Genomic DNA, 116285 nt, shown 5'->3' on the forward strand with positions numbered 1-116285 from the left:
ATGATTGTTAAGATCTACAGTCAGACAACATGGCGGTCTATATTCATTTTTAATATCCCCAAAGTCCCCAACCACACTTCCTCTTATTAATTCTTACATAATACCGCTCCAGAAACAAACGTTTATCCATTCAAGTTCCACACGTTCATCCAGTCACATTGAGTTGCTCGCCTCCTCTCCAGAACACCACATTTTATAATAAAATAGGTATTTAATCGAACAAAGCGTTTCCCATATATGTTTCCTTGTATAATTTTAATTTATGGATTTTTTATTTATTTTTGCAATCTTCTTGTCGTAACTCTGAAAAGGCTATTCTCTTGTTATCCCGTACTGATAAAGATGGTTGGGAGGCAAGCGTCTGCCAACGGGGCCCATTAAACACCATACAAAGAATAATTCACATTGGTTCATAAAACAGCCAAAGTTTATTCAAAATGTTGACATTCATGTTGCATTTGTAATATGGGAGTTAGATAACTTGATAAATGATACATTAGGTAACAGAAAAGACAAATAAAAGAAGTACCACTGAAAACTGGATTAGCAGTTGAAGCCTTGCATACGACAATGAATACTGACAATATCCCGCATCGTTTATGCCATCAACGTATCAAGTGTAAATTCATAAAGATACAATAAACTACGGTTATAACGAACTCAAAGGGACCACTAATTTTAGTTCCTAATAAACGTAGTTCGTTATAAGCATATATTCAGCATATATAAATCAAATGGCCGGGACTAAAAAATAAGTTCGTTATATCCGTCAGTTCGTTATAAGCGTGTTCGTCATAAACGTAGTTTACTGTACTCGGAAAATGTGATAAGAAAGATGTGATGTTTGTGATGCCAAGGGACAGATACATGCATGTGATGGTTAAAATGAAATTGCCTCTGTTGGATTTTACATTATATATTGCTTAATTTTAATTTGATTCTTAGATTGTATATATTCATATTTGTAAAAAAAACCCAGTATTCATGTTATTATATTTATGTAATCGTCATTGTACAAAACTACTCTGACCTAATTGTATGCATACATCTTATTTGTGAAAAAATAGCTCATGTACATATTACATATATTATTATTGAACTTTCTGTTACAAAAGACTGCTCAAATGTTCTATTTCATCATTATGTAAAATGCTGTCAACATAAATTAAAACAAATTATTTAAAACCCCTCCAAACAAAGTTGTCATAATGAAAATAGTACTAAATATTGCTGTCACATACACAAGAATACTGTCCGGTACATAACCATATGGGATATTTTCAATATCAACCACATACCGTATGAAACAAAAGAAATCCTTCCTAAAGTAAAAAGAAACTGAATGCAGCAGTGGTAAAATCTATCAATATACCAAATATACAAAATTATATATTTTTGGACATATCAAATATATAAAATTGTATATTTTTGGAAATACCAAATATCCAAAAGTGTATATTTTTGGATATGTCAAATATACAAAATTGTATATTTTGTGAAATACCAGATATATTTGAATTTTTCCTTATTACTTCTGTGGGTCTATTTGTTCTCTAAGGATTAACCATTATGTGGTAAATTAAAATAAAAATTAATTAATAGATTGATATATCATAAAATTTAACTAGCAGATAATCAAACCCCAAGGCCCACGTCGAAAAAGGGAATGATGTTTGGATGTACATGGGTAATTCACCATTGGTTGTACGCTAGAGTAAGCATCCCATCAACTACACTCGGTGCATCATTAGCATGCATGATTACTCACTCATATGCTAATACAGGTATGACGTCAAGGGTAATTAAACATCACATTAATTGGATGCAGTAATTTATGAATTGATCTAAGCTGAGTTCCGTCGTTTCGCATCACAACGCTTAGATCAGGGAACCAGTTTATGAATTGATCTCTCATTGCGTCCGATGAAGGAAAACGCAATAAACAAGAAATAATAAACGCGGACCACACTAGCACCAAATAGTTGTAATGGTTGTTTATGTAAGAGTGAGTGAGTGGATTGGGTGAGTGACTGAGTGAGTGGTTGGGTGAATGCAGTGAATGAGTGAGCGAGCGAGCGAGTTGAATTTAAGGCTGGTTTGAACAATAAATCAGTTATATGGAGGGATGTCTGCTTTATGTGGGAGGAAAGCCCAAAATGATGCAGGTCTTTGACCTCTACACTGTTGGACGTTTACCAGGTTAGTGCTGACAAATCCAGAAATATACTCCGGGATTCGAATTCTGATCATAGGTTCCTGTAACACCAAAGGGCCGTAACTCTGCACAGCGAATTGCAGCACCCTAGACGACTGGGCCACCCATACCCCAACTACAGTCGTTAGGAGATTACTTTGATGTGGTCCAGCTTGATTGACTCCTATATTAATCACTTAATTATAATAATACAAGCAACATAAATATTATTATAAAAATGGTCACGAGGTATTATCGTTTCTATTATGGGATACTATGACCTTCACTATCACTGGCTGTTCACGTGTCTTGGAACTACATGTATCACAGCGTGATCAGAACGTGATCCATTCATACTTTGACAACAAAGTACCATCTGTACTCTCCCAACTGCGATACAACCTTCTCATGACCTAGTGACCCATAATGTTATCATCCTCATTCAAAGAAAGGCAGGTTCATTACTGGACTCTTGCAAGCTATCAGCCCTGGTCGGATATACATATGTACCTGATAACGTACTCACGTGAATATTTATGCTGTTTACACTAGTCTGACTCTATATACATCCCGTATTAGATATAAGAAGCATGATCACGTGTGCTACGTAAGGTTCATGTATCTTATCATATATATATATATATATATATATATATATATATATATATATATATATATATATATATGGCATTTTAACTCAAACATAGCCATTATATTATATGCAAACATCACAGTTTATTTAAAACTGTATCCTAATGTATTCAAATCTAGCTTCATAATTTATCAAATCTATTTGTCTGTTGTCAACCAACTCGTTAAAAAAATATAAAACAACACCCCCAGAACGAAAACTGCTTTCACCGTTTGAGCTCGGGAGTGCATCGTTCCAATAAAGCAGCCCCCGTTATAATGACGTCACATCTTGTATCCATCCGATCCTCGGGGGGCGGTCGAGTAGCCTAGTGGTTAAAGCGTTCGCTCGTCACGCCGAAGACTCAGGTTCGATTCCCGACATGGGTACAATGTGTGAAGCCCATTTCTGGTGCCCCCCGCCGGAATTGCTGGAACATTGCTAAAAGCGGCGTAAAACCATACTCACACACTCACTCACTCACCATCCGATCCTCACCAGCTTTAGACAAGTCGAGGCACTGTAGGGATCTGTTGTGCTCGGAATCCCCGAGGAGGAAGTGGAGTAAGGTGGAGTGGGTTTGTTTGTTTGTTTGTTTGTTTGATGTTTAATTCCACCACACTCAGTAATATTTCAGCTGTAAGCTCCAGGTCTGTAAATAATCGATTCCGGACCAGACAGTCTAGTGATTGACATCAAGAACATCGATTCACGCAAAGGGTATTCGATGACATGCAATCAACCAATTAAGTCACCGAGCCTGACCACCATTTTTTACGACAAGCACGGGTTGCTGGGGACCTATATTCTAGCCCGGAATCCCCTGGGGTAGAATTGGTTAGGCGGCATATGGTGCAGTGCCGGTTGGCTAGAGGGGAATACAGTGTATGTCCCACGCGACTTTGTTTTTTCGATATGGATATTAAATCCCTTGTACGCTTCCCAGCACAAATTTAAACAAAATATAATAAGACCAAAATATTGCACCATATAGAAGTTTAACAGAACACTGTGTTTTTTCTATTACCGTATTCGACGTAATAACCGCCCAGGGCGCTCTCAAAATTAGAACTAGGGGGATTTTATTAGAATATAATTTTGGTGAAAGAGTTGAAAGATCGTAAAGTTTGTGGTTTATGCTGACAGCCTGAAATGATACAAAAGAAAAGTCTGTGCGTATTATACACGAAAATACATTTTTCCAGAATTTAATTGCCCGTAATTAAGGGTGCATATAACACACGAGTGCGTATTATACACGAATAAATAAGTCGTGTACATTGATCAATCGGAAGCGTGCTAATTGGGTTTGTTCACTAGCCAATATATTAACAAATATCGCCTCGGGCGCTTATTGGAGCGGGGCGCTTATTACGTCGGATACGGTAATATGATTTAAAGGTTGTTAGTGATCAGACAGGGACAGAAGGGTATCCACTGAAGTTACGGGGTTCGATAGACGTGATGTTGTGAGCGTTATCCTGGCCACTGACACCACATTAAAGACGAATTGACGTCATAAGGGTGACACAGAAAGCTTTCATCGATTGGGAACATCCCAACTCTTTAACGAAGCAATGTTCGATTTGAAAACCAATACACATCTGTAAAGAATGCTCTCATCTTCAAGGATCGACATACCTTACCATATTCTGTTTCAAATGAGCGAATATCACGTGCATGCACCGTGTCTAACGTAACCATGGCAATACGACGTTAACAAAATCGATTTATGGAATAAAAAAACGTCCCGTGACACACGCATTGCGAAGATAAGAGGTCGTGTGAAAGCACTATGAGAAGAATTGATTCATTTTGTTTTAGCTGAAAACGGGTGAGGTGAGGTGAAATTGGGTTTAACGTCGCGTCCAAGATTATTGCACTTATATAGCGACGTGCATGCACGTGTGTGTGTTTGTGTGGCTGCTTGTACTACTCCGGACTAATGCCGATTTATAGTGCTAGCTCACTGAGATACCATGCCGCAGTTTAACATGAATACCCCACTCAGACACAGTATACTGACTCCGAGCCGACCAGTCCTTGTTTTAGCCCCTTAATGCCGAGCGCCAGACAGGGTAACAACAAGTACAATCTTTTAACGTCTTTTTGTATGACGCGGCCGGGGATCGAACCCCGGACCTTCCGCTCTCCGGGCGGACGCTCTACCACTAGACCAGGGAGGCGGTCTAGCTGAAAACTTCGTTGCCCAGTAGAATTTATACAGTGACGCCATGTCCAGTGTGTTCCACACACCGTGCTGGTTTGGTTCCGGACTATAACTGTGACAAATGAATATGTGTGTTGTGAGTGAGGGATTTCGGTATAACGCCGTTTGGCATACAGTTGACTACGGTTAAAACGAACACGCTTATAACGAACTGACGGATATAACGAACTTACTTTTTGGTCCCGACTACTTGCTGTGGTTATGCTGTATATATGCTTATAGCGAACTACGGTTATAACGAACTAAAATTAGTAGTCCCTTTGAGTTCGTTATAACCGTAGTTTACTGTATATCACGGCATGTCAGCTTGATGTGGTAGGAAAACCCAAATGGGTGCAGGTCTTACCACTTTGATAAAACCCACGAGCTCGGGTATGGTGCTGAGAAACCTCGTAACATTATCAGGACGAATCTGAGATTCGAACCCACGAGCGAAGGATTCTGACACGCCATTAGAAGTGACGCCACTCTGTACAGCGAATTACAGCGCTTTAGACGACAGGGCCACCCATGCCCCCAGTCATCAATGGATTGCGATCAAATTTGGTATATGAACTATCCTAGCAAAATTCAAGTCAGCCTAAATGAGCAATTGATAGTTGTGTATGTAGGGTTCATGGTTGTTATCGACAGCCGTACAACCGCACTGACAGATCCGGAAAACCATTGTTTGAAGAAGAAATGCCAAGGTTCATTTGGCTTGGTACGCTTTGACCAAATCAATGTCCACAGTTATTGTGTTCGTGTACACTAAACTCCTGATCCTCGCCCTTTAAAAACTGGGGGAAATCATATATGCAAACTGACGGTTTTGTCCCTAACAATCACACAGTACGAACACTTGTGTCTTCACTCGTGTACCCCTTGTTTATTTGTGAGAATCTGAAAATTGCCATTCTCGTATACCGTCCTGATGTTATCACTGCATTACGGAGCATCCCATTTCAGCCTCATCTCTCACGTGTATAATCTCGATTCCCGACATGGGTACAATGTGTGAAGCCCGTTTCTGGCGTCCCCCGCCGTGATATTGCTTGAATATTCCTTAAAGCGGCGTTAAACCATACTCACTCACTCACGTGTATAATCACCACTTGTGTTCGAGTATTAAAATTCAAATGACCTGAGTCAACCAAATTGATCATATTTCTGGCAACTGGGGTTGACTTAGGACAGTGCTCGAAACATAACGCATAGAATGCAACCCTAGATATAATACAAAATGGCTGCCAGAAGGAGAAACCAACCAGCCATGCGTATTGCTATAACACGCAACAATGACAGGGTAACAAGTGTTTCATTGCTTGACAAAGCTGCCATTGTACCTTTTCTGTTAATGCATGTAAAACGATAGAACAATAAGCAAAAATATCATCAAAGCTGCACTATTGATTGTAAAGTATTCATATCAGCAATCGACCGTTAAATTTCGTTGATGCATATCAGAGTATATTAGCAATACCTAGTTAATTTTATTCATTAAAATGTTTTATTTATGACTGAATCAACATTATTTATTTGAAACAAAACAGCGTAAACGATGGCGTCACTTCAAGGCTGCTAACCTTAAGTACCGTACCCCATGGGTTCAGTAGGTACGTTCAACTAAAGTCAACCGAAGTATGATTGGTTGGTTTGTTGTTTTACGCCGCACTCAGCAATATGCCACCTATATGACGGCGGTCTGTAAATAATTGAGTCTGGAACAGACAATCCAGTGATTGCTATCATGAGCATCGACCCGCGCAATTGGGATCGATGACATGCATCAACCAAATCAGAGAGGCCGACCACCCGATCCCGTTTGTCGCCTCTTACGACAAGCATAGTCGCCTTTTACAGCAAGCATGGGTTGCTGAAGACCTATTCTACCCAGGATCTTCGCGTGAAATTGATACGTTATTATCAGCCTGTATATTTTAGACCCTTTTTCAAACTTCGGCAACCAAATATGGCTGTTTTGTCTTCCATTGTCCGCCTGAGCTACAAACCAAGAGCAAACGCTCGCCCTTGGACAGTTAATAGAAATATGGCTCTATCACTAGTTCGGAATTTTGAGTAAGTGAGTGTGTGAGTGAGCGAGTGAGTTGGATTTGACGTCGCTTTTAACAGTATTCCAGTTTTATCACGGCGTGTCAGCTTAATGTGGGAGGAAAGCCCGAAGTGACGCAGGTCTCAGACGTTTACCACTTAGGTGAAACCTACGAGCACGGGTTTGGGACTGACAAACCTAGAAACATAATCGGGGCGAACCGAACCCACGATCATAGGTTTCTGGCAAGCCCAAGGGACGGAACTCTGCACAGCGACTTACGGGAGCACCCGTGCCCCCTCGGATTTATGAACTCTGTGTGTAACAAATTGTGAATATTCTGGCAATTCAGGAGTCCATGTCTGTTAACATTCGTCCTGTTGTCTATTCGACACATCGACTGATAAAATGTATTCAGTAGAAGGCCTCCGGCCCTACACACCTGTTATGTTGTTCAGGTGCATATAGATTAAGCATACACTTGAGTGTTCCCATTCACATGACATATCAGTGCTGTTGCTTTGCATAATAGACATAAAATCATGAAGTGTGGAACACTTATTGAAATATTTTACGATGGATGCATTCTATACATCCGTGTAGGAATCCCACACATTAAATATATACCATTCATCAACAAAAAGATCTTTAGACTTACCGGATATACAGTATATTTCATTTTTCAGGATATCATCTGCCAGCATCAGCTGTTATAACATTACATTTTAACATCGAAACCTTGACTAGAATAGTCACAGATGTTGAGTAATATCACGTATACGTTATATTTTTCTACACTTAAAAGTGCTGCAAATTGGTTATAATTTAAACATTAAGGATTTGAGTGTAATTGATTGAGTGAGTATGTTTTACGCCGCTTTTAGCAATATTCCAGCAATTTCACGGCGGGGGACACCAGAAATGGGCTTCACACATTGTACCCATGTCGGGAATCGAACCGGGGTCTTCTGCGTGACGAGCGAACGCATTAACCACTAGGCTACCCGACCGCCCCGATTTGAGTGTAAGGGTTTGTATGAGTGGAAAAGATAATCATGTAATGTTTGAAAAGTATAAAGCTGTTTGACTTTCTAGCTGACCCGGACGGCACTCCCAATTTGACACATCGTGATTTTAATGTATGGGACAGGGACGAGGGTCGCCCGTGGAGTGTCTGACAGCTTATCCCCGAACACACACCCAACAACAAAAGTTGTTGTGATGGTATCATTTATTGTTAATAGAAAAATTACAGTAACTTTGGTGATATGTCATATATGGTTAGCCATTTAACTGTCACTACAAACCATCACAACAAACACCTCGTCAGGACAGACAATTGTCGCTTGATGCTGTTTTACTGGGTATTGGGGTAAAATTAATTCACGCATAATACTTCCTTTCCCTTCCACACTGAGTAAATAATACCTTGTTTTTTGTGTTTATTGTTGAACGACACACTCAGCAATAATCAAGCTATATGACAAGTGTAGGTAAATAATCGTGATCTTCGCAATTGCGATACGATAACATACATAAACCATACCAGCGAGGCTGACCACCCGATCCCGTTAGTCACTCACAAGCATAGTGGCCTTCTATGGCAAGCATGGGTTGCTGAAGACCAATTCTGACCCCGGTCTTCACGGGGTAAAATGATGTGCAGAATTTGACATTGAGAGGTTGGTGATGTGCAACCAAGTGTAAATTGTCAATTCTGCAGTGAGTCTGTAGTCTGTGTCGGGGGTTGAGGCTCGGGCGTGTCTGCAGTAAACCATTGCAGCAATGTGGTCATGATCTGGTAGCATTATCAGAATGGCTGGGTTAAGGAAAGTGGAATATATTATGTCACAGAGAGGCACACCTCAGATTCTTCTGCATGGATATCTCTCTGGAAATGTAAATATGTTTCTTAATGAATTTCTGAATCGGTCTATAAATATGTTCCACCAAGAATGGCACTCCACTTTAGAGGATAGTTCACGTTATGAATATTACAAAACTTTCAAGACTTTACTTCAACCAGAAATGTATTTATCAGTACTCACTACGGAAAACTTAAGAAAACAGTTAATTAAATATCGACTTGGTTTGCTAGACCTATTTGTAAATGAAGGAAGAAAACTGTCCATTGAAAAAATGAAAAGAATTTGTCCATTGTGTAAGCTAGAGATAGAAAATGAAATTCATTTTGTGTTTGTCTGTCCATTTTACAATGATCTCCGAAAGAAATATATAAAAGATTATTTAATAGCAATGTCACCGATAAACGCCTTTGTAGTTATGCTGACGACAAAGAACGGATCAAATATATTAAATCTTTCTCTTTATATTAAGCATGTATTAGCCAAAAGAAATGAATTAATCAAACAACGTGTATATCCCAATGTGTAACAAATTTAATTGTATCTACATGCGTAACTCTTTCTTGTATATGGGCCGGTGGCCTTTTGTACAATAAACTTCTTTGACTTTGACTTTGACTACAGCCGAAATCGAGAAAGACAGACCAGCACCCACTGGAGGTGTGTTATCAAGACCTGCACTGGTAGATGCACAACAAGTGACGACTTCCTCCGGAACCAGACTGAGCACAATCATCCACCAGAACATGTCAACAAACTCAAGTTCCTCAGCACACTTCGAAAGCGCGCCCGTGAAGAAACAACCAAGATGCACCCCCTCTACAATGACCAGCTAGCACAAGAAGATGACAACGAGATACCCCTTCTGCCTTCCTTCTCCAGCGTCAGCAGTGCCCTTTACAGACAGCGCCGCAACACCATGCCTGCTCTCCCCAGGATTCTCTCAGATGTTGACCTTGTTGATGTTGATTTTATGAACGTTTATAAAATAAGTACATCTGACTTAACACGTCCTTTTGTTTTGTTATATCTTGATGTTTAGCTATGGGTAATTCCATTATCAATCAAGGTAACAGCATTGCACTTTGTTGTGCACTCAACCAGACAAGTTGTTATTTTAAGGTGTCTAACAACTGGCTGTCTAACTAATGGGAGGACATCTGTTCAAGTCGTGGCGCATCTCATGATCAGTTTGAATATATGACGCACACACCCAAGATCCGCCAGCGTATTCACTGTACACAGTAATATGTATTTTATATACATCCCTATAGATTGCAAGCATAAATATTTGATAAAAATGTACGTCCCGTTGTGTTGTATGACTGATGCAATGGTAACTGGGACAATACCTTTTACATTGTGACAAAAGAAGCATACTGGGAAAATCTCCAAATCGCAATATGGAATTCCTTATCTATTATAATAGGCACATTATACTCCTAACAGAAACAGGCAGGTGGTCGTATGCAGAGCGAAATAATAGACCTTATACAATTTCTATGTATATAAACGCTATTAAGGTTCCCATTCTTCTAGTTTGTCTGATGCTATGGCAAGCACCCATACACGTGAACCTGGGTCTTATTACACTTGATACGCAAAGGAGTCCTTCATTCAACATACACCAATGTAGAATTATTCATGAAAACGATTCTAACTATATATATTCATGTTCCGACCGCCTACGTGGTCTAGTGGATAGAGCAGAAGGTCGGTGTTTTGGATACCCGGCCGCCTGTGTTCGAAATAGACATCGGTCCGAAGGCCCGAGGCCGACATATTTGTTCTTTATTTATTTAGCATCATTTCAGTAATTGCATGACCATGATTATTTATAAACAGTAGGTTTAGACCTATCAAATGACCTGTAGTAGCAAAGTTGTTTTTCAAGCTGATAATTCCAGCAGTAAAAGCTTCTGGTTGACTGGTTGTGTTTTGCATTTTCTATTGCAAGAGTATGTCTCCCTGCTTCAGATAAAATGTTTGGGCCTGCAGTTTTCCCCCCTGGCCTACAGTTTTTTTTATGTGCTGGACCTTAAGGCTCACACACGCACACGCACGCACGCACGCACGCACGCACGCACGCACGCACGCACGCACGCACGCACGCACGCACGCACGCACGCACACTCGCACGCACGCACGGACACACACAAACGGACGCCGCTATACAAATGAAATACTCGTGAAATAGACGTTAATCTCCATTTCACCTCACATCACCTTGAATCTTCCACTGATCTATGTGTATTGAATTACTTTAACATGTGTTTGTGACAAACGCTGTCATAACGTATGTATTGTATTTATATTTGCTGCAATAATAACATGCACACATACTTAGATATGCATTACATACCTCAGGTAGAACCAGAAGAGTGTAGAGAGTCACCTTTACCGACTAATAAGGACCGAGTTGTTGCAATGTCTGGTTGATTGTGTGTCCTAACGGTATGGGTCGGAGCTCATGTTATCGACCACTGGTTTGCCTGGTCCAAGCTCGATTATTACTAGACTACCCCTTGATATAGCATGAGTATTGTCGGATACGCGTAAGACAACAATCAAATACTCACTGTGGACATTCATTTTGGCGAGTGGAAATGGATAAACTACTTCATGGATATATGTTTGAGTAGTTAAACACTCGTATGCTGTTCACAAAGTCCACAAAGTCAACCAGCAAGCCATGTCATAGCAACTGCTTCGTATCAAACGTAAATATATGATTTAACTGTTCTGGGGATTTATGCCGCAAAGGGCCAATCAATTTATATATTACAAAATTGTTTCTTTGTCTAGAATAGTAACCAAATCAAGCGAATACACTATCGACTAGGTGTCCAGTTTGGTGTCTCTGTAATGTGAAGACCCCACAAAGCTACTGCGACCCCAGCATTGACGTCACAAGTAGCCAAAAAAAACACAGCACTACTTTGGGACCTAACATATATTGAAACCCAAAAGTATGTACAACATCAGCGTCTCAACAGTGACACAGAAATGTCTGAATAGAGTCACAACAGTGTCCCAGCAGAGGAACAACAGTGTCCCAATAGAGGAACAACAGTGTCCCAACAGAGCCACAACGGTGTCCCTATAGAGACACAACGGTGTCCCAACAGTGTCCGAACCGAGGAACAGCATTGTCCAACAAAGACACAACAGTGTCCGAACCGAGGCACAACAGTGTCCCAATAGAGACACAACAGTGTCCAACAAAGACACAACAGTGTCCCAACAGTGACACAACAGAGTCCCAATAGAGACAACAATCTCCAAACAGAGTCCCAACAGTGTCCCAATAGAGAAACCACAGTGTCCCAATAAAGGAACAACAGTGTCCCAACAGAGCAACAACGGTGTCCCTATAGAGACACAACAGTGTCCCAACAGTATCCGAACCGAGGAACAACATTGTCCAACAAAGACACAACAGTGTCCGAACCGAGGCACAACAGTGTCCCAATAGAGGCATAACAGACTCCCAACAGAGGCACAACAGCGTCCGAACCGAGCCACAACAGTGTCCCAATAGAGCCACAACAGACTCCCAACAGAGGCACAACAGCGTCCGAACCGAGCCACAACAGTGTCCCAATAGAGCCACAACAGTGTCCCAATAGAGGAACAACAGTGTCCCAACAGTGACACAAAAGAGTCCCAATAGAGGAACAACAGTGTCCCAACAGTGACACAACAGTGTCCCAATAGAGACAACAATCTCAAAACAGAGCCATAGCAGTGTCCCAACAGAGGAACAACAGTGTCCCAATAGAGACAACAATCTCCAAACAGAGTCATAACAGTGTCCCAACAGAGGAACAACAGTGTCCCAATAGAGCCATAACAATGTCCCAATAGAGGAACAACAGAGTCCCAATAGAGCCACAACAGTGTCCCTATAGAGGAACAACAGTGTCCCAACAGTGACACAACGGTGTCCCAATAGCGACAACAATCTCCAATCAGAGTCCCAACAGTGTCCCAACAGAGGAACAACAGTGTTCAGCAGAGACACAACGGTGTCCTAACCGAAGCACAACAGTGTCCCAAACGAAGCACAACAAGTGAGGTACAGAAACATTACATTGTCCAAACAGAAACACAACAGTGTCTGAATAGAGTCATATTGTCAAACCTCGTAATGTATGAAAATGTATAAACACACTATGTATTTTTGCTACAGTAGTAAAACTCTTGAATTATGTTTACAAAGTGAACATACATTTAAAGAGATCAGTGATAACACCATACGTAAGTGAACATGCATGAACAGTTTAAAAAACACCAGGGTGAACATTGCAGTTGCTATAAACACTAAATATAATGTTGATGGGCACAAAGAGAAAAGAAACACACACTGTCCCATAGAAACACAGCAGTGTCCGCACAGATAGTACATTGTCCCAACAGAAACAGAGCATTGTCCCAACAGGAACAGAGCATTGTCCCAACAGAAACAGAGCATTGTCCAAACAGAATCAGAGCATTGTCCCAAAAGAAACAGAGCATTGTCCCAACAGAAACAGAGCATTGTCCAAACAGAAACAGACCATTGTCCCAACAGAAACAGAGCATTGTCCCAACAGAGATTCAACATTATTCCAACAGACACACAACATATCCAGACACAACCGTGTCTCAATTGTCTCCCCCACAGAGACATGGCATTGTCCAAACAGGAACACAACAGTGTGAGTAGTTAGAAGCCGAAGTTAGAGCCTGGTTTGGTTAAAAGCCGAAGTTAGAGTCTGGTTTGGTTAGAGGCCGAAGTTAGAGCCTGGTTTGGTTAAAAGCCGTAGTTAGAGACTGGTTTGGTTAAAAGCCGAAGTTAGAGCCTGGTTTGGTTAAAAGCCGAAGTTAGAGCCTGGTTTGGTGAAAAGCCGAAGTTAGAGCCTGGTTTGGTTAGAGGCCGAAGTTAGAGCCTGGTTTGGTTAAAAGCCGAAGTTAGAGCCTGGTTTGGTTAAAAGCCGAAGTTAGAGCCTGGTTTGGTGAAAAGCCGAAGTTAGAGCCTGGTTTGGTTAAAAGCCGAAGTTAGAGCCTGGTTTGGTGAAAAGCCGAAGTTAGAGCCTGGTTTGGTTAAAAGCCGAAGTTAGAGCCTGGTTTGGTTAAAAGCCGAAGTTAGAGACTGGTTTGGTTAAAAGCCGAAGTTAGAGCCTGGTTTGGTTAAAAGCCGAAGTTAGAGCCTGGTTTGGTTAAAAGCCGTAGTTAGAGACTGGTTTGGTTAAAAGCCGAAGTTAGAGCCTGGTTTGGTTAAAAGCCGTAGTTAGAGACTGGTTTGGTTAAAAGCCGAAGTTAGAGCCTGGTTTGGTTAAAAGCCGAAGTTAGAGCCTGGTTTGGTGAAGGGCTGGGGTGTGGAGGGGTCGAGGTAACCTATCGCGCATCCACGTATTCCGCACATTATCTTTGGGTTACCTTAACCCACTATCTGGGTTTTTCCTCGTGTGTACGAATATGCTCGATCTGGAGCGAAGGACGATCCACGTAGAGTACAGCGTCAATGAACATTGGCCCAGTTATGCCGTGGCTTATCTCGTACTATCTAACGCCCCCTTGACTCTACGCATGTGAGTTACAACGTCTGTTTGAACATAAGAAGGCTGAGAGTCAATATTGAAACTCGGTTAAACTCGACAAAAACGCCATGACATAACACTGCCTGGTAAACACATAGTACTTATAGGGTTTGGAAATTCATACATGCACATAGATGCTTTGAGAGACAGGCGAAGTATGGTGTAGAGATTCAGACTGATCCGCGGGTAGCTCTGGGGCTGAGGTAGACACTGTGGTGCAGACTAAGACTGGGAGACAGGGGCTGAGGAAGACACGGGTGCACACTGAGACTGGGAGACAGGGGATGAGGTAGAGAGGAGTGCAGACTAAGACTAGGAGACAGGGGCTGAGGTAGACACGGGTGCAGACTAAGACTAGGAGACAGGGGCTGAGGTAGACACGGGTGCAGACTGAGAATGGGAGACAGGTGCTGGGGTAGACACGGGTGCAGACTGAGACTTGGAGACAGGGGCTGAGGTAGACACGGGGGTGCAGACTAAGACTGGGAGACAGGGGCTGAGGTAGACACGGTGCAGACTGACACTGGGAGACAGGGGATGAGGTAGACACGGGTGCAGACTAAGACTAGGAGACAGGGGCTGAGGTAGACACGGGGGTGCAGACTAAGACTAGGAGACAGAGGCTGAGGAAGACACGGCTGCAGACTGACACTGGGAGACAGGGGATGAGGTAGAGAGGAGTGCAGACTAAGACTAGGAGACAGGGGCTGAGGTAGACACGGGTGCAGACTGACACTGGGAGACAGGGGCTGAGCTAGACACGGGTGCAGACTGACACTGGGAGACAGGGGATGAGGTAGAGAGGAGTGCAGACTAAGACTAGGAGACAGGGGCTGAGGTAGACACGGGTGCAGACTAAGACTAGGAGACAGGGGCTGAGGTAGACACGGGTGCAGACTGAGAATGGGAGACAGGTGCTGGGGTAGACACGGGTGCAGACTGAGACTTGGAGACAGGGGCTGAGGTAGACACGTGTGCAGACTAAGACTGGGAGACAGGGGCTGAGCTAGACACGGGTGCAGACTAAGGCTGGGAGACAGGGGCTGAGGTAGACACGGTGCAGACTAAGGCTGGGAGACAGGGGCTGGGGTAGACACGGTGCAGACTAAGGCTGGGAGACAGGAGTTGAGGTAGACACGGGTGCAGACTAAGCCTGGGAGACAGGGGCTGGGGTAGACACGGTGCAGACTAAGACTTGGAGACAGGGGCTGAGGTAGACACGGGTGCAGACTAAGGCTGGGAGACAGGAGTTGAGGTAGACACGGGTGCAGACTAAGCCTGGGAGACAGGGGCTGGGGTAGACACGGGTGCAGACTAAGACTGGGAGACAGGGGCTGAGGTAGACACGGGTGCAGACTAAGGCTGGGAGACAGGAGTTGAGGTAGACACGGGTGCAGACTAAGCGTGGGAGACAGGGGCTGGGGTAGACACGGGTGCAGACTAAGCCTGGGAGACAGGGGCTGGGGTAGACACGGTGCAGACTAAGACTGGGAGACAGGGGCTTGGGTAGACACGGGTGCAGACTAGGACCTGGAGACAGGGGCTGGGGTAGACACGGGTGCAGACTAAGACTTGGAGACAGGGGCTGAGGTAGACACGGGTGCAGACTAAGACTGGGAGACAGGGGCTGAGGTAGACACGGGTGCAGACTGAGATTGGGAGACAGGGGCTGGGGTAGACACGGTGCAGACTAAGACTGGGAGACAGGAGCTGAGGTAGACACGGGTGCAGACTAAGACTGGGGGACAGGGGCTGGGGTAGACACGGGTGCAGACTAAGGCTGGGAGACAGGGGTTGAGGTAGACACGGGAGTGCAGACTAAGACTGGGAGACAGGAGCTGAGGTAGACACGAGTGCAAACTGAGACTGGGAGACAAAGCTTAGCATGCAGATTTTAGACACTGAGACGAATATTTAAAGAGATACATGCAGACTGAGTTCAGAGTTAGAGGGACACATCTACGTACATACAGACTAAGACTTAGGGACAAATATTTATAGAGATACATACATACATGTGTATGAAGACCAAGAAAATGAGAAACGCGCATACCTACATGCGGTCTGGGAATGTGGGATGGGCCTAGAGATACATATTGACATCAAAGTACAGATTAAGACTTGGGTGTGGGCCTGGGGGCAGTGCTTCAGAGAGATACACATACATGCATGCAGACTAAGACTTGGGTGTGGGACTGGGGGCAGTGCTTCAGAGAGATACACATACATGCATGCAGACTAAGACTTGGGACAAATATTTAAAGAGACACGGACGTAAGTTTCATGCATATAATACTGGGAGACAGATGGGTTTAGGGAGACAGAAAGAGGTCAACGTACTAAGACTTGGATGTTGGATGGGGGCAAAGGTTAAGAGAGACACACACGCACATGCTAGTAGACAAAGATTGCGGACAAAATACCAGTGAATGAGACACGATAAGCTTTATATGCCTGATATTTTAAATTCTGTAAATAGTGTATATGTCAAGTACGTGACTTATTAAATGAAACTGATTTTTAAAAAAAATGTGACTTCATAAACTAAAGTTATCATATAAATGTAATATATTGATAGTTGTGAATATTGTGAATTATTGTTTATATATTTTAATATAATATTCCACTGTCCTGCCAACCATCACGCCTGGATGCAGATACAGCAGAAACAAAACGTGCTGGAGTGAGTGAGTGAGTGAGTATGGTTTTCACGCCGCTTTTAGCAATATTCCAGCAATATCACGGCGGGGGACACCAGAAATGAGCTTCACACATTGTACCCATGTCGGGAATCGAACCCGGGTCTTCGACGTGACGAACGAACGCTTTAACCACTAGGCTACCCGACCGCCCCACAGTTGGTAAGCGTGGCTGGATTAACGAAAGTAAAACATATCACGTCTTAGCACGTCTCAACAAACACTTGCCCCTGCACCCGTAGAGATCCGGGGTAGAATAGGTCTTCAGCAACCCATGCTTGTCGTAAAAGGCGACACTGCTTGTCATAAGAGGCGACTAACGGGATCAGGTGATCAAGATCGCTGACTTGGTTGATGTATGTCATCCTATCCCAATTGCGTAGATCGATGCTCAATGTCAATCACTGTCTGGTCCAGTCTCGATTATTTTCAGACCGCCGTCATATAGATGGAATATTGCTGAGTGTGGCGTTAAACAACAAACAAACTTGCCATTGAGATCAAAGGCTGCTTCTTTCACTCCTGGGAGCGGTCGGATAGCCTAGTGGTAAAAGCGTTCGCTCGTCACGCCGAAGATCCGGGTTCGATTCCCGACTTGAGTACAATGTGTGAAGCCCATTTCTGGTGTCCCCCGCCGTGATATTGCTGGAATATTGCTAAAAGCGGCGTAAAATCAAACTCAATCAAAAACAATCTTTCACAACTGCCAAGACCTGTGGAGAAAACTGTGAACCTTGGACTCGCGGTGGTGTGCAAGGAAGACCCACAAGAAGCCTTGAGGTAAAGTTAAGGAAATTCCTAATAGGATACTTTGAAATAAATAACTTCAATTGCCAACCCGGTGTTTGTTTATCATAAACCACCGCCTACGTGGTCTAGTGGTAGAACGTCCGCCCGGAGAGTGGATGGTGCGGGGTTTGATCCCTGGTCGCTTCATATTAAATGACGTTAATGCCTGGCGCTCGGCATTAAGAGGCTCAAACAAGGACTGGTCAGTTAGGAATCTGTATGCTATGTCTGAGTGGGGTATTCATGTTAAACTGCGGCCTTGAAGAATATTTACAACAGAAAATGTGTAAAAGCATTGATCTTATATCGGAAGATTATGTAGTTAGAATCTGTAACAATATTATTGTTTTGCTGTATGCAGATGATATATATTTTGAATATTTTTTTAATAAACATTGTAAACAATGGAAGTTGAATATTAATATTGATAAAACTAAGGTGGTTGTATTTTGATCAATAAAGAACAATAATGTGTTTAGGACAGGCGATGATGTTGAAGAAGTAGATCAATATAAGTATTTGGAAACGAATTGGAAATTTCCTAGGAGACAAGCTGTCGTTAGCAGCTCAAGCTTTATATATTAGAATACGTAATCTTGACTTGCCAATAGACTGCCAGTTATTACTATTTGATAAAGCGTGCCTATATTAACATCTGGTTCCGACAGTTTGGGATTTGGCAAACTAGATATGATAGAAAAGGTTCACATAGGTTTCTGAAGATATATACTTAGGGTATTTTATACGGAGAACTGGGAATAACCCCTATTACTGATTTAATTAAACAAAGAATGTTGACATATTGGTCTAAGATAACTTTTAATAAACAAACAAAATTGTATGATGTATTATTTGTGTAATGTTGTGTATAATGTATTATTTGTGTAATGTTATGTATAATGTATTATTTGTGTAATGTTGTGTATGATGTATTATTTGTGTAATGTTGTGTATAATGTATTATTTGTGTAATGTTATGTATTATTGGCGTAATGTTGTGTATAATGTATTATTTGTGTAATATTATGTATTATTGGCGTAATGTTGTGTATAATGTATTATTTGTGTAATATTATGTATTATTGGCGTAATGTTGTGTATAATGTATTATTTGTGTAATATTATGTATTATTGGCGTAATGTTGTGTATAATGTATTATTTGTGTAATATTATGTATTATTGGCGTAATGTTGTGTATAATGTATTATTTGTGTAATATTATGTATTATTGGCGTAATGTTGTGTATAATGTATTATTTGTGTAATGTTATGTATAATGTATTATTTGTGTAATGTTATGTATAATGTATTATTTGTGTAATGTTATGTATAATGTATTATTTGTGTAATGTTGTGTATAATGTATTATTTGTGTAATGTTATGCGTAATGAATTATTGGTGTATTGTTGTGCATAATGTATTATTTGTGTAATGTTGTGTATAATGTATTTTTTGTGTAATGTTATGTATAATGTATTATTTGTGTAATGTTATGTATAATGTATTATTTGTGTAATGTTGTGTATAATGTATTATTTGTGTAATGTTGTGTATAATGTATTATTTGTGTATTGTTATGTATTATTGGCGTAATGTTGTGTATAATGTATTATTTGTGTAATGTTATGTATTATTGGCGTAATGTTGTGTATAATGTATTATTTGTGTAATATTATGTATTATTGGCGTAATGTTGTGTATAATGTATTATTTGTGTAATGTTATGTATAATGTATTATTTGTGTAATGTGTATAATGCATTATTTGTGTAATGTTATGTTTTATGTATTATTTGTGTAATGTTGTGTATAATGTATTATTTGTGTAATGTTATGTATAATGTATTATTTGTGTATTGTTGTGTATAATGTATTATTTGTGTATTGTTGTGCATAATGTATTATTTGTGTAATGTTATGTATAAAGTATTATTTGTGTAATGTTGTGTATAATGTATTATTTGTGTAATGATATGTATAATGTATTATTTGTGTAATGTTGTGTATAATGTATTATTTGTGTAATGTTGTGTATAATGTATTATTTGTTTAATGTTATGTATAATGTATTATTTGTGTAATGTTGTGTATAATGTATTAGTTGTGTAATGTTATGTATAATGTATTATTTGTGTAATGTGTATAATGCATTATTTGTGTAATGTTATGTTTTATGTATTATTTGTGTAATGTTGTGTATAATGTATTATTTGTGTAATGTTATGTATAATGTATTAGTTGTGTAATGTTATGTATAATGTATTATTTGTGTAATGTTATGTATAATGTATTATTTGTGTAATGTTGTGTATAATGTATTATTTGTGTATTGTTGTGCATAATGTATTATTTGTGTAATGTTATGTATAATGTATTAGTTGTGTAATGTTATGTATAATGTATTATTTGTGTAATGTTATGTATAATGTATTATTTGTGTAATGTTATGTATAATGTATTATTTGTGTAATGTTATGTTTTATGTATTATTTGTGTATTGTTGTGCATAATGTATTATTTGTGTAATGTTGTGTATAATGTATTATTTGTGTAATGTTATGTATAATGTATTATTTGTGTAATGTTATGTATAATGTATTATTTGTGTAATGTTGTATATAATGTATTATTTGTGTATTGTTGTGCATAATGTATTATTTGTGTACTGTAATGTATAATGTATTATTTGTGTAATGTTATGTATAATGTATTATTTGTGTAATGTTATGTATAAAGTATTATTTGTGTAATGTTGTGTATAATGTATTATTGGTGTAAATATGTGTATAATGTATTAGTTGTGTAATGTTATGTATAATGCATTATTAGTGTAATGTTATGTATAATGTATTATTTGTGTAATGTTGTGCATAATGTATAATTGGTGTAATATTGTGTATAATGTATTAGTTGTGTAATATTGTGTATAATGTATTATTTATGTAATGTTATGTATAATGTATTATTGGAGTAATGTTATGTATAATGTATTGTTTGTGTAATGTTATGTATAATGTATTATTTGCTGACTCATGTAATCAGAACAGAACAGAGCAGACATTTATTGATGAAAAAAACTTGGGCTTCTGCCCCTCGTCCAGCAGACACAACAAAAATATTTATTGGCAATGGAGGTTGGACACGATTTCAAGTTATTGAAACAGGACATAATATAGTTGGAAATGTATAACAATTTTGTTTTACAACTTGTTTGTATCAAGCTAACTAGTTTTGATTCAGGTGACCTTTCCCAATAATATTAATGTATATATAAATATATGTATATTTGGGACATTTTAATAGAAAATGATACCCATCTCCAAGCACATTAACAAATCTAGCCTGACTATAATCACAGTATCTAAGAGCTTTGATAATGTTGTGATAGCGTCCAACTTCTATTTTTAACTTATGACTCGATATTCTAATCATTGTTACATATTTCCTTAGATCGTGTGGTAAAATATTGAGATATAACTCATAACCAAAGGCTACTTTTATATATCTGTACGACATCAACTTTCTCCTATTATTAAGATCTGAGTTCCATTTTTGTATATAATTATCAATAAGTCTGTATGAACAAAGAGACAAATACCCTAGAATTTACAGACAAGGCATTTAACCACACATATGTAAGACCATTTGTACACAACATATCTTCTACATACAATGCCCACTTTTTATCACAATGCTGCAAACAAATATCATATGCAACCTGTAATATACAATTACAAGTATTATTTAAGTTCAACCAATACTTCAAAATTCTACAAAATCTATATCTGCATATACTGAAATATTACATGCATTTGAATGTAGAAAACCAGCACAGATGGTAAAAGAAATCCTCAAGATCTTTAATCAAATGTATGAGTGAGTGAGTATGGTTTTAAGCCGCTTTTAGCAATATTCAAGCAATATCACGGCGGGGGACACCAGAAATGGGCTTCACACATTGTATCCATGTCGGGAATCGAACCCGGGTCTTCGGCGTGACGAGCGAACGCTTTAACCACTAGGCTACCCGACCGCCCCTCAAATGTATGATTGTGTTGCAGTTACACGTATAGCTGACACACGCCTGCCTCATTCCATTATCACACGACCGCCTCCGTGGTCTAGTGGTAGAGCGTCCGCCCGGAGAGCGGAAGGTCCGGGGTTCGATCCCCGACCGCGTCATACCAAAAGACGCTAAAAGATGGTACTTGTTGTTACCCTGTCTGGCGCTCGGCATTAAGGGCCTAAAACAAGGACTGGTCGGCTCGGAGTCAGTATACTGTGTCTGAGTGGGGTATTCATGTTAAACTGCGGCATGGTATCTCAGTGAGCTAGCACTATAAATCGGCATCAGTCCGGACTAGTACAAGCAGCCACACAAACACACACGTACGTGCACGTCGCTATATAAGTGCAATAATCTTGGACGCGACGTTAAACCCAATTTCACCTCACCTCACCTCCATTATCACATCATATATCTTCTCTTGTAGCTTCAACATGTCCTAGCCTTTTACCTTGACGTGAAATAAACGTTTGCTGTTGTTGTTGTTGAGGTAAAGGTCAGTTGACTTGCTGTTCACTCAACCATAAAATGTATTGTTTTAAGCTAACTGGTGGTGTGTCTAAGTAATGTGCGATTACCAGTTAACGCTAATGAGCGCCAATAAGCAATTAAAATAGTGTCGGAGTTTGGCCAATATGCAATCCTAGCATGTTGAATCAGGTAATTAAAAGCAACACTATTCTGATGAAGGTTAATTATCTGTGTCAGTTTATGAATGCGTGGTGACGTTGATTACATTAAGCTAGCGTTTCACTTTCAGACAATACTTTCTAATGCTTCACTGGAAGAGTACACTAGATTGTGGAAATGTGACGTACTTTTCTATGTCGCTTACTCATGGGTTACTACGTAACAAAAGGAGTAGGTCAGTGAGGACAATTCCGTTTACAATTATTCCCGTAGCTTTGTCCTTATCATTGAAACTGATTATGACTCTTGTACAGAAAGTGGCTTCAGCAGAGATTAACTGTGATTATGGAAATACTTTTGTGGCTTTTATTTTGTAGACACTAGACTTTTATTCATAAAGTTAATATCTACGTTTTGAACGATATTCAATCTTATCAAAACGGAATCTTATCTAAACAAATAAAAAAACAAAGAATCATAATTGTGGCCTCGAAATGAAAAATACATGCCGTAGTTGAGATGTAGGGATTTGAACTGATTTTTACGATTATAACCTGAAATTACATGGAAAGATTTACTCATGAGTTATCTTTTCCTAACCTTGAAATACTGTGTTTTGATTGGCTATCGTTCACACCCTCAGCGAGTGATCACGAGAGTAATGTCTACCACAGACATTCTTGAATTGTTTTCTCAAAAGTATTTAGCACTGAAGTACTGTCAGTACAGTGTCTGGATTTGTTATGGCCATAGAAGACCCCTTGAAAACGCATTCACCGGAAACTATGTTGGAAATTCAGAGTAACAAATCAGAAGGAATGAAAACCGAAAAGGCGAACCAAATTCATAGTGGGCATTTCATGATAAGTCGTGTACACGACCCCGCTACTGACGAATTCGACGAATATGACGACAAGTCGGGTGATTCTGTCGGATACGATTTTATGGAAGCGACGAAAGAGACTTCTCAGACCTATAGTTTTGGTCCAAGAAGCACAAGGACTCTTGCAATCGACGCGTCGCTAACCAAGCTATTTCAGTGTTTAACTCTTGCGTACAGGTAGGGCCCGTATCGTGTGTTTCAATGTTTGGGACTAGCATGGCCTACATTCTTTTACGCAGTGTGATTTTAATCCTTGTAACTAGCTTTATGTCAAAATTATGTCTCACAATTAACTTTGCACCAGGCTAATGTCTTATGTCACGTACTGTCTCTGATGGAAATATGTTAGATGCGATTGACCATTTTATCTTTGACCTCGATTCTTACCATTACCTAACGCATTTGGCATTTGTTTACAATTTTTCAGCGACCTTGATATTGTTCATTTCTTGTTTTGCAACGTACACTTCGGTTCATATCTGCAGTGCCCACACAGAAGGCTCACCTGCAATTATGTTTTGAAACGGCCTTGAACAAGTCCATCAGGGCTATCGTATCAGCTGATTAGGGCCTATTCAATAACAATGGGAATACATCACCAATCCAAACATTGTTACTCAAATCAAAAGATGTACTCGTTTTTTTGGCTGATGCACTGACATTTAGACATAATTCAATAGTGAACTTTGAATTTCATAAGCATGATAATGTCACTATCTTTTTGAAAAGGGGACTTTGGATCCATGATGTTTACATTCAATTTCTACCCTTTCAACACATTTGTTGGAGCCTATTTGTTTTTGTCAATTATTATTAAGAAAGTAATGGAAATTATATTAATATGTTATCACTGTATCAAATAATGACAGGATCAATTCCTTCACTGTTCACAAGCAAATATACTGACAGTATTGACTCAAGCACTTGCAGGTAAAAGTGCAATGTTGCATCATTCACAGGCCAATAGGCCAACAAAACATGTATTCGACGTAAAAAGCGCCCAGGGCGCTCTCAAAATGAGAAATAGAGAGCTCTTATTAGAATATTATTTTGGTGGAAAAAAACAGAGTTGAAAGATAAATATCGTCATTTATGCTGAAATATTTATGTACGACAGATATATTTTTCCATAATTTAATTGCCCATAATTAAGGGTGCATATAACACATGAGTGTGTATTATACGCGAATAAATAAGTCTTGTGTACATTGATCAATCAAAAGGGGTGCTAATTAGGATTGTTCACTAGCCTATATATTAGCAAATGTCACTGTGGGCGCTTATTAGAGCGGGGCGCTTATTACGTCGAATACAGTATTGCTATTTGGTAGGACACAATATGCAGAATAGAAGGATGGAATACTTTGTCACAGGGTGAACCCTATTAATATTTTATGATATGGAGCTTTCATAGTGATACATGCCCTCTCATTTGTGATTTTGTCATCTTGTCTGAAGTAGTCATGCTATGCCTGTGAAGCTCGAGTAATGTGCAGTCAAACCATGTCCTCACCAGTCGGGTGGTCAGGCTCGCTGACTTGGTTGATGCATGTCATCGATCCAAATGGTGTGGATCGATGCTCATTATGTCAATCACTTGATTGTGTGGTCCAGACTAGATTATTTACAGACTGCCGTCATATAGCTGGAATATTGCTGAGTGCGGCGTTAAACAACAAACGAACCAAACCAAAACCAACCATTTCCATTCTGGTAGGAAATACACTCAAAATTCAGCATGTCACTGGTTTTTCTTCAATCTAACATTGAAATCCCCATCTATAATGATCTATTGTCGTGATTATAGGCTATGGGCTCCTGAGCATGTTTAAAGATATGACATTAGAGTAAAATTCATGGAAATCAAGTGAAGCATGTCACATGTCGCAAGCCCTGGATCCCAAAGTTCATGCCTTGGACACCCCAAATGTTTTACTGAGTCACTGGTTAATAGACGCAGGTAATCCATGCAGCATTATCTACGGTTGATTGATTGTCAGGTGTCTGTTGGTTGGAACATGTAATTGACTGATATAACAAGATTTGTTTCCAGGGGTAAACATTAACATAAGTCCACCAGTCCAAGACTTGTAAAATTCAGGCAGAACTTGTAACATTTACTTGTGAACTACAACTTTTATGATTAGGTAGATGTCAAGTCTATGGTTCAATTTCTAACCCTGGTTGTTTGTTTGTTTGTTTGTTTATTTTTTGTTTAACGTCTCACTCAGCAATATTCCAGCTATATGACAGTGGTCTGTAAATAATCGAGTCTGGACCAGACAATACAGTGATTGTCATCATGATTATATTTTAAGGCAAGCTGGGTTGCTGAAGACCTATTCTTCCCCGGATCTTCACGGGTATCTAACCCTGATATCCACAATAACAATTCTCTGCACTACATAATAAGGACAACATGGAAACCACTGTCAGCATGATATCAGTTATTGGGAAAGGTAGCATAGGTATGTGCACATGGCCCCCATCAAAACCAAATTAAAGGACCATTTGCAAAATAACGAGCCATTACATCTTCACAATGGGCCATTGCACTTGTCAATTTATAATATTTCTGAGGAACTGGAATATCATCATGACAAATAAGGATTATTTGCTACAACCAGACAACAGTTATATTTAATGTGGGGGTAGCATGGTGACGAGAGTGGTTATTGTTTGATTATTCACAGCTGATGATGATAGTTTGATGATTTGACGTTGATGCACTTCATAGAAGTGATCAAATTAGCGCATGACCAGTTGTAATCATGTTAGTCTTGTTGTTTTACCACCAGCTTCCATAAACTGTTCACCAACATGCATGGTTTCAGTAAACATAGAATGACCATGTTGAAATAGTGTCGTCAAAATGTCTGCTGCATTTGACGTACATGGTCCTGTCAAACGAACATGCCATATTATCCACAGAGTGGCTTTATAACCCTCTTCCCCCCCCTTTTTCAAAATGGGGGCTTTATCTCCCTATACCCATTCAGTTTTGCTCCAAAAATCTATTAGGCAACAAAATGGCACCCATAAAATATGGGAACACCAATCTGAATTTCAGATAGTTACCGGGAGTGCCGAACCTATAAATCGAGATATTCTGCTTTTGGTACCGGGAGTGCCAAGTCAACAGATTACCCGGGAATACGGTGAACCGTGAATTATATAAACGAGGCATACCGAAATACATTAGTAGAAATACATTTTATGATATAAACGTCATTAAAAGAGTTATTCAGAGTTATTGACTGTGTTTACAGTTGCAAAAAGTATTATTCACGATTCTTATGTGTTTACAGATAAAGCGCTTGTTTTAGAAGGTCAAACTTACTGAAAAGGTTTCATAAGCCGAATTATAATAATATAATAAATACATTGATATGACACTGGGTAAAAATGCATGCTATATAAGTCTTATCTTCCACAATCACGCCACCAAAATGGCAAATGCTCAAATGAGGGGGCATGTGTGGAACATTTTTTATTGGGAACATCCGTAAAAAAATGTAAATTTTCGTGATTGGTACCTATATACCAAGTCTACCCAAGTTGTCTGTAAGACTGACAATTAAACTGACTTCATAATAGCTATCAGATACTAACACAGAATTGGTGGCTATCCTATCATACTCCCAGAATCTGAGTGACCATCAGACCATGGCAGTGGGTCTGACAGTTCCTCCCTCACCATGATTCACACCATATGCCCAGGATGACAGCTGTCACTGACCTCAGACTACAGTAACAGATACTCAAGTGTTGACTTTCATGAATGAAGGGCTTTTGGAATTTGGGGGCACAGGTGACCCAGTCGTCTAAGGTGCCGCGATTCGCTGTTCAGAGTTGCGTCCCTTGGGCACGCCAGAAACCTATGATTGTGGGTTCGAATCCCGGTTGGCCCCGATTATGTTTCAAGGTTTGTCAGCACCATACCCGTGCTTGTGGGTTTCACCGAAGTGATAAACATCTGAGACCTGCATCACTTCGGGCTTTTCTCCCACATTAAGCTGACTAGCCGCGATATAACTGGAATAATGTTAAAAGCGGCGTTAAACACAACTCACTCATTCACTTTTGGAATTTAGCAGACTAGAAAGCCTTCCCAGCATTAGAAATTGGCACAAGTCCTGTAGTCCTTGCCAAACTGCCCAATAGTTAAGGTATCATAAGGACTAGTAGAAATTTGCTATTATTAAGGGTTTTGGTATATGTTGTCATCATAAGGACTAGTGGACTAAAACAGTTAGTTTCTATTGCTGCTTCCTTGCTAGTAAGTAGTATTCCCACTGATGAAGTATCTGTCACCATCGTCATTGAAGTCCGTGACAGTCATTTCCTTGAAGTGAAATGAGAATAACAAATCCTCCTTGAAGAAGACTTAATAATGACAGAATACTAAAGATACTGAGATGGTAATTATGATAAAAATAATGACAGAATACTAAAGATACTAAGATGGTAATTATGATAAAAATAATGACAGAATACTTAAGATACTGAGATGGTAATTATGATAACAATAATGAAAGAATACTAAATATACTAAGATGGTAATTATGATAAAAATAATGACCGAATACTAAGGATACTAAGATGGTAATTATGATAAAAATAATGACCGAATACTAAAGATACTAAGATGGTAATTATGATAAAAATAATGACCGAATACTAAAGATACTAAGATGGTAATTATGATAAACTTCTTTATAACATATTTACAAGTGTAGCAACATTTCATTGTAGATTCAACCACCATTATTGTGATTAGTAAGAAAAGGAGCTGATATGCATATAAGTGTACAGATAGCCTAAGTGATGTGATTACAATAACTATCATGGCCCTAAACATGATAGACAGGTCAAAGCCTTGCGTGAGAGATCAGTTTCTTGTCACAGCTGGGGCGGTCAGATAGCCTAGTGGTTAAAGGGTTCGATTCCTGACATGGGTTCAGTGTGTGAAGCCCATTTCTGGTGTCCCCCGCCGTGATATTGCTGGAATATTGCTAAAAGCGGTGTAAAACCATACTCATTCACTCACTCACTTGACACAGCTCCTCACAGCTCTGATGTGCAGGGACCTGTATGGGTGAAGTGATGTTTGACCTCCTCATAGCGTACTTGCATGTAGTAGCAGTGCTTGTGTCCATAATGATTAATACACTTGATATGAGTTGCTTCTTATATCTGTGATTATTCGAGCTGATTGGGCTTTTGAACGAAAAGACTTAATAGAAGTGCTGCAATGTATACACTATGAGGTGGAAACGATTTGTATAACGAGTATTGGGTAACGAATACGAATATTTATGCACACATACAATAGCAAGTCAGCAGGTGATGTATTATTTATTATATTCAGTGAAACAATAACCAAAGGTTAAGTACCTACCATAACCATGATAACATTAAATGCAATTTAAATTGTAAATAATCGTCTTTATGGCATAATTTACATTTTCATGTCCATGATTTGTTTTCTCTCCTGCTCTTTCTCCTCAAGCGATATGTGTTAGTTTTTGACTGTGTGTTATAATAGCTAAACCTTAAACCATCTGTTAACCAAGAATAGGGTGTGTGCATTATGCACAAGAAGATACAGGACATGTAGCTGAATCTAGGGATCACCTAAATCGTAACTTTAACATTTATAAGAGATATGACCTTCATGTTAATCTTGAACACTGATAACTGCTGATTTAGATATTGTTTTCTTCGCAAATGGGGCCTTTTTTGAATATTAATTGAAGACCTTAGTATCATGGGGACAAATGTTAACACATCGGCCTTACTGGAATAATGCTATGAAAGAACAAAATGGACTTGATCACAGATGTATATTAGTAATCAAGTCTGGACAAGGAGGTCAGTGTTTAGAGCAATAGCAATTATCTGCTCCATCAGACACAATAAGACCCGATCAGCTAAGTCATACTTTGTCAGCAAATAATCCTCATTTTAGTGTTTGCTGTTATGGGAGATATGGCGTACTTGGAACCTATTCCGCCCCAGAATCCCCACAGGGATCCATAGGCCATTAAGTCCATTTGTGTTTGGTTTTATGAGCTTTGACCATGTTGACTAGGGCTGGGACGAGTCCAAATTTACTACCCGGGTACCCACCCCCCTATTACCCGACCCTACCAGGGTACCCACTGTTGGTCTCAGGAGATGTCTCAGAATGTCCGATTGGGAACATTTTTAGCATCGCCCTGGCAAAACGTATTTAGATACGTGTATTGAACAATCTGGTCATTCACACTGAAGTTGAATTAAGTTATATGTTTATTCAACCATATGAAAAATCAGAAGGATGCATGGTCAAAAAGAAATGCAAACATTAGTGACTTGTTGTGTAACTAGAGTTCTAGATAATTTTTGTCATTAAACAATATATCACGTGACTTACCACGGGTCCGGGTAGTCCTGTGGGTACCCGGGACCTACTCAGTACCCACTCGACCCGGATACCCGAGTTACCTGTCCCAGCCCTAATGTTGACCTAATGTTAAATTATTGGGTTGTGCATATTGTAGTCAATTCAAAGATATTCCCACAGATCTTGGTCATCTTTTTGTTGATGTTCGACATTCTGATGGTAACCTCACCTCATTCTTGGCGATGCATACTGGGCACTTATTCGAACCATGCATGATGATGATGATGATGATGATGATGATATCTCAGATTGAGTGGTGGAGAACGAACTTAGTTCAAATGTCAATGAAACATGGTAATAATTGGTTACAAGACAAGGTGATTGACAATCTTTAATCATGTTAATGGTATTTCCCGTTACAGGTAGCATTTTATTAACACTACACAATAAATATGAGGTATGTATCCCAAACAGAAATACATCCCTGATCTATGAATTAGCATTTCACATACCAGTTTTTTAATGTATGGAACAGTGTGATAGATCACTGTTTAATATCGCCCAATGAGTGATGGTAATCACAATGAAGCAACTGATTGACTGTCAAATGACTATAGCCACGACCCAGTCTGTCTAATTATGGCAATTAAGGATATTAATTCTCTGACAACTGAGGTTCATTGCAAGGCACCAACTACATTAATCTGTTCAGTGTTGGAGAAGAGATACCTCAGACCCCACTGTTTGGAAGAAGAGGCACCTAATACTCCAGTTTTGATCTCATGTCATTTGTCATTTTGGCAAGATGAGCAATTCCATGAAAAAGATTCATTTTTCCTATTTCTCTATCATCAGGATCAGATCTAGTTAAGATCATGGCCATATATACTGTTAACATGGCAAATAACAGTCTGCAGTAAATCATTATGTCAGTATTAGCTGCATCTAATGATGATTGTTCATGATGTGTTATAAGTTTCTTTCACCATATTTACCGCAAACTGTTATGGTGTTATAAAATAGAGGTCAACTGCCTTGGTAGATAGTGTAAAGCAATCACTATAGGCAGAGTTTCTTTGCCTACTGTCGAATGTGGGGGCACGGGTGGCCTAGTCGTCTGAGGCGCCACGATTCGCACTGCAGAGTTGCGTCCCTTGGGCACACCAGAAACCTATGATTGTGGGTTCGAATCCCGGTTGGCCCCGATTAGGTTTGTCAGCACCATACCCGTGCTTGTGGGTTTCACCGAAGTGGTAAACGTCTGAGACCTGCATCACTTGGGGCTTTCCTCCCACATTAAGCTGACACGCTGTGATATAACTGGAATACTGTTTAACTGTTAAACCCAACTCACTCACTCACTACTGTTGAATGTTATATACGACACTGTTAACATGGTTAAGATACTGCCTCTGCCCAGAGTTGATGTAGCCTATCTATTAATCTTAAGTAACGAATTGACAATAGTTTGAGTATCTTGTTTGTTTCGAACTTATAGGTACTTGGCTGTATCAGATTTTTTCCACCTCTTTGTAATACATGTACATGTATCCACATGTTAAAGATGGCCATGTCATGTTCAAGGTTACAGATGAATTCAAGGCTACTGATAACATCATAGCTTGCTCATACCACATTTAAATTCTTGTGTAGCCTCTTCAAATGTGACAAGCCACTTCAAAATATTTGCGACTATTTTTGGAAATACACATTACAAAACTATGTAATTTGGTGTAAACATGGCCAAACTGGGAAGCCTTCAAAATATTGCTGTTTGCTACTGTTTCGACCCTGTGGCCAATTTGTTTTTCATCAGAAACTCATTCAATCTCCCAGGATGTGGAAGAGCTAGTGTTGTGTTGCTAAGTTACAGGGCACTTGTGGGGTTTCTTGCAATAGGAATTCTGGAAGGAAACATTGCTTGTCAGACTTTCATTTTACAGTTGAAAGTCTGGGTCTTCTGTGTTTCTTTATTGGCTATTCTGTCATAGTTACTGAAGTGTAGGAGTGGTGGGGGTAGCCTTGTGGGTAAAGCGTTTGCTTGTCTTCATAGTGACACCTGGGTTTGACTCCCCACATGGGCACAATGTGTGAAGCCAATTTCTGGCATGTCTAGTGTTCTGTGTGGATATTACTGGACTGTTTCTTAAGTGGTGTAAAACCACACTCGCCCAGCTGTTGTTGACGTTCTTATTTATAAGAGACCTGTGAAGATGCAGGGTAGAATAGGTCTTCAGCAACCCATGCTTGCCTTAAAAAGCGACTGTGTTTGTAGTAAGAGGGGACTAACAGGATTGGGTGGTGTCATCGTATCCCAATTGCGTGGATTGATGCTCATTATGTCAATCACTGGATTGTCTTGTCCAGATTATTTACACCATCACATAAGCTGGAATATTGCTGAGTGCAGCGTTAACAAAGGAATACAAAGCAAAATATTAATATGAATTGACTTTCTTTATGTTTTTGAGTGTATCGAGTGTGCTCACAAAAATGTAGTGGATTCACAAAAAGTAATCTTCCCGAGGCAAGAGAGTTAGCTGACTTTAAAAGTCCAGTTTCCACCCTTGCCTAACTATGCTGAATTCCTGGGCTCGATTGAAGCTCCACCAGTGGCTATTACAAGTTATGTCCCTTCTAAGCCTCTCCTGTGGAACAATCAGATTCCACCTCTCGTATCACTTGCATTTGCTTCAAACAAACGGCGGCGCCCAGTGAAGACGATCTGATCGATAATCAAGATCTATATATTGTGATAAAACGAGTCTTACATCACGAAGTGCATCAAATTAAGTGAGAACCTTGATTAAAAACATGAAAAGATTTAGAAAATATCGGTTGACAACGAGTTGGCGGTGCACATGCTTTGCAAATCCTGCAACTGAAATCTGCATGACAGTTTACAAACCGGATTTCGATTTCGTAGCGCGATTTTTGATTGGACTATATATAGACTCGTTAGTCCAGCCAAATGTAACTCCATAATACCAGCCTAGTTCGGCAAGGGTGGGAACTGGACTTTTATAGTCAGTTAACTCACTTGCCTCGGGAAGATACGAAAAGTGTTCACACGGTATTTTAAGTTTATACCGCCATAAATGCAAAATGTATTGAAGCAAATTCTTATATGGCTGATACCTTAGTGTATGCCAGTTCATATACCATATTCGAAATAATAAGCGCCCCGCTCTAATAAGCGCCCACAGCGATATTTGTTAATATATTGGCTAGTGAACAATCCCAATTAGCACCCCTTCCGATTGATCAGTGTACACAAGACTTATTTATTTGTGTATAATATGTGTGTTATATGCATCCTTATTTGTGGGAAATTAAATTCTGGAAAAATATATCTGTCGTATATAAACATTTCAGGCTGTCGGCATAAACCATTGAATTTACGATCTTTCAACTGTTGGTTTTTCGACAAAATAATATACTAATAAGAGCCCCCTAGCTCTAATTTTGAGAGTGTCCTGGGTGCTTATTATGTTTAATACGGTAATCCTGCATGTACAGTTGTCATGGTCAAGTTTTCAAGCATGTCTTGACCATAGTAATTCAGAATTGGATTAATTGGTAACCCTGTGTTGTTTGTGATAGCTCTCAGCATGTAAACTCCATTAGGGAAGCAAGTGGTGCGAGCATACATGCATTAGTCAATCAGTCACCATCTGATGAACACTGCTGTGTGTAAAGTAATTGCTCAGTGAGAGTGTAATTAAATCACAGTTTAATATTTCAAATAATTATGTTCTTGATATCACTGTAGGATGCTTCCAGGCTACTAAGTGTTGTGTTGATGGCGAACTGGCTTTGAATAGGCAGGGATTTATCTTGCGATCCAAACTAAGTACCTTTGGCATATACATGATATATACTGGGAAAAACTCATATATTTTTGTTCAAATTGGGATTTTTTTAAAATTGGTATTTCTCAATTGAGGAGGTATTTTAAGATTGTATTCAATGCATTAGTGTAAAACTTAGCACAAAAGACTTTTCCTTTATATTTATTGGTCCTTTTAACAGTCAAATACAAGTCAGCTCTACAAAGTTTGTGTGGGTGTTGTTTAACGCCGCATTCAGCAATATTCCAGCTATATGACGGCGGTCTGTAAATAATCGAGTCTGGACCAGACAATCCAGTGATTGACATCATGAGTATCAATCCATGCAATTGGGATACAATGACATGCATCAACCAAGTCAGTGAGCCTGACCACCCGATCCTGTTAGTTGCCTCTTACGACAAGCATAGTTGCCTTTTTTGACAAGCATGGGTTGCTGAAGACCTATTCAAACCCGGATCTTCACGGGTCTCTACAAAGTCATAACATTGGTTATCATTGGTTATCATTGGTTTCCCAAGTATGTGAAGTGGGAAATTTGTAGTTCCAATTTGGGAATTTGTATTGACATTATTTGGAGATTTAGTGACAAATATTGGCTTCTGAGCAGGTGTAGATAAATCACTGACAGATGATTTATCATTGGTTTGAAGAAGCGATGTATTATCCATTAATGATTGTCATAAATGTGAATTGACAAATTGTACCATGAATGATCTATGAAATCCTCAAATTTGATCAAAATTAGTCTCTACATCACAATATAAAGCGAATGTTTGAAAGGGTCAATTGGCACTTGCAGCCAGTTTGATTAAGTCATCAAACCCCACTTCCTACAATGTTTATCAACTTCTGATCATGTACTAGATATTCTAGTTGTACATTTATCAGTTTATGTCTCAGTTTCACAAATGAAACAAAATATACCTGGACTGGAAATGAGCACCAGGGCCAACTTGCACAAAACGATCTTAGCGCTAAGACTATTGTAAGCCTATGTTTAAGTATGGGAGTTACGATCATCTTAGTGCTGAGATCGCTTTGTGCAAGTGGGCCCAGATCATGGGGCATTGTCCCCAGTGGAGTTAACATAGTTTTGCTGTAAATATCTGTTTTGAAAAACACCCATGTATTACCGCCATGCCTCCTTTAATGAGAGACTAGGCTTGGGGCACAGTGTATTGTCCTCCTTTTACATAGGTCAACCTAGCCAAGGACAAACAACCTGGTGATTTGTTAGCCTGGTGGTGAAGGAGCCTACAGATCAGTGTCAGGTTATGTTACTTACAGTGAATTTGGGATGTATATGGGAGGTGTGTGTGTGTGTGGTGGGGCGAGACGTACAGGTTGCCAAATAGTTTAATGTACCGATTGTTTGCATCATTGTTTTTTAAATCCCAGATTTGACCTAATTTTGATGCTTGGTTTGTCAGGACCATAGCCATTCTTGTTTCACTAAAGTGGTCAACATCTGCAACTAATGTCACTTCGGATTTCCTTTCACATGAACTGATGAAGAGATGAAGCTTACATACTGTGAAACACTGTTAAACTCAACTCACTGAAGATGTATCAGTAGAAATCCACTGGCAAGTAAAATCAGTTTTCCCGTTTACCGGTAATTACCAGTTTTTGGACCAGTAATTCATGTGACTACCAGTCCCTGTGGTCGGCTAATAGAGTACCTTATAAATCTTTGTTGTTGAACAAAACATCGGTGATATTCATATAAGTATATTTTGCTAACAAAGTCAGCTTGTCTGTCACCATCAGGGTTCCCCCTTGTCAATAAGAGTGCAAGGAAATAACATTTTGCCTTGCTTCGAGGTTTAATATTTATTTTTAGTGACTTAGTTACCTTATATTTAAAAAAAGGAGAAATTCGTGACTGGACTTTGTGTGAATGACTTGTAGATGTAACTAAGTTACAACAGAGATAACGTCATTGCATTAACCATGATGTTGATGGAATTATACCAGGAAATTTTCATATGTTTTTTTATTTGTTGAAAGTTGGGACTGACAAAAATTAGTGGGGACTGGTAATTTTTAGAGTTGCCAGTCCACCAGGACTGGCAGTTTCAAAAGCCAGGGGGAACACTGGAAATGTATATTTCTTTTGACCTGTCCGGCCAGGTCCTTTGATAAGAGTTGACCTACTTTAGTTGTACTTGTAGGTGTATGTGGAATTCTAGGTCATGTAGACACAATGGTAGACATGTATGGGTAGACCTAGATCTTGCCACAGTAGTACTCAAAACATGGGAACATATTCAGGGTTCACATTTCCAGTGGCACAGTTATACTCTAGTCATAATAACACAGGCCACTTAGTAGAAACAAGTAACTTGTGCCTACAGGAGGCACTTTTATATAATTTTGTTTGTTTAGGTGAAGCCAGTGATAAACATGATAACTGTGGTTGTTCTTTTGCAAGTACCATATTCGACGTAATAAGCGCTCAGGGCGCTCTCAAAATTAAAATACGGGGCTCTTATTAGAATATTATTCTGGTGAAAAAAACAGAGTTGATTGATTGTAAATTTCCTGGTTTATGCTGACAGCTTGGAATGTTTATATACGACAGATATATTTGTCCAGAATTTAATTGCCCATAATTAAGGGTGCATATAACACACGAGTGCGTATTATACACGTATAAATTTAAGTCTTATGTACATTGATCAATCGGAAGGGGTGCTAATTGGGATTGTTCACTTGCCAATATATTAACAAATATCGCCGTGGGCGCTTATTAGAGCGGGGCGCTTATTACGTCGAATATGGTACATGCAAACTGGATAAATACAGAGAAAATTTCCATTTGAACATGCTAAATACATGGTATGATTCTGAGGATTCAGAAAATGAATTCGGTATCTGTCATCAGTGATATCCTCTGGATGGGTTATACCTATAGAAGTTAAAATATTGTACTTTTTGTTACCCAGCTCGGCGTTAAATTGATAACACAAGGACTGGTCGACTCAGAGTTAGTATACTGTGTCTAAGTGGGGTAACCATGTTAAGCTGTGGCAGGATATCTCAGTGGGCTAGCATTATATAACTGGCTAGCATTATATAACTGGCGCTAGCATTATATAACTGGCATTAGTCTGGACTAGTACAAGCAGCCACAGATCTTATTTGCTGATCGAATGCAGGCATCACATCTACATGAATTCTGCTGCAGTGAATAATGCACAAATTGTCAACTGAAACAGCTTTTGAGCAAAATTGTTTTAAATATTGGTTATCATTGGCATATGAATACCTAAAAGAATGGCTCCGAGGGACTAAAATATATTGAATACCACCAGAAATTTATCAGATACCAAATGTGAATGATAACATGTGAGTAGGTACTCAATGGCTCAAAATATTAACTGCATTCCTGGTTTATGATGTTAGGCATTCCTATATCTGGGGGACAGTCGGGTAGCCTAGTGGTTTAAGCATTCGCTCGTCACATCGAAGACCCGGGTTTGATTCCCGACATGGGTACAATGTGTGAAACCTATTTCTGGTCCCCGCCTAATATTGCTGGAATATTGCTAAACCATGCTCGCTCGCTCGCTCGCTCGCTCGCTCACTAACTCACTCACTCACTCACTCACTCACTCACTCACTCACTCATTCACTCTCTCACTCCTATATCTGGCCTTTTCATAGAGTGAATATGTTGTTCCAAATAATCCATTTTATTGACTGGTTTAACTTTCCAAGTTATCTCATGAATTTGATTATTTTCCATTGATATTAGTTCATTTTAATTAATTTTGTTCATGTCTGGGGGATGCTGACAAAGAATGCTCTCTAATTGCATGACTTTTCTATTCTCAATTGATTCTTGAAACCACTTGTGACATTTGTACCCCTTTCTAAGACTTCTTACCTGTCTTGATGTTGCAGTGGGAAAATAACAAGTCCAAAATGGAAGCCGTTTCGAGGCATGCACTTGTCAATAAAGGACAAGATCAGACTGAACAACATCATCTGGAGGGAATGGCACCTGCAGTGTAAGTAGAAGTCCATTTGTGCTGCCCCTACCTCTGGTCCTATATACATGAATTATATGGGCCCCTTACCGAAAGGTAGTATGTTGTCTTTTGGTCAATCTCATTAAAATCAGATCATAGTTCTCGCTATCGTTAAACAAAGATATGAGGACATCCCATTACGGGTCACGTCAGAAAGACCTTTCATCCGACCAATCAAAGCGTCGCTTACCAGATCATGAAAGTGACATTCTGAATGTGTTTTCTAGTCATGCAACCTCGAAAACGTTAACACGGGGTATTCCGAACGACAGTTACGACTGATTCCGTCATAATTATCGTCTATACCTCGCTTCCGTGGGATAAACATTTGAACTGCCATACAATCTCAACCATATATTAGACATTCCGAAATAATCGTTTGTTCAGTTTTCAAAATTTTAATCGAGAACTGTGTCAACATATTTTTCGAGCGTAGTCTGAAATGGAAGTCGCCAGGTTGAAACGAGTGCCGTAAAGCTCGAGAAAGCTTCTTTCTAATTGGCTGATGTTGACTTCTTGTTAGTCATTTCAGTGGTCGGTCAAAGTTCGTGAAAGGTCGTTCTGACGTGACCCGTTATGGGATGTCCTCAGATCTTTGTTTAGCGGCAGCAAGAACTTAGATCAGATTTTAATGAGATCGTCTTTTGGTTGGCATGTTTGTTAGGTTTGACTGACGATGCAATTATATTGTCTTCGTATTCTGGAGCGAAAAAGATTGTTGTGTCGTGTTTTAAAAAGCCCTATTCAAGGTGATTCTTAAAAGTTCAGTAGAGTGATGTGCCAAGAAATTGAACAAGTGGGGACAGGGATGCCTTCAACATGTTCAACATAAAAGTATGAGGTTATTTTCAAAACTTAGGGGCAACACTCTGAGAGATCATATGAAACTTAAGACCCTATATCATGTTATTGATGCAGAATCGCTGTCCTCAAGTAACGTTAGCAATACACTTCTTTCTTATCAACATAGTCCGATCACCCTGAACAGCTTGTAACAGTTTCACTGACGTTAGCAGTCTCTTCATAGTACTCATTCTTAGATTTCCCATGATTTAAACAAAGTTGACTGGTCATAGTATTTGTGTCTGAGTTGTGCTGCAAACTTTTCCATATCTTTAGTATTTGACATTTCCAGTGGGTTGAAAAGGGCCCTTACTTTCTTCATCCTTTCACTCCTGTCCCACAAGCCTTATAAACTTTCTGGACTAAAGCAGATTTTGAAGGCCATATAATATTTCTTCACCAAACTTGGCACATAGATAGGTCTGGTGGTGAACGGGTGTCTTTTGATATCTTTACATTTGACATGCAATCAGTATGACTGGTTGATGTATTCACGATAAGTATTTACCATTCCGAGGGATATTGTTGACTTCGTCCTCTTGTTTATTTCCAAGGGCATGGGTGGCCCAGTAGACAAAGGAGCCCTAATTTGGTGTGCAGAGTTATGTCCCTTAGGCATGCCACAGACTGCAGGAACTGTGATCACAGACCATTTTATGAATGGTTGAATGATAAATGTGAAGTTGTATTTCGCTGTCCATCACTCTGTTTTCAAGTTATCACCGCTGATCTAAAGATCATGATTTTTTCAGCCTAATTGTATTTTATGATTTATCAACATAATTATGTTTTTCAGATGTTTTTCGGAAAATTCCCAATGTTTGCCAGTTTGCGACTCCATTGTCAGACGACATTCACACAAAACCCGAGGTAAGTAATTTCTCCACATATCTTGTCGTCTCGATCATCTCCGTGATGTCAACATCTCAATCTAAAATGCATGATGTCATATTCTGATTTCCACCACTATGCATAATATTTCCCGATGGCTTTCAACATCTATTTGCTTTGCTGAATGTGAGGTATAACTAGAGTTAGCAACAAGGATACAAGTGTTGACATCAGATATATTTGAAATCAGGATCTTGTGAGGAGTTGAGGATCCAGAAGATCCTATTCATGTGCTGTGAATAGGGCTGGGACAGGTAACTCAGGTACCCGGGTCGGGTGGGTACTGAGCAGGACTACCCGGACCCGTGGCTAGTCACGTGATCTATTGTTTAAAGACAAAAATTATCTAGAAGTCTATGGTAACACTACAAGTCACTAATGTTCGCATTTCTTTCTGACTATGCAACTATGCACCCATTCCTTCTGACTTTTCATATGTTTGAATGAAGATATAACTTAAGTCAACTTCAGTGTATGCATGACCAGATCATGAGATACATGTATCTAAATACGTTTTGCAAGTGCTGTGGTAAAAAAATTCCCAATCAGACATTTTGTATCTCTTGGGACCTACAGTGGGTACCCGGGTAGGGTCGGGTAATAGGGGGTAGGGTACCCGGGTAGTAAATTTGAACTCGTTTCAACCCTAGCTGTGAAATAATTCAAAAGGAACAGTGTTGTATGTGTCTGAATATATATACATATCCCGGATGCACATACTCGCATTATTTGAAATAAGTCATGTGTGACACATTGTGCAATGACATATGAACGTCTTTATGCTATGTTTTGTGATAGAGAAAAAATCTGCATATCACTGTTTGCTTTGTAGGAACTTCCCTTGTTATATGTAGCCCTTGATGTAAGTTATATGTTATACATGGTGTTACAAGTAACAATTGGAGGGAAGAAAGTTGACCTTGATGGGGGAAAAGCTTAGCTGGATGTTGAAAAACCCACTTGAGAGAGGAAAGACAGGCTTGAGTGAGATAAAACTGGCTTGAGTGAGATAAAACTGGCTTGAGTAGATAAAACTGGCTTGAGTAGATAAAACTGCCTTGAGTGAGATAAAACTGTCTTGTGTAGATAAAACTGGCTTAAGTGAGATAAAACTGCCTTGAGTAGATAAAACTGGCTTGAGTGAGATAAAACTGGCTTGAGTGAGATAAAACTGGCTTGAGTAGATAAAACTGGCTTGAGTAGATAAAACTGTCTTGTGTAGATAAAACTGGCTTGAGTGAGATAAAACTGGCTTGAGTGAGATAAAACTGGCTTGAGTAGATAAAACTGGCTTGAGTAGATAAAACTGTCTTGTGTAGATAAAACTGGCTTGAGTGAAATAAAACTGGCTTGAGTGATATAAAACTGGCCTGGGTCAGGGATTATCCTGGAGAGTTTTAACTATGAGAGATTTGGGCAAAGAGATTTTTTGGCGTGTGATGAGATTTTGCTAATTTTTCAGAGATATTTCATCTTCACACAGTGGGGAAACTATTTGATTTTTGGTACTTGTGACTCAAATAATGTTGAAAGTAATATTATCAGATTATATGGATATATCCTTGGATATCCTGTTTTCGAACATTAATTATTCCACTGCAAATACATGTTTTTAAAAATATTAGCATTAGCATTAACAAAAAATTACATTCGACTTATATTTCTGTTCATTGTCTACTTTAGGAGAAACTACACTATTATTTATGTATTTCTGTTCATTGTCGACTTAATAGGGAAGTTTTCGCGAGGACAATTATAGATCGTTTAGGAGGCATGTTTACCACCATCAGCTGTTCATTTTGTTGGCATGCAGGAGACAACAATCTGTAGTTATCAAACTCCGACAATGTGTGTTCAAATCTAATATTACTCACTCCACATTTGTCAGCTGATGCAAAACTCCATGCAGTGATGTAGGAATCGGTTATGCACAGTAAGAGATAGCATGCAATGTTGCGAGTATGCAAATCGCTGTTTCGATTGACAACTTTTGACGATTGAATAAACTAGCGTGTAAGTTTTTTAGTGACATTTTTAGGTACCGTAGATAAATTTATTCAGCAATACGACATTTTTTGTTTTTGTAGGTGAAAATGAGAGTGTTAATGCTGATAAAACTATTGAAAGATCTACGTGATTTTCAATCGCGCTGATTGAATGTTGATGCGATATTTACGACAACTATGCGAGAATATCGCAGAATCACGACCTAAGTCAATCCCTGCTGGGTAGGCAAAAATCTCCTGATGGGGAAGAATCTAGTCCAATGTTACTTCTCTGGAAATACCTATTTGTGCAGGGTTGTCCAAGGGAGAGATTTAGCAATTAGCACATTAGCAATATCTGTCAGAAGTAAGTGGTAGTAATAACACACAAGAATATTAACATTGAACTACGCTCAAAGGATACCTTGACATTATGTATTCCGATCTTTAGATTTATATTTATAATTGTGGCTTTACGAAAGAAATTCTGGGATTTAAATTTTTTGAAACAAGATTTTTCAAGCTGACCACTGCATCACTATGTGAATTATTTAGCAATTGGCATGTATATTTCCAGGCTGTTGTCTTGGAGGGCAAGTACTGGAAGAGACGGTTAGACACTGTCACAGCCGAGTACAAGAAATGGAGGCGGTACTTCAAGGAGCGAGTATCTAGGAACCCTCCAGACTCCCAGATGCAAGAGGTACCTAGCTCCCTTCGATGTCCAAGTCATGTCTGCATTAAACATGAAGTGTAGCATCAGTGGCTGAATAGGAAGCAACCCACAAATTTGTTAGCTATGCCTCTTCTTACAAGTGGCTCAACTGTATGAAACAATGTCTTAGCCACGTCTCTGTTCACATTCGTCTTGGGGCGGTCGGGTAGCCTAGTGGTTAAAGCGTTCGCTCGTCGTGCCGAAGACCCGGGTTCGATTCCCGACATGGGTACAATGTGTGAAGCCCATTTGTGGTGTCCCCCTGCCGTGATATTGCTGGAATATTGCTAAAAGCAGCGTAAAACCATACTCACTCACTCACTCACATTCGTCTGATCTGTCAGAATATCTCTAATACCAACAATAATGTACTTTTGATGTGAATTACAGAATTGCAATTTAAAACAATGTTGATTGTCATGATCATGACATTCTGTTGATATTTTCAGTAGATGTTGACAAAGTTACTCGGTATATGTAATATGTTGTCACCAAGTATCTTGTTATGAGAGTGGTGGTTGGGTAGCCTAGTGGTTAAAGCGTTCGCTCGTCACGCCGAAGACCTGGGTTCGATTCCCGACATGGGTACAATGTGTGAAGCCCATTTCTGGTGTCCCCCGCCGTGATATTGCTGGAATATTGCTAAAAGCGGCGTAAAACCATACTCACTCACTCACTCTTGTTATGAGAGGAGACCGCCTCTGTGGTCTAATGGTAGAATGTCCGCCCGGAGAGCGGAAGGTCGGGGGTTCGATCCCCAGCCGCGTCATACCAAAAGACGTTACCAAAACTTGTTGTTTCCCTGTCTGGCGCTCTGCCTTAAGGGGCTAAAACAAGGACTGGTCGAATTGAGTCAGTATACTGTGTCTGAGTGGGGTATTCATGTTAAACTGCGGCATGGTATCTCAGTGTGCTAGCACTATAAATCGGCATCAGTCCGGACTAGTACAAGCAGCCACACACACACACATACATGTGCATGCACGTCGCTATATAAGTGCAATAATCTTGGACGCGACGTTAAACCCCATTTCACCTCACCTCTCCTGTTATGAGAGGAGCTAGTATTTGGTTGGTAATTCATGCCCATATGTAACCTGTGGGCCACATGGCTTTTAATGCAAGTAACCTCATCGCTATTAATGCAAATAGCCACATGGCTTTTAATGCAAGTAACCTCATTGCTATTAATGCAAGTAGTCTATCACAGCTTACTAACAACCTTTAAACAAACTTATTAGCTGATAGTGTGAAAATAGATGACAACAAATGTAAAACATATAACACTGTAGGTTTTGCCTTTCCTTTCTAACCATGCTTACAAAAAAGTTTCTATTTAATTTTTGAATACCGTATTCTACATAATAAGTGCCCAGGGCGCTCTCAAAATTAGAAATACGGGGCTCTTATTAGAATTTTATTTTTGTTGAATTATCGATAATTTCGTGGTTTATGCTAACAGCCTGAAATGTTTATATACGACAGATATATTTTTCCAGAATTTATATTGCCCATAATTAAGGGTGCATATAACACACGAGTGTGTATTATACACGAATGAATTTAAGTCTTATGTACATTGATAAATCGGAAGGGGTGCTAATTGGGATTGTTCACTTGCCAATATATTAGCAAGTATCACCGTGGACGCTTATTAGAGTGGGGTGCTTATTACTTCGAATACGGTATTATCCCTCATCCAAATGTTGTACAGAAATGGACTTATCCTTCAGTCTGTCCATTATTCATTCCATTGTAAAACATTGTATGCACATTAGGCAAGAGCCTAGCTGGTGCCTTTTGTTATTGAGGAAATTTCCAAACATTTAAGTGTTTGCATTATTTGCCAGGACTTTGGTTGAAATGGGAGTACAGTTGTATTAAGAATCTTACTCGTAAACCTTTAAACTTTCTTTGTGCAACTTGGGGTGGTCGGGTAGCCTAGTTGTTAAAGCGTTCGCTCGTCATGCCGAAGACCCGGGTTTGATTCCCGACATGGGTATAATGTGTGAAGCCTATTTCTGGTGTCCCCCGCCATGATATTGCTGAAATATTGCTAAAAGCGGGGTAAAACCATACTCACTCACTTTATGCAACTTTGTTTGACCTGGCTTATTGTGAGTCACCGTACCTTGACAATGTGAATGGTTGCTCATACTATCTATCACTGGTTTGTCAGGCCTAGATTGCATTATTCATGAGATAACTGAAATTGTGTTTCCTGCACTGTCCTACACAATTCACTCATTCACTTATGGGGAAGTGGGGTAGCCTTGTGGTTAAAGCGTTCGCTCATCATGCCGAAGAACTGGTTTGATTCCCCACGTGGGTACAAGGTGTGCTACCCATTTCTGGTGTTCCCCACCTGATGTTGCTGGAATATTGTAAAAAGCAGCATAAAACCATACTCACTCACTCACTCACACAATCCAACTAATAACCCTTAGTGTAGTATGTTTTACTAACCCTGCATGCTTTAACCTTTACTAATATGGATTACAGGATGATGATTTCCCTTGCCAGGTGGCAACTATCGCTGAGTTGCTGGAAAGGGTAAAAGATTCGACAATGATCCCCCGACCGTCTCAACCATCGGCCACTGACTTACTCATCACGAATGATTTTGAGGAGATGGATTTCACAGATAATCTTTTCTCATCACTGAAAGAACCATTTCAGTTTCCCAATCCCCGTGAATTGTGTAAGTGGATAGAAAAATATGTGCATTTCAATTGTAGGAAAAACATCTAGATGTTTAGCTCATGTAACAAATGTGATCTTGGCGGCATTGGCCATTTTGTTTTCTGGAAGGAGGGAAGCCTGGGAAATCTTGGTGGAAAAAAAAAGATGTTCAGAAAAAACATTTTTTTAAATGACAAAACTGAAAAGAATAAATATTTTGCTGGACATGCAGGATGTCCTGAAAAAATGTATATTTAGTTGAAAAAAAAGTTTTTCTCTTTTCATCGAAACATACTGTTTTGAAGCAGTAACTGAATAGATACTCTGCCGCTTAAAAATCCCAGTTCCCAAAGAATATTGTATGGTCAGGAAGGATTACAACATTTGACTGTGACCATAAGATTAATGGTGCCCTTTTTGCAGGCGGAAGTGTTCTGACTGCCTGTAGTTAGTTCATCAGTACAGTAAGATGAAGGAATTTAACTTTTTGTTTTTCTTTCGAGGCAGAGTAAGTCCTCAGAACGCCATCCTCGGATTGGAAACTGGAGGCCACGTTCCCTGTGGATCATTGCTTAGGCAGCCAACCAGTGATTTTCCTGGCCAGACTTGACTATTTATAATAGGCTGCCATGATATGGCTGGAATAATGTTCGGCAGTGTAAAATACCATTCCCTTCACTTCTTCGGTTTTGATGATGTGTTTGGAAAGCCTGTGTGATACTCCATGTACGCATACATCAACATCTATGTTCCTATGCCCTTGTCTATACAGCTCAGCTGGGCTGTGCTGACCTCATCCAGCCTGGGCTGATTCAACTGCAACCCAATCTTGAGGACTTCATGGATGTGGACACAGTGCATGGTGAGTCTACCTTGGACTGTTTTTTGGGGGGGGAATTACAAGATACAGTTAACTATGGTTATAACAAACTCAAAGGGACCTCTAAAATTATTTCGTAATAACCTTAGTTCGTTATAATCATATATACAGCATATATACAACAAATGGCCGGGACTAAAAAATAAGTAGGTTATATCGGTCAGTTCGTTATAAGCGTGTTCGTTATATATAAACGTATTTTACTGTAGATGTGACCATTATCAAGCTTACTTCCAAAGTGGAGAAAATTACGATAATTATGCAAGTCCTTTTCGACGACAATATGACTACGACTGACGTAAGTCACCGTCTGAGTATTGGATTTGAATCATCATAGCACTAATATCGTTTTGTGGAACGGGACCCTAGGCTCTCGATAAGCTGAGTATCTGCGTAATATATGCAAATAAAATTACCTTTACCCAGTTGATTGTGAATTGCTTGCTTCATTACTCAATAGGTACTTTTCGGCTTACGTGCCTGTGTTAAATTCAGGTATTTATTCCTGGTTGAATGCAGGCATCATGTATACATAAACTCTACTGCACTGAATAAAGCCCTGAAACTGAAAATGTCTTGTTATTATCCCCTGCCCAACAAAATTGGTGGGGGATATAGAATCGGGCTCCGTACGTCCGTCCGTCCGTCACGTTTCGTTTCCGGAGCATAACTCAGAAACCGTTCAATATTGTTTCATGAAACTTTGCAGGTCTGTCAGGTACATGCTGAACTGGTGCCTTTTGCTATTTAGAAATTGTTTATTTTTTACGTTTCCATGGCAACAAGATGGACTTAGGTTCCAAACTTACATTCTCTTTCTGATTAAATCCTCCTTGGGGCACTTATTGCATTTTCCTTGCTCAAGAAAATCTATATGACATAGTTGTAACCATTTTCCTTAATAAAAAATGTTACCACACAAAAAACTTCGTTTTTGTATGATATACGACCACCCTTACGGGGCCTCACCCCCAACGGCGCCTCACGCCAGGGGGAGCAACTCTCACCCAAATCACTTTCCTTATGTCATCTGTAAGAGACAGACTGTTGATTTTTCACACAAGACAAAAATAAGAGAAATCTATCGTTCGACAAGAACCATGGCTGACCAAACTGTATGTATGGTACATTTCTTTCATTGCAAAGGCGTAATACCTCGCATTGTGAAGTTATAGAGTTGTAATAATACGCCATGTGAACGGTACCTTTGAATTCAAATGGCCGTAATGGCGTCCATATTGTAGTTCCATGTAATAAAGTTCCATGTAACACCAAGGCCATTAAGAAACGGCTTGGGGTTTTGTTATATCATACAGCATTGGTCTACAATTTTTTCCTTTACAAAACCCAAGATGGTGTGTTAATTCATAAACTACACTTACCTTTTTTTTTACGGGTTTTACACCTTAGCGCGTAACACGCCCCTTTGGTGTTATAATTATACTACACATTGGCTATTAGTATCGCGTTACAAATCGCATTCTACATTACGCCTTTGCTTCTAGTTTCACAATTTATGCACGTATCTTTCCGATCTTTATATCGCACTGATACACGTTGAAAACCTTCCCGCCCACCTCAGAAATTACGGTCTTGTTTACAAGACCTTCAAACTGTGTACGGGTTGTTCTAAGACAGGCACGAACGCTGCCTAATATGTCTGGCGGAGGACATTGCCTTTACCCCCCGGGGCCCCCCAAAAGAGACAAGTTGACTTGTTCCACTTTAAAGAGGTCTATTAAAGGCGGGGGTAGATATCATATCTACTAAGACATCCCCCCCCTCCCCATCTAAAAAGGGTGAAAAAGCTGCCGAGATTGTCTCCCCCGCTCTCTCTCCGGGGGCCGGGGGAGAAGACTCGAGGGTCCCCGTAGTATGCACTGCACCCTCTCCTGCACTGTCTTTGGCAGACTTTTCTGCGTTACTTAAGTCGCAGATGGCGTCGATGATGGAGGAGGTAAAGTCTCAGCTCCGAGAGGAGATGCGGACCGAGCCTTCCCTGTTGTCGGCGCCGGACGCGGCTTCGAGACCTTGTGATATGCCCGGCGTCGGCCGAGGCAGGCCACTTGGTCTCGGGGACGATCTCAGACCGGGCTTCGGCGCCGGCTCGAGGTCGCTCCCCAGCGGAGGGGTGGCGGGCGCCGGCCCGTGCACTACCGACGCACAATTTTTCCCTAGCGGAGCCAGACGCCTCTTCCGAGGCCGAGGCTTCCACTAGTGGATACCTAGCCCGGAGCCAGGTTGGTTCCCTTTGTCTCGGGGACGATCCGAGACCGAGCTTCGGCTCCGGCTCGAGGTCGCTCCCCAGCGTAGTGGTGGCGGGCACCGGCCCGTGCACTACCGACGCACAATTTTCCCTAGCGGAGCCAGACGCCTCTTCCGAGGCCGAGGCTTCCACTAGTGGATACCTAGCCCGGAGCCAGGTTGGTTCCCTTTGTCTCGGGGACGATCCGAGACCGAGCTTCGGCTCTGGCTCTAGGTCGCTCCCCAGCGAAGGGGTGGCGAGCGCCGGCCCGTGCACTACCGACGCACAATTTTCCCTAGCGGAGCCAGACGCCTCTTCCGAGGCCAAGGCTTTCACTAGTGGATACCTAGCCCAGTGCCAGGTGGGTTCCCTTGAACCTCCGGCACCTCGGCACCGGGACTCGGCCTCGGGCCGGGTGCAGAAACACGTGCGGGACAGGATTGTCCAGGTACTGCCTCAGGTGGCTGCGCCCATGCCAGAGTCGGAGACACCCAACTTGAATAAGGTCAAGCAGGGCCGGCGGTTGCCCCCCCTTTCCCGTGTGCGGTGCGGAGTTGAAGGCTGCTTACATATGCTTCGAGGAGCAATATCATAATTAATGCCAACAGCTCCGTGTGTCCGTACACTCCGCGTATCTGTCGGCTGTACAGAGGGAGTTAGCGGGAGAGGGGCCGGCCGACTCTTCGGAGTTGGCCGCGCAACTAACGGAAGTTCAGTTATCTTGCGCGGGACGCTATTCGTAGCTGTGCCTCGCAGATGATGTGCGCTGTTATGGGCATGCGCAGGCGGTGGATGTCGGTATCTAAATACTCGACTTACACACGCCAAGACCTACTTGCTTTGCCGTATAAGAGGGTGCCACCCTCTTCCCTGGGGCTCAGCAGGTGGTCCGAGAGGCTGCTCAATTGTATACTTCCATCAAAGACTCATAAGGCCTTGTTGGAGGTACCAAGCGTTAAAACCGCGTAAGCGGGCCTCTCCAATTGTCCCCTCCTACGCTAACGCACGGGTCAGACGTCCACACCTGCTTGGAAGCCGCCGCTTCCTTCAGGTATAAGGGCGCCGGGAGGAGCAAGAGAGGCACGGGCCGGGGCAAGGCAGCTGGTCGAGGCCAACAGCTTTTTCGCGGGGCTGGGAACGATGGGTTCCCATTAGCGCCCGAAGAGCCCCGGGTGAACCCACAGTCGCAAGTTATCGAACTGCAGACAGCCGGTGTCCACTGCCTCCAGCCGGATGTCCCCGTAGGCGGCCGACTGGCTCTATTCCTGAAGGAATGGGAGACAGTTACATCACAATCCCCGGACCCCGTCCATTTTAAGGGATGGCCATTTGCCTCAGTGGAAAACTCATCCGCTCCTCCACTTTTCCGGGATAAAGCACACTCCGGTGCCTGCTACCCGAGAGAAGGCGGAATTCCTCCGTGCCGAGGTCGACGCACTTCTTATGAAAGCTGCGATCGAACCGGGTCCCGAGGGACAGGAAAGCGAGGGCTTCTACTCGACTTGTTTCCTAGTCACCAAACAGTGATCTCAACTGTCGAGACAGGAGAATGGCTAACGTCAATAGACTTAAAATACGCCTATCTCCACATACCAATACACCCCGAGTTCAAGAAATACCTGAGGTTTTCTTTCGACGGGAGGTGTTATCAGTTCAGGGTTCTACCATTCGGGATCTCCACGGCCCCGAGGGTGTTCACCAAGCTGATGTTGATTCCCGCCCAAGTGGCCAGGTCAAAAGGTCGATTCTGCCATCCGTACCCCGACGACTGGTTACTAAGAGCTCTATTGCAATCCCTGAGTCAGATAGCTACACAACAAGTGATAGATATTCTGATCACTCTAGGGTGGATGGTCAATCTCAAGAAGTCAGATCTGAGCCCCACTCAGAATCTAGTCTTCCTAGTGGCTAATTTCAACACGGTGAGAGGACGTGTATCTCTGTCACAAGATATCAAGTCCCTTAAGCGCAAGTCACACTGCTCGTACATGGCTCCAGTTACTGGACAACATGGCGGCGACAGTGGATTTGGTCTGGCGGGAGCGCTTGAGAATGAGTCCCATTCAACAAGCACTCCGTCGACTTTGGGCGAACTCGGAAGATCTCGAGACTGTGCTCGAGACTCCGTAGTGGCTCATTACACACCTCCAGGGACCGAGGTCGGGAATCACCCCCGTTCCGTCTCTCACAGTTCAAACAGACGCGTCACTCTCCGGCTGGGGAGGCGTTCTGAATGATCACACTGCCTCGGGACTATGGTCCCAGCAGGAGATCAAACTGCATATCAATGTGCTAGAACTGAGAGCGGTCAGGTTGGTGTTCCAACGCTTCCCGGATCTGCTTCGTGGCCAAGTGGTTCGTCTAGAGATGGACAACCAAACGGCGATGACTTACATCCGGAAGCAGGGGGGAACGGCGTCTCCGTCGCTTCGACGAAAGACGTGGCAGTTCCTACTATAGTGCGACTCTCACGATATCAGGGTGCTACCTGTTTATCTCCCGGGGGTGGACAACGTCCGTGCGGACGCTCTGTCTTGCCGGATCCTCGCTCCTCACGAGTGGAGGCTCGACCCGGGGATATTCGGGATTTTCTCCCTGTTATACAGGTCGTTACAGGTGGATCTGTTTGCGTCTGGGTTAAATAACCTGACACCAAGGTCCAGTCTCAGCTAGGCACTCAGCCTGCGCGACTAATTGTGCTCCTGGCACCTCTTTAGTCGGCGCAGAGTGGGTTTCCAGTAATACTCAGGTTTCTGGCTCAGCCTCCTGTTATATTACCTTTACGACCGGACCTCCTATCCCAGAACGGGGCCCTCCACCCGAATCTCAGGATTCAATGGGTGGGTTGGCCACTGTCAGGAATCGCCTCCAGAAGAGCGGTATTCCTGCACGAGTTGCAGACACAATACTGGCTTCGCGGAGGGATTCGACAAACGTTCAGTACGATAGATAGGCCTGCTATGCGCCCTGGTGTGTCGATAGAGGGATTGCAGATCTTTTTTCTGCAGATCTCGTATCCGTGCTTGAGTTTCTCCAGTCGCGACTAGATGACGGCCTGGCCGCATCAACAGTCCGAGGGTACTCTACAGCTATCGCAGCTTTTCACGTCCCTGTCGACGGGGCACTTCTGGGTGCACACCCATTAGTGCAGCGCTTTTTAGCAGGTGTGGACAGGATCCGACCGCCAGTAAAAAAAGGATCAGTCCCCCTTGGGACTTGTCAATCATTCTCGATTGGTTGTCCGGTACTTCCTTTCGGGATCGGTCGTCTCTCTCTCTTCAGCTGTTGAGCTGGGAGACGGCGTTCCTTGTGGTGGTAACGTCCGGCAGACGGGTAGGCGACATTCGTGTTATGTCAGCCGATCCCAAAATAACTGTCTTCCATGGGGTCGATAAATATCACCGGGACAGTCAGTTTTCGTCTACCGGACTATTACCGTCCTAGGGTCGCACACGATTCCACGTGAACGGCTCCTATTGAGCTACCTGCTCTATCACAGCCTTCCTCGTCGGGGACCACTGCAAGACATGCTCATGTCTTGGATGTCCGCACGACTATCAAGGCCTATATCAGCAGAAATATGGGTGTCCGTAAGGATAACCAACTATTTTGCTGTTTCTGCGGTAGGAAGGTTGGCTCACCTGCGAGTAAACAATCTATCTCGAGGTGGATAGTTTCAACCATTTGTACAGCGTATACGCTTACAGGCAGGGACCCCCCTACCAGGTTGAAGGCTCATTAGGTTAGAGCAGTGGCTGCGTCAAAAGCGTACGCCGCGGCTCTGCCCATTGAGCAGATCTGCTCCGCGGCTATTTGGAGCCAGCCGAATCAAACCTTACCAACTCGACAAACACTCAAGCTAGCGTACTCGGTTTGGTCAGTCAGTTCTCCGAATTGGGCAAAGTTCTAATCTCTAGCTGATTGAGCATTCGAGATTTTAGACAGTCTTCCGGTTATACTGCTCAGTAATGGTCCGGATTTTATCTTCTGCGGTCGATAAATATCAGTCCTTACTACTCGATAATACTCGTATTTTGCGCACGCACTCCTTCGATCCTCGGGAACCCTCTGGCCTAGCTCAGCGCTGGTTATGGTCTCTCGTGATCTACGCCCTTATATCACTTGTTCAAAAAAGTGTGGGGGGGTGGGAGGTGTTTCGAGTTCTCAACTTATGACAAGCCGCAAAAACAGGCTTTATCATAATATATGGTCGACCACGCCCTGTCTCTAGCCCCCGCCTTTCGACGGTGGTGCCTCACGATAAGGTTGGTTCCATTTATTGAACTCAATATTTTATTCTGTTGAATAATCAAATACGATGTATTTATTTACGCCTGTTGCTTACGGATGCCACTTCCTAGATTATCTTTGGGAGTCTGTCTTGATGCAATAAGTGCCCCAAGGAGGATTTAATCAGAAAGAGAATTTTACAAACCTGTAGAGGTTATGAATTCTCTGATGAAATCCTCCTTGGGGCACGGCCACCCACCTCCCCACATTCCGTCAGCATTTGACATATGGAAAGTGATTTGGGTGAGAGTTGCTCCCCCTGGCGTGAGGCGCCGTTGGGGGTGAGGCCCCGTAAGGGTGGTCGTATATCATACAAAAACGAAGTTTTTTGTGTGGTAACATTTTTTATTAAGGAAAATGGTTACAACTATGTCATATAGATTTTCTTGAGCAAGGAAAATGCAATAAGTGCCCCAAGGAGGATTTCATCAGAGAATTCATAACCTCTACAGGTTTGTAAATTTTTTTACAATTTCCCTGACAAGTTCCCCCTCGGTTAAAAAAGGTTAGGGTTAGTTTAGATTTTATTATGTCATAAATTCCGCAACAGGGGCAGGGGATATAGCCACGTTAGTGGCAAACTCTTGTTGTAACTCAAACATATATCGCTGAGACAAATGCAAATTAGAAAGCCATGGACTGCATTTCAAGGCAAATTGTTTTAAAAATGTCATCTGATTGGTTGTAAATACCCAATGAACTGGACCCAAGGGGGAAAGAAAATATTGAATAGCCGAAGAAAAATATGGCTACCCACTGAGAATGATTACATGTGAGTAAATACTCAATGAATTTTCTAGAGGACTGGAATGTATTTTCAGACATGATTATGAACTCCTCTCGGACCCAGATGACAAACTTCCTGTCTGGATCAACTGGCTCACTGGACATCCTGCCCACAGGGTCTGCAATCCAGGTAGGTTGGGAGATTCATTACAAATACATGAATACTCCTCCCGTGGTGATTCCAGGTATAAATAGGTCCACAGCAACCTCTGGTGGTCCAAGAGATGAGGGGGCACGGGTGGCCCAGTCGTCTAAGGCGCTGCGATTCGCTGTGCAGAGTTGCGTCCCTTCGGCACTCCAGATACCTATGATTGTGGGTTCGAATCCCGATTCTCCCCAATTATGTTTCTAGGTTTGTCAGCACCATACCCGTGCTCGTGGGTTTCACCGAAGTGGTAAACGTCTGAGACCTGCATCACTTTGGGCTTTCCTCCCACATTAAGTTGACATGCCGTGATATAACTGGAATAGTGTTCAAAGTGGCGTTAAACCCAACTCACTCACTCACTCTAAGAGATGACCAAGTTTTCCGGGTGGGCAGCAGGATCAGTGACTTGGTTGATGGCATGTCATTGTACCCCGATGACGTACATTGTTGCTGACATTATCCATCACTGGATTGTCTGGTCCAGATTCAATGATTTACAAGCCATCGTCATATAGCTGGAATACTGCTGAGTGCGGCTTTAAACAGTAAACAGATAATTTACTGATTAGCAATAGAGTTTTAATTCTTTACATTGAGAATCCACTAACTATGATTTGTATGATAAGATAAGGACTATCAGTATTAACCGAAAACCGAAGTATTATGAATAAAAAAATAGAAAGAATAATAATAAGAAGAAGTCCATTTATGATGCACCAAATTCCAACAAATGAATACTCACGGCGCTACACTATTAGTTGTATGGATCAGTATGCACTCAGATTTTATTATCAGAATATGAACAAGTTACCATATCCTACCGGGTACCCATTCACTGCTGTGTGAACAAGGGGTAGGGTGGCCCAGTCAACTAAAGTGCCGCGATTCGCTGGGCAGAGTTGCACCCCTTAGACAAGCCAGAAACCGATGATTGTGGGTTAGAATCCCTATTTGCCCCGATTATATTTCTAGGTTTGTCAGCATCATACCCGTGCTCGTGGGTTTCACCGAAGTGGTAAACATCTCTCAATTCGGGCTTTCCTCCCACATTAACTCTTTCAACACCGTAGGCCGGTTATCCGGCCAAGAAGCATCGAGTCCCCAGACACCGCAGGCCGGTTATCCGGCCAAGCCGTAGTCACGTCAAAATAGTATATATTTTTATGGACCTACCTGTAATGTCATTCATTTATTAAATCTATCACATTTCACAATGTCTGAAATACATATTCCATTTCAATTTAACATTTTTTATCGTTAAATTAAAAAATTATTCACTATTTCTCGCGATGTTATTGAAAATAAAATTCTCGGACACACATTTCAACAACGGGTCCACATCGAACACGTCAAAGAGGAAAATAAAGACGTTTTAAACAAATCTTTAAATATATTATACAAAGTAATAAATAAAATCAACAAAAATATATCTAAAAGTAATCAAACTTACATCTAAGTTATTATTTCCATCTTTTCGTGCGATCGCGTGTAATGTAAGTCAAATGACATCTCGGCTTTCGTCGCCTTGAATTCTCGGCTCGGACACGATGTTTAATGCAAAAATATATGCATGAAAAATCTTTGTCACAGCTCGTAACCTAGCACGATACATTCACGAAGTTCCATATTTTTAATATATATCGTGATTTCCTGCTCAAAACGTTCAGAATAACACGATTTAACAAAATTCTTTCGCAAACTTCTGTAATTTATCGAACACGAGCTTGGTATCACAGCTGTAATTTGATTGGCTGCCTTAGGTCACGTGCTCAAAATTGACCAATCACGAAACTTGTAGCAGATTTCAGCAAGAAAGCGTCATTAGAAACCAATTTTAATCCAATGAAATCGCTTGTTATAACTACGAAAAAAAACCAGTCGATGCTACGAGCGTGTAGATGAAGGAATAAGCTTTCCAGCGATGTGTCACATGCCATTCTTCGACGAACGTGTTATTCATACGAAACCTAGAAAACGGGGGTATTTCTTCATTTTACTGAGCGGACAGTCGCTGTTATCGGGAAATGGGTGATGACAGAAACTATTTATAATTCTTTTTAAAATGATTTTCCAATCACGTAAACAATGAAAATAAAACAGAAATAGGTACGTGGATATTATGAAATCATATATTTGCCGAAAATCGTCATTTTTTTTCTTCCTTGGTCCTTAATCTGGATGTTAACAACGTGTTAGCGTACATTTTTTATTTACAACGAATTTAATTAAGTTGTAAATGCATTATTTTAAATAATTTGAAAATATAACTTTCATATTTATAAACCATAGGATCAGACCTTTCAAATGGTGTATAACATGTAGTAGCAAATATATTTTACAAGCAGGTATTTTCTTTGATAAATGTTGGCTTCATCTATCACCCAAGAGTCTCTGGGAACTCGGTGTCCCAGCAGTAAACACTTCTGGTTGACTGGTGTTGAAAGAGTTAAGCTGACCCGTCGTGATGTAACTGGAATACTGTTAAAAGCGGCATTCAATCCAACTCACTCATTGTGTGAACAAGGGGCGGTCGGGTAGCCTAGTTGTTAAAGCGTACGCTCGTCACACCGAACACCCGGGTTCGATTTCCATTGGGTACAATGTGTGAAGCCAATTTCTGGTGTCCCCCGCCGTGATATTGCTGGAATATTGCTAAAAGCGGCGTTAAACCATACTCACTCACTGACTAACTCACTGTGTGAACAGAGGCATAGATGTTTGTTGTTCATTTCAGTCCAGCAACTCGGACCCGATGCAGACTAGTATGACAGTGGAGCAACAACTGGCAGCCCTGCAGCAGCAATCTTACTCCGACCCATCAGGGGTCCTGGATTACCAGTTGTCTCAGGCCCTTTGCAACACAGGGTCATTTGGCCAGCACAGCAGTGCAGGGATGGGTCAGTCAGGCCTCATTGTTGATCTACAGACCGACCAGTTTGGACAGAACACCAACTTTATGGAGTGTAGTGTCATGAACAAACCTAGTGTGAAGGCTCAGCCTATGATGGAGCAGTCCTCGACTCGTCGTGTGGCACAGGTGTTACCGACTGCTAATATTGTTCCCACTTCGGTGGCGTCATCACGAGATTCACCGAGAAAGGCAGATGATACTGTGCCGCGTATTGCTACCAAGCCTCAAGCAAGTGGGGTTGGAGGAGGGTTTGTGCAGCAGAATTTTTTGCCACAGAAAAAAGATGGTTTTGTTATACCAAAGGTGAGTGTTGTGTGAACTTTGTGTTAGAATTACTGTAAATCATGATATTTATGGAAGGATAAAATAATGTGAAAAATACTAGTGTCCCTTGCTTGCATTATAACGTGGAACGTTTTTGTCTTGACATATTGGAGTTTATTGTCGTATCAGGTTCACTAATGGGTGGAAACAATGGCATACATAACAAAGCTCACAATAAACAATATAATTGAGCATTAGTTTGAGTGCTTCACACCAAGTTCAGTGTTAAGGGTGGTCAGCTATTTTACACATCAAACATTTATGACGGTCACCAACGGTGTAGGACAGTGTCATTCTTCTTTGTAACCTTGTCCAATAATCATATGATTACAAACAAAACAGTGTGCGCCCCCAAAGTAAACATGTCCAGTAATCACATGTGATAGATTAACTATCAGGTGTTCTTGAACTTCTTTTGGTTTGACAAAAATGATGGTTGTTATTTCAGGGATTTTATTAGATCCCGTGTTTAAGACTAGGGGTGTCCTGGGGTCCTTAAGGAATACTGCTGTACTAAAGGAATTAGGGACTGTTTAGTATATATTTTTGTTTCATATAACCAGTCACTTGGCTTTAATGCTTAATTTTGAACACTGGGGTCTATTGTAGAACAATTTGCATCAATTGTGAAAATGATGATGATGATGATGATGATGATTTTTTTCAGGGAAAGCCGGTTCAGACACCACGGAAGAACAGAATCATTGCTCCCGCCCCACCTATTAGTTCATCGCCGCCCTCATCGTCCCCCTCAGTGCACAGTACATACCTCGCCCAACTACTCACTAAAGGTAATTTCTGTTATGGCTTGCTTAAGTCATCTTTTCCGAGGCAAGAGAGTTAACTGACTTTAAAAGTCCAGTTTCCACCCTTGCCAAACTAGGCTGGAAATCCTGGGCTCGATCGTAGCGCCACCAGTGGCTACTACGAGTTATGTCCTTTCTATGCCTCTCCTATTGACGAATCAGATTCCACCTCTAGTACCACTTGCATTTGTTTTAACAAAACGGTGGCGCCCAGTCAAGACGATCAGATCGATAATCAAGATCTATATTGTGATAAAACGAGTCTTGTATCGCGAAGTGCATCAAATCACGTGAGCACCTTGATTAAAAACATGAAAAGATTTAGAAAATATCTGTTGACAACGAGTTGGCGGTGCACATGCTTTGCAAATCCTGCAGTCGACCGAAATCTGCATGACACTCTACGAACCGGATTTCGATTTCGGTGCACGATTTTGATTGGACTATGCATAGACTCGTTAGCCCAGCCAAAATGTAACTCCATAATACCAGCCTAGTTCGGCAAGGGTGGAAACTGGACTTTTATAAGTCAGTTAACTCACTTCCCTCGGGAAGATGGCTCAAGTTTGCAAAATGAAAAGTGTTACTTGGGTTTACACACCTATAAACATTATGTCAGTTTTATCTGTGTGCAATCTTAATGTGGGATGAAAGCCCAAAGTGTTCCAGATCATAGACACTTCCCTGTTTCTGTGGTGGGTGGGTGGATATTCCCTCTTTCGGCCAACCAGTCCTTGTTTTATCTCCTTTTGCCAAGTGCCAGGCAGGGTAACAACAAGTACCATAGCTTAAAGTCTGTTGGTATAACCCAGCCAGGTAATTGTACCACCGACCTTCCGATCAAGCTACGACACCACAGAGACAATCTGATATAATGTTGATGATACTGCATCCTTTTTATAGTTTTATAAGCTCAATTCAATTATACTTTCAGCATGTTGTGTGTGAGTGCCTGTTCTGAAGCTTGTACCATTTGTTCGTGAATTAGATTTGTTATGTTCCTGCAAGTTTCACAGAATATCAACTTTTTGTCACCTTAACCAGGGATAGCTGGACAACCATTTGTCTTGAAGCAGACGTTCACTTCGCGTTGAACTGTCAGTTGTAGGAGTTTTGAGAATGGGGTTCAACGACGTGTCGTTTTTGTCACTGACAGCTGGTGTTGCATTTGTACACTTATGCCTACTCTCTTTCCCACTATTTGCATTAGAAAAAAAAAAAAAAAAAATTTAACAGAGTCTTGAAATGCCTTGTCTGACTAGTGTCCTTCTCTGCAGATGAGGCCCGTGAAGATACAGGGTAGAATAGGTCTTCAGCAACCCATGCTTGCCGTAAAAGGCGACTATGCTTGTCGTAAGAGGCAACTAATGGGATTGGGTGGTCAGGCTCGCTGTCTTGGTTGATGCATGTCAATGTATCCCAATTGCGTGGATCAATGCTCATGTTGTCAATCAATGGATTGTCTGGTCCAGACTCGATTATTTACAGACCGCCGTCATATAGCTGGAATATTGCTGAGTGCGGCGTTAAACAACAAACAAACAGATGACCACTACTGGGCCATTTAGTAGCCTTGCAGAAGACATTTGTTATGACAGAAATATAGGTCAATCTAAATTTCGATTACAGAAATTATAACCAATCAAGTACAAGCTCTTATACCACTGTATAATGATAGTAGGCCAAATGAGTCACATGTCCCAAATGTAAACGATAGATACTGACTGACAAATACACTAACCAGTGAAAACATTTCGTCAGAAACTGCATATGCCAATAAGTTTATATTTTTCCTTTTGAAAATGATTCTAAATCTGGGAAAAGACTGATGAATTATAATGCGGATGAAAGGGCAATATCTTCACAGTAAACATACCCGCCCCGAAGCCACATGTATTAGAAAGTAAAGAAATAATAGCTGTAATGTGACACTGTGAAATGAATGCTGTATCATTGTCCTGCTGTTCCCTGCAGGAACCTACCCAGGTGCAATAATCACCAGTGTAAAGAAGGAGCCTGTGTCAGGGCAGATCACCACCACCACCACCACATCGTCCAGTACCACCACATACCAACCCATCCGCCCTGCTGATCCCACACGGGCCAACATTAAACAGCCATCCAGTCCATCGCCCGGCAGTCCCGCAGTGGCAGTCGGCTCCTTATCACCAGCACACAGTCCGTCACCTGGACTACCTATAGATCTTACAAAGGTAAGCCTAACAGTCCGTCACCAGGACTACCTATAGATCTTACAAAGGTAAGCCTCACAGTCGGTCACAGGACTACCTATAGATCTTACAAAGGTAAGCCTCACAGTCGGTCACCAGGACTACCTATAGATCTTACAAAGGTAAGCCTCACAGTCAGTCACCCGGACTACCCATAGATCTTACAAAGGTAAGCCTCACAGTCAGTCACCCGGACTACCTATAGATCTTACAAAGGTAAGCCTCACAGTCAGTCACCCGGACTACCTATAGATCTTACAAAGGTAAGCCTCACAGTCGGTCACAGGACTACCTATAGATCTTACAAAGGTAAGCCTCACAATCGGTAACCAGGACTACCTATAGATCTTACAAAGGTAAGCCTCACAGTTGGTCACAGGACTACGTATAGATCTTACAAAGGTAAGCCTCACAGCCTGTCACCAGGACTACCTATAGATCTTACAAAGGTAAGCCTCACAGTTGGTCACAGGACTACCTATAGATCTTACAAAGGTAAGCCTCACAGCCTGTCACCAGGACTACCTATAGATCTTACAAAGGTAAGCCTCACAGTCAGTCACCCGGACTACCTATAGATCTTACAAAGGTAAGCCTCAAAGTCGGTCACAGGACTACCTATAGATCTTACAAAGGTAAGCCTCACAGTCAGTCACCAGGACTACCTATAGATCTTACAAAGGTAAGCCTCACAGTCCGTCACTTGGACTACCGATAGATCTTACTAAGCTAAACCTCACAGTCTGTCACCAGGATTATCCATCGATCTTACAAAGGTAAGCCTCACAGTCAGTCACCAGGACTACCTATAGATCTTACAAAGGTAAGTCTAACAGTCAGTCACCCGGACTACCGATAGATCTTACAAAGGTAAGCCTCACAGTCCGTCACTTGGACTACCGATAGATCTTACAAAGGTAAGCCTCACAGTCTGTCACCAGGTTTATCCATCGATCTTACAAAGGTAAGCCTCACAGTCTTGTCATCCAGATTATCCATCGATCTTACAAAGGTAAGCCACACACAATCAGTCAACAGGGTAAGGTAAGCATCACATACCCAGCCTATTGTCTTTTCATAATATTCAGATCGGAATTGTTCATATGCGAATGAGTTTCCTGACTAACCTTTAACATTCCAATAACCTTACTAGCTATCAGGATAGTTTGACCTGTTTTGAAATTGATGTATTAGTTTTCGGTGGTCCAGGACAAATCTCATTGCTTTTGTATTATATCGATGTCAGTCTTATTAGTTGTTAGTGAGGTGCTGTAAAAGGTAAATGAGTCTCTCATCATTGTCTGTTGCAGGTACCCTCCAGCTTCCCCACCAGTGTTCTAATAGCAGCAGCCAGTCAGGCTTTCAGCACCATTTCTACCGTCTCCTCCAGAGATGTGCTGTCTATGTCACCAAAATCATGTAAGTGGAGGGTCTTGTTACCATGGTTACCAGATTAAATCATTGGGTCAACCAGTCTCCACTTCTCACCTGGAACTGATTCAAAGTAATTAACCTGACACTACTCCATCGTCATTTGCCATGTTTCTCAAAAACTATTTAAGTCAGAGAAATGAAATTTTACACACTGAGGCTACTGGTCATGGTCTCCACTGAGTTCGAAAATTGTTATCGTGATTTCATTTTTTTACAGAGTTATGGCCCTTGTTCCGTGCTTATCAACTTAGTGCATACTGTATGAAATGGGGACAGGTTTTCTCAGAAACTTATGAAGTTACATGAATGAAAGTTTGCATGCTTATCTAAGAGATACTTGTCAAGACTGAGAAAAATTAGAATATTTGTCCTGTCAATTATATTTTTGTACAGAGTTATGGCCCTTGCTCCGTGCTCATCAGCTTAGTGTATACTGAATGAAATGGGGACAGGTTTTCTCAGAAACTTATGAAGTTACATGTATGAAAGTTTGCATGCTTATCTAAGAGATACTTGTCAAGACTAAGAAAAATTAGAATATTGGTCCTGTCAATTATATTTTTTTACAGAGTTATAGCCCTTCCTCCATGCTTTTCAAGTTAGTGCATACTGTGTGAAGTGGGGACAAGATTTCTCAGAAACTTGAATGAATGTTTGCATGCTTATCTAAGAGACACTTGTCAAGATTTGAGTTCGAAAATTGGTCCCATAAATAATTTTTTTACAGCCCGTGATCCATGTTATTTTACTTGGTGCAATATATGTGTGCAATGGGGATGTTTTCTCAGAAACTACTGAAGCTTATCTAAGAGATACTTATCAAGACAGAGTTATTTATTTCCAGAGAAGGCTCCTTTTGTGTGTATTAATTTCAAATTTAATATTTTTTTCTGATGACATAAAGCGGCCCAAGTGCCTGTCTCTTCTTAAGACTTTATAGGACACTGTTTTATTGTCTATATCATTACTATATGAACCCAACAAAATTCTAATGTGCCTCATCTTGGGGGATAGTGATAACAGTGTTTTCTTGTGTTAAAACTGCAGTGTCATAAGGCTATAAATCATTATCATTTTAGCTTCTTGACATTTGAACTTTAGTACGTTCACTACCACTCCATCTCTGAAAACAGATTTCAGGCCTCGAAGTTACGACTAAAATGGTCGCCAATGCGACCTAAATTTCAATTTATCTACTGTCTAAAATTCAGAGGTAGCCAAATGGATACCTTCAAAAATATCTTGTGGCAACTAACTTCTATTGCTACACATATGTAGACACAAAAATAAACATGTCTGCTACTAATTGTACTCGCAAATAATTCCTCCTAAAGTCAACAATGAACTGAAATACATAAATATTAATGCAATTTGTATTTTATTTTAGTTGATAGTTTATTGGATAAGCAAGGATATACCTATATAATCTAGTAACATAAATTGCATCATTGTTCGAGTCACAAATAACCAAACTCAAGTACAGTTTCCACTAATATACAATGCCATGACTAGTGCTATGACTTGTACATGTAATAGTTTTTTGATAAAAGATAATTTCAAATGCCTTTGGCTACCTACAATATTGGCTTGACTTCTTGATTTTACCACTGGCTACCTGGAAAAAAACTACTTGTAGCCATATGGCTACTTGGTAAAAATTTAAACTTTGAGGCCTGAGGTCAATTGAACCCCTTTGTCGATTTTCTTAGTGCCCAAGGGACTTGGTATGGTACATATGATATATGCTATGATGTTGGCATTAGCACAGTATACTGGATACTAATGGTTAGATGTGTTCGTCTGTCAATCAGTCAGTGTGGATAGGCATGGTCAGTACTTTTTATCAGATAATGAAAATTGATTAATTAGTGGTGGCGGGTAGGCAGATAGGTGGACGTAATACTATATATTAGGTCATTAGTGTGTGTAATGAAATATTTAATGTATATTTCCAGCTGCTAATATCTTAACAGTCAGTCCTTTGCCACAAAGTCCACCATCCCCTCAGCTGGATCTCTCGCCGCGGCAACCACCTTCCCCGCTATCTGACGTCATGTCGCCTCTCTCTGGCATGGTAAGTTACCATGGCTACGATAGTCTATATGGTAGAGGGGCGGTCGGGTAGCCTCGTGGTTAAAGCGTTCGCTCGTCACGCCGAAGACCCGGGTTCGATTCCCGACATGGGTACAATGTGTTAAGCCCATTTCTGGTGTCCCCCACCGTGATATTGCTGGAATATTGCTAAAAGCGGCGTAAAACCATACTCAGTCAGTCAGCAGACTGTTTAGATTGTTATATACCTGGGGGATTGTTTTGGATAGCTGGAATATTGCTGAGTGCTGAAACAAACAAACAAACAAACAAACAAACATACATATTGGTGGAAAGTTGGGTGATACTCGTGAAACTTTGACTCATTGCCTACACCATGTTCAGATGAGCCCGGGACAGGTGGAAGTATCGTTTGGGCTTGAGCCAGAGAAGGTGCAGTACCACGAACAGCGGCGGATGGCCCACCAATCCGCTGAGCAGAAACGGCGATGTAATCTCAAGGTAAACCCCAATGTGAGAATCATTCAATTTTCTTGAATCCTCTTCAGTTTGTGCACATGCTTTGGTTGAATCTTCAGCCCTAAGACTCTGATTGGAAGATCAGGGTCTCTCTTGCCTGCATAGATCCCTTCTTTCTTTGCATCCTGTGTTGTGTACAAAGAATAGCTGTACAAGTTAGGCCTCACAATGAAATATTCTGAGAATGTGAATGTTTCATTGGATAAGAGGAAAATATTGCATTGAGATTTTGGAGTTCAGGCTAACCCTTTTGTGTTCATCACAACCAACACTGCAGCACTGAGGAAAAGTTAGATATAAGAACCTAGTCATTTATCCAGTATTCTGTTGAATATGTGTGGCTTTACTTATGTTTTTGGTCAGATTGAACTGCAGTTCTCAGCTAGTACTGCCATACTTCATAGATCACTATCTTGGAGGCACCCTATGGCTTCCACAGCGCTATAAGAGGTGGAAGTTAGTAAGATGTTTATGGTCTATCATGCAAACTTTGCAAAATTTGAAATCGGCAGTTCTAAATAGCTTGGTTTGCCTCCTGACAATGCTTTAGATGCATGTTCTTTACTTAAACTCAGCAAGTGGTGATTGTAAAAATTAAATTAGTTACAATTCAAATTGATGTTATGAATGTTGTGAAATATGTGAAAGTCTTTATAAATTATAACATTGATCTAGTTTCTTCAGTTATCCTCACAGCTTCTATATTATCCCCTCTTTCACTTCCCTTGCAAGGCCAAAATACATTAATTCAACTTTTTTCTTGTCTTTTTGTGATGATTGTTTCATCTTGTTAATTAATATGTTATGGCCTGTTGTTGCAACAGTTTTGACACTGCATTTTCAATATGCATATATCTTCACATTTTATTCTGTTTGACCCCGCTTTTCAATATGAAGTTAGAGGGGCGGTCGGGTAGCCTAGTGGTTGAAGCATTTGCTTGTCACGCTGAAGACCCGGGTTCGATTCCCGACATGGGTACAATGTGTGAAGCCCATTTGTGGTGTCCCCCGCCGTGATATTGCTGGAATATTGCTTAACCATACTCACTCACTCAATATGAAGTTAGAATTTACCATGGAAGTGGGCTTGTTGTGAGTGTTCTAGGGTAGAATAGTATCTGTGATCATTGCTCATGTTAAGAACAACCAGTCAATATTTGAATATTTATTTTTATTTTTATTTTTATTTAAACACTTTGTGAGATCCTTCCCACATTTTTTGGGGGGGGTCAGGTAATGATGATGCTCTACCAACCAGGTGTGCGTTCCACAAAGAAATCGTAGTGTTAAGGTGATAATCACTCCCATACTGTAGGGGCGGTCGGGTAGCCTAGTGGTTAAAGCGTTCGCTCTTCACGCCGAAGACCCGGGTTCGATTCCCGACATGGGTACAATGTGTGAAGCCCATTTCTGGTGTCCCCCGCCGTGATATTGCTGGAATATTGCTAAAAGCGGCGTAAAACCAAACTCACTCACTCACTCACTCACTCCCATACTGTAACATAGACTTGCGACTGTCATAGTGCTACCCGTTCTTGGTGGAACAAACCCCTGGCCACTCATTGTTAGGGATCAACCATTTAATATTCAATGGGCTGATGGCATGTCTTGGATATATTTTTAGTAGATAATAATATTTTCACACACAGAGCTTCAGGACATATAGGATTTCTTCCTCTGACATTCCAGGTTAGAATTTATCCCCAGGGACCCGTTCCACAAAGCTACAGTAGAGCTACGACAGTCGTAAAGCTATGTTAAAGTATGGGAGTTACGATTGTCTTAGCGCTACAACTTCTTTGTGGAACGGGGCCCAGGAACCCATACTGGTTGTAAGAGGTGACTTAATGGGATCAGGTGGTCAGACTCTGTGACCTTGTTGTTAACATGTAATCGTGCCCTGTCAGCATGGATTGTTGCTCATGATATCAGTCACTACATTGTCTGGTCCACACTCAGTTATTTAAAGGCTGCCTTCATACAGCTGCAGGGGTGATCGGGTAGCCTAGTGGTTAAAGTGTTCGCTCGTAACGCCGAAGACCTGGGTTCGATTCCCGACATGGGTACAATGTGTGAAGCCCATTTCTGGTGTCCCCCGCCGTGATATTGCTGGAATATTGCTAAAGTGGCGTAAAACCATGCTCACTCACTCACTCACTCACTCATACAGCTGCAATAGCTGGAAAAAAGTGCGCACTATACTCAAGAAAATCGGTATATCTGAATTTGGTATTAATCACCAAACAAACAAATTCATTGATATATTTTGCAGATGCCTAAAGGAGAAAGATATATATTGTGTAGAAATGATTTTGTTTGTTTTGTTTGTTGTTTAATACCAATCAGGTGCTTGAAATCATGAGCATCGATCAAATAAATTACATGAATGCTTTTTTATTTCTGCATCATTACTCTAGGTAGAACAGCCCTTATCCACTAAAGCAGGCATTCTTGTATGAAGTTTTTATTGCCTGGGGTCCAACAGATGTGGTTTCATTGATTATTAAGGTGGCTTCACATAAGGCTTTATTTTACTGATGTATGTTTCCAAACAGAAATTTTCAAGTGTGAAAATACAAATTGCCAAAGCAGTGGTAGGAACTGACAGTTTTGGTCCACGAGTCCTTATAATGATAACATATAGCAAAACCCATAAAAATGGCAAGTTTCTACTGGTCCTTATGATACCTTAACTATTGGGCCACTTGGCAAGGACTACAGGACTAGTGCCAGTTTCTAATGCTGCAAAGGTTTTGGAGCTAAACAAAGTTCTGTTTCCTGTGTGAAGCCACCTTTAGTGAATGTTAGGTGACACCGGCTTCTCCCTCCCTGCTTGCATCTTCCTGGCTCTACTCTGATGTATACCAGCATTAACTCCTTCTCTCCACAGAGCGGATTCGACATGCTGCATACACTAGTGCCGGCACTTAGTGTCAATCCCAAGGTCAGCAAGGCAGCCATGCTTCAGAAAAGTGAGTTCAATTCTTTAGGACCCCTGAAGATTCCAGGGTAGAATAGGTCTTCAGCAACCCATGCTTGCCGTAAAAGGCGACAATGCTTGTCGTAAAAGGCGACAATCGGGATCGGGTGGTCAGGCTCGCTGACTTGGTTGATGCATGTCACTGATCCCAATTGCGTGGATCGATGCTCATGATATCAATCACTGGATTGTCTAGTCCAGACTCGATTATTTACAGACTGCCATCATATAACTGGAATATTGCGGCATTAAACAATAAACCAACCAACCAGTCCATTCTTTAGGATTACTGTCTAATGAAAGTTTTTTTTAAACTCTGTTTATTATCTTAGAAACAAATTGATCACAACATGAGTATTCCAGTTAGTGATGTCTGCAGCAAGCTTGTTGTAAGAGGCAGCTTGATGGAGCAGTTGGTCAGGTTTTGTGACTTCATAGCACATTAACTTACCTCAACATTGCTTGTTATATCAGTCACTGGATTTTCTGATCCATTATTTTACATGTCATATGGCTGAAATATTGTTGATTATGGAGTTACGCAGCAATCTGACAAACAAGCGAACAAATGAATCTGCTCAAGTTCTGAAACGTATATGGCATACCCCAGCATGGAAAGTGAGTGAGTGAATGAATGAGTTGGGTTTAACGCCGTTTTAACAGTATTGCAGTTATATCATGGCGTGTCAGCTTAATGTGGGAGGAAAGCCCCAAGTGATGCGGGTCTCAGACGTTTACCACTTCGGTGAAACCCACGAGCACCGGTATGGTGCTGACAAACCTAGAAACATAATCGGGGCGAACCGGGATTTCGAAGCCACAATCAAAGGTTTCTGGCGTGCAACTCTGCACAGCGAATCGCGGCGCCTTAGACGACTTGGCCACCCGTGCCCCCCCAGCATGGAAAGACTAAGCAGAGGTTAATGTTCTTTTGTCCTTACGGGGTTGTCATTGAAATTCCAAATATCAATATGCAGTGAAACCCTGATGATACAGACAGAATTGTTTGCATACAAAATGTGATTGCATGTTGAAACATTTTTTGTCATGTTCATGTGAATCACTGAAGTTTCTACAATTAAGTGTGTCTTTGTTGCCAGCTGCTGATTACTGCAAGAAGCTCAAGTCAGAACGGAGTCAAATGCAAAAGGAGGCAGAGATTCTTAAACAAGAAATAGAGTCTCTAAACTCAGCTATCAGGTATCTATGCTACATCCTTGACTTAAAGTCACTCTTCATGCCGAAAGCCCGGGTTTGATTCCCGACATGGGTACAATGTGTGATACTCATGTTTTGTTTACCTTCAGGAATATTGCTTAAAACAGCATGAAACTCACTTACACACTTACTTACTCACAGGTGCTTGCAGAAGCACGCTGTGATCTGAATGAAATACTGGTCACAGGGGAGTTTAACTTAGCTCACTCGCTCACTCAGTCACTTGACAAGGCAGCAGGGTTGTCTAGGTTGTCCACTGAGTAGTATATAGAGGATGACTGGAATATTGCTGAGTGCGGCGTTAAACAACAAACAAAGTAACACAGAATGACTTGTTTTCTTGTTATTTAAGTTAGTATATTCAGTTGATAGTCATTGGATTTCATGTTGTTACCCTGTCTGGCGCTCGGCATTAAGAGGCTAAAACAAGGACTGGTTGGATCGGAGTCAGTATACTGTGTCTGAGTGGGGTATTCATGTTAAACTGCGGCATGGTATCTCAGTGTGCTAGCACTATAAATCGGTCCGGACTAATACAAGCAGCCACACACACACATATACATGCATGCACGTCGCTATATAAGTGCAATAATCTTGGATGCGACATTAAACCCCATTTCACCTCACCTGATTTGATTTCATCAAGAAAGAGACTGTTTAAATGGGGACTAGGCTCGCTGCAACTGTCTTGTTCTTGCAAGTTTCGACCCCTTCCATGGTTTGGTGGATAGTGCCAGCCTCTGGCTGGAGCGTGGAAGGTCGGTGCTTGTTGTGAACCAGGTGCTTCGCATAAAGGGGCTAATCAAGGACTGGTCGGCTGGGAATCAGTGTATCGTGTCTGAGTGGGGTATCCATATTAAACTGCGGCTTGTTTTCGCAGTTTGCTAGCACTATAAAACCGATATTCTTCCGGAATAGTAAGCCTAGTCGCACCTTACCTCCGGAGTGAGAATAGAGAATGGAGTATATTTAGTATTTACTATTTTAACATGACTGTGACATAGCTGGAATATTGCTGACTGCACCATTAAACAAACGTTTTCTCCTATCAAAAGATGAAGAAACGTATCCGTCAAGTCTTGAATCCTAAACTCTTCTTACCTTGCAGTGTTGTCCAGTCACAGTTGCCCGAGACCGGTGTGCCAGTTACAAGGCAGAGGGTCGACCAGATGAAGGACATGTTTGATAGCTATGTCCGAAGCCGCACACTCACCAACTGGAAGTTTTGGATTGTATCCTTGTAGAACTTAAACTGATGGTGAAACGTAGGGTGAGGTAGCCCAATAAGAAGTGTGTCTTCTCCTGTCTCCTAAGATTTGAGTTTTATTTTAACCATTGGTTTGAAGTTAAGAGTGATATATACTGTATGCTTTGTAGGGCTTTACTACCCGGGTACCCACCCCCCTATTACCCGACCCTACCCAGGTACCCACTGTAGGTCTCAGGAGATGTCTTAATATGGGAACATTTTTAGCATAGCCCTGGCAAAACGTATTTAGAAACATGTATTGAACAATCTGGTCATTCATACACTGAAGTTGAATTAAGTTATATCTTTATTCAAAAATATGAAAAATCAGAAGGAATTGGTGCATAGTCAGAAGGAAATGCGAACAATAGTGACTTGTAGTGTAACCATGGAGTTCTAGATAATTTTTGTCATTAAACAATATATCACGTGACTAACCACAGGTCCGGGTAGTCATGTGGGTATCTACTCAGTATCCGCCTTGGCCCTCACTCCTTAATGTCCTTCTCTGTCAGCCTATGACAGACATGTTTTTCCCTTCGAATTCTTCTTTGATTGGCTGGATCTCATTCCGAATCAGGGGGCACGGGTGACCCAGTCGTCTAAGTTGCCGCGATTCACTGTACAGAGTTGTGTCCCTTAGGCACGCCAGAAACCTATGATTGTGGCTTCGAATCCTGGTTCGCCCGAATTATGTTTTTAGATTTGTCAGCACCATACCCGTACTCGTGGGTTTTACCAAAGTGGTAAACATCTGAGACCTGCATTACTTCAGGCTTTCCTCCCACATTAAGTTGACATGCCGCGATATAACTGGAATACTGTTAAAAGCGGCGTTAAACCCAACTCACTCACTCACTCATTCCAAATCAATTGTAGAATCGGTTGGCTGGGGATACCATGTGTTCAGCATGTGTAGGTCAACTGGCATGAAGATCAGGCATGACCCAGATTGTCGGGAGGTGACTATGGACATGTTCGGGTGAATTGTATTTTAGAAGCTGGAAACCTTGTTTAGGCACGTTTCAACTTAGGATTAAAAGAAGAAGGAGAAATGCAATGTGATAGAATAAGTATTATACAATTTATTGTAACATTTAATTTTTCTCTCCCTAATGGCTGAGATATTGCCGATTTGTCGCTGCAACGTTGAATTTTAGCTCACTCGCTCATATCTCATACTGACCTCTGGTTTGTCGATCCAGATATTTTGTTTTACTTTTACAGACCATCTTCTAACCTAACTCCCCTTGTCTTAAAAATGTCAACTTTTATTTGAAAGTTGCCACTGCCAAAACATATCAATTTTTGAGCATGTCTGAGATCATTGATGTCATATCCTTAACAAATGACCAGTTTTCAATAATTATCAGGAACCTTTTTGGTTCGTACAACAACACAGTATCAACGGCTAGTATTGAAGAACTTTGCCGGACTGTGTTAGCCTGGCTGGACCAGAATTGTTCACTTGTCGCACTCAGGCCAAGTAAGTACACATGGATAAGATGGTAATGTGACTGTTCACCTTCTACTAGTTCTAGCGCCTGACGGGCACCTTGGGTTGTATACTACTCAGGGAGCTGGGAATGAATATTTACAACTCTACAACTCCACTTACACAAGGGGGCGGTCGGGTAGCCTAGTGGTAAAAGCGTTCGCTCGTCACGCCGAAGACCGGGGTTCGAATCCCGACATGGGTACAATGTGTGAAGCCCATTTCTGGTGTCCCCCGCCGTGATATTGCTGGAATATTGCTAAAAGCGGCGTTAAACCAAACTCACTCACTCACTCCACTTACACAAAAACTGTGCTCTTATTTGTGGCTGTCATATTTCTCTTTTTATTCCATAACTTGATTAATAAGATGTTGTTTTTCTCTGGACAGCATGTGAACTAATTTAAACACTATAAGAAAACCCCACAGTGTATTGACGTTGGAAGTGAAGTAACATTCTTTCGTTAGGATTATTTGTTTCTACCTACAGAGGATACTTTCGACAGGTCACTTGATAAAAAACCCACTTGTTTTTGCAATTTTATTTTATGAAATTATAAAAGGAGAGAGTATGTAGTTGCTCTTTTATCCGGTTAATGATATCTCCATTCTATTATGATGAATAACCTGGACCAATTTGCTACCATAGCTTTGTTTGAAAGTGACTTCACCAGACAGCTGCAAGATTGTTGATTCTGGATTGAGAAAAAATCACAGGTCTGTCACATGTGACTGTTATTTGATTAGACAGCTATTTTAAGTGTCATGTCAATTGAAAACCATTTCTGAAATGTTGGACTGAACCAAAGCCATGGTAGCCAATGAGTCCAGGATGTTATCGTGATAGGAAGAAGATAACATACACCAGATAATGGGAGATGTTTGAATTGTGCGGGATCATATTGAATCATGATTGAAGAAAACATTTGGCTATCATCTAACAGCTGTATTTTCTTGCAGCTGTTTTGAATGCGTTACGGCATTTGAGTACAACAACCAGCATCTTGACCGAGCCCTCCCGGATGAAGGAGCAGGCGACGCAGGCTGTCACAAAGGATTCTCAATCCTCCTCCACCCACACCAGGTCATGATAACTCTTTCTCTCCCCATGGGGGGACTCGGACTGAAAATGAACAGGCCATTGCTGTCACAGATTACAAACAGTGCTCAAAGATGTACTGAAGCTCACTTTCATCAATATTAGTTGGACTCTATGTTCATCTTCATCTCTTTTGTCAGCTTTGAAGCTTGCCTGCAGACTTTGAACTTGGGAGCATTGATGTGGTACTGAGGCTCACTTATAAGAGTGGTATGGAAAAACATCGGCTTTAAGAATTTGTACTTGTGAAATTTGAATTGAAGCGATGCTGAAGCTCCAGTTTATGGCTGGAGGATGTGAGAGGCAAGGAGCATAAAAGTGAACGACCTTGAAGCTACTATGGTGAGGTTTGTGAAGAGTGACGAAGAGTTTGAGGCTTGTGACAAAGTTACAGGCTTCACGGACTGAGAGAGAGGAGATGTATTTGATGTGTCACTATAGAAATATTGTATCTTTTGTATGAGGGCAGTGGTTCCAAAGAAAACAATATGATGTCAGTATATTCTTTGTAGTTGAACCAGTGAAGATGTACTATACAATGCTGGCATCCCACTGTAAGATTGCCAATTATGATGGAAGGAGACAGTGTTTACAGATGCCTTAATAAAATGAAGATCAGGGATTTGCTGAGAGGGCATATGAGAGAGAGGAGATGGTTGCTTTGGATTGTTTTCGGAAAACTCAACAACATTGCAGCCAAAGTACTGTTCATTTCTGTTCATGCTTACACTGTTGCTCCTTTTCTATTGGTGCTATTCCAGCTGCTCTTCGTACAATAGAGGCAGTGTTGTGACTTAACTCATTAACCGTCTGTGAAAGATGCCTCTGTATCTAGAATGTGGTCTGTCATGAGTTTCAGCTTCAATCACAATGTCATTTGAAGCTGGCAACTGAACTGAAGTATGTTGTAGTTTTGTGACCTACTGCTGGAACAGACGATTTGATTTGGTCTTTGGGTTGATCTTGAATGACGGTGAGTTTGACTTGCAGTGAGTTGAATTTTAGCTGTTCCAATCTTGGATTTTTGCCTTTGAACTGACTCAAATGTGTCCCTCAGAGTGTGGAAAGTGGTCTGGTGATGGCTATGGTTTGAATATTATCATGGTAGTTGTCTTAACTTAGGTGAGGCACTATGTGATGCCTCAATGATTCCTCAGCAATGATTGGAAGGTCTGAACTACACTGATCACAACCAGGTGGTTGGAACATAGCTTTAAACCAGAGAATGTCTTCAGAAACACTGAACGTGAGTGATGGCCAGGAAACTGGATGGACCATGAGTGATGGCCAGGAAACTGGATGGAACATGAGTGATGGCCAGGAAACTGGATAGAACATGAGTGATGGCCAGAAAACTGGATAGAACATGAGTGATGGCCAGAAAACTGGATAGAACATGAGTGATGGCCAGAAAACTGGATAGAACATGAGTGATGGCCAGGAAACTGGATGGACCATAAGTGTTGGCCATGAAATTGGATAGAACATGAGTGATGGCCAGGAAACTGGATAGAACATGAGTGATGGCCAGGAAACTGGTAGAACTTGAGTGATGGATAGGAAGCTGGATAGGACATGAGTGATGGCCAGGAAACTGCATGGCAAACGTAGTGCTAAGGTGATCGTAACTCCCAAACTTAAACAGCACCAAAATGTCTTTTTGGAATTGGTCCCAGTTGCATAGGTTCATCCCTTGAGGTTCAAACACAAGGAGTTTCGATTTGGAGGATTTGTAAGTTGTGTCGGGATCACCATGATCACACCAGGACATATTCTCAGTAAATTCAACAGTGAGTTTGTGATGGACGTGTGACCGACGTTCATTAGGAAGTAAGAACAGACACTGTTCCAGATAATGTGACAGTGGTGCACGTCTGTATCACTGTGTGGAAGGTTGCTGTGCTACAGGGTGGAATTATCTTTATTTATTTATGGACGAATCAGAATGTTACTTACTGTGTTGATTGTATGTGGTTACCTCAAAAGGAAACTTAAAACCCATCTGTAAGTAGCCAGATGTGTCTCAGAAGGGGGATGTTTTCTACCTTGAATATTTAGAATGAAACCCTCCTTCGAATAAGCAGCTAACACATCACCAAGGTTTTCAGAGTGAAGGTCACCACTAAAAAAACATAATGACATGTGCATCATTTGGATAAGTGATGTCATTTCATCAATGTGCAGCATACCTATGGAATCAGGTAAAAATAGCCACAATGCTTTTCATTTGCACAGATAAACCCGTATGCAGTGTTTTCTCTTTGTCAGTATTTGAAACCTTTTTGCGATTTTGGACATTTAAGACTGAAATTGTATGTTTGATGTCAGCAATAATGTTCAATGAATGATCTGTGAGCCATGATTCGTAAGACACTATCTCATGATCTGCAATCCATAAGGCAGTATCCTATGATCCGTGATCCACAAGACATTAGCCTATGAGCTTTGATTCATGATCCATATGGCATGGTCCAATGATCCATGATTTGTAAGGCATGATTAGCTGTATTTCTTATCAGTCCATCATAGGGGTGTCATGATACAGATACCTCACTATTCTATATGTATCTCGATTTTGAGGTCAAGATACGATACGTTTCTCGATACAGCAATACTGACCTTTTATGTGTAAATTTAGAAGCAAACTTTTTAATTACATATCAGGTTCACAATTATGTGTTCTAATCACTATAAGAAGATTATTTTGTAAAAAATAATAATACTTAGAAAAGGTTGATTCTGTCTCCAAATGTGTCAGAAGTTTTCGTATGTGTCAAATTCAGAAAATATGATTCGATTTGAAAAGAAAAATCAATCGATAAGCGAACAAAGGATACTGATTTCAATAAATTTTGTATTGATATAAATTTACATGTATCTCGTATCGTATTGTAAGAACTATCTACCAATGCTTTGGTATAATCGGTGAATCTTGACATCCCAAGTCTGTCAGCACTGTCCATCATTCAATTTTCCAATTAGCTATTAGCGTTCAGTATTAGGTTACCAAGTTTCAGTTGCCATGATTATGAGTATTCAAGATAGGTGTATCAGGTGAGTATCAGTACAGTAACACCCATAACAATCTCATTAAAATCAGATCTGAGTTCTCACTATCGCTAAACAAGATCTGAGGACATCCCATTACGGGTCATGTCAGAACGACCTTTCATCCAACCAATCAGAGCGTCGCTTACCAGATAATGAAAGTGACAGTGGGAATGTGTTTTCTAATCATGCAACCTCGAAATATTTAACAAAGGGTATTCCGAACGACGGTTACAGGTTTTATGATTATATCCATACAATCTAGGCCATCTATAAGCCATTCCAGAATGTTCTTTTTATCAGTATTCAATTTTTTAATCGACGTCAAAATATGTTTTGAAGCGTAGTCGCCAGTTTGAAACTAGTGTTGTAAAGCTCGAGAAGGCTGCTTTATGATTGGCTAATGTCGATTTCTTGTCAGTCATTTCATTGGTCGGTCAAAGTTTGCGAAAGGTCGATCTGATGTGACCCGTAATGGGATGTCCTCAGATCTTTGTTTAGCGGCAGCGAAAACTAACATCTGATTTTGATAAGATTGCACCCGTAAGTCCAGGCTTTTCCTGTTAGGAATGTTTGTATATGATTATCGGGACATTTCTATGTACATGCTGTACCAATTGTTAACCTATTATTGTGGGTTTGAATCCCGGTTCATCCCGATAATGTTTCTAGGTTTGTCAGCACCATACCCGTGCTTGTGGGTTTCACAAACATGGTAAACATCTAAGACACTTCAGGCTTTCCTCACACATCAAGCTGACACGCTGTGATATAACTGGAATACTGTTAAAGCTGCGTAATACCTTACCCACTTTCTCAATACCAAAACACTTTAAGATTAGACATATTCTTTAGATTAGATACAAAATCCATGTTACCAGTACTGTACCTACTTAATAGGAAACTTGCAACTGTTTGAGAAAGTTTTATCTGACTTATTGACTGAAATATCACCAAACACTTAATTTTGAAACTGTAACCATGCTCACATTGACCCATTGTCAGAATCTGTCTGTTGTTTTTTCATGATAAATGAACCAAGCCATAATATCTTTGTTATCAAAGCTTGTGAAGTTATTTATGCATTTTTGAGTACTTGTTGATTGTAAAATATACATGATACTCAGAAACAAGTGTGTCCGTATGACACATGAAACATTATCTTACACAGTTAATATTTTATTTTGGAGTTGAAAAAGTGTTTCAGTTTGAAAGATAATTAAAGAAATTACAGGCAGGCATGAAAATGTAGATTTGAACTGATTTTAACTTTTGTGAATAATAGTGACCTTGTGTGTTGGAGTTATCTCCCTTAGGTTCAATTTCCCCCACGCCCTGTTATATATATATTATATATATATTGAAACTCGGCCTCAGGGCTGTTGTACAGTTGCTCACTGCTGTTGTATGTCCATGTGGGAGATGAATCAGGGATTTTGCTGTAAAAAACATCTTTTTTCTACTCAAATTAAAATGACAGTATGTAGTACCTGACACTCATTTCTTTCAAGTTATATGTTTTGAAAATAGTACAGTGAATAAGTAAAGCATACTTACGTAATATAGTTTAACTCAGGCAGACAGTTATCAGCACTCTGATGAAGCTATGCCTTTTCTATTCAGGGCTACCTGCACTTGAAATCTTTGGTAATAGCTTTTCCATGGAATATGTTAGACTTGGAATTAAAGTGGAGTTTGGCCCCTAAAATGTTTCTCAAAATTTTCAGTATGTTTTGGGTTTTTTGTAGTTAGAGGGAGGGCAATGGTATCCTTTTGCAATTTGTTAAGGCTTTTTTTATTGTCCTATTCTGTTTATTGTTTGTGGTAAGAGATATATATGTGTAGTAAAGATGTTTAGCATGAACAATACACAGGAGTATCCAGTAATGCAGAATTACATTGTACTTGTTTTCTTGTTTGTGGCAGATATTAATTATTGAAGGATACTTTCTAATTACCGTATTCGACGTAATAAGCGCCCAGGGCACTCTCGAAATTAAAAATAGGGTGCTCTTATTAGAATATTATTTTCGGGGAAACAGAGTTGAAAGATAAATTTTGTGGTTTATGCTGACAGCCTGAAATGTTTATGTACGACAGATATATTTTTCTAGAATTTAATTGCCCATAATTAAGGGTGCATATAACACACGAGTGCGTATTGTACGTGAATAAATAAGTCTTGTGAACATTGATCAATCGGAAGGGGTGCTAATTAGGATTGTTCACTAGCCAATATATTAGCAAATACTGCCATGGGCACTTATTAGAGCGGGGCGCTTATTACGTCGAATACGGTAAGTATATTTAGAAAGACAAGAGGTCCTTATTAATGTTTGAAGGAGCACTGGCGCAGTGCAACTGGCAGTTTTAGCAAGTTTGACCGCCTCTGTGGTCTAGTGGATAGAGCATCTACCCAGAGAGGTCTCGACCACTGGCTGCGTTATACTCAGGCCTCAAAGTTTAAATTTTTATCAAGTAGCCATATGGCTACAAGTAGTTTTTTTCCAGGTAGCCGGTGGTAAAATCAAGAAGTCAAGCCAATATTGTAGGTAGGCAAAAGCATTTGAAATTATCTTTTATCATTAAACGGTTATATGTACAAGTCATAGCACTAGTCTTGGAATTGTATATTAGTGGAAACTGTACATGCTCGAACAATGATGCAATATATGTTACTAGATTATATAGGTATATCCTTGCTTATCAAAAAAACTATCAACTAAAATAAAATGCTAATTACATTAATATTTATGCATTTCGGTTCATTGTTGACTTTAGGAGGAATTATTTGCAAGTACAATCAGTAGCAGACATGTTTATTTTTGTGTCTACATATGTGTAGCAATAGTATTTAGTGGCCACAAGATATATTTAAAGGTAGTCATTTGGCTACCTCTGAATTTTAGACAGAATACAAATTGAAATTTAGGACACATTGGCCACCGTTTTAGTCGCAACTTTGAGGCCTGATACCTGACGTTAAAAGAAGGTACTTGTTGTTTCCTTGCTTGGAGTTTGGTGTAAAGGGGATGAAAGACTGGTCGGCTCTCAGTCTGTATACTGTGTTTGAGTGGTGTATCCATGTTAAACTGCAGAATGGTATCTGAGTGGGTTAGCACTATAAAATCAGCATTAGTTGACAAGTACTAGCAGCCACACAAACATGCACACACAGACACAGATGTGCATGCAGGTCTCTTTATAGGTGAAATAATCCTCAGCATGACGTTAAACCCCATTTCACCTCACCTCACCTCACCTCACCTCAACGAAGATCATCCCTATACAGGTCACGTCAGAACGACCTTTTACCCAACCAATCAGAGTGTCGCTTACGAGAGATTGGTAAAGTGACAGTCGGAATGTGTTGACTCAAGGCAATTGAGCATACTGTATTCGACCCAATAAGCGCCCAGTGCGCTTAAAATAAAGACAGAAGAGGTGGGCGCATATTGGGACCAATTCAGAGTCAAATTGGCGTAAATTCATCAGTAAGCCTATCGATATTCTTCTGTTGCTGGGGGGCTAGAGATAAACTGTTACTTACGTTTTACTAGTGAACATCTCCTCATTAACCGACTACAAAAGATTCTTGACCGTGTGTAAAAAACAGGTGAGTAAATCTTACTTGGGCATCCGGGAAAAGGGGTGCTTATTGGGACATGGGCCCTTATTGGGTCGAATACGGTAGTCCCTCTTTTAGCTGTTATGCAATGCCAAATATGTAAGTGCTATTCATTGTAAACTCAGCATTGGTAATTTTTGGGATAAAATCCAACTTATGAGTGTGTAAACCTTTTTGTTAAGGTACTAGTGAATATAAGTTGCTTCTTTGCACACATCTGGAAGCTGTTTGTTTTTGTTAATTGCAGTACAGTCACATTTGTACAAGAATCCATAACCAGTTTATGTAGTAGCATTTTAATCTATTTATCATCTTGACAGACTAGCGTTAGTTTGTCTTTCAACATGTTAAAACTGACTGTATGATGGCAATGTCTGAAAAATAATTAGATTGCAATGATATTACTGTGTATTATTACAAAATGGTATATTTACAACCAGTCTATTACTCATTTAAATCTAAGAATAAACCAGTTTTGTTCTCCCCTCTGGTATCATGTTTGAAAAATTGTTCAATGCTTTATTATCTTTCTTAGGTTTCTTAAACTTTTCTAGCCAATCTTGCCACTCATTTGAAAAAAGCATTACATATATTGATATTAAGTTAATTAAAAATCTTAGTCTTTTGAGGGATAATGGTTAATTATGTTACTTGCATATGAAAAAGTATTACTCCCTCTTGCTAATTCAATTAAAGGGGAAATTCACTTATTTTCTTCCACTTTTCGGTGGTGTAAACTTAATTTATAATTATTCAAAATGAACACAATAAGAAATTCATGAGGTATATGATGCACAAATTGTCCTGTGATCAGGAAACCTTTTTCGAATCAAATCATGAATTTGAATCACGAATCTTCAACATGATAAATATTAGATGTTTGTGTCATGAGAATGTCAACTTCATGGACTTTGAGCTGAAAATATGTTGAGTAGTTTATCCTTGACATACTGTGTGACAGTTTGTATGTTTCCATTATAGAAATTGGAATGGAATATATTAGTGCTGAATTATTCTCCTTCCTGAGAGAGTTTGTTTTCAAATTCCACATTCATGCTGCTGTAGGGGGGCACGGGGTAGCCCAGTCGTCTAAGGCGCCGCGATTTGCTGTGCAGAGTTGCGTCCCTTGGGCACGCCAGAAACCTATGATTGTGGGTTGAATCCCGGTTCGCCCCGATTATATTTCTAGGTTTGTCAGCACCATACCCGTGCTTGTGGGTTTCACCGAAGTGGTAAACGTCTGAGACCTGCATCACTTCGGGCTTTCCTCCCACATGAAGCTGACACGCCGTGATATAACTGGAATACTGTTCAAAGCGGCGTTAAACCAAACTCACTCACTCACACTGCTGTAGTTTTTTAGGTGTCAAACATGATCCATTCATTTGTATTTGTCTCTGCAGGAACATGGGGGTAGTCTTCAGCAACCTCTTACGTAAGAGATGACAAAGGGAATTTGGTGGTCAGTCTCGCTGACTTGGTTGATGCATGTCATCATGTCCATTTGTCCAATGCTGACTGGATTGTCTGGTCCAGACTCTATTGTTCACAGACTGCTGTCATATAGCTTGAATATTGCTGAGTGCCCATTAATAAACAGTGTTTGTGATGGTCAGTACTTGTGAACTGCATCACAAGGAAGTTGGGTTAAGCAATTTGCCTCAAGAGAACTGTCCATGTTCCTTGATGGAACATCGCCTTGGTCATGTGTTCATGTACAGTGTCCTCTTAGGGAACGGGGCATGGGTGGCCCAGTCGTCTTTAGGTGCCACGATTCGCTGTATAGAGTTGCGTCCCTTGGGCACGCCAGAAAACTGTGATTGTGGGTTTGAATCCCGGTTCGCCCAGATTATGTTTCTAGGTTTGTCAGCACCATACCTGTGCTTGTGGGTTTCACTGAAGTGGTAAACGTCTGAGACCTGCATCACTTCGGGCTTTCCTCACACATAAAGCTGTCACGCCGTGATATAACTGGAATACTGCTAAAAGCGGCGCTAAACCCAACTCACTCACTCATTCACTCACTCACTCACTCACTAATGTGTGTTTGGACCCTAAAATGCTCGTTACATGGTTGACCATCGGTTTGCCTGTCTCAGAACTGGTTTCACTTTTGTCAATTGTGCAACTGTAAACCTGCTGATTAAAACATACAGAGAAACCTCATTAATTTGGACCCAGTTTGTCTGGAAACCCTGCTTTGGGGTGAAATATATATAAGGGTAATTCTGCATCCATGGTTTCTTAAGCTGAACAATTTCAATGGGAACATTTGTCTGGATTAATTAGGTATCACTGTCCATCATTCACTTGATTCAATAAATTATCATGATTGATTTCATCCAACAGTAACAACAGATTAACAAATGAAGGTAAATGACAAAACTTTGATTTTATGGGATGTGTAATTAATGAAACTGATATGAGTGTGTGTTTGGTATGTATGCTTAGGTCACTGTGGCAGTTCTAATTTATACCTTGTTCAGAGACGGACATGTCTCTGTGGGGCAGTTGTAGTGTTAGCCCTCCCCTATTTCTTTTGTTAAGATGTCCTGTTGTATGGTGTCCCCTCAGCTGCCAATGCTGAAATAATACCTGTAACCTTTTTGTGTACCATAGATTTGTATATAAAAAGGACATATTATTTGATGTACATGTCATTAAATGTCGAGAAAGAGAAAATAATTGTGTCCTGTTTTCGATGTATATGGACATGCCTGTCTTGTAGATGATAAACAAGCAGATGATAAACATCAATACCTACATCAACTTGTTTGCTGTCTGTATCAGATATGTGATTCTGCCAATCGATCAGCATGCAGGTCAACACATGGACACCCGAGTCGACATGAGCCTGGAACAGTTGGGTTTCATCCACAGCTCCTGATCCCATATCCTCAAGATGCAGGAAGATCTCCAGATGTCTGCCCTCTTTTCATGCAGCGCAACAACCTCATGATGCGAGAAGCATGATCGGGCAGCCAACCACAGCTCCACAATTCTTCAACGGAAGACTACATCCATCTATGAAAAGATCAATTGGTCTACTAATCAGAAGTTCCAGAATGTCACCCTGGCTTCTAGGATACAGGGGGCGGTCGGGTAGCGTGGTGGTTAAAACGTTCGCTCGTCACACCGAAGACCCGGGTTCGATTCCCGATATGGGTACAATGTGTGAAGCCCATTTCTATTGTCCCCTGCCGTGATGTTGCTGGAATATTGATAAAAGCGGGCGTCAAAACATACTCACTCACTCACTCCTTCAAGCAAATGGTTACTGATGGCACAAACGCAGTCTCATGTTATAACTATGTCTGCGACTTGCTGATTTAATTTGTAGGATACAGAAAGGTTCATCCTATTATCAAATTCAGCAAGATTCTCCGAAAGAAAGACACATGACATCAGGGCGTGACTCCTTTCGTGCCCAAGCCTGGAAAAAATCAACACGTCCTTAGGCTAACTACACCAAGAGTAAGCAGCCCTTCCAACAGAAGCGGTCCCCATCGTATATGACTCCTCTCAAGTTCAGCATTTATCTCTAAATCCTGTCAATCTTGCTTTACTCACGGACATCGATTGCAGAGTATTGGTATTCAACACAACGCCAACCCTGGGACCAGTTGGGAGTTGTTTGATGCAGTATGAAGACCGCCACCGTGGTCTAGTGGTAGAGCGTCCGCCTGAAGAGTGGAGGGTCGTCGGTACGATCCCTGGCCGCGTGATACCAAAGTACGTTGAAAGATGGTACTTGTTACCCTGCCTGGGGCTCGGCATTAAGGGGCTTAAACAAGGACTGGTCGGCTCGGAGTCAGTATACTGTGTCTGTGTGGGGTATTCATGTTAAACAGCGGCATGGTATCTCAGTGGGCTTGCACCATAAAATCGTAATTAGTCCGGACTAGTACAAGCAGCCACATACACGCACACATGTCACGTTGCTATACAATTGCAATAATCTTGGACGCGACACTTAACCCAATCGCATTAAAATCAGATCTTAGTTTTCGCTACCGCTAAACAAAGATCTGAGGACATCCCATTACGGGTCACGTCAAACGGCAATATTCAGCTCACTTACTCAGAGGCTGCAATTCGAATAAATAACGAAACAATTTTAATGTTTATGATTTAATATAACCAATCCGTTGACAGTTCGATTTCGTACAATTTCTTCCACGCAAGCGTACGTCACAGGGTCATACTGAAGGTCAAATTTGTTTGCAACCAGTTTGTGAGCGACCTTCAATGAGGGGAGATCACCCAGTCCAAAGACGCATATGTTATGCCGGTACCTTCCATGGCATCTATATCTTTGTTCTTTCCCGTTCCAAATAACAAATCTAGAAATAAACCTTTTCTTGTCTGGATGCTCTGGAACACAAAAACAGGAATCTAAATGGTAAATGCCATGCCCTGTGTTTTCTATACCACACACATACATGTACACACATCGTCAATATTTCACGGGTTTACAGACACTGTTACCTCCCTCCACCAGGCATGGGGGGCACGGGTGGCCCAGTCGCCTAAGGCGCCGCGATTCGCTGTGCAGAGTTGCGTCCCATAGGCACGCAAGAAACCTATGATTGTGGGTTCGAATCCCGGTTCGCCCCGATTATATTTCTAGGTTTGTCAGCACCATACCCGTGCTCGTGGGTTTCAACGAAGCGGTAAACGTCTGAGACCTGCATCATTTCGGGCTTTCCTCACACATTAAGCTGACACGCCGCGATATAACTGGAATACTGTTAAAAGCGGCGTTAAACCCAACTCACTCCACCAGGCATGAATACATACCACCGCTCAGCAATGGCGTAGTTATTTTACCCAACGAATAAAGCCATGACCCGCTAAGGCCAATCAGAGCTCCTATTTCATTGCCAAAACGGACCAGACTATTTGGTCACAACGGCCAATTTGTCTGGTCAAAACGGACTAGTAAAATATTTTTTGCGGTAATTGTCTTTGAAAGTATTTTTTACAAGGTTTATCGTTTAGGAGGTAATTGTCCGGCCGCTAATTTTCCAGGAGGCATTTTTCCAGGCAGTAATGTTATTATCCGTTAGTAACTCATAATTGTTAGAGCTTAGACAATCGTAACTGCCATACTTTAACATAGAGTTATGACAATCATAGCGCTAAGATCGCTAAAAGGAACTGGGCCATGGGCAGTAGTTGTTCGGGCTGTAATTGTCTGGTCAGTCATTGTCTCGATCCAACCGATCCCATGAGTCGCATCTTGCAATAAGCATGGGTTGCTAACAGCTGCACTGGTATAGCCCCACAGTCTTACATTTCTCTGAGGCAAACTAGTGCCCCAAAGTAGGAATGTCGATTGGAGAATACAGTCAAGAGTACGATAACTAAACGCGAGAGTTGTTTCACTCTCCCTTGAACAGTATTTCAACAGTATTCATATAACTGCAGCCAAATGTGTGGGGAAGGATCAAAGTGAAGGTCGTATACCAATCTCGGTAAGACCCGTGAAGATCCGGGATAGAATAGGTCTCCAGCAACCCATGCTTGCCGTAAAAGGTGACTATGCTTGTCGTAAGGGGCGACTAACGGGACCGGGTGGTCAGGCTCGCTGACTTGGTTGATGCATGTCATCGATCCCAATTGCGTGGATCGATGTTCATGATGTCAATCACTGGATTGTCTGGTTCAGACTCGATTATTTACAGACCGCCGTCATATAGCTGGAATATTGCTGAGTGCGGCGTTAAACAACAAACAAACCAATCTCAATAAAATGAGATCTTTTACTCAGTTACTATACTTGTGTGATAATCAGACTTTGTAGACTGTTATCAGGCTTTGCTGAACCCCAAGAGCACGGATTATGGCGCTAATAAACCAAGGATCTTAATGTTTTGGGACAAGCGTAGTTTGGTGCGGCTCTGGAACGCAGTACTGAATAGCGAATTGCGGCCCCTTAGACATCGTCCAACATGCCTCGTACAGTGAACACTAGCTGAGTTTCCTGTTGAAGAACGCCACACTGTAGCCACGTGTTACATTTGAATGAAGTAGAGATTTTTAATATCATAAGTCTGCCAAGATTTATTTACCACTTAAATACTATCATGTTAGTGTCATCTTGTATCATGCTACAGGATTACATTCTCCTAATTATTGCGTGTAATACAAATCTCTATTTAAAAGATAGATTTCAAAACACTCACAAATTGATTTAATTAGAGAAACAATTCCGAATATACTTGACAATCCGATATTACGGTGGACCAGAGGGGACATGGAAACGTGTTCTACATGTTTAGAGTGTTTTGAGTTTCGCACGTATTCATTTAACTATTGCACATATTGTAGAAAATGAAATTGAAAAGGAAACTAGAAATAGCAGGAAAGCCCTCAATACTGCCAAACACTTTGCAGACCATTGTGACGTCATTGGTTACCATGACGTCACAATCAAAGGACATCACTAAGGACTCTGCTACTGAAACTGTTAGCAGTACTTTTTACACTTAAGACAAGGCTGGAAGAATGATGTTGGATGATAAATAAAATCTCACCCTCGTGTCTTTTGATATCAAATATATCAACACTCGTTGATAAAAGTGGCAAAAATCCTCGGCAAGCCTCGGAATTTTTCCACTTTTATCAACTCGTGTTGATATATTTGATATCAAAAGACACGAGGGTGAGATTCTCTATTTATCAATACACAGTGTTTTCTTGCAAATGTTTTTATAATTGACTTTACGGGGCTCTTAGATAAAATTCTGTTTTTACCATATCTGTGGTTCTATGTGTCTAAAGATTTGCTGTAACAAAGTCTAAAAACGTGTTATACACGAGTTACTTCGAAAAACACACTGTTATTGCGAAAACATTTCAATGACCCTAATGGCCCACCGTACAATATAGCTTGGTTGAATTCAACAAGGAAGTGGTTTAAATTTTAACTTATATATGACCCACATATGTTGCGGTGTCAAGAATGACCGGATACCTAATGAAAATCTTCCTTAATGGAGATATCCGCTAGCCGCCTCATTCTTTCAATTTAGGCGTGTGTGTGTGTGTGTGTGTGTGTGTGTGTGTGTGTGTGTGTGTGTGTGTGTGTGACGACCCTCGAGTTTCGAGTAAGTGTCCGTGTGTTGTTTAATACCGCATGCATCACTATTCCAGCTCCATGACACCTTTCAGGACCATTTGTTTTGTTTCTTTAATTGAAATTTCCAGATACTAAGATGTAATTTCAGGATACAGAAAATGAAATTTCAAGATTATAAATTGAAATTTCAAGATTTTATGTTTAAATTTCAAAATACATACAAAGTTGAAATTTCAAGATAATCATGTATAGTATCAACTTAGTATCTTAAAATCTTTTATAGTCAGTTAACTCTCTTGCCTCGGGAAGATGCGTGGAACGAGGCTCTGGGCCTGACAGTGCAACTAAAGTCCTTTGAATAGGTATGTGGTATGTCATGTTTTCGTAGTTTTGATTCCAACGCTGTGAGTTTTGACCTTCACACATCCAATCACTTTTGCAGTAGTTTTCATTTTTGATATTGCCTCTGAAACATCTTCTTAATAAAGATGAAATTATGTGTCTTTGTTCCAAGCAATGTCACCTCTGAAAACTTCTCACATAATTTCGATCCAATTTTAAACACTTTGCCGTTTACTGAACCATTTTGTACGGAAGCCTAAATATTTAGGGCCATTTGTTTTGGGTTTTTTTAAATAAAAAAATTCGATACTATCTTGGAGTTTCAAGAAACTAACTTGAAATTTCAAGATACAATTTCAAGTAAGCATCTTGAAATTTCAACTTAGTTGAAATTTCAAGTTACTATCTTAAAATTTCAACCTAGTATCTTGAGATTTCTAGATAATAAGTTGAAATTTCAGGAATACTTAGATGAAATTTCAAGACGCCGCACTCAGCAATATTCCAGCTATATGACTGCGGTCTGTAAATAATCGAGTCTGGACCAGACAATCCAGCGGGTGACATCATGAATATCGATCCACGCAATTGGGATCGATGACATGCATCAACCAAGTCAGCGCGCCTGACGACCCGATCCCGTTAGTCGTCTCTTACGACAAGTATAGTCGCCATTTACGGCAAGCATATGTTGCTGAAGACCTATTCTACCCCGGATCTTCACGGGTCGATGTCCTCAGGTCATTGTTTAGCTGTAGCGAGTACCAAGATCAGATTTCAACGAGATTTGAACCAATCGGAAGCACTACCGTCATGTTGTGAACCTAATTTGGGATATCAGCTCGGATATTAGAGTAACGTTGAGTAATTTACCAGAGTACATTGTTGTACGCTTCTTGTGTAAAGGTGATGTTACAAGTGTTGAATATCTCGATCTATAATACTGTGACCTTTATTAACTCAGTTTTAAGTATTTTGAACGATGACGTCTAGATTTAAATCTGCATGAGATTATATATGTTAACGCAAATCGTTAATTCGAATTATTGTAGACAATGTGAGTGAGTTGGATTTAGCGACGCTTTTAACAGTATTCCAGTTATATCACGGCGTGTCAGCTTTATGAGGGAGAAAAGCCCCAAGTGATGCAGGTCTCAGACGTTTACCACTTCGGTGAACCCCACGAGCACGGGTATGATGCTGACAAACCTAGAAACATAATCGGGGCGAACCGGGACTCGAACCCACAATCATAAGTTTCTGGCGTGCCCAAGGGACGCAACTCTGCACAGCGAATCGCGGCGCCTTAGACGACTGGGCCCCCCGTGCCCCCTGTAGACAATGTAGACAATCAAATTCAAGGTAAATGTATATCTTCACTGTGGTTTCTCTCGAACTGCGGTAGAGTCGATATTTTATAAGGTTTATCGTCCTCGGGACTTTTCCAAGCATACCAAGACAACCAAGCATACCAAGCATACCAAGACGACATTGCCAATGTAATAGAGAAATGGTTATGGCTAAGAAATTTGGATCAAAGCAACATAAACATATTTCCACTGATGCCTCGATGTCATGTAACAAGATATGTAAGTTCGAAATATCACATTTTGGGGGATATATTTAGACACTGATAACACAGCAGACGGGAATATTCACACCTCATTTTTTTGCATCGACTGAGAACGCTTCGTGGTGAAAGTTGTACTAGTGCGGACCGAGATATCATGCCGCAGTTTAACATCGTTACCCCACTCAGACAAAGTATACTGAGCTAACCAGTCCTTGTTTTATCCCCTGAATGATCCCCGGCCGTGTCATACCAAAAGGCGTTAAAAGATGGTGCAAGTTGTTACCCTGCCCAGCGCTCGGCTTTAGGCGGCTAAAACAAGGATTGGTCGCGCTTGGAGTCCGTATAATATGTTAAACTGCGGCATACGTCCACACAGTAGTATTACCAAATCACACGATATGTAAACCATTATTAATTTTACTTCAACAACCAAATCAACATGTTATCATGGTTGGATGAGGTTTTTTAATGTTTACGTACCAATCTTATCCTTAATCACTTACCGGGGGCACGGGTGGCCCAGTCGTTTAAGGTGCCACGATTCGCTGTTCAGAGTTGCGTCCCTTGGGCACGCCAGAAACCTATGATTGTGGGTTCGAATCCCGGTTCGCCCCGATTATGTTTCTAGGTTTGTCAGCACCATACCCGTGCTCGTAGGTTTCACCGAAGTGGTAAACGTCTGAGACCTGCATCACTTCGGGCTTTACTCCCACATAAAGCTGACACGCTGTGATATAACTGGAATACTGTTAAAAGCGGCGTTAAACCAAACTCACACACTCACTAACTTAATCACTTACCACCAAATATACGTATGCTTTATTAAGATTATTTCATCGAAAATAACATACGAATAAGAATTCCAAATCGAAAAACTATACCCGGTACAGCTTTTTTAAAAAAAAATGGCGGTCCCCTCACCGGATTCTATTTTTAGTTCTGATATCCTTATTCAAACTTCATTTCTGATGAAGTATAGTGTACGTATTCGGAGGTCAGCGATTAAAGAAGAGACTGGTATACAGATATAAAGAGGTACTGTATGTTTTATAGCCAATCGGAGATGTAGAAGTACGCCAACATCTTTTTTCGGGACGATCTGTAGCCTCAGTAATGACATAGAAAAAATTATATTAAAGGACGAACGGATGAGGGAATACGGTAACAGCAGCGAGCGTGGCACCGTGACCTGGTAGTGTGGGTCAGCGGCACGTCAAGGATTGGGGGAGCAACCATTATATTTTCAAAGGGGGTTTGGTGTGTGTGTGTGTGTGTGTGTGTGTGTGTGTGTGTGTGTGTGTGTGTGAAACGATTGTCAAACACCTGTTTTACAGAAGAAAGCAATACATCTTGATGTTTGTTTGTTTGTTGTTTAACGCCGAACTCAGCAATATTCTAGCTATATGAAGGCGATCAGTAAATAATCGGTCGTGGACCAGACAATCCAGTGATCTACATCATAAGCTTCGATCCACGCAATTGGGATCGATGACATGCATCAACCAAGTCAGCGAGCCTGACCACCCGATCTCGTTAGTCGCCTCTTACGACAAGCAAAGTCTCCTTTTACGGCAAGCAAGGGTTGCTGAAGACCTATTCTACTCCGGATCTTCACGGGTTCAATACTTGAATCGTAGGAAATATAGTAATGTGTACTTTTTTGAGGACTATATTAAAGTGTCCCATCAAAGAGTTCGTTTTTATTATTTATCTAAAAAAACGACAAATGAGCACCTGTTTATGTTTAACAATATAATTGAGTTTCTATATAAACATTAAAAAAAATGCTGATCTCAAACCAAACCTATCGTATAGTTCCTTCCTAACTGACCGCTGGTATTTCTTTTCATCAAGGGGCGGTCGGGTAGCCTAGTGGTTAAAGCGTTGGCTCGTCACGCCGAAGACTCGGGTTCGATTCCCGACATGGGTACAATGTGTGAAGCCCATTTCTGGTGTCCCCCGCCGTGATATTGCTGGAATATTGCTAAAAGCGGCGTTAAACCATACTCACTCACTCACTCTTCGCATCAACAATCACACTCACTCGCTTCACGCATTGTTACCTGTAAATCCCCCGGGGCTGTGCAGGAAAGGATTGTGGTAGAGATTATTCAGTGTTGCCCAATAGTGTTCGTCGGGACTGTGAGTATTCATGGTCCAAAGCAAGAAGTCTCGAGCAATCTGATTGGTCAGCGCAAACTCCAAGAAATGTCGACAGAAGGCACCATAAGCGAGACCTTTGGTGATGGTCAAGTTATGGGGAGGAGGTGGCAAGTACTGGTCCGTTTTGACCAATGTTCCCTCGGACACTGAATAACGGAAAACAAACCTCTCGAGTCTACGTCTCCTGTAGACTTCACGAATATCATTAGAACCATTAAGTTTCTTCAAAATATGAACAATTTCCAAATTTGTTTTTAAAGGTATTTCTGTCGATGCAAAATTTAGGAGATACTTCCATTTCTTGTCTTTGATTAACAGGTCTTCCATGCAGTTCAAATCTGCTCTCAGTCTGCTGAAATGGGCATAAATAAGATCTTCAAGCCTCGACGCTATAAAAACATTAGGGAAACAGTCTGTAAGCGTCTGGACTGCATCAAAGAATTCTGGCGGTGATTTCCTATCCACGTGTATACAATAGAAGTTTTGGGGCGCGTAGATAACTCTCAACAACCTCTCGAGGGCCTCAACCCCATCATGCGTCAGGATTGAGAATGCGAGAGGAAATTCAATTTCAAAGTTGGAATATGGCCTTTTGTATCCAAGAACTCTCTTAAATGCTGCACAATCCTTCGTCACCTTCAAAAACACACTTTCAGGAAACGCCGGAAATGAGAAATTATTTTTCTCCAAATATTCCTGTGAACGAGTCGTCTCGCCGACATCTTGTTTAAAAAGCTTGTCACATTGAAACTCGGTACTATGATATTGCACGTGTTCTGCGTAGCGCTGTAGAGGAGTCTGCATTACAATCTCATCTATGTGGAGTTTTGTCTTTGCGAGGAGTTCCCTTCTCACGCGCGATTGTGAAGAGACTTGTGTGAAAAGAGACAGATTTGACATCAAGTAAACCGATGAGAAAAATCCCAAGAGGAACAACAACGCACGTTTGCCCCTGAAACGGAGCATTGCCGAATACCGAAGAGAATCGTGTCTGTACTGACTACCCTGTCAGGAGCCTTGGGTTGCGATAAGCCAGTGTGCTGGAGTATATCTGGAATAGATAAATGTAACGTATTTTCAAGGCTGGAGTCTATCTGAACATTAGATTGATTGCAATGTTTCTATGCTCTTTGAAAAAAAAAACTTGTTTGGATGGAACATCTTGCTGATAAGAATTCTCCTCATCGCGATTTACTGTCAGCAAGTGGCAGAACGTGAACGCTGCCAGGTTCGTGTACCTAGGGATGAACATTTCTTTCTCGTATATGTTTTAGTGGCGCTGGCGCTGTGACGTCAGTGTGTATTTTGGTACGCATAAGGCCGATGAGTTATATACCTCAAAGTAGCGAGTGAGGAAATATCGTTTGCGCCCTGTCAACACTTTTAAAACAATTGGTGGCGGATATTTGGAGAGGGCTTGAGAGAAGAGCTTATTATATACTACCGAATCATGATTCATATGGTTGTGTCATAGTGATGGCGTTAGGTGACCTTGCCCTAATAGTATTACATGAAAGTGATATGTTAGAAAAACATATCAGTCAAGGGGGTAACCTGTGTTGAGTGCTGAACGGCCTGTGGGATGTGTAGCTCGGTTTAGTAATACAGTAAACTACGATTATAACGAACACGCTTATAACGAACTGACGGATATAACGAACTACTTTTTTGGTCCCGACTATTTGCTGTAGTTATGCTGTACATATGCTTATAACGAACTACGGTTAAAACGAACTAAAATTAGTAGTCCCTTTGAGTTCGTTATAACCGTACTTTACTGTGTATATATATATATATATATATATATATATATATATATATATATATATAAGACCCGTACAGCCAATGCAAGTCTATAACGTTTGGCACGTCTACATTACTGCAGTATCAGATAATGAAAGTCTCTGGGCTCCTTTCTATTATATTTTATAACTATAATTCAACAACTGGTTTTTTTCTGCAAAATATGTTCATTTCAGAGACTAGATGTCAGTCTACTCTACAACCCGCAGGCATGGACAGCTGCAATTTGCTCTGCGTTTTTCTGTCCACCCCCACCCTCCCTCGGGTGTAGCAGAATCCTTTGATTGTGGGTTCGAACAGACTCTCCCGGATAATGATTGCTGATTTATTTTCAGCACATTACCTGAGCTCGTTGGTTTCACCGTATTGCTAAACGGGTAAGACCTGCACTTTAGGGTTTTCCTCCCACAAAAGCTGATACACCGTGATATAACAGAAATTCCATCCAACTCACTCACTCTACACCCAAAATCTACAGGTATTTGCATATATTTTTCTAATGCGTTACTACCCTATATCTTGATAATGCCAGTAGCCCGAATTGATTACATACCATTTTACCAGTAAGCAATATTCCAGATAACGTATTGAGGGGTGTAAATAATTAACTGTAGTTCAGGAAAACCAGTGCGTGATAGCATCAGCAACGAGACGAGCTATCGGGGTTTGATGACGGCCAATCAGTCAGGTTATATATCTGAACCATCCGATCCAGTTTGACAAAGTTACACCCGATCTTTTTGCATACGGGTACCTGGGGACCTTACCTGCCCGATGCTCCTCCCTACATGGTTGATGATGCCCAATGTGTTAAGATTATACAATGTCCTTTCAAGCTGCCTTGCCCTTCCTATGCCAACTTCTGGTATATGGTCCGTTTGCTTTTTCAGAATTGGGCATTGTATAAACGTCATGTTAAAACCTGTTCAACAACGGATACATTTATTTAGTGATGAATTACCCAAAACAGACAAATGAAATTAAAACTTTCACTCTGTGGAATAAGACTTTGTGCCGGACGTGCTCCAAGCAAGACCATCAGATCATTGGCCGTCTCTTATCCGACCTTGATACAAGTGAAAATATTTTTTTTTTCAGATCACTTTATGAGATAAACATGTTATTTTACAAGATATAATGATAATCATTACCCCACGATATGGCAGTGACTGGAATGTAAGCAGACGCTGATAATCGGAAGAAAACGCTACCCCTTGCCATGTGACCAATAGACGCACACGTGTTCTAAATACAAAGATGATATTACTTGAGCAGGCAATGTGTTTCAGACAGTAATTACAAATAACCGCCAACTTCACGTCTCCCACTGGCCTCAATGGTCTGCTTCGCACTCTCATTAGACAAACAGCATCCATAGTTTCCGTAACATTACCCTAATTGACAAGATAATATTTGGTAACAATATCGAACCGTATCGTCATGTGATAAAGTATGGAATACCTTAATACATGTGTGTTGAACTTCACTATGGAATTTCCAGGTCAGAGCAGATCCCAGCGCGAGTCGACTAATGGGGCGAGTAGAGGTGAAATGAGGCGTAATGTCCCGATTAATGCCGGGTTTGTAGTGCCAGCCCACTGAGATACCATGCCGTAGTTTAACATGGATACCTCAGCACCAACACATAATACGTAGAGGGGAATATCCTCGTAACTCTCCATTCCTTAAAAATAATTGAGCAGAGGCCCCGCAGGGACCGAGGCCCATTATTTTTAAGGAATGGAGAGTTACGAGGATATCCCCTACTTAAAACTCATCCCTACTTTTACACTTTGACAAAATATTCTGTAGTTGAAAATATTTGAAAAATTCAGAGCTGCTTCAAGATAATGTACAGTTGGCAAGCAACTCTCCATTCCTGAAAAATAATGGAGCGTTCAAACAATAGAATGACGTCACAGATGTGTTTTAATGTCTCAGTGTCCTTGTTTTATCTCCTCAATGTCGAGCACCAGACAAGTGCCGACTAATGAGCGTCGATCCACGTAAGAGGCGACTAACGGGATCGGGTGGTCAGGCTCGCTGACTAGGTTGATGCATGTCATCGATCCCGATTGCGTGGATCGATGCTCATGATGTCAGTCACTGGATTGTCTGGTTCAGATTATTTACAGACCGCCGTCATATAGCTGGAATATTGCTGAGTGCGACGTTAACCAACAAACAAACATGATAGGAAGAGCTAGGCAGCGTATGTAGCTGAGTCACACACCACCCTAGACCAACTGTGCTGGGGTGAGCCATAGTGACGAGTTAGCGTACTGTCTCGGTAATGCAATCCGACCTGTGGCTTGAGCTGCCCAATAACGGTTATAGGAAGCTGACCTGACATCGTATGAGCTGTTGTCGTAAGCTTGGCTGTCCGTAAACGGTATGTGAAGGGACACGTCTATATAGCTGTGGAAGTGAACTTATGTCGCATCTGGGCCCGCATCGTTGTTTTTGCATTACTCCGGAGTAGTCGACTCTTAAATACAGTAAACTACGGTTATAACGAACACGCTTATAACGAACTAACGGATATAACGAACTAACTTTTTAGTCCCGACTATATGCTGTAGTTATGCTGTATATATGCTTATAACGAATTACGGTTATAACGAACTAAAATTAGTAGTCCCTTTGAGTTCGTTATAACCGTAGTTTACTGTAGGTACAATGCTACAAGATCAGCAACAGCAACGTACGAAAAACACGATCTGGCAATTGAACCGGCGGATCTCCATAATCCTTGCTGTCGATAACAACAGCAGGTGTAAAACTTTTCCACGGGAACACATTGACATAGAGCCTGAATGAACTCCACGTGCATCGCATCAATGGAAACGTGTTCCGTTGGACGCGGAACTTCCACTGTCTCAAAAATGCGGTGTTAATACCAGGGCGACTTTATAAACACCCTCCACAGTAAACTACGTTTATAAAGAACACGCTTATAACGAACTGACGGATATAACGAACTAAAATTAGTGGTCCCTTTGAGTTCGTTATAACCGTAGTTTACTGTATATGGATTCCCTGGGTCATACCGACAACTTGGGAATCGGGTGGTCAGGCTCGCTGACTTGGTTGATGTATGTCATCGTATCCCAATTGCGTGGATCGATGCTCATGATGTCAATCACTGGATTGGCTGGTCAAGACTCGATTATTTACAGACCGCCGTCATATAGCTGGAATATTGCTGAGTGCGGCGTTAAACAACAAACCAAACCAAACAAAAACCGACAAGTTTGTTGGAATTGGTATGTGTGAAATTGAGACATTGACTCTATTTTAGTAACCATGAAATTCTAGATAGATATACATTATGACACATCATCAAAAGTGTGCAAGGTAGGTTGGAATAACTTCACCCCAACGTGCTGGGCTGTCAGCTACAAAAAAACGTCATCCTTCTTTCAGTTTTTTGGTTTGTTGTGTAACGCCGCAACATTACAGCTATATGATGGCGGTCTGTAAATAATCGAGTCTGGACCAGACAATCCAGTGATTAATATCATGAGCATCGATCCACGCAACTTGGATCGATGACATGCATCAATCAAGTCAGCGAGCCTGACCACCCGATCCCGTTAGTCGCCTTTTACGACAAGCATAGTCGCCTTTTACGACAAGCATGGGTTGCTGAAGACCTATTCTACCCCGGAATCTTCACGGGGACCTTCTTTAAGTAATATAGCGGTATTGTTTTGTTTGTTGTTTAACAGCACAAGGAAACTCCAGCCCATTTTAATCAAAGATAGGGGTAAAGCAAGGTTGAATACTATCTCCAACATTGTTCGATCTATTAATGATCTTGAACACATACACTTTTAGAAGAACGTCTCTGTGATCACTGCTCAGTCCTTGAAGATGAAGAACACTATCTGATGTCTTGTAGATAATATTCAGATAGAAGGCCCTCCATGTTTATTTATCTTTCCTTTAAAATTAATTATTTTGAAAGCCTAATCTCATTAAAACCAGATCTTAGTTCTCGCTATCGCTAAACAAAGATCCGAGGACATCCCATTACGGGTCACTTCAGAACGAACTTTCATCCAACCAATCAGAGCGTCGCTTACCAGATCAGGAAAGTGACAGTCGGAATGTGCTTTTTTAATCATGAAACCACGAAATATTTAACACGGGGTATTCCGAACGACAGTTACGGGTTCTATAATTATATCCATACAATCTAGGCCATCTATAAGCCATTCCAGAACGTTCTTCTTATCAGTTTTAAATGTTTTAATCGAGAATACGTCAAAATATGTTTGGAAGCGTAGTCGCCAGTTTGAAAATAGTGTCGTAAAGCTCGAGAAAGCTGCCTTCTGATTGGCTAATGTCGATTTCTTGTCAGTCATTTCATTGGACCGTCAAAATTCGCGAAAGGTCGTTTTGACGTGACCCGTATTGGGAAGTCCTCAGATCTTTGTTTAGCGGTAGCGAAAACTAAGATCTGATTTTAATGAGATTGTTTGAAAGCCTTAATATCACAGAAATATGTACTCTACTTTTTCTCGAATAATGATCCTGGTAACATAGCAATAATGTGCTGTCATATATACAACTTCAAATAAATCTGAAATACTTATTATAGATAGTCCTGGTATTGGTACTTTGTATTGTTATCCTGACTTAGTATGTATCTGTTTATATAGTTTATAGAATATGGTCTCTGTTTCTAACGTTTGCGCAATAAAAATCTTGAATCTTGTATCTCTTAGCGTGATGTAGTGAGTGAGTTAGTTCGGTTTAACGCCGCTTTTAACATTATTCCAGTTATATCAAGGCGTGTCAGCTTAATGTGGGAGGAAAGCCCGAAGTAATGCAGGTCTCAGACGTTTACCACTTCGGTGAAACCCACGAGCACGGGTATGGTGCTGACAAACCTAGAAACATAATCGGGGTGAACCGGGATTCGAACCCACAATCATAGGTTTCTCAAAGGGACGCAACTCTGCACAGCGAATCGCGGCGCCTTAGACGACTGGGCCACCCGTGCCCCCTTAGCGTGATGTAGGGAGAGGTTGTCCAGTGATTAAAGCCCATTCCTGGCGTCCCACTCACGATTTGGCTGGGAAAATGCTAAAGGAGGTGTGATAGCTTTCCCACTCACGAGCAAAGTGATTGTGAGTTATCGGAAATGATATATTATAGAGATACGTAATCAGTATATTGTAGACGAGGAACACAAGTCTCTACTTTAAGGGGCGGTCAGGTAGCCTAGTGGTTAAAGCGTTGGCTCGTCACGCCGAAGACCCGCGTTCGATTCCCGACATGGGTACAATGTGTGAAGCCCATTTCTGGTGTCCCCCGCCGTGATATTGCTGGAATATTGCTAAAAGCGGCGTTAAACCATACTCACTCACTCACTCACTCTACTTTTAAACCAGATCACTTGAAATACAATCCATGTCATGAGCATGGTACAGGTCAGAACGCTCAATGATCATTTGAAAACGGAAACGCTTTGATGAAATGAAGTATGACGGGGCCAGTTGCTACTTAAGTAAAACGAACAAAGGTGATGTCAAGTGGAGACACAAGCAGAAATCATAAGTGGTCAGTGTTGGGGAATTATTGCAATTGATACAGTAAACTACGGTTATAACGAAATAACGGATATAACGAACTAACTTTTTAGTCCTGACTATATGCTGTAGTTATGCTGTATATATGCTTATAACGAATTACGGTTATAACGAACTAAAATTAGTAGTCCCTTTGAGTTCGTTGTAACCGTAGTTTACTGTACACTAAACATCTTACAGACTCAGATTACAGCTTAAACATAAGGTTATTTTCCACAGAAAGCCTCAGTGGTTACATATAATGTACATTATGTATAGGTTAGACCACGAGGACAGTGTCTAATCGTTAGAGGACCGCATCCGTGGTCTAGTGGTAGAGCGTCCGCCCGGAGAGCGGAAGGTCCGGGGTTCGATCCCCGGCCGCGTCATACAAAAAGACGTTAAAAGATGGTACTTGTTGTTACCCTGTCTGGCGCTCGGCATTAAGGGGCTAAAACAAGGACTGGTCGGCTCGGAGTCAGTATACTGTGTCTGAGTGGGATATTCATGTTAAACTGCGGCATGGTATCTCAGTGAGCTAGCACTATAAATCAGCATCAGTCCGGACTAGTACAAGCAGCCACACAAACACACACACGTACATGCACGTCGCTATATAAGTGCAATTATCTTGGACGCGACATTTAAACCCCATTTCACCTCACCTCACCTAATCGTTAAAATGGTTTAATTAACCATTTCAACGATTAGACACTGGGGTCCGAGTGGTCTAACATTCTTAAACCATGTCCAACATTTGTGGCAACTAAAATGCTTAAAAAGGTAGGTATTTTGAAAGATATTCAGGAACTCGATGCTCAACTGAGAGAACACTGTGTGAGTCGGCCCTGCGTGAAGCACGTGAAATGTGTCCCCCGAGCCTTTCGCACGTGCACCTCGCACTTTGCCTATTTGGGTTATGAAATGCATGTCCCGGGGCAAGTTTACCATTCATTTTGGACCAACTCGAGCACATTTATCAAACAACTAAATATTACTTGCCCATGATGTAACGACGTAACAACAACAACCCCCCCCCCCCCCCCCCCCACACACACACACGGTCAAAGACAAAGGAGCCATTTATATATACCGGTCCAGTGTTGGATACTTTACTCTGCCACGAATAGAAACTCTATTAAGAGTCTCCACAATCTTGTCTCTGGCGGCAGCCGAGTAATTAGCGCATCCAAGTTCGTTCTCCAAATATATAAGTTATTGTGACTGCAAACGGGGTCACACACAAACGAGCGAAACGGCCCCAACACCAAGCTATGTATTCTGGTTTATCGTGGCCGATCTATACGATCGTCCTAACCTCATCGTTACCCTCCCGGAACGATAAACTGGTTCCACAGTTCGTTCTAAGCTGGGCTCTGTCTCTTCATGTCCATATATTCACACTTGCGCAAATAGGGGGAATCAAGAATTTTATGGTATAGAACATCCATGTAGTGTAGACTACAAACTAGCTACATTTGGGAGTAAATATAGTTGCAAACATGAAATGTAAATATACATATAATGTACATTATGCATAAATATATTACATATTATTGTACAAGATACATAAAGGTTTATTAATATATCATACGTTCATTGATGACGTATGAGGAATGAAATAGAGTAGCGATGTCACAATAATTTTTATTAAAGATTAGCTTCATGTCTAACATTGTCTTTTAAGATAAGATTGTCTTTTTTCATAAATATGTCCAAGAGTTGTTGTTTTTTACTTTTGCAGAGCAAGGATTTATACAAATGCTAAAATGTTATTACCATTTTGTAAGTTTAATAAGTGTAGTGTCTGGAGAAGTAGTGTCTGGAGAAGTAACTGCCTTTCTGTACTATAGTTTGGGCAGTAGAGAAGAAAGAGTATTTCGTCTTCATCATATAATAAGATGGCGGATTTGTGCATATATGTTGGTGCCGCGCTAATGGGAGGCTAAGTAAAGGTTTCCCATCGTATCCCTTACAACATATTCCTTTTGCTTTTTGGTGAGTGTTTCGCATGATCTGTCAACGGGCGCTGACATGTGTGTTGAATTTGGTCTAATGTTCCAGTGTTTGGAGAAGTCTGGGGTTACGTATGTCATTGAACCGACACATGGCATTCATATGGCGCCAGTCGCCTTTCATCTTCTTTAAACCAACACAAGAATATTGATGACACCGTTTGTGTGATTCCTAGCGTGTTTGGTTTCCTGATAACTCAAAGAATCAGTGGGAAAAGTAGTTGTTGAAACAGAGCGATTGTTTTATAGATTTATTTTTTACCATGCGCTTTGACGGCATATTGAAATTCCCCCGAGCAGCGTCCTGACCATAGTAAGTGAGTGAGTATGGTTTTACGCCACTTTTATGAGTATTCCAGCAATATCACGGTGGGGGACACCAGAAATGGACTTCACACACATTGTACCAATGTCGGGAATCGAACCCGGGTCTCCGGCGTGACGAGCGAACGCTCTTACCACTAGGCTACCCCACCGCCCCCGTCCTGACCATAACGATGTAACACAGTTCAAGGGTCTATAAAGCTTCTTTTATCCGAATACACCCTGTTCATAAGTATTAAATAAATTTGTACACAAAGAATATTGTTCTGTCACACCAAGAGACACGAATGGAACGATCATCGGATCCTTGGGCGACTAAGGGACGCAACTTTGCGCTGTGTATTAGACTTGATATAATACTCGACACTATCATGGAAACTCTAGTTCATTTATTTATTTAACCACCAAAACCTCTATAGGTTTGTTCTAGAGTTGAATGGACCATCAGTTCCAAGTTCTCTTAGTATAGACCCGTGAAGATCCGGGGAAGAATAGGTCTTCAGCAACCCATGCTTGCCGTAACATGCCACTAAGCTTATCGTAAGAGGCGTCTAACGGGATCGGGTAGTCAGGCTCTCTGACTTGGTTGATGCATGTCATCGATCCCAATTGCGTGGATTGATGCTCATGATATCAATGACTGGATTGTCTGGCCCAGACTCGATTATTTACACAGACCGCCGCCATAAAGCTGGAATATTGCTGAGTGCGGCGTAAAACAACAAACAATCCATCTCTTAGTATATGGTCAAAACAGAATCGAAGGTGACAGTGTATCTGTGATAGTGTGTCATCCCTTCCAGACAGCATCGGGTTTGCTCTACCATCAAGCGCTAATTACGTCTTACTCAGACTTGATTTTTATCAAGTTGATATAAACAGTTTATTCAAATATACTTTCTTTAAAAAAGAAAAAATAGTATTTTCTCGGGCAGTGCAGGCACATCTGACTTCCATTTCCGCTATCAAACACCTCTAAATGTCAATGAAGTCAGTTTGTGTTCTGCAGTGTGAGACCTCCATTTTGCGAACGCCGCATTCGCCGTAGTTATATGTCGTATCGCCCTGAACAGTCTATCAACTGCTGATTATCGCAACGACAAATCACTTAAATGCTACTGCAATAATTACAACTACCACTGCTCTACTACTTTTACTACACCGACTACGACAACTTACTCCTACAACAATGACAACGTCTACCACACCACAAACTTATAATCAATAACCATGACAACCGCCTCCACTACTACTACCACCACCACCACCACCACCACTACTACTGCTGCTGCTGCTGCTGCTGCTGCTACTACTACTACTACTACTACTACTACTCCTACTACTACTACTACTACTACTACCACTACTACTACTACTACTACCACCACCACCACCACCACTACTACTACTACCACCACTACTACTACTGCTGCTGCTGCTGCTACTACTACTACTACTACCACCACTACTACTACTACCACCACCTCTACTACTACTACTACTACTACTACTACTACCGCCTACTACTACCACCACCACCACCACCACGACGACTACTACTACCACCACCACTACTGCTACTACTACTACTGCTACTACTACTACTACTGCTGCTGCCACTACCACCACCACCACCACCACTACTGCTACTGCTACTACTACTGCTACTGCTACTGCTACTGCTACTACTACTTCTACTACTACTACTACTACTACTACTACTACTACTACTTCTACCACCACCACCACTACTACTACTACTTCTACCACCACCACTACAACTACTATTGTTTATAGAGAGCCAACCTTTCACGTCATGCACAACACGATAAAGGGGAGCCAGCATTCGTTATATTCAGAAGGATTCTGGTCATATTCAAACATAACGTGGAGGCAAAAGGAAAACGTGCGGCCATTTCCAACTCGCACAAGTGTCTGCAAGCACAAACACAGACATCAAGCAAGGTCTGGTGCCACGTGAGATATACGATTACGGTGTTTGATTTGGTTGGTGTTGTCACAGCACAGCATGTAAAAGTGAGTATTAAAAAACAAATCACCAGACTGAAAAATAATAGTTTTGCGTTTATTCGCAACAACGAATCTTTTGAATGGTATTAGTACACACACAATGCCATTCAGAAAGTGGTCAAATGTAACAAATGTTATATTTGGGAAAACACTTTATCAGTAAAGTACAGATTCTCGTACTTTTTTGGGGTTGAGTCCCGTCCGGGATTCGAACCCACACTGCCCGAGTGAGGCACCTAATCGCCAGCACACAAAGTCAGCGATCTAACCTACTCAGCCACCTATGCGAATAGAGGTGTAGGTGAATTAGGGTGTAGGCGAACTGAGGTCAAGCCGGCAGTGTGGGTCTAGGACTGACTGAAAATCAAATCAGCTCGGAATACCTTCTGCCTTTCAAAAGGTAGTTTTTTGATAATTAAATTCGATTTACATCTGACATTGATGTCTTTTCAAGAACAGTTTGGCATTTCCAAGATGCCACTGATGATAAAGAAAGGTATCAATGAGTCATTTCTTAAACATTTGTTTATACTTTGACATGCGTCATTGTCGTTTGAAGGAGACTTAAAAAAGACTCGTACTTATGTTCAAAGAAATCTAAAACTACTTAAAAACATCCCATGCCGAAGAAAACACACACACGCACCCTCTTCCTTATTAACTGCTACATTTAAGAAACACAGTGACAGTATCCTAGGGTGAGGTGAGGTGAAATGGGGTTTAATGTCGCGTCCAAGATTATTGCACTTATATAGCGACGTGCATGCACGTGTGTGTGTGGCTGCTTGTACTAGTCCGGACTGATGCCGATTTATAGTGCTAGCACACTGAGATACCATGCCGCGGTATAACATGAATACCCCACTCAGACACAGTATACTGACTCCGAGCCGAACAGTCCTTGTTTTAGCCCCTTAATGCCGAGCGCCAGACAGGGTAACAACAAGTACCACCTTTTAACTTCTTTTGGTATGACGCGGCCGGGGATCGAACCCCGGACCTTCCACTCTCCGGGTGGACGCTCTACCACTAGACCACGGAGGCTGTCCAGTACCCTAGGGGATACGGCCTAAGGCCTGTATGTATTATATACCCTTGATAAAATTACAATCTAGTCCGAAATGCTCTGCTGTCTAACGGACTGTCACAGGCACTGGCTGTACACGGGTCAGCTACAGATGTGTGCATTTCTAAGTTTGAAGCGAGAACTAAGATCTGATTATAATGAGATTGTATGGTTGATATTCTTGGTTTGTCTGCATCATATCATAGTCGTGCTATAGAGCCAGCGTGAATCACGTCCCTGTTCCACAAAGCGATCTTAGCGCTAAGTCGATCGTAACTCCCTTTCTTTAACACTGACTTACGACAGTCATAGCGCTAAGATCGCTTTGTGGAACTGGGCCCTGGGCCTACATCCCTTTGGTTTTACACATCTAAATATAAACTTGAATATAGTTCAAAACGGCGTTAAACACCAGTCATATGAATATTTCTGAATACAGTGAGTGAGTTGGGTTTAACGTCGCTTTTTAACAGTATTCCAGTTATATCACGGCGTGTCAGCTTCATGTGGGAGGAAAGCCCGAAGTGATGCAGGTCTTAGACGTTAACCACTTCGGTGAAACCCACGAGCACGGGTATGGTGCTGACAAACCTAGAAACATAATCGGGGCGAACCGGGATTCGAACCCACGATCATAGATTTCTGGCATGCTCAAGGAACGCAACTCTGCACAGCGAATCGCGGCGCCTTAGACGACTGGGCCACTCGTGCCCCCTCTGAATACAGGTACAACTATATATGCGAATATGATACAAACGAGAAATCGAATGAACGGAGTTCGACCTAACGAGTGTTCACGGGGAAAGGGTGATAAAATAGTTACTTATGGTTACTATGCAAATAGTGCCCGTTTGTTAGAATTGTAAACACAGAAGTAACGATAAATGAACTATTAACTGATTGCGGATTAATTAAGTTACGAAATATTTGTCTTCAAGATATTTGTAAGTGAGGTTTCATTAGACATGTATTCTACACATAGCGTCATTTCAATATCCCTATCCTCAGTTAGGGCTGGAAAATAGGCCAACTTGGCCCTTAACATAATGTCAAGTTAGTGTGCTGACCATCTCCAATTCAAACGTAAACTAATCTTTCAGCAGAGATTTCTTATTATTATAGAAATGGGTAAAACTTGTGTCTCTTTTATTGCCATGTATCTAGTGTATTTTCCCCAAAACCCTTGACATCCGAAACCTCCAAAAACAATCTAAGTAATATGTCAGTCCAAACACAGTATTTATATACGTGGTGGCCATTTTGGACGCCATTTTGGATTTGAGGAAGGGTCACCTCGACCGGGCTTCATCACGGATTATGGTACCACGTGACGTTATATTACCACCTGGTGTTTCCAGGAATTGTGTCAAGATCAATCCTTTTATCGGCCGTGTCGCGACTTTTTACCTAAACCACTGGACTAACTCAACGAGATCTAGAACTAAACTACGCAAAAGACATGTTCACAATTATCGTATCCTTACTACCTATCCAAGTACAATCTGATACATGCTTAAATCGTTGAGTAACAGGAAATAGCAACAATTTCTTCCATTGACTAAATTCTGCAAGTTATTTACTTTTTGCGTCATTCAGGCCCAATACTGACATGGTGTTTACATTTGTAAACGGCGCTACACCAACCAACACGTGGGTCATTTCCGCTTGGTGTGCTTGGTTTTTACCGTTACAATTACGTTTGTGTCTGGGGGCTACACCCTGGTGAATACAGTACATATCATGTGACCCGTGAAGATTCCGGGGGTAGAATAGGTCTTCAGCAACCCATGCTTGCCGTAAAAGGTGACTATGCTTGTCGTAAAAGGCGACAAACGGGGTCGGGTGGTCAGGCTCGCTGACTTGGTCATCGATCCCAATTGCGTGGATCGATGCTCATGATATTAATCACTGCCGCCGTCAAATCGGTGGAATATTGCTGAGTGTGGCGTTAAACAACCAACCAACCAACCAACCAACATATCATGTACCTATCACGCTCTTGTCGTAAGATTGCCATGAAACTACACGCAAGGGGATCGGATGGACACAATGTTAAACATAAACTGTAGACAGACAGAGAGTCTCGCCGGCTTTATGCATATACATTTGTATCTGTAGTACATACAACAAAGTACAGTTTAACTACGGTTATAACGAACTCAAAGGGACCACTTATTTTAGTTCGTTATAACCGTAGTTCGTCATAAGCATATATACAGCATATATATACAACAAATGGCCGGGACTAAAAAATAAGTTCGATTTATCAGTCAGTTCGTTATAAGCGTGTTCGTTATAACCGTAGTTTACCGTATGTTGTAATACATAGCCATTCCTTCTTAAATCATGAGAGACTATCATTCATCTACGGTGGCCAATACCTGCCACTGGTGAGATCATTTTTCACTGTATGCCTATATATTTTATCTGTCGGCCGCCAAATACATCCAATGGTCAGATCATTTTTCCCTGTATACCTCTATATTTTATCTGTCGGCCGCCAAATACTTCAACTGGTGAGTTCATTTTCCCCTGTATACCTTAATGTGGGAGGAAAGCCCGAAGTGTTGCAGGTCTCAGACGTTTACCACTTCTATGAAACCCACGAACACGGGTATGGTGCTGACAAACCTAGAAACATAATCGGGGCCAACCGGGATTCGAACCCACAATCATAGGTTTCTGGCGTGCCTAAGGGACGCAACTCTGCACAGCGAATCGCGGCGCCTTAGACGACTGGGCCACCCGTGCCCCTACGAACAATACAAGTAGGCTGCTTCAACAGCGTTATTACTGCGTCACACGCCTCTTGATATTTCCGCTTACACAGACTGTCTGTTAGTGGAACGCGGAATGGGAAGATACCAATTGACCGCCCATTACAACGTTTAACAGCATTGGTTGGGAAGTTGCAACCGGGTCATGTCATAAATCACACAGACAATGAATTCTTTCAAAGCATGTTTTGAATTGATCAATAAACACACTGTAATATTATCTTCATATATACTTATACAATAAAGGGCACCAGTCGTCTTAGGAGAATCTTCCAGAGGCAAGTGAGTTAACTGACTATAAAAGTCCAGTTTCCACCCTTGCCGAACTAGGCTGGTATTATGGAGTTACAATTTGGCTGGACTAACGAGTCTATGCGTAGTCCAATCAAAATCGCTCACCGAAATCATGCAGATTTCGGTCGACTGCAGGATTTGCAAAGCATGTGCACCGCTAACTCGTTGTCAATAGATATTTTCTAAATCTTTTCCTGTTTTTAATCAAGGTGCTCACGTGATTTGATGCACTTCGCGATGTAAGACTCGTATTATCACAATATAGATCTTGATTATCGATCAGATCGTCTTGACTGGGCGCCACCGTTTTGTTTGAAGCAAATGCAAGTGATACGAGAGGTTGAATCTGATTGGTCAATAGGAGAGGCATAGAAAGGTAATAGCCACTGGTGGCGCTACGATCGAGCCCAGGAATTCCAGCCAAGTTCGGCAAGGGTGGAAACTGGACTTTTAAAGTCAGTTAACTCTCTTGCCTCGGGAAGATGTCTTAGGAGCTGCAGTTCGCTGTGCAGATTTGAGGCTTTTGAGGGTTCCTGACATCTAGGATTGTGGGTTCGAATCCGGTTCGCCCTGATTATGTTTCTAGGTCTTTCATCACCTTAATGCCCGTGCTCGTGGGTTTCACCATAGTGGCAAACGTCTAAGACCTGCATCACTTTGGGCTTCCACAAAAGAGCAAACACGCCGTGGTGTCACTGAAATACTGTTTAAACCAAACACCCTCCCTCATCCCATCCTGGCCTGCAGACCGCACCCACTAAACTTTGCTTACATTTGTACCACCTGACACACACCTTGTAGGTATAACGGGTTACAGTTGAGTGTGAGTGAGTGAGTTAATGCTTTACGTCACATCGGCAATATTTCAGCCATATCGTGACGAGAAATTATACATTTTTAATACATATATTTTAACTAAATAAAAACCTGTCATCGATGGACAGTAAAATTACTAGAATATCACAGATTAATATTTAAACCTAGCATTCAACTAAAAAAAGATATCATTATAATTAACGGTACAATATAAAAAAGGGCTATAGATCGCTAGCAGCTGAAGGTAGATCACCATACTAGGGTTTGTTGGTTGGTTGGTTTGTTGTTTAACGCCGCACTCAGCAATATTCCAGCTATATGACGGCGGTCTGTAAATAATCGAGTCTGGACCAGACAATCCAGTGATTAATATCATGAGCATCGATCCACGCAATTGGGATCGATGACATGCATCAACCAAGTCAGCGAGCCTGACCACCCGATCCCGTTAGTCGCCTTTTACGACAAGCATACTCGCCTTTTAAGGCAAGCATGGGTTGCTGAAGACCTATTCTACCCCGGATCTTCACGGGTCACCATACTAGGGACCATGGGGACTTACAGTACTTTAGCTTCCTGCATGGACCCTAGCAGGATTTATGCCATCCCTTCAGCTGCTGGCGATTGTATGCAAGTTTATTCTCAACCCTTTTATCCAGACGTTGCTTATAATATCAATCAAGGGTTTGTCTGGTCAAGACCCGGTCAGTTACAGACGCCTTGATATATCTTTAATCTTGCTGTATGTTTAAACAAACAAACAAACAAACAAACAAACAAACAAACAAACTGCTTGACTCTGGTGTGTGTTGCCATGATAACAGCACATGTCCCCCATGGCGCAAATGAAATATCGCTGACTGCCGCATAAAACTAGTTTGACGTCGAGATCTGGATGCTATTTTCCCAACAAGTGCATTCATGTCGTGACAACTAAACAACTTTTCGTTTTACATATCCAGCATGTATACTGTTTATATCCCTCCTAATCGCCTGCGGTTTCACATATTTGTTTTCTTAACAGATACAAATAAATCAAAGAGAAGACTTTAGAAAGTCCGGTAAAAAATGCCATCGACGCATTAACAGAGTGGATCTTTCCAAACATTGTTTTTGAAACAAAGCCGAAAATTATGTATCCGAAGTGAACTTGCTTGGTATTGTATGTTTAAACTTCCACACCACCGCGTCCTAAGCCGGATTTCATTCAGAACAGCGTGGTCTGGCGTATATTGTTTTAAGCCATGCAAACACAGTTGAATTTTCAATTTCTACCACATGGAACTTTACCAAGTATAACACAAGCAAGTAGAAACACATTACCCCCGTGGCACGCATGCGCGCCATATGGATATTCATAACTTTTGCATAATGTGCGTTAACTCAGAAAAATGAAACTTTAAATTAATTAAATATGTTAACAAACATTCAATTGTTCACTACTACCTAAAATACCTTCCTAGCATTAACGTTTACATTTACAAATCTAATTAAGTTAAATGGATTTAATTTGAAATTTAAAGTAATAGAGCTCCTATAAATCGTTTGGCTAGTTAAAGCGGATCGACTCTCAGGTCTGCCGTCCATTTCCAGTCAATGGGTAGACGTTATTCGTGCCCTGTGTGAACTCGATACATTGTTGCTTTGTGATTTGGGTAGTTATTAACTGGTAGATTGATTTTACCATAAATCATACAGCGAAGAGCAGACAAAATGGTGCGTGTGTCACCTGAAGCAAACTTGGCGGGATTGTCAGTTAGGTCGAGATTGTAGAGCATGTTTAAAGTCACAACTGAATTGACGAAAGTACTTTAACAATTTTCATTTTCCACATAAACTTAGGCTTCAATCCAACATACATAAAACCTATATTTTGATACTTTAAGCTACATGAGTGTATTTGTCCAATTGGAATGTGTAAACTTCTATGTATGCAAACCATGGCGAGCACTGGGGTGTAGTGTACGGAACTGGGAGCACTTAATACTATTTGCCGCACGACCTTTAACATGTCATAATGTTGAACAGGCGCGTTCGAAAAGTACACGACGTGCACTACACAATGAACAGGGAGAATATTACAAACAGTGTTTTAGCCGGAGGATTGCTAAATAACGTCTCATTATATTATAATATTTTTTCAGGACCTTTCATTAAAAAGGTAAATCAACTGACAAGACAAAGTTTATCCAACGTGGATGGCTTACTGAGTCCTCTCTTATGTGATTACATATGGTGTCAGGTAACACATGATTTCATTTCTTAAATAAGACAGGTACCTTTTTAGTGTCTGAATTTTAACATTTGATAGAGGTAAGAGTATTTCTGTCTTTGAGAAAACGAGAATAAACACCTGTTGGGGAAGAGTATCCGTGCCTTATGTTTAATAAACCAAGTTTACCATCGAGAAGAAAGATCAATTTGGTTTGCCGTGCATATCTGCTTCTGATTCGAACTGTTACTATACAGGCGTTGTCTGTCCCTGAAGTGAGTGAGTGAGTGAGTATGGTTTTACGCCGCTTTTAGCAATATTCCAGCAATATCACGGCGGGGGACACCAGAAATGGGCTTCACACATTGTACCCATGTCGGGAATCGAACCCGGGTCTTCGGCGTGACGAGCGAACGCTTTAACCACTAGGCTACCCGACCGCCCCTGTCCCTGGAGACTTGTCTATGGACGTTGGTCATCTGTACCTTGGAAACTAATGTTTTGTGTGGCATTAAGCCTGGACTGTATGTATGATATGATCCAACTTGGTCTACTGTGACATTTGTCGCTAATTACTTTATGTACCCAAATTTAATTTGATGTAAAAGGTGAATTTTGTTCTTCAGATAGTCTGGACCTTTGTACATTTGGTTTTGAAATATTTGACGGCATTTTGTTCTGTTGTACACTTGTTCTGAGATATATGACGGTATTTTGTACCGTTGTATAGATGTTCTGAGATAAAAGACCGCATTGTGTACCGTTGTACACTTCTTCTGAGATATAAGACGGCACTATCTACCGTTGTACATATGGTCTGAGATAGAGGACGGCACAATCTACCGTTGCACACATGGTCTGAGATATACGACGGCACTATATACCGTTGTACACTTCTTCTGAGATATAGGACGGCACAATCTACCTTTGTACACATGGTCTGAGATATAGGACGGCACTATGTACCGTTGTACACATGGTCTGAGATATATGACGGCACTATCTACCGTTGTACACATGGTCTGAGATATAAGACGGCACTATATACCGTTGTACACATGGTCTGAGATATAAGACGGCACTATATACCATTGTACACATGGTCTGAGATATAAGACGGCACTATCTACCGTTGTACACATGGTCTGAGATATAAGACGGCACTATATACCGTTGTACACATGGTCTGAGATATAAGACGGCACTATATACCGTTGTACACATGGACTGAGATATAGGACGGCACTATCTACCGTTGTACACTTGGTCTGAGATATATGACGGCACTATCTACCGTTGTACACTTCTTCTGAGATATATGACGGCACTATGTACCGTGACGGCATTGTATACTTATACAAGTGTTTTATGAAGGCATTTTTCTGTTCTAAAAAATATAAAGACGACAAACATTGCACACACTGCATAACCTTCTATCACATAATTTCTAACCGAAATCCTTAAATTACACAAGTCTAGTAAAACATAAAAAATGGAGATTTTAAAGTTAATAAATTTTCAGTTTTATAAAATAATGAAATTGTACGATGAATTGAACTAAGTTCGAATCAGTTACAAGTATATTTGTCACTTACCATTAAGGCTGCCTGCTCCCACTGCAAAGTGCTTCCCAGACTAGCGGCCACCTTTGCTATTGTTAAGCTGTGAGCCTGGCGGTGACAGACCAAACAGCCCGACTAAACTGCATCCTGTTACAGCGGAGTCAAAGTAGGTTGAGACTGCCGAATTCCTAGTTAAGAGCGCGATTTGATCAGCTGAGGTAGGAGCCAATCGGATTAAACAAACGTTGCATCACGTTTTAATACTCCAAAGGGCTTATGAATGATAAACATTTTGTTTCAATGAGGCTGCATAAAAAAATATATTTCTTGGGTACATTTTTCTCAGAAGCGAGGAGGTTTGTAAGCATTTTTTTATATTTCTGTATTTTGTTAATTTTTTAATTGAAAACAAAGGTGATGAGGGAGGAGAATTTTGTTTAACCAATAATACCATCAAACACAAGTGGGTGCACATTGAGCTTCTTGTATAATGTCAGTTGTCAAGCATGTATCGCAGTCTGCTTCAAATGACGAACACATATTGAAAAACAATCTTTTTATTGGAAGTAAAAAATACTGCACAGGATATAAGGTGACGCGCCGACCCCCGAGAAACACTTCCTTTATTCTACAACAACAACAACAACAACAACAACAACAACAACATGATGATGATGATGATGATGATGATGATGATGATGATAATAATAATAATAACAAGAACAATAATAATAATTAGAACACAAGTACAATTGCCACATTTCATTTGTTTGTTTATTTGTTTGTTGTTTAACGCCGCACTCAGCAATATTACAGCTATATGACGGCGGTCTGTAAAATAATCGAGTCTGGACCAGACAATCCAGTGATTTACATCATGAGCATCGATCCATGCAATTGGGATCTATGACATGTATCAACAAAGTCAGCGAGCCTGACCACCCGATCGCCTTTTACGACAAGCATGGTCAGTCACCTTTTACGGCAAGCATGGGTTGCTGAAGACCTATTCCATCCCGGAATCTTCAATTGGTTGGGATAATTTATCAGGGAAGAGTAAAATTCACATACACACATGTAAACTTGGAATCCAGTTGATTTTGGACAAGGTTATTTGTCAGGGGTGAAGAGAAGGTGATGGGTGCGTTTTTTACTCGTTTCAGGCAATCTTTGAGTCGTACTTCCCCGTGGGAATTCGGTGCAGACTAGGTCGCCAGTACCGCCGCAGCTTAATGGCAAGAGTCGGATGGGATCCGCGTTATACTCAGGGACCATCGTCCAGTGTTTGTAGGACGGTGGAAGGCCTTGTGGTTAAGCGTTCGCTCGTCACGCCAAAGACCCAGGTTCGATTCCCCACAGGGATACAATGTGCTTAGCCCATTTCTGGTGTCCCCTGCCGTGATATTGCTGGAATATTGCTAAAAGCGGCGTAAAACCATACTCACTCATCCCATGTTTGTAAGATCCAACTGTTGATGGATATTGTTGGTACCACGCTGAGTGTGTATTGTCTAAACTGGAAAAGTATGAGGATTAGAATTGGTACCCATGCTATCTGCCGCATTCTGCTACAGGTTTGTCTGACCCAGATCGGATTATTTTCATGCGGCTGATAACGGTGAATGTTGACGACTGCAGCGTAAAGCAACTTTCAACTTGTAGTCCTTCAATGGGTGTGTGAGTTTGGCTTTATGCCGAATTCAGCAAAATTCTAGCAAATGTGACGCCGGAGACACCGATGTGAGGAATCCAAACCGGGTCTTGGCGTAACGGGTGAAAGCATGATGCACTAGACTACTTCAGGGACCCATTCCCTCAATATTTGTTTGTTTGTTTGTTTAACGCCGCACTCAGGAATATTCCAGCTAAATGACGGCGGTCTGTAAATAACCGAGTCTTGATCAGACAATCCAGTGATTGACATCATGAGCATCGATCCACGCAATTGGGATACGATGACATGCATCAACTAAGTCAGCGAGCCTGATTACCGTATCACGTTAGTCGCCTCTTACGACAAGCATAGTCGCCTTTTACGACAAGCATAGTCGCCTTTTACCATTCCCTCGATGAGTACATATGGATGCGACAGTCATTGGACTGATGACAAGAAGCATCACACTAGCAGGTATTAATGACCTTAATACATGCTGTCCCCGTTAGAATTGGTCTTCATGCAGCAAACCGTGCTTGTCCTAAATGGCGAAAGACGGGATTGGGGGGGGGGGGGGGGGCAGGCTCCCTGACTTGGTAGACTGCATGTCATCGTATCCCAATTGCGTGGATCGATGCTCATGGTGTCAATCATTGGATTGTCGGGCATAAGATATAGGCTGGTCGTGTAATAGGCGACTAAATGGATCGGGTGGTCAGGCTCGGTAACTTGGTCGATGGCGTGTCATCGTATCCGAATTGCGTAGATTGATGCTCGTTAGACAAAGAAACACAAAGAGGTGAGGTGAAATGGGGTTTAACGTTGCGATTATTTCGACGTGTGTGTGTGTGTGCGTGTGTGTGCGCGCGCGTGTGTGCGTGCGTGCGTATGTGTGTGTGTGTGTGTATGTGTGTGTGCGTGCTTGTACTAGTCCACTGAGATACCATGCCGCAATTTAACATGAATATCCCCACTCAGACACAGTATACTGACTCCGAGCCGACTAGTCCTTGTTTTAGCCCCTTAATGCCGAGCACCAGGCTGGGTAACAACAAGTACCGTCTGTTGGTATGAGGCCGCCGGGGAACCCCCGACCTTCAGCTCTCGGGGCAGTCGGTCCACAAACAAAAAGAGACAATCCCCAGTAAGCCATAGCCTAACTCTCCTTTGAAGCGTTCGCTCGTCCATACCTATAAGACCTGATTGGATTCCCCCATATTGGTACAATGTATAACGCCCATCCTTAGTGTCTCAAGGGACGGTCGTGTAACCTAGTGATTAAAACCTTCGCTCGTCACGCTGAAGACAGGGTTCGATTCCCGACATGGGTACAATGTGTTAAGCCCATTTCTGGTGTCCCCCGCCGTGATATTGCTGGAATATCACTAAAAGCGGCGTAAAACCATACTCATTCACTCACCTTAGTGTCTTAAACCGTGGTATTTTTACCAAACACTGCACAAAACTCTCTTAGTCTGTCTTACAGACCCTGATACAAATATATATCAAATACAGCCAATGCAAGTCTATAATGTTTGGCAAGTCTAGATTACTGCAGCAAGAGTCTCTGAGCTCCCTTTTAATATATTTTTATTAAGATAATTGAACAACTGTTGTTGTTTTTCTGTACGATATGTTCATTTCAGAGACTAGATGTTAGCCTAAAAGAGCTCTGTTCAGCATGAAATAAGGGCCCCTAGACTAAAATCTAGTCTCTGAAATGAACATGATACTGCAGTGATCTAGGCTTGCCAAACATTATAGACTTGCATGGGCTGTATTTGATATATATTTGTATCAGGGTCTGTAAGACAGACTAAAGGGCCCCATACAGCACACCGTCCATTACACTTTGTAAAGAATACCGCCTATTTATAATTAAAATTTAAGACGGCATGATGTGTACAATGGTGTAGTTAAAATTGATTCAGCATGCTATAAATTTTCTTCAGGGAGTTGGTTATTTAGGATCTCTTGTCAGTTGACCCCTGGAGGTTTCGAGAAAGGTTCACAGAACTGACAAGGGTCGCGCTAACAAAGCTGTCAAGCCAATCGGGCGGGGAATGCGTTCAACGTGGGGCACCGGATCGGCGACCTCTGATCGTTTGAGAAACAGATACCTGATTTTGGCAAGGCGAGTCGTCTACTCAGAACATGTGTGGGTTAACGGGACAGGGTATGGGTTATGCTTCCAATTAGGGGACTGAATAACAAGCCGGGAACGCTCAGGGTCAAGACATTCAGTTTAGAGTGAGTGAGTCAGTTGGGTTTAACGCCGCTTTTAACAGTATTCCAGTTATATCGCGGCGTGTCAGCTTAATTAATGTGGGAGGAAAGCCCGAAGTGATGCAGGTCTCAGACGTTTACCACTTCGGTGAAACCCTGATTACGTACAGAAACCCCGATTACGCACAGAAACCCTGATTAGGCACAGAAATCCTGATTTCGTACAGAAACCCACAAGTACGGGTATGGTGCTGACAAACCTAGAAACATAATCAGGGCGAATCGGGATTCGAACCCACAATCATAGGTTTTTGGCATGCCCAAGGGACGCAACTCTGCACAGCGAAACGCGGCGCCTTAGACGGCTGGGCCGAAACGTCATAATAAAGAGTTGTTCATCCATAAATCTTATCCTTACTTAACTCTTTCCTCTTCGAGTGTATAAGCATGTCCGATCAGAGGTAACGGAGATACCCTGATTATGCATAAAAACACTGTTGGCGTATAGAAACCCCGATTTACGTATAGAAACCCAGAAAACTAACAGAAACCCTGATTACTCACAGAAACCATGATTACGTACAGAAACCATGATTACGTACAGAAACCATGATTACGCACAGAAACCCTGATTAGGCACAGAAACCCTGATTACGTACAGAAACCCTGATTACGCACAGAAACCCTGATTAAGCACAGAAACCCTGATTACGTACAGAAACCCTGATTACGCAAAGAAACCGTGATTACTCACAGAAACCCCGATTACGCACAGAAACCCTGATTACGTACAGAAACCCCGATTACGCACAGAAACCCTGATTACTCACAGAAACCCTGACTACGCGCAGAAACCCTGATTACGTACAGAAACCCTGATTACGCACAGAAACCCTGATTACGTACAGAAACCCTGATTACGCACAGAAACCCTGATTACGTACAGAAACCCTGATTACGTACAGAAACCCTGATTACGCACATCAACCCTGATTACGCACAGAAACCCTGATTACGCACAGCAACCCTGATTACGCACAGAAACACTGAAGCAAATTTGAAATAAAAGTCTACAGCTGACTATTGTGTCCTTACAACTTTGAATTTCCACCAAACAATTACACGGATACGTCGGACCATGTGTGTCTATCGATAACAAGTTCAGGATTTCCGTTTATTTTTGTTGTTGTAAAGCATCTTCCGCAAACTGTCGCCAAATAGGATCTTTCATCCATCAGTACGGAAACGTCCACTGTGGCAACGAAAGTGTAGATAATATGTCGAAAACAGACTGCATCGAATACTGAGGACGTCCCTAAAGGCACACCAAACCGAGTGAACGTGTGTAAAAACGGCAAATGCTTTCACAAAAACATGTGCACGAGAGAGTTGAAAGTAAGAAATATGGTACTGTCTGGTCCAGACTCGATATATGTACATTCAGAATACACAAAATTGCCCCGGCCGCGTCATACCAAAAGACGTTAAAAGATGGTACTTGTTGTTACCCTGTCTGGCGCTCGGCATTAAGGGGCTAAAACAAGGACTGGTCGGCTCGGAGTCAGTATACTGTGTCTGAGTGGGGTATTCATGCTAAACTGCGGCATTGTATCTCAGTGGGCTAGCACTTTAAATCGGCATCAGTCCGGACTAGTACAAGCAGCCACACACACACACACACACACACACACACACATGCATGCACGTCGCTATATAAGTGCAATAATCTTGGACGCGACGATACAAAATTGCTTTGTATGCAAGGTACTCAATGGGCTATCGTTGTGATGGCTATGTGCTAGACAACAAGTTAGAAATATAAATCACAAGAAAATATCTGCATGGTTTTGCGTAGCTGAACAGATGAAACAATGTTCAATTTACTACGCCTTCGACACTTCGTTCGAAGTACAGGGTGAGTGAGTATGGTTTCACGTCCCTTTTAGCAATATTCCAGCAATAGGTCTTCAGCAACCCATGCTTGCCGTAAAAAGCGACTTTGCTTGTGGTAAGAGGCGACTAACGGATCGGGTGGTCAGGCTCGCTGACTTGGTTGACGCATGTCACCGTATCCCAATTGCGTGAATCGATGCTCATGATGTCAATCACTGGATTGTCTGGTCCAGATTCGATTATTTACAGGCAGCCGTCATATAGCTGGAACATTGCTGAGAGCGGCGTTAAACAAACAAAAAGAAACAACAAAACAAACAAACAAAAACCCCAAAAATGGAATGGGCTTCACACAGTGTACCCATGAGGGAAATCGAACCCGTTTCTTCTACGTGACAAGCGAAGGCTTTAACCACAAGGCGACCCCACCGTCCCACCAATTATGGGGCATGAAAGTATTTGATATCGATTTTCAAACGTCTGATTCGCTTTTTGCAGAAATGGGCAGAATTTCAATGTGTAGCAATTCAC

The 116285-nt window shown here is 41.2% G+C and overlaps 2 protein-coding genes across 6 annotated transcripts; one reads left to right on the top strand and one right to left on the bottom strand.

Annotated features, from left to right (window-relative positions):
• Nucleotides 1-23363: 23363 nt before the first annotated feature.
• Nucleotides 23364-73781, top strand: LOC124120273 (carbohydrate-responsive element-binding protein-like). 4 transcript variants are annotated; one of them, XM_046483055.2, is made up of 18 exons: nt 23364-23779; nt 37754-37860; nt 39521-39594; nt 42178-42303; nt 44818-45016; nt 45770-45859; nt 53234-53328; nt 56081-56560; nt 57249-57372; nt 59362-59600; nt 60929-61037; nt 63008-63126; nt 63489-63617; nt 66514-66595; nt 67704-67803; nt 68930-69053; nt 70427-70556; nt 71526-73781. In XM_046483055.2, exons 1-18 carry the CDS (start codon nt 23463-23465, stop codon nt 71654-71656), a joined length of 2775 nt encoding a protein of 924 aa, XP_046339011.1. In that variant the 5' UTR covers nt 23364-23462; the 3' UTR covers nt 71657-73781. The 4 variants fall into 4 exon arrangements, with proteins under 4 accessions (XP_046339011.1, XP_046339014.1, XP_046339015.1 ...); XM_046483058.2 differs by having other exon boundaries at nt 63489-63605; XM_046483059.2 differs by having other exon boundaries at nt 59374-59600.
• An 8674-nt stretch (nt 73782-82455) lies between these two features.
• On the bottom strand, nt 82456-110139 carry LOC124120264 (beta-1,3-galactosyl-O-glycosyl-glycoprotein beta-1,6-N-acetylglucosaminyltransferase 3-like). 2 transcript variants are annotated; one of them, XM_046483044.2, is made up of 4 exons: nt 110015-110051; nt 92073-92227; nt 89403-90553; nt 82456-82714 (listed from the first exon to the last, which is right to left on the bottom strand). In XM_046483044.2, exons 3-4 carry the CDS (start codon nt 90466-90468, stop codon nt 82458-82460), a joined length of 1323 nt encoding a protein of 440 aa, XP_046339000.2. In that variant the 5' UTR covers nt 90469-90553; nt 92073-92227; nt 110015-110051; the 3' UTR covers nt 82456-82457. The 2 variants fall into 2 exon arrangements, with proteins under 2 accessions (XP_046339000.2, XP_046339001.2); XM_046483045.2 differs by lacking the exon at nt 92073-92227 and having other exon boundaries at nt 110015-110139.
• Nucleotides 110140-116285: the final 6146 nt, after the last annotated feature.

This window comes from Haliotis rufescens, unplaced genomic scaffold (genome assembly GCF_023055435.1).
Source record: "Haliotis rufescens isolate VD_foot unplaced genomic scaffold, xgHalRufe1.0.p SCAF_38, whole genome shotgun sequence".
Classification (NCBI taxonomy): Eukaryota; Metazoa; Mollusca; class Gastropoda; order Lepetellida; family Haliotidae; genus Haliotis; species Haliotis rufescens.

What these genes read in the sequence shown, in the direction of transcription:
- LOC124120273 (XM_046483055.2), top strand. Translation starts at nt 23,463, where the DNA reads ATGGCCATAGAAGACCCCTTGAAAACGCATTCACCGGAAACTATGTTG. An exon ending in ACATTCACACAAAACCCGAG is followed by an intron (nt 39,595 to 42,177) that starts GTAAGTAATTTC and finishes GTATATTTCCAG; the next exon opens with GCTGTTGTCTTGGAGGGCAA. An exon ending in ATCTCAAGGTAAACCCCAAT is followed by an intron (nt 63,618 to 66,513) that starts GTGAGAATCATT and finishes TTCTCTCCACAG; the next exon opens with AGCGGATTCGACATGCTGCA.
- LOC124120264 (XM_046483045.2), bottom strand. Translation starts at nt 90,468, where the DNA reads ATGCTCCGTTTCAGGGGCAAACGTGCGTTGTTGTTCCTCTTGGGATTT. An exon ending in CAGCCCCGGGGGATTTACAG is followed by an intron (nt 82,715 to 89,402) that starts GTAACAATGCGT and finishes TTTGTGTTCCAG; the next exon opens with AGCATCCAGACAAGAAAAGG.